We start from the raw sequence: 144179 nt of genomic DNA, 5'->3' as shown, positions 1-144179 counted from the left end.
TATATTTAATAGATATAAACTGGTGTATAGGGTTATGGAAAAACTCCTCTTACTATTTTATACCGCTCAACTTACCGTAAAAATGACCAATCACATCCAAGTTGAGTATGGCTGGGTGGTGGTATGGGCATGGGGTAAAATCTGAAGCTTTTCTGGTTTGTATCCAAAGGTTGCTTGTCTCCCTTATTTCTTTTTTATTTTTTTATTTTTTGTCTCCCTTAAAGAGTAGAACTCATTCAGCCTTGCCTTGAAGAGGAGAGAGTGTTTTCTTTCCATCCAAAGTCCCAGTAGGGTGACACAAAGCATCTGTTTTTTTGTTTTCTTTTTCTCTTCTTCTCTTTGTACCTCAGATGCATATCCCAAGCCCCCTCCTAGACGTGGGCAGGGGGAGTGGATGGATAGAAATCATGGGTGTGCTAGCCACTCAGCTAGGAACACAAGTTGAGAATAAAGACGCAAGGAAGGGAGAGGTTAGTGGATTTGAAATTATTTTAATCTGGAAGAAGTGAGATGTAATTACAAAATAAAACTTCAATATCACAGTTATGGCTATCCACCCAAATATAATCTTCACAGCTTGTGAATTTAGCTTTCTATTCATTAATGGCTTTCCCCCAGTTAGTGAATCTGTTCTAATCATAAATGAATTCTTAATAACTTCAGACTGAAGGAATTACAGCACAAAGGTCACTGTTTATTTTTTAAAACAGCTTTTTGTAATGTAATACCAAATATCCATGATATGAAAGCTTACTCTTTCTGGAACTGGTTGGGGGATAAAGAGACCACTTTCCTCAAAGCTCCAGGGTGATAATGTCACATTACAGACACTGCTGTAAATGGAGGCCCCCAGAGTAGCCCTGCACTTACATGCATGTAATCACAAGCTTTTGTTTCAGGAAAAGTGATCTGTGTGGCTCTGTCTCAGAGGGCTTGCATTAGCTAGGACATAGGATTTGGTACTGTGAGAAAGACCACATTAACAATGAGTTAAGCAAAATAAAAATTATTCTTAAAATTTGGGCTGGTAGGGAAGCTCTGCCGAAGTACACACAAGTCCAAGCATCTTTATAATGGTCCTCATCCTTGGCCAGCACAAATCTGGATTTCAGCATTATACAAAAGAAAGGGCAAAGAGAGGACACACATCTTGCTTTTAAGGACATGTGTTCACTTGTCCTCATTTGTGTTCACTTGTCATTGGTTTAAACATGGTCACGTGGCACATATGTTGTAAAGGAAGCTGGGATTTGTAGTCCTTGTTCTGGCAACCATGTTCTCAGCTAAAAGTCTAAGAGCCACAGAGGGGATGGAAAAGATCAGTAAAGAGCTCAAGTGTATGTTATTTATGTTCACAGGGCCTGGAGACTTTGGCTTGGATATACCACAGGGCCTAGGAGAGGCTCACAAGCCAAACTGGCCCTCAACATCTTAATTCATACAGTTTTTTTTTTAATTAAGATTTTATTTATTTATTCATGAGAGACACACACACAGAGATGGAGATAGAGAGAGAGAGAGAGAGAGGCAGAGGGAGAAGCAGGATCCGTGCAGGGAGCCCAACCTGGGACTCGATCCCAGGTCTCCAGAATCAGGCCCTGGGCTGAAGGCAGTGCTAAACAGCTGAGCCACCAGGGCTGCCCTCTTAATTCATACAGTGAAACTATCAACCCCATCTGTACCCAGAAGTTTACGCCTCAGCTGTAGGTTTGATAGTGACCATATTTTGGACCGTTTTGTTCTCTCTAGTCTAGTAGAAGAGATAAGAGATAGGTTAATAATCAGTAAAAAGTTCTCCATCCCAGATTCTAACCAAGTGTTAGGAAATGGCAGGAAGTGAAGGGAATATGTTCTTACAAAAGCCACCTTTCCCCTGATTCACCCATATGCCACATCTGAGCCATCATACAGCCCAGGGACATTAGTACGGGACTGCAAATGACCATCAAAGATGTCAGTGAAGGAGAGACTGTTCTCAAAGGAGCAAACAAATGTGTGGGGGTTTCACTTCTGTTGGACACAGGCTGAGGCTGCATAATGGCAGAAAAGACTGGAAAGGAAGACAAGGAAAGATGGACCAGATCTTACAAAGATGCTGGTATTATGTCTTTGCAAACAACTTTGCTAAGGTGGAATTTCCTTACAAGGATTTTCCTTACAAGGATATTCACTGACTAGGGACAACATAAAATAAAATGTCTACATGTGTGTATACATACACATATGTATATATGTACACAATATGTACATATTGTACATTTGCCCCAAATAGTCAAAGCTAAATAACATTGTTTGGAGAGTCAGGTAGATGGTAAAAATGTAATACTAGCAGTTAGTCAAAGTTCAGGTTAATGGTACCTGGGGCATACTGTGGAAAATGTGATCAAGGAAGGACACGCAGGGGGCTGTTTGTTAATATAGGTAGTAATACATGGATGCTCATTTTATTATTATTCTTTAAAATATACAAAAACGCTTCATACACTATTTTGTAAGCATGAATACTTCACAATTAAAATATATAGCCTAAAATAAGAAGTCAGGAGCCCTAGGCTCTTGGTCAGGCAATTCAACTCTGTGCATATACAGTTTTTGGCAAGTTGCTTTACCTCTCTGAATTTTAGGTTCCTTTTTTAAAATTTTAAAATTTTATTTTAACTTATTTTATTTTTATTTACTTATTTATTTTTGAGTTTTAGCTTCCTGATGGGCAATAATGGATTATTTCAGGTTCAAACTCTATATTTTTAAATTAGATTTTTATATGTTTTTGGATCTCGTTTTTGCAGAGGTCATACGATTTCCTGAACATTTGACTAATGTTTGGGGTGGTGAAGTATCAGGATTTTCTTTGTAGTTTAAGAGAAGAGCTTTTGTACATCATGGAACAGAAAGTAGAGAGTGGGGCAACATGAAAAACAATTCTGATAAAGGAGTTCAAAAACCGAATGAAGTCAATGCAATATTAGAAACATTGTGATTACAGATATAAGTGATTTCTTTCTCATGTATTGGATCTAAAAGATACTAAGGAAGTCCCTGAGATGTGTCCTGTTTGTTCATTTAGTCTTTTGGTTTGTTTGCTATTTTGTTTTTCTCGGGAGAGCTGATTTTTAAAAGTGTATATATGGCACTTCAGTTTCCTCATCTGTAACTGGAGAATACTACTACTTACAATAGAGGATTATTGTCAGGATGAAATGGGCTGATGCACTGCAGCACCAAGCAGGGAGCCTAGCACCTGATGAGGACTTGAAGCCTGTGAGAGGTGACCATGGTGCGCATGAGGATGATGATGAGAGAGGAGGACGATGGTAGAAGGGGATGCTATTGAAATGCAGCCTTTCTACATTTTATTTATTTATTTTGTTTTATTTTTTTCCAGAGAGCAAGTGTGCATATGTAGAGTGGGGGAAGGACGGGGGGGAGACAGAGAGAGAGAGAATCTCAAGCAGACTCCACTCTGAGCACAGAGACTGACTTGGGGCTTGATGTCATGGCCCTGAGATCATGACCTGAGCTGAAACCAAGAGTTGGTCGCTTAACCAACTGAGTCACCCAGGAGCCCTTCTACATTTTAAGCAACGGAATATTTTCCAATGAAAAGCTGGTGTTTTAATTTTTTTTTTAATAGAGTTATATCTGTACGAATGGAAATAAATCAGAATAAAACTTTCAGTCCTCTGAGGTATAGTGCTTACGCCATGATGGCATCCAGAGCTAAAAATAACCCCATCAGGCCAATGCATGTTACACCTTGGTAAGTCACAATGGATTTTTTCAATACCTAGTTTTATTCTTCTAGGGACCTGGTTTGAGATATGCTTCTGAATGTCTATTAGACAGATTGGTGATATATCAACAATTCCTCTCCCTCCTTATTATGTCCTCTTCCTCCCCTTCTTCCTCTTTTTCTTTCTTTTCTTCGCTTTTCTTTTTCCTCTTCATTCTAATCTTCCTCCTCCCCCTCTTTATAATCACATTATCAAAAAGAAACAACTGTTTTTGCTCCAGCATACCTTTTTCCTTTTTTTCTGGATCCTTCCGTCCTCCGTTTTGTGTAGTTCAGGGGACCATGATTCTTCCTCTCCGCTCTCTCCCCAGCTCCTGGTGAAGACACGTGTAGGGACATGGCGAAGCAGAATAACCCAGCTTCCTGGACATGGTGATCGTTGTAGAGCTGGCATCTTCCCCAAGCTGATTTGTCAGATATTTGGCATATAAAAGCTGTGAAAGAGGCACATTCCCTTCCTTTATAATTAAAAAAAAAAATGTATGCAGAGGTTGCTTGTGTTTCTTTTTCCTTCTAGTCACTTGGAAGAACTTGTTTACAGAGGAGAAACGAATCCAGGACAAAAATGGAAAAATTGAAAGCAAGAGGGAGAGAGACAGAGACAGAGAGAGACAGAGATAGGGAGAAAACCTGGGGGGGGGGTGTGAACAATTAGGGAGTGATTTAATATCAATTTTTGATAACTGGATTCAAAATTTCTCAAGCCATATCCCTACATAAAGTTTTTAGTTATACGAAAAAACACATAATTAAAATTGAACCAGTGTAAGTTGGGTTTCTCTCATTTACACCCCAATGTTTACTGAATAAAAAGTTGAGAGAATGACTCGGCTTATTAAGATTCAAGGTATAAGTACTAGCACTTAAATCTTTAGCTAAAAATAAATAAATAAATAAATAAATCTTTAGCTAAAAAAAAGACAAGCAACATAAAAAATACATATCTTTTTTGAAGCACTCTTCTTAGACACAGATAGATCAACTAAGTTTTTTGGGTTGGGTTAGGCATGGTCAGTAGACGATTCAATTTCAGATAAAATTTCTGGTATAAAAGTTTGAGAACATCAAGGCTTCTTGCTTCTTCTATGGTTTGTTTTGTGAACAGTAGCATGTTTATATCCGTTTACAAAATGTGTATGGTTTACAAACAGTAGCATGAGAAAAAAACTGCTACCATTTATGATGAGTGGCATGAGCAGCTTGGAATAGACAGTGCAGTTCAAGAAAATTTTAAAATCAACAAAGTCTGTTATTTTTCACTTGCTTTTGGCTTCATATTTAAATAGAACAAAGCGAATATGCTAAATATTTCACATATGTAAATACTGGTATCCCATTTCTATTAATCATGTAGTACAACATTTGATATTCTCAATTAAAACCCTTAATTTGCCTGCTATCGTGCCCGCAGTCCCCGGAGTAATTGCTCTCTTATTTTCCTGGATAACTTATTTAGGGAAAAATAAAATAATGAAATGATCTTAAAATGAAAAGGCCTGAAAATAGCGCTCTTATTTAAATTACAATACTTCACACTCATCTGAGATTTCTTCATCTCTGCAATAACGCAGCTGTTTTCCTCAGGGTGTTCTCACAAGTTCATAAAGAAAAAAATTGTTCTGAGCCTCCCCAAACCCCAAGGAAGGCAGCTGTGTTTTTGATAAACTGGGCTTGGGTTTCAACACTTCGAGCTAGAGGAAATTTACACGGGAATTTTGTGCGTTCTGTATCCACGAGCAATATATTTGCAGCCGTAACGACGTAGCCAGGATTTAGTCCGGGTCTACACAGAGAAGGGGTTGGGCTGAGCACCGCAAAATTACAAACCTGACCTTCTGCAGAAGCCTCTGCCCTCAACATACGAGTGTCACTCACTGTGACCCATAGGAGAACCCAAGGGAAATCAAGGAAGGCTGAAGAGATGCCTTGGCTGGGTTCCCCCATCAGATGTCCAAGTGTCACCGGCCTCTCCACGTTCAGTAGAGGGGACAGGTCATAAATCAGTGGCATTATCCGCACAGTTTAGTAAAGGAAAAGGCTACCAGGGCTTGTGATTGAAGAGTTGGGACTCTGCCAATCCAAGAGTCTCTTGGCTCCTGAGGCTGTGCTGAAGCTTCCCTGATCTCTCACCCTTGCTGTCAAAGCACTTATCCTCTTGATTCTGGACAAGGAAGGAACATTCCCAGACTGAATAGATTTGAAAGTTTTCCCTGGACCTTTGTGAGCGGTGACCCAGCTTGTGTCCACCCAGTCGCTAGAAAATGTGCAGGGGAAATACTAATCAGGGTGTTAGGTTCTGGAGAGTGCTTGCCCCCCCCCCCACTGCCCCCCCCCCCCGGCCCCCATGCCTTTTGGAGCCTTGGCCTCACGTGGAGCAGCTCCTGGATCATTCCTTCAGGCAGAACCATTGCTCTCTGTCAGCTCTGCTCTCCGTCAAGCCAACTTTCATTTATTCAGTGCCGGTTTCTTCCTTTGTGCATCATTTATCCTGCTGACTTTTCTTTTACTTCCTGTTGCCCTCCTGGGCTTCTACACCATGGCCGTGACAACAGACTGAAAAGAAAAAAAAGAAAAAAAGTTCGACTTCGACTTCTGTGAGTTGTGTCTCTTTTGAGATCTCTGTTGTTGCCATTTGTTTGCTTGCTTTAAGGGGGAGTGACATTGGTATTGCAAATATCCTCCCCGGCTCATTTGTTTAGTGCCTATAATTTCTGAGCTCCTGTTATGGATTAGGTATTGGGTTATATGTTTGTGTTTTCTAGCAAAAGGGATAGGGACAAAGACTAGGACAATCAGAGAAGTTTGTAATACCTACTGTGTGGAATGCAGGGGCCTTTTGTGGGGTGAAATGAACAATTGAACCACCCATGGGTACTGATCAAGCAGCCGGCCTGCTAAGAGCTTTACGTGAATTGTCCTGCATTAATCTCCTTCGTGGATGGGCTCCAAGAGGTAGATTCCTTTTCCCAACAGTCACAGAACTGGCAAAGAGCAAAGACAAGACTTGTGGGGATGCATGTGCTTCCAAAGCCCATCTTATCACCCAACACCAAAAGACAACTTTTCTTTCTTCTTCATAAACCTGGTTTTATATCTCTCTGGTAAAATCCAGGAACCAAGGATATAATCTTATATTTTTCTGTATCAAGAATAACAGTCACCTCCAATTATAGATGAACATAAAGCATATTGATTCAATTAAGTTACCATGTGAATACCCTCACTAATCCCTTTCCTTAGAGCTGGGATAATCAGTGGTGTCACCAACCTCGAATCAATTCTGTCTTGGCAGTGGACATCACTCACCAAGCACCATCTTCTGGTCTGAGTATCCCAGGCATCATCAGGAAGCCTACCTCCACACAGCACTCTGGGCAGCAGCTCCTACAAATCAGTCAACCTTGACAAGTGTTATGAGTTGAGTCATGTCCTCCCCCCAATCATATGTAGAAACCCTAACCCCCAGTACTTTAGAAGGTAACCTTAGTTGAAGACAGAAGTAATCATGAAAAATGGGGTCACTAGGGTGGGCTTTGATCCAATGTGACTTGTTTCTTTATAAAAAAGAGGAAATTTGGAGATAGTCATAAACACTGAGAAAATGCCATGTAGAGATGAAGGCAGGGAAGTTGAGGGATATAAAAGATGGAATATAAAAGGAATATAAAAGATTTAAACCACCATAATCTAGAAGAGCAGGATGGAAGATTCTTCCTCACAATCCTCTGGAGGAACCAATTCCACCAACACCTTGATCTTGGACTTAGGCCTCCATAACTCCGAGACAATAAATTGCTATTGTTTAAGCCACTCAGTTCCTGGTAATTTGTCATAGCAGCCATAGCAAACCAATAGAACGAGTAAGATGAAACCCATTTTCCATTACTGTACTTGTAAAGGCAAGGGGGAAAAGTAATAAGAAAAAGACTTCCCCTCTGCCTTTGCCACTATGGTGGCTCCATAAAATATTATACTTATCCAAATTCATTTTTCTGACTAGAGTCAATATAATATATAATCCCATGTGGGACAATAAATTAGCAACTGACAATGCTGGGTGCCACCTACCTCAACTGCCCTTTAGGTTGGGCAAGGTTAGCAGCTCACAGAGCGATGGCCCTTCTCTTCTTTGGGAGTGTGCAGCCAGAAGCATGGAAGCCCTCTTTTGGCCAATATTCCTCAGCTCCTATGCTAAAGGAGTCACTAAGAAAGAGTACCTCATGTCAGAGGGAAGTACAGCCATGCTAGTAACTCCAATGTCAGTTATCATTGTGATACTATATGAGGATAAAGTCAAAGGATGTGTGGGTAAATGTGTGCATGTGTGTATGCTGGGGTTTCTAAAAGATTTTATTTATTTATTTATTTATTTATTTATTTATTTATTTGGGACGGGGAGAAGCAGAGGGAGAGGGACAAGCAGACTCCACCCTGAGCTCAAACCCTGAGCTCTATCTCAGGACCCTGAGATCATAATCAGAGCTGAAATCAAGTTAGACACTCAATCATCTGAGCCTCCCAGGCTACCCTGTGCTTGTGTGTTTAGTGTTGTGTGAAAATAGACTATCTTGTACACCTTAAATGAAACATAAAAGAAGGAATGATGCATGGCAGGGCACTAAAGAGAGTTTGGGCTTTGGAATGAGGAAGCATTGAGATACAAGGGTTAAAGAAGATTAACATTGGGAAAGCACAGACAGAAATGGCACTTCTTTCCCATGTCCTGTTTCACTACCACCCTTAGGCCAGGGCTGCAGGCTCCTTTTTGTTGAATATCTTCACTTACCTTTCATGGTCCTGCTATATAGCTTTGGTAAGGCTTTCTCTAAGGAGAATTATGTGAACTCGGTTGAACAAGTTCCACTTGAGGTACAAGGAAAATTTCTTCCTCTTTTTAAAAAAAGATGACTCTATTCAAAAACCAATATTTTATAAATTAAGGTTTCGATAATCAATTATCATCTTGGGATCAATGAGTGTGTCAGCAGATACCCAGACTCATCTACTGCTTTGGTGATCAGAGTATGTGGGAATGACAAGTGCATGTTTATGGCTCTCAGGGTGCAAGTTACTGCCATAGTTCCACATTTTCAACTCATCTGTGTTGATTGTTACCTACTTTTTTCTCACTCCTCTGCATTGCCCCATTAGCCATCTGGCCTAAGGCCCATTCAGCACTCAGGAACTTTGGATAAGGTAGCTAAGTGTTGTTCACACCTTGCGGATTTCCTCTCTGTGACAAGGATTCTCATGGTGTCATAACCTGGGTCTTCCTGGCTTCTGAAGGATATAAATGGGCTAAATAATTAAATAAATGTGTCTTGTCTTCCCCTATATCATAGCTTATGTTCTCTTAGGTCACTAAGTTGCTCAAAACCAACCTGAAAACCATGAGGTAACTCAGTGTTTTACCAGACAGAGACACAGATCCGGTATTACCTTAACACCAAAGATGTGACCCTCTCCAAACTGTATTGGTTGACTTAGCTGTCATTTCGTTACCAGCACTATAGATAGCAATGTTCTATAAAAATTTCCCTATGGTCAAAAAATTCTCTCCAATTCTTGCTCCTAGATCCTGCTTCCAAATCCCCTGCTCCTAAAACTAGAGCTCTATTTTAATTCCAGTGAGAATTAGTATAAGTATGTCCAGGAAATATTTGGGACATATACTAAAAAAAAGTTGTTCCTGTTTATCTGAAATTCAAATTTAACTGGTGATTCTGTATTTTTATTTGCCAAATCTTTAAAGGCTTACTTACATGTAACTTTCAAAGTAATATACCTCTGTCTCCAAAAGAAATTAGCATGAATTTCTTGTGATTACATTTATATGTATGTGTGTGTATATATATATAACTGAATAAAAAAAGAAAGGTTTAAAAATACTATACCATGGCATTAGCTTATTATTATTTTTTTAATTCCTAGGTTTGTCTCTTAAGTAGTTGAGGAGCTTTTGATTGAAGCTTGTTCTTCCAAATCACAGTCCCTTCTCTGCATTGGGAGTAATGATACAAGAGGATGCCCTTATTTGTACCTTGAGAAAACAATTATAAAGATGAAAATATAAATAACTAAGCCAATATCATGAAATTTTTTGATGCTTTGATCATCAGATACTGTAAGAAGATAACACTGCTTTTCTGAACTGAAGATGCTACTGTGATACACCGATCCACCAATCTTCACTCTCTTGGCACAGTCTGAAATGGCAAGCAAAGTCCTTGGTTCACACTGAAGTGAGTGGTGGACTGAACTCCCTTGGAAGTAGAGCTGATATATGGAAGAAATATCTTAGCTGAACATAGCAGTTGTCCTTGTTCTGTAACAAATGTGCCAACTGGAAGCCCCCCTGGAAGTCTGCTGCGGAGCACAGTGCTGAAATCATAGGTGAACCATTGTAGTTGGCAAACAACTTTTTGTCTATACAATTCCCTTCTCTCAATGAGATCACCATGTAGTGAGAGAGTGATGAGGGCAAAGATTATTAAAATTGTCATATTAGAGGGCAACTCAGGACACAGCAAGTGAAAGCAGATAGGATGGTCAAGAACAAAGACTTGAATCCGAGGATAACGGAGTTTAGAATTTCTTCTACCTTCCATCATTTCTAATGCAGTTCTACAAGACAGCAGACTTAGTATTTGCTGCAAAACACAGTATAACATATGGTGAGGGAAATTGAAATGAGCTAAATGGCAAACCAAATACAAGATTTTTTTTCCCCTTTTCTTTCCAATATAAGTGATAAATTGCTAACAGAAATAGGATGCAGAGTATTTCCAACCTAAATATAAGGAAGATATCCTCTCTGAAACATAGTGACTGACATTGGATATAAGGAGAAATTTTAATGGTGTATGCATTTAGTTAAGGGTAAAAACATCATTTCCTAGTGGTTTGGAACATATGCAGAATACAAATTGTCAAGCCAAGAAATTTATAAATACAGCAAACTCTTCTGTTCTCAGATAAACTGTAAAAATAAATGAAGTCATCAATAATATCAAGTATAATTTAATAATAATTTTTCATTCAACATTTAATAGTTTCCAGATGGCTTTTTATTTCTCCAAAAATGAAGATGGCATATACATACATCAAATAACAGCAAATAGTTAATTATTTTCTTGGAAAAAAAACAAGTTTGATAAAATATGCAATTTAAATTTATCAATTGCATTTAACTAGAATCATAAATATTATATAGATGAATATTTTATCTGGATATTTATTCATTTGCTTCTGAAATTTGTCCTTATTCAAGGAGTGTTCATTTTCCCCTTCTGCTTAATTTCCTCCTTTCCATCCATGTTTTTATATGTGTGCAATATTTTTGTTTTCCATTATTAATTCTTATATGGTAAAAAAATGATTTTTATTTTTCTTCTTTAACACAAATTTGAAAATGACTCTAAGTAACTCTATATACATAGGAACTTAGCAAATACTTGTCATTCTACTAAATCCTGTGATTCCCAAACGCCCAAGCATAAAAGATAATAAGAGTATTTTGGTGTGTTTTCTCCCACTGCTTCATTGTTCATGGATAAGTGTAATAGGGACCTCAACATTGCTTTTGCAGCCTCAATTTTTTTCTTGTATACTAGACCTATGATTTTTGTAAGCCTCAAGATGTTTATAGTGTAGTTTAAGGCACTGTACTATTCAACTCAATAAAGTACATGAGAATAAAAACAAAGAAAGAAAAAATTCCATTAGGTAGCAAGCACTGTGAATTAAGGATGGAAGAACCTCATATCTACTAGTGGTTCTCAGTGTTGTATGTAAGAATAGTCTGAAGAACTTTTAAAAGTAATATTATCAAAGCTTCACTTCAGAACAATTCTATCAGAAAATGAGAGAAGTGGGTGGTGGGACATATTCAACAGCATAGACCAAACCTTAACAAATTAAAAAAAAGAGTATATGTTCTCAGACCATATTACAATTAAAATTGAAATCAATAACACAAAGATTTTTGGAAAGTCCCCCAAATACTGAAATATTAAGCCAGAAACTTCAAAACAATGTAAGGTCAAAGAGGAAAATGTATTAAAATTTGTGGGATACAACTAAACTAATGCTTACAGGGACATAATATGTTAAATGCTTGTATTAGAAAGGAAAGAAATTCTCAAATCAGTAACCTAAGCTTCCACATTAAGAATATAGGAAAAAATGAAAAAAGAAAGCAGATTATACCCAAAGGAAAGAAAGAAAAGGTATAACAAAGGTAAGATAGAAATCAATAAAGTTGAAAACAAAAACAGTACGGAAAGTCATTGAAACCAAAAGCTGGTTCTTTGAAAAGATCCATAAAATTGATAAATCTCTAGCCAGATTGACAAAGAAAAAAATAAAAGAGAGGACAAAAATTACCAACATCAGGAATGAAATGACAGCACTACTGATTCCACAGACACTCAAAAGATAAGAGCATACTATGGACCATACTATGCCCCTATAAAAACATACTATTCTTTGAAATGCACACTATCAAAACTTACAAAGATATGTGTGCATGTGTGTGAGTGTGTGTGTGTGTGTGTGTAACTTCAGTAGTTCTCAATCTATTAAAGAAATTGAATATATAGATAAAAAATATTTCCAAAAATGAAAAATCCAGGCTTATATGGTTTCATTGCTGGACTCCATTCAACATTTAAGAAAAATAATATTTCTATAAAATCTCTTCCAAAAATTAGGAGAAAGAATACACTGAACTAATATAAAAACCAGACAACTAAACGAAACACCAATATTCCATCATGAACATAGACAAAAACTTCCAATCCAATTCAAATGTGGCAATACATAAAAAGACAATATAGGGGTGCCTGGGTGGCTCAGTCAGTTAAGTGTTTTCCTTTGGCTCAGGTCATGATCTCAGGGTCCTGGGATTAAGCCCCAGGTCAGGCTCCTTGCTTAGTGGGGCTTCTGCTTCTTCCTCTTCCCCTGCCTCTCTCCCTGCTTGTGCTCTCTCTGCCTCTCTCTCTCCATCTCAAATAAATTTTAAAAATCTTTTTTAAAAAAAGATATAAAAAATAAATAAAAAGATAATGTAACAGCGGGGTTCATCTTAAAATGTAAAGTGTTCGACATTTAGTATAACTCACCATATTAGTAGGCTAATGAAGAAAAATCACATGATTGTCCCAATTGATGCAGAGCGCAGTATTAGACACAACACAATGTCCATTCATAATAAAAACCCTCCACAAACTAAAGATAAAAGGAAACTCACTAAACCTAATAGTAAGATATCTGAAAAATCTATGCTAACATCATACTTCATAGTGAAAGACTGAATGTTTTTCCTTAAACTTAGGAATAAATACAATTAAATTAGGGCAAAATGAAGGATATCTTTTCTCACTACCCATATTCAACATTATCCTGGAAGTACCACCTGTACAGTAAGACAAGGCAAAAATAACAAAATGAGCACATACATTAGAAGGGAAGAAATACAACAGCCTCAATCTACAGACTAAATAATCGCTTAAATTAGAAAATTCTCCCAAATCTTCTAGATTTAATAAGTGAGTCTAGCATGTTTGCAAGACACAAGGTCAATAGGCAGAAGTTGAGTATATTCCTGTATAACAGCAACGAGTAATAGAATTTGAAGAAAAAAAACCACAACTTTATAAAGTATTTTAAAAAGAAGTGCTTAAGTATGAATTTAACAAAATGCATCCAAGATCTGTAGGTTGAAAACTACAGAACATTGATGAAATAATTCAAAGAATATTTAAACAATCACAGAAAAATACCATATTCATGGATTAGAAACTTAATATTGTTGAGAAATTAATCTTCCACAATTTGATCTGTAGGTTCAGACATTTCCATTGAACATCCAACTAGCTTATTTTATAAATACTGATATTATGATTTTAAAATTTATATAGAAAAGAATTCCTGAAAAAAAAAAGGAGAGAAAAAAGAAAAGAATGCCTGGGTGGCTCAGCAGTTGAGCGTCTGCCTTTGACTCAGGTCATGATCCTGGGGCCTGGGGATCGAGTCTCACATCGGGCTCCCTGCATGGAGCCTGCTTCTCCCTCTGCCTATGTCTCTGCCTCTCTCTCTGTGTCTCTCATGAATAAATAAAGTCTTTAAAAAACAAAAATAAAAATAAAATTTATATAGAAAGAAAAAAGAACTAGGATAGCCAAAACAAGTCTGAAAAAAGGAATAAGGGTTGGAGGGCTCACACTACTTCATTTCAAGATATACCATAAACTGCAGTAATCAAGACAACGTGGTGTTGGCAAGTGGATAGATATATAGATCAATGTAACAAAATAGCTAACCCAGAAATTGACCTGTGAAAATATATCAGCTGATTTTTGACAAGGGTGCAAAGGCAATTCAACAAAGAAAGGATGTTTTCAATAAGTGGTGTTGGAACAATTAAATACCACATGTAAGAATGAATCTCCACACTTACTTCATGGTTGATATAAAAATTAACTCAAAATGGATCATGGATCTACATGTAATCATTAAAAAATAAACCTTCTGGAAGAAAACATAGGAGAAAATCTGCATGACCTTTGATTTGTCAAAAAGTTTTTTTTTTTTTTTTAGATATGGCATCAGAAGCACGATTCATAAAAGAAAAACTATAAATTATACTTTACCAAAATTAAAAACTTAGGGTCAGCTAATTACACTAGTAGGAGAATGAGAAGATAAAGCATAGGCAGAGAGAAAATATTTGCAAGTCACATAACTGATAAAGAATTGGTATCCAGATTATATGAAGAACTCTTAAAACTCAACGTGGGAACAAATAAGCAAAAGACCTGAATAGACTTTACCAAAGAAGATATATATATATATGACAAAGAAATGCAAGATGCTTAGCATTATTTGTCATTAGGGAAATGTAAATTAACACCATAATGATATATCACTGAACACTTATTAGAATAACTAAAATAAAGCATACTGACACTATCAGGCTCTGGCAAGCCTGTGTGGTACAACTGGAATTCACAGAAACTAAACTTGAATATTATATTATGATACTCTAATAGCATTGTTGTAAAATTCCAAAGAACAAGATCGAGGTGCAAATTGATATGAAAGCTTTTGGATAAGGTTTCTATGAACAATGTTTATTCGCAGGTAGATACTGTGGGCAATTTCCACAAGATTGATAGCAATTAACATTTTAAAATATGGTAATGTGAATTCATCATAAATATATTTTTCATGTGCTTTTAAGTCGAGTAATCATTGTAATTCTCCTTTATTGATCGAAAGGAGACTTTGGGTTATTTTTTTCTATATGCTAATATTCTATTTTTTATTGTGGCATTTGCTACATTTTTCAAAAGTTATAGTTTTCTGTTTGACATCACATCATTTTTCAATTACTGAATCCAATTTCACATGTACTTATGAACTATTCTATTTAAGAGAGTTCAGATATTTTGATATTTGATATACAGTTCCAATGGCCATTTGATGAAGTCACTTTGTTCACTAACCACATAATTACTATGGAAATGGATAGAAATATATAAAAATAAATGATGATTTTAAATGACAATGAAGACAAGAAGTTAAACCATGTGACTGAAAAAAAGTTTCTTAGAAATTATTTTGCATGGGTCACAGATGAATGATATTATCATTGAATGTGTGCTGCTCCTTTCTCCTGCATATGGTTCTTCAATTATAACAGGCAAATGGGTTTCCTGGGTTTCCCCATCTGTCTTTTCCCCCCAAGTAGCATTATAAGAATAAGTGTGGTCAGTGGAATTAATTTATCTACACCTTTCTGTGAAATTTCTTCTTTTAATGAATTTCTTCTTTTAATTTAGTTAGAACTGGTTTTGTTACCTAACAGCTTTGTAACCTTGAGCATCTACTATCTATCTAAAACACAGTTTTCTTTTACATCCAAATTAGACTACTTACAGGCTTATGTGAAAATCAAATAAAATGATGAGAAAAAACATAATGTCTAGCACATTTCTTAACTAACATTTGTCAATAGTTTCTTCTCTCCCTCCTTTCCTTTCCCTGGTTCTGCTGAAACTATTGTTTTTATTTTTTATTTATTTTATTATTTTTTTTTATTTTTTATTTTTTGACACCCAGGAATGGTGGAAGCCTAGTAGAATGCATTTGGGAAAGAGTAGAAGTTTATGATCTATTTGATCAGCCGACATGAGTTGATACCATATAAACTGATGGCTAAAGCCTCTGTTATGCAGCAAAGTTACTGATGTTATATAAAATGATTCTGGAAAAAAATCAAGTCAATTTATCATACACTGAATGACACTTGAATCTTGTATAAACCCATATGTTACGTGTGTGCTTGGAGACACAAATATGAACAGGGCATAGTCCTTGCCCTGAAGGTGCCACTGATTTCATGGAGATATAAAACAAAGTATAAAGCATCTATAAAACAGTGGAAAATAAAAAAAAAAAAAGATCCCTGGTTGAGGTATAAACAGTGTTTTCTGAGGCAAGAACAAGGAAAACTTCTTTTTGATAGGAATTTTAGTGAGAACTACTCCAAACAATTTGATAAACAAAATGACAAAAACAAGTTCCTGAATTTTTCCCATTGTTCCACATTCTCATTTCACACAATTTTGATGTTCTACTATACTATACATATTAAATAAGGTGCCAGGTTCAGGCTAAAAGATGGCATTGTGAAAAACAAAAGAAAAAAGTACCTCTATCCAAAAACATGTTAATACTTTGCTAAGAAAGTCATGTAGATCACTTGGCATATTGGTCAATGAACTCGTTCACTTATTTGAGAAAATCTGTGCTGGGGTGACTTAGAGGTGATATATACCATGTCCAGTATAGTAGAGTAATAGTGGTAGTACTAAGAATAGTAGCAGCAGCTGTGTGTGTGGGGGTGGGTGGGGGGGGGTGTATAGAGTGCCACTTCATAAATAAATCACTGCATTTGTTTATTCAGCGGGCGATACTATTTTTCTCTTTAAGTTATGTTTTGTTAAGAGTTCCAATTTTTTTGCATTATATTTTTGTTTAGATACAATTTACATACAACAAAGTACACAGATATTAAATGTATTGTTACATGCATTTTTCTGAAAAAAACTTTTATTATTTTAGAGCAGTTTTCATTTCACAGCATAATCAAGAGGGAGGTAATCACTGAATTTTGACAAATGCATATATCTGTGTAACTTACATCAACATCAAGGACAGGGGATCCCTGGGTGGCTCAGTGGTTTAGCGCCTGCCTTTGCCCTAGGGCGCGATCCTGGAGTCCCAGGGTCGAGTCCCATGTCAGGCTCCTGGCATGGAGCCTGCTTCTCCCTCTGCCTGTGTCTCTGCCTCTCTCTCTCTCTCTTTCTCTCTCTGTGTATGTCTATCATAAATAAATAAATAAATAAATAAATAAATAAATAAATAAATAAATCAATCAATCTTTAAAAAAAAAAAACAAAACATCAAGGACAGCATGTATCCATCATCCCGGAAAGTTCCTGAACCACTTCTGCAGACAATGAATGTTCTGCAGTTTATGACCAGAGATTCTTTTTTTCTTATTCTAGAGTTTCTTATATGAATAGAATATTGTATTCTTTTGTGTCTGGCTTCATCTACTCGGCATGATACTTTTGATATTCAACTATGTTGTTTGGATACTAGTTGTTTTGTTTTGTTTTAGAGAGATAAAGAGAGCATGTGCGCTCCCACGTGTGATTGGGAGAGGGGGCAGAGAGAGAAAGAGAGAGAGAACCTTCAACAGGCACCATGCCCAGGTTGGAGTCAGATGCGGGGCTGGATCTCAGGATCCTGAGATCATGACCTGAGCCAAAATCAAGAGTCAGACACTATCAACTGAGCTACCCAGGCGCCCCAGCATACTAGTAGTTTGTTCTTTTTATTTTTGAGTTGTATTCAGTGATATGATGATAAATGTTTAACAACTGACTCTTAAAAAAACAAAAAAACTGAATGCTAGGATTTGTCAATTTTCAGTTCTTAAACACTCTGAAAGTAGCAAATTTCATGCTATTCACATATCCTCATTTTGAAAAATTCCCGAAAATGAACTGTCAGTTCTTATGACCCAGCATGATCTGCAGCCAGCACAGCAGTGGTCATCTTCCTTGTATGAATATAGCATAACCTGCTTATCAGCTGAACTCTTGATGTAAATACGTGAGTTGTTTCTACTTTTGCATTGTTATGACTCTAGCTCCTATGAACATTCCTATGTAAGTCTTTGGACGAACATGTGTTTCCATCACTCCTGGGTAAATACCGTCCAGTTGAATCACTTATTTGTAGACTAAGTTTAACTTTAACTTTGTGAAATAGAATTGACGGTTGTCCAAAGGTATTATAACATTTTATACTTCCAACAACAAAATATATGGGGTCCAGTTGCTCCAAATCCTTGCCAGTATTTGTATTGGCGATCTTTCATTTTAACTGTTTTGATGGAAGTCATGTTTCACTGTTTTCTCTTACGACTAACGGTTATGAGCAGTACTTCATGTACTTACTGGCTCTCTCCATATCTTCCTTTGTAAAATGTCTGTTTAAGTCTTAAGGAACATTTTCTTTTCTTTTCTCTCTTCTTTTTTTTTGTCTGTTTATTATTGAGCTGCAGGAGTTCTTTACATACTGTTGACATCAGTCCTTTGCCATATACCCATCTATCAAGACACAACGTAGGAGAGAGTTTTAGTATGTATGGGTTGTATCTTGGTTATTTTTCTTTATTTTAAATTAATAAACTTAATTTTTAGAGCACTTTTAGGTTCACAGCAAAGTTGAATGAAAAGTGTAGTTACTGTATTATTTGTGTTTCTTCACACACTCAACTCTTCTTTTTTTTGGATATCTCTCATATGATTTTTTTAAGATTTATTTATTTTGGAGAGAAAGAAAGAGGGGGGAGGGGCAGAGGGAGAGAGAAAAGGACAAGCAGACTCCACGCTGGGTGTAGCCCAACCTGTGGCTCGAATAGGACCCTGGGATCATGACCTGAGCCAAAACCAAGAGTTGGACATTAACCAACTGCACCACCCAGGCACCCTGGTACTTTTTGATAACCAAAAGTTTTTGAAAAAGTCCTATTTATAATGTTTTTAAGAAGTACTTTCTGTGTCCCAAGAAATCTTTATTTCAAATTAACATAAATCTTTTATTATGTTTTCTCTTGAAATTTTATTCTTTTAGATTTTATATTTAGGTCTATTAATTATTTCAATTTAATGTTTGTGTAGGGTGAAGATTAGGGATTGAGATACACATGACTACTGACTACTTTTGATATCCAATTGTTCCAGAATTATTTGTAAAACAAGTTTCTTTACCTCCATTGAACTGCTTTGGAACTTCTGTTGAAAAACAATTGACCACATAAGTGTGGGTCTAATTCTGGACTCTTTATTCCATTCAATTAATTAGTTTGCTTTGTATCAATATCTAATTCCCTTAGTTACTATGGATTTATATGCAGAGTTGAAGTCAGATATTATGGATCCTCCAACTTTGTTTTTATTTTTTTTTTAATTTTAGGTTATTCGATGTTTTTCTTATACTTTAAGTCTTTATATTCTATATATTTTAAAATCAACTAGTTGATTTCTACAAAGTGATCTACTTGACTTTGATTGGGAAATGTGATCATCTTCAGATCAATTTAGGGAGAATGACCCATTAACAATACTGAGTATCCCAATCCATAAATCTGACATATTTCCTAAATTTTCATTTGGGTCTTTAATTTCTCTTAGCTATGTTTTGTACTTTTCAGTATATTTATCTATATTTGTTAAATTTATCCCCAAATATTTTTCATTTTATGATGTTATTGCAAATCAGATTGTTTTAAATTCTGTTTTCCAGTTGTTGATTATTGTTATGTAGATTTGCAATTGGGGATTAATTGATATTAATCGACCTTATATTCTTTGATCTATCTAAATTCACTTATTAGTTTAGTAATTTTTTTGAAGGCAGTTATTTTACTGTTGGATCAGCATGATCATATCAAGGCTTGGATTTTAGGCTTTGATGGGTTGGGTTTCATGGAGTCCTTACTGTTGGGCATGGACTTTGCTAATAAGAAATGGTCTTTCTAGTGTTTTAGCTACAGGATGATTATCTTAGTAAGTCTAGTTCACTCTGACTGGTGGAACTCTAATATTTCCCTATATCGTGCAAGCTCTAAAATCTTCCTTCTCCTCATAGCCCTCAGCAGTCTTGAAGATTCTTGTGCACTGTATGTACAACTTAGTATTTGGCCAAGGGTAGAGAGCACAGCTTTATACTTGGGTAGTTGGAGCATCTTCTCTGTACAACTTTTTCCTCTTTATTGTCCTGCTCCATAAATTTCAACTGCCACAGTTGAAACTCTAGTCTCAGTTTTCTCTGAGCGGTGAGTCTATCACTATCTGTTTGGCTCCACTTCCTTGTACCAAGGTTTGAAATGTGGTCCCAGGCAGAAAACTCAGATAAATGTGACATTCACCTTTTATATATACTTTCTCTTAAGGGTTAAAGACCTGCATCTCTGTTTTTCAATCCATAAAAACGATTGCTTCATATATTTTCATCCAATTTTATAAGTATTTCCTGTGAGAGGTCTCTTGTGATAACCTCTTGTCTGTCAAATCCAGAACGAGAAATATGCTAATAGATGCTTTAAAAAAAACCCATAAATTTTATGGTTGTTTTCTGCAAGAAAATTGTAAATTTTTAAAAACCTTTCTCTGTTACTCCTTCTGCTATGGTTTTAGAATTGTCTTTCAAATTGTGCCAACTTCAAGTAACATCTGTGAATTTTTTTCTTTTTCTTGCTTCAAATCTTCCATATACACTGTAATTCTTCCACAAATTACTCCCTCACACAATGAGTTTCTATATGAACTTGCCTTGTTTCATGCATTCAGGTTTTTGAGACCTCAATTGTTCGCTATATTATGATGAGCACATTAGGAACTATGTGGAGAACTCGTTAGGATTTTAGTGCTTTCCCAGAAGAACTGTGATGGTAGAAACTTGCAGGGAAAAGCTTAATAAAGTATATTTTACAATTTATAATTTTATGAAGCTGTAATAGGATTTATTGTAAAGTTCCATAGAATATGATTAATGCTAGTCTGCACAGACTCAGTAATTATTTTGAGATAGATTTAGTTGATTTCTTAACAATTAATTGGTTCAGCATAGGATCTGTTTGATTTAATTGCTAATAGAGTCTAAAACAATTTGACCATATTTCAGAATAAGGAGATAAGGTTGATTATATGTAGATATGATCACAATTCGTAGATCACTAAATTGAGAAATAGCTGCTCTAGTGTTTCGGGCCGTCCTAATAGTTAATTGGGTCACTTTGTAGTCAATTCCATTGAATGATGGTTGCTCAATAATCATTGATTGAACCCAATACCCTACAAAAAAGACTGAACTCAGAAAACAGGAGAAAACAAGAAAATCAAGGTTACACTTAGTATATTTGAATGAACTTTCTAGGGCTACTATATAAAATACCATAGACCGAATGGCTTACACAACAAAATTTTGCTTCTCACAGTTCTGGAGGCTGGGAGACCAGTCAAGGTATCAGTAGGTTTGGTTTTGCTGAAGGCCTCTTTCATTGGCTTGCAGACTTATCACTGAGTCCTCACCTGACCTCTTCTCTGGGAACACACACATCCTTGGTGTCTCTCTCTTTCTTATAAGGACGTTAGACATGTTGGATTAGAGCTCCCCACTCTAGGACTCATTTAGCCTTCATTACCTCCTTATAGGCACCATCTCCAAATATAGTCACATGGGAGTTAGAGCTTCCACATATGCATATAGAGGGGGACATAATTCAGTCCACAATAATACCCATGTTACAGTATAAACATATACAGGAATACACATGTTGGGGGGAATCATGGAGATGACATAACTTCTGGTTGACCCAGGAAATGGCCCCAGCAATTAGAGGCTCTTCACCTCCTCCCTTACTTGGAATGTGAGTTCTGCTTACCTTCCCCACCCCCAGAGGCTCCTTTAAGGACATGGTCTTGTGATAGTGATGTGGTGTTGAGAACATCTGTGTGGTATATATGACTGAACACAGTTAGGACCTCTATGTAGGAACACCTGGGTTGCACAGTGGTTTGGCGCCTGCCTTCAGCCCAGGGCGTGATCCTGGAGACCTGGGATCGAGTCCCGCGTCAGGCTCCCTGAATGGAGTCTGCTTCTCCCTCTCTCTGCCTCTCTCGCTGCCTGTGTCTCTGCCTCTCTATATATATCTCTCATTAATAAAATCTTAAAAAAAAGACCTATATATAAACTTTTAAGATGTGGTGGGCAGTGCTGAGATCTATTTACTTGCCTTGTGGTCACCTGAGATATGCCTAGTATGTGAGTTAGCTTGCTTGTTAAATCTCCCACCTTACAGCCTGGAGTGGCCTGCCTCTTTTTCCAGTCTCTGCTCTCTTGATTATGTAGACATAATTTAGATCACACCTGGGGAACTCTCTAGGATCTTAGAACCAACAACACATTAAATAAACACACACAAAAAAAATACTAAGCTATTCTGCTCTTAAGTTTTGTAAACAAAATTGAAAATATGTTTATAAAAAGGACATTGAAATCTCACAACCAGGTGACAATGATTTTAGGATCAAATGAGATAAAGTAGAAAATATGTGAACAACTTTGAAATTTATAACACATGATAGAAACATAAGGTGTTAATTCATAAGGCATTCACACTCAGGCCTCCTATGTTCACTTCTAACTTCCTCTCCAGAGATACACTCTAAAGGAAAGACCTTTCCACCTTAGTGTGGATCTAAGTTCATTTTTTTCCCTTTAAGATTATTTCTTAATCCATATTACTAGCTATAAGCTTTTGCCATCTGGTGACAAGTTTTGGGAGCAGGAGTACTTCCAAATTCACATAAATATATTTTGTGTATGGTTAAGTTTAGTCCATGTAGCAGAAGTCTCAAAGGCAGCACATGACCTAGAATCCCAAGAAGGATGGCTAGCAAAGAGAATCTAAGGGTTTTTTGTTTGTTTGTTTGTTTTTTAAGATTTTATTTATTTTTGAGCTAGAGAGGGGCATGGAGAAAGGCAGAGGGAGAGAGAAACTCAAGTAAATTCCATGCTGAGCATGGAGCCTGACAGAAGGCTCAACCTCATGATCCCTGAGATCATGACCTGAGCCTAAATCAAGAGTTGGATGCTGAAATGACTGAGCCACTCAGGCACCCTGAGAACCCAGGTTTCCAGAGTCTCTGGCTATTAGAAAAGTGTAGTTAGGAAATGTAATGGAAAATAGGCAAACAAAGAGCAATACGGGATTTTCATTCTAGATTATTTTGAATCCCACTCTTGAACACTACGGTCTATTTATTTCAGCACTAATTCATGCTTGAATATTTGCTCATGTAGATTTTGATCTTCTGCAAAGGTTACAAACCAGTTGCAATCTGGTCCATGGTCATGTATGTCTGTCTAGGGTTTAAAATTCCTTTTATTTTCTCCTTACATTTTTTGAATTTGGGGAATTACCATATAAACTTAGATATCTGGATTCTCTTAAAAACTTGAAAATATCTGACCACCACACCACAGGCTCAAGCATGTGGAATTGAATGGCAGTTATATTTTAAAAGGACATACACTCCCCTGTTCATCACCATCCTGATATTTCTCTTTCACTCATGTCTGTTATCTGCTCAGACCCAATAGCTGTTTGAATCCCTTTATGTCTTAATGATAGAGAATTCCCATGTCTGAACTCAGATCTGAACCATTCTCCTCATAAGCACATCCTTTCATGATTTTAGACCTTCTATTCCTTCATACCAAAGAGAAGAGATTATTGGCTGTTTTCCCCAGGTTGGCCTATCTATTGAAATATATTCCTTATTTGGGGAAATTTCTATAGTTGAAACATGTTGATTAGGGAGAAAAGATTGCCAGTGTCTTCTCAGAGTCAACCACATTGTTATTTGCTATTCACCCATAACAAGCTCTTAGAAACTTTTACCATGGTCTAGAGCACCTGAACTGGACCTTGCCAGTATCACAATTGGATCTGACACAAAGGATCCACACTAGCCTTTCTCTAGCTTTCACCATTGGGTAAGAGGTTTTCAGGGTCAAGGATACATGGCTACTAGGCCCAATCATCCTACCCATTTCTGCTATTCTAGATCATGCTCCTAAAATCCCTTACCCCAGTGACCCAGAGCCTATTTGTTGGGCCTATATAAGTTTTATTCTCTGGTTTGTCATCTCAAGGGGAGACTGACACATCACTGTGAATATTCCTAGGATCAAGGAGTGCCAAGAGTAAAATATTTGGGAGGCAACTCTGCCACCTATATGTGCTCTGGGGTGTTCACATACATATGCATAAGGTCGCTTCCAGAAAAAAATGGAGGGCTGGTTCCAGCCAAAGATCTCCAGTTATAGTCTTCCCCACCAGGTTCACAAATGTTAAGGATAACCTCTATCCCCAAGCCTTCCTACCTTTCTAACCTCCACTCCTGTGTCCCTGGCCCACTAAACTCCGTGTTCTTTCTGTCCCTCAAGCAGATCCAACTTAACTGAATTTGTACATGCTGTTTCCTTTCCTTGGACTGTACTTGCCCTGATTATTTCTGTGGCAGGCTCCTTCTAGCTATTCAAACCTGAGCCTAGAAATCATCTCCTTTCCTAGACCCTAACCCCAGTCCTAATCATTTTCCTTCATTTTAGCCTGTTTTCCTTATAGGGCATTTTATAATCTGCAATGATCTTTTAAAGGCATTTACCTATGTAATGTTTACCTCTTCCTACTAGAATACAAACTCCCTGAGAACAGAGAGTTCGTCTTGCCTACTGTGGTCTCCTCAGGATTTAGCGGAGTACTGCTCAATAATATTTGGTTAGTGAATGATTGACTGAGTGACTGAGTGCATGAATATTTGCTGTCTCTGTGCCATATTAAGTGAACTACATGTAAAGTTAAAAATAAAGTTTCCTTGCTAGTGTTAATCAGGTTAAGTACAATAACTCTCTGGTTTAAGACTAGGTTTAGGGATCCCTGGGTGGTGCAGCGGTTTAGCGCCTGCCTTTGGACCAGGGCGCGATCCTGGAGACCCGGGATCGAATCCCACGTCAGGCTCCCGGCATGGAGCCTGCTTCTCCCTCTGCCTATGTCTCTGCCTCTCTCTCTCTGTGTGTGTGACTATCATAAATAAAAAAAAAAAAAAAAAAAAAAAAGACAAGGTTTACTTATCAATGATGCTATATCACCACTGTGGGTTGTTGGGAGCTTGATCCTACATTGTCCTCATTCTGGGATCCAGATTGACAAATTCTTCCCTATCTGAGCAATAATGATCACCATGGCATAGGGAAAGAGAAAAAATATCAAAGCATTAGCTGGCTCTTAAAACATCTACTGGAAGTACCATCTGTCAGTTTTGCTCAGATTTTATTGGTCAGAGCAAGTCACAAGATGGTGCCTGACTTTAAAGGGGCTGCTTTGACGAGGACAAGAAACATGTGGTGAACAGCCCCAACCATGACCACATGTCTACTTGACAGATCCTTTCCTCCCACTTTGTATAGGATATTTAGGATGTTATATTTATAGTATATTTTTCTTAGCATAGACACAGCTTATGTTTGTGATACATGCCAACATCTCATTCATGAGTGGTCATTAGTATTATAAAAATATATATATTTTAAAAAGTTGAATCTTATTAAAAGTAAAGGCTACTTTCATACATATTTATTTTTCCATATTGTAGTTTAAAAAGATGTTTATAACTCTTTAAAATTGGTCTTAACTTTGCATCTGATTCTTTTACCCTTTTAAATGTGATTGCCTCTGACATATCCACCAATACATTTAAAATAAAATGACAGAAAATCAAGTGGGTTATTTCCCTGCATACATATGCTTCCATAATAAAATTATTCCTGCCGAGAAAAACAAGTTTGCATTTTTCAGTTGGTCACAATTGGTGAGAACAGAGGGTCTATACATTTTTAATGGAATGTTATTTCTCAAATTTTCTGACAAGTGCACTCTCTCCCACAATTAAGTCAGCAATCTTTGATTCCAAGCTTTCATTAAGAAGCCATGTGATACATGGCACACAGAAACAGCATCCTGCAGGTTGCTTTAATCTCTTATCTCTGGCTTCTCCTTTTTCTCTCTCTGCTTGCCTCTTCCTAACTTCCAATTATCTGCTCATCAGATTCTGTGTAAACAATTTGAGTGTATGCAAGAGATTTAGATAAATTTCATTCAAATTCCCGCATGGTTTGCAAACAAAAAGAATTAAATCAACATTTGAAAGTTTGCTCATTTGAGATCTTTATTTTCCTATCTTTATTATTCTTTTTTAAATTTAGGAGATAGTTTACCTATTTTTAAAGTTAATATAAGCCTTTGGGTCCAAGTAAATAAGAATTTTTTGTTTTTTCTTTGAAAGAAGAGTCCTTTAATAAGAGTCTGTGTCATAGAAGATTGGCTCCACACGACAAACTGCCAAATGGTTCCAAGAAACATCCTAATTTTTGTCTTTAATCAAATAATTGGATGTGGTCTATTTTTACAAGAATAGTCAGTAGAGCCTAAAACTATTTTTAATCTAAATAAGAAGTTGGAAAGATAGACCATAATTTCATAGTTGTCATAAAATGTTCAAAGGGAGGTAATTCCTCATAATATTCTAAGGAATACTTGCTGTCCATGGCAAATTGAATATTTGTAAGTATGCCTCAGGGATTTCTATGGAACATTTTCTCATCTCTATAAAAAAGCAAGGAGGAAAGGATGATTAATATGTATTTGAGCCTCCATATATGCTAATCACCATACTATATACTTTACTTAATTCATCTCATTTAGTCCCTCGCCCAGTAAGCCATGAGATCTAGATTATTCTCATTTATCTTTTTTTTTTTTTATTAAAGGGGTAAGTGTGTCACAGGTTTGCAGGTTTAGGAAGCTAATGGAAGCCCATCTCATAGTCTTAGACTTAAGAAGGTTGGTGCCCCTCGTGGTGTCAAAGCTGTTAGGACATGCTCTCTTGTGCCTTCGTCTTCAAATATTAGACTGACCAAGGATTTCAGATATAATTTAAATTACTTTATCATGTACAAGTTCCACGGTGGTTGTATAAAATTGTAGCCTGGTAGAGACAAATATTTATTGTTCTGTTACCATATTCATTTATTTTTATTGATGACACTTTAAAATATTTAATTTAGAATAGTTAAAAATATTGAAAATACAATAAACAAACAATATCAGTAATGATGGGCAGCCCAGATGGCTCAGGGTTTAGCGCCGCCTTCGGCCCAGGGCGTGATCCTGGAGACCCGGGATCCCCATGTCGGGCTTCCTGCAGGGAGCCTGCTTCTCCCTCTACCTGTGTCTCTGCCTCTCCCTCTCTGTGTGTGTCTCTCATGAATAAATAAATAAAATCTTAGAAACAAATATCAGTAATGATGCTACCACAAGAAAGAACTGAGTTTTACATATTGATGTATTTGCTTCCAGTCTAATTTTATGTCTGATATATAACGTTGATACTATGCTTATTTTAGTTTTTACAAAAGCTAGATTTTGCCATACATAGTTTTATGCTTTCCTTTGTTTATTTAAGATTTCATAGTTAAGATTTTTTTGCCATTATTCATCATACTCAAAAATGCAATTTTAATAGCTATATCTTTTTTGTTGTTTATGGGTATGCAATGTGATACTAAATACAGCTTATTCCCCATTGTTTCAAAGATGCTATAGTGTATGGGTATGTGCGTTTGTGTGTGCTAGAGGGACAAAGAGAGAGGAGAGAGAGAATGTACCTGTTCTCTACTTAGTCCTCCAGATTTTCTCAACTTCATTCCTATAACAAGTCAGATTATCAAACCACATATTTTAATTCCCCATGAAGGTGTCATTCCTGAATCATGGTTTAGTATTATCTCTGCAACAATGATTAGAATTCTACATTAAAAAACAGCAACATGAATAACATTGCTGCGTCCTCAATAAAACTCGCATCAAGGCATTATTCACCGCATGGATGAAGCCCATGAAATATATTCATGTTGGATACTGGGACTGCATGAGAGACTGCTTCTCCTGAATCACAAGGATGCTTTTTTTGACCAGTTAGTTGTGCTCAGTGCATCTTCCTTTTCCTCTTGGCTATTAGGAAATGAACCTAAATTTAATGCTCAACTATAGAAAATATTTATAGTCTAGATCTGCACTGTCTAATATGGTACCCACATGTGGCTATTTAAATTTAACTTAATAGAGATTAAATAAAATTTAAAATTCCATCCCTTAATCAAACTAACCACACGTCGCTATTGTTTACCATATGGAAAAGCACAGATACAGAATATTTCCATCATTATAGAAAGTTCTATTGGACTGTACCGGTCTAGGTTAAGGATCAAAGCATACATTTCTAGCATGCCACACAGCTTTATATTTAATTTTAACTTATACAATGTAGATGATTAGCTGCTTTTTATTGCATGCTACCTTCTATTACTTTTAGAATTATGTAAGGACAAATAATGGGATTAAATCTGTCCTTTCAGAATATATTACCATCTTAACCTATATTCTTACAATGTTGACACCCAACCATTAGGATGACTGGATAGATTATCAGGCTTACAAAGGAACTTAAATCCTTTAATTATATATAGGTGTTTTAGATTTATCTGACCACATTTGCACAGGCCTTGTTCACATATATTATTATGACCCTCCTATCCTTACCCCTCACCACCCAGGCTCATTTTCTACATTGTAATAAATATACTAGTACGGGCCTACCAAGGACCATTAGGATAATGCTGGTAATGATGAAGGTGAGTAATTCTGCGCTTCTCCTTCTGCCGTGCTACCTGTGTCATGGTCACCAATAGTGGACATACCTGTAGGAAGAAAGAATTCAGGGAAAAGCAGTGTCAGTTCTGGCTGGATGACATAGAATGTTTTGTATACAATTTGGGGCACTAATGAAAATCAGAAAACCACATTCATATTTAGGAATTTAAAATTACTCATAATTTCTACTGATTTGAGATGGCTCTAAAATAAATCAATAGCACATCTTCTTTAGGGCTGATGGTGGCACTTTGAAAATGCTTGGATATAAATAAAGCAAACGTACATTTCCTTGGTCTGACTATGTAGTCACAGAATGCTTAGCCATAAATCAGCATAGGCCACTTTAATTTCATTCCTTGCCTACATAATCAAAACATGAAGCTCTCTTTTCTTTAACACATAATTCTCCTCAATCATTACATAAATTGCCATATATCTTTATAACAAAGTAAATGCCTAGGCTCAGCTATGATTTACAGATTGTGTAAATTATTAGCCATATGCTTGTTATATGCCATTCTGCTTATAAAATATGCATTTTAAGTAAATACACCTATGACTACAAGAGAGAGGGTTATTCATTACCATTTAGATGTTTTAAGTATCTTCTCCATCATAAGAGCAAGCAACTTCCAGCTGGGTTGTATTATTTGTCTCCAATACATTTTTTTTCTTATGGTTTCATTATTATAATCTACAAAAGTGGATAAGGGTGGGCCTTTGTAAGGATAGCTTCCTACCATAGCTATCATTCACTATGAAAAAATCTACTGTTTTTTGGTTGCCACTTTTCACTTTCAGCAAAGTGTCATTTGACTGAATTATTCATTTGTTATACTTTCTGGGTGCCAAGATGCTTTTTATTATTTGATGCACCACTAATAATAATAATATTATTATTATTACTATTATTATTATTAATCATATTCATGAGGCTTGAGAAGGGATCAGTTTCAAAAGAGTAATGTTGATTGGTAATGAAGTGGCATTATTCAGTTATGAGCTGGTACCAGAATTTTTCTGAAGGGCAGTGATGTTTTGGGTGGTAAACTACTTTGTTGAAGACTTCAAACCGTTGCTCAACAATTCAGTTTATATGGATTTCTCAGAAGGCACCAAACCTTCTGAAGTAGACTCTGGGGCAGGTAGAAGTTAGGGTTGGGCATGGATGGCTAAGGAAGCTCTGCATAGAGACAAAAAAAAAAAAAAAAGGGAAAGAAAGAATTTGGACCTTGGGGTGGGACAATCTGGGGGACAGCAAAAAAAGCAGGAAAAAGATACTGAGAAGGGAATATTGAATGGGAATAGCCAAGGGCTTCTAGTAGGACTCCTTCATATTGCCCTAGAATCTTCAGCAACTTCTTCATGCTCTCAAAAATCCTAGCGGGAGGAAATTTTTTTGCATGTGGAAATTGGTGGAGAGGCCAAAGAGTTTTTTATGGACATCAGTAGACATAGGGGTACAACTGAATAAGGCGTAGAGATGCAAAAACCAGAGTCAGGAGAGCTACGGAGAATCAGCCCAAGAATCAGTCCATGTTGATACCCATAGATCTAATCCTCTCATTGCATGGATGCACCAGTTTACTTAGCCAGGCCTCTACGGGGAGAACTCAGTTCTTGCCAGTATTTCTCCAGTATAATCAGTGTTGCAAAGGACACCTACACATGTCTCCTTGACCATGCAGAGCTTCCCTAAAGAATGTAACTAGAAGTGCCAAAAACGGCAAAAATGGTTCTTGAGAAATTCATGAGATACACTCAAATTGCCTTCCAAAGTAGCAGGGCATGGTGTGTTCCAACACACAGTATAAATGAACATTTTGATTTTCAGTGTATGGAAGTTCTCCTTTACCCTCACTTTTGTGAACAAATGATATTATTACTCTGGGTAGGGAATGCTACCTTATTGTTTTATTTATTTGTTTACTTATTTTTTATTTTTATTTATTTTGCTGATTACTAGTGAGATTGGGCAACTTTTAAAAAATGTATTGGTCATTAAGTTTTCTCTTCTGTGTTTTGCCTCAGTTGTTCTTTGGAAGGCACTTTAATTATCTCCTTCCTATCCATTTTCACATCTTTACCAAAAGACTCCGATTGAGATCTCAATATATCCAGTTAAGCTTATTTTTTATTTTCCCGTGAGACTGGAGGTAGTCATGTTACCTAACTTTGGCTAATGGGGAGTGAAAGTCACTGAACCTTCCAGACAAATTTTTCAAAAGATGTATCGTTTACTTTTTGTCCCTGGAAATTCCCTTCTGTGTTTGTCTGGAATACAGGCTATGCCTGGAGAAGGAAAAATAGCCTGTGATATGTGAGAAGTAAGGCTACTGAACAATAAAGGAGCGGAGTCCTTAATGATTTCTTCAGGTGGCTATGCCCACCCAGACGACCTCCTTCTAGACTTCTGATTTTGTGAGGAAAACCAACCTATTTGGCTTAAACCTCTCTAACTAAATTTCTGTAATAAGTAGCAGAATTTCATCTCATTAAAATCACTTTTTCCCATTTATAATTTGTTTTTTTTTCTCATTGATTTCCAAGAGTTTTGTTTGTTGTTTGCTTGTTTCTTTCATGTGTTCTCGATACAAGTCCATCATCAGTTATATCTGCCAAAATACCTTTTCTCAAATACTGTTATTTCATTCTCGCTCTTTCTCTATCTTTTTTATGGGTTCTAGAAAAATCACTTTCCCTTTCTAGGCTATGGGGCCATCTTCTATAAAATGAAGGGTAGAGAGTATCTAAAGATTTGTCTAGTCCTGGTGTTCTGAGTCCACGAACACATGCCTAATAGACCTGTTGCCGTCCAGCAGGACAGAGCAGTGTGGTCTGCCACAGTCTTTCATCTTGATAAAGCCCTTTGTATCCTGCCAGATAGATCACACAATCCAGACTGATTACTTCAGAGAGCTTTCTAGTTAGCTTTAGAATGATCCATTTTTTGAGCATGTGCAGAAAATACTCTTATAGGCTTAGAATTGAAAATTTCCTTATGCTATCCAAGGGGGGAAAATGGGAAAACTTAAAAAAAAACAATATTATAATATTGTAGAATATCTCCTTTTTAAACTAAATAAACATATGTTGTCAATAGAACTTGAAAACAGCATATTCCATTGATAAGTAATAGAAGAAAATGGTGAGTGATTTTTTTTATGTATTTCAGCAATACTCATTAAGTTATTATAAAGGGAGATTTATTGAAGTAAAATAGTTTGCTAGCTGTCAAGTTTGGATTTTATTTAAGAACATATTGTCTGGAGAAATCTTGAGAGACAAAACAACAACAAAATAGCAAAACACAGCAAGCAGGTAGATCATATTGAATGTTCTTTCAAGGTGATCTGTTTTCCATGATTACTATGAAGAGAAAATGTTGATTTTTAAGCCTCCTCCTAAATTTCATTTTTTTCCCCTTCATGCTTGCATAAAAGCTAAGGCAGAAAGGATCATGACAAATAGTTGAGATGAAACTAAGAGAACACCTTTGGATGGAGTCAAGGCCGTCTTGGACATTAGCCTGAGGATGTCCGCACTGACATATTTGGTCTGTCAAAGGGCTTTATACTACTCATTTCTCAGGATGTGCTGTGGAAGGGGGAGGAGCCTGCCAAGCTGTCTGGAGCTACAACTCTGAGGTTGGTAATATTTATGTGAGAACCTCCTGCATAAATCTACTAACCCGATTCAAGCAAATGATATGTGTGACTAATGAAGTCTTGAATTTACTAAATGAGGAAAAATTACAACAAACAAGAAAACTCAAAACTCAGCTTGTTAATTATTCCTGTTCTTCCCTTACAACTCTGCCTATAAAAATTCTTCTAAGAAGTGCCTGCTTTATATCATCCTTTATCCCTGGAGTCATTATTTTTCTTTTTTTTTGTAACACAGAGTTCCCCTGGACCCTAAAGTTTTCTGGAACCTAATTAAGGAATCACTAACATTGTTCCTAACTGAGCTGGGTAAGCAGTTCCTGATTTTCAAATGATAAGACTTGGGCCTTCCTCTTTCCCTTGCCTCCCAATGAAACATAAAGGCTTCTTCCTTGGCAGACTGCAGCCCCTGCCCCTGCCTTCTCCCTGGTTGTGGCAATGCTGTACCTCAAACCGTGTCTTGGCCCTGCCCCTTCAGCACTAACCATGAACAGCAGCCACATGACTGAGACACCTCTTGGGATATCTTATCTCTCCACTGTGGCCACTTGAGTCTGGATTTCATACACTTACAATTCTCTTCTGCTGCTGGTAAAATGGCTTTTCTTATCTAGGCACACCTCACTTCTTTGTTTTGTTGAGAGGCAGCAGTAGGTGGAAGAGACCTGATGTTTATTTGTGTCTCTGATAATGCAGTTAAATCCAGCCCTTTCTTCCACAGGCCTATCTGGGGAGTAGTTAGACAGAGCGGAGCAACCTTCCCTACCAGGTCTCAGGCCCTAGTGCTACTCTGGCCCTCATCCCAGGCTCCTTCCTCACTGATGAAAAGGACTGTCTCTGTACACTTCTACCCACTACATCTTTCCAAGAATCTTTCATCCTCTCCCCTTTCTTCCTATTGTCTATCAAACATGAATATATTTATCTGAACTACAGTTTGGGGCAGGACTCAATGATTTCTTCTTCTGTGTATGTTTTTGTTTGTCTAGTAGAGTAGTAATGATTTCCATACTGGCTCATAGAGGTCTTTGAATGAGTTTTTGAAGATAATGATTCCTTTTACTCTAGGAACAGTACAACAGACACCACTGGTGCCCCGCCCTATATCCTTGAACCACCTCAATTTACGAAGAGTGCTGGTGAAGTGTTCTCAGTCCACTGGAAATTTAATTGATGTAAGTTCTGAGATGACATCTCACATGATAGAAACCAAACAAAGCAACATACACAAAAAAACTGCTTAGTCTACTTTGTTGGAATAATTTGCTGAGTAATTAATCCTTTCATTCCTTCTCCACGAATTAACAAGTTATAGATGCTAGCTTTGGTTTCTATGCTATCTGTTCTGTTCACTTATGGAAAAACAAACAAACAAACAAACACCTGTCCATCATTCAAATTTTCCATCATTCAAATGTCCATCATTTGAATGTCCATCATTGTATGCCCATCATTCAAATTGTGCACCCAAAGAACATGTTTCCATCATAGTATTTTTATTGTCTTTTTTTATGTCTGGTAAGATGCTCAAATTCTTTTTTTTTTTTAATTAATTTATTTATTTGAGAGAGAGAATGAGCAAGAGCAAGAGAGAGCACAAGCAGGGGGATCTGGCAGGCAGAGGGAGAGGGAGAAGCAGACTCCCCACTGATCAGGGAGCCCAATGTAGGGCTCAGTCCCAGGACCCTGAGATCATGAACTGAGCTTAAGGCAGAGAGTTAACTGACTGAGCCACCCAGGTGCGCCCCAAGATGTTCAAATTCTTAATCTTTATTCAAATGATCCTAAATAGCCTTACTTGTTGAATTTTAAATATGCATTTAGAATAGTTTTGCTTTCAGAGCCATCACAACAAGATATTACTGAGAACTAAGTTGAAACCATTGTATTAGAGTGATCACTTGTAAAGTTTTATCTTTTCATTCTGGTACATGTACATATTTGTCTTCATTTATTCAAGTTTCTTAGTAAAATAGATTAGTCAGAGTTATCCAGATAAACAGAATCAATAAGATATGTATATATGTAGAAAGAGATTTATTTTAAGGTATTGGCTCACAGGATTTTGGAGGCTAGCAAGTCCAAATCTGCAGTGTCAGCCAGCAGGCTAGAGATCGGGCGGGGGGCGGCGGGGGAGGCTGTGGTGCAGATAAAGTCTGAAGGCAGCTCTGCAGAAGAATTCTCTCTTACTCAGAAAGACCAGTCTTTTTGTTCGAGTCAAGATTTCTTCTGATAGGATGAGAGGCCCCAGACATAATGAAGGGCAATCTTCTCACTCAAACAATGTTAGTCTCACCCAAATACATTCTCTAAATTGACACATAGAATTAACCACCACAGTAAACTTTTTCTAGTTTTCTTCAAATCTTGTGCATGATTTTAAAATTCATTTCTTAATTGTTTTATATTTTTGTTTGCTATTATAAATTGGGATTTCTTTCTCACATTTTGTTTTTAAATAAGACATTCTGGCTTAAGTAATGTATATAAAACTTGTAGCAGAATGCTTGACACATGGGAAGTACTTAATGAAACCTCCTAGTACATACATTTATTTTGCATTTGGCACCTAGGTACTCATGTACTAGTTTTAAAATGTTTTTTTTTTTTGTTAAATCTTTTTTTTTTACATTCATAAACATTATAATCTTCAAATAATTTTACTTTTCACTCATCCTTTCAATAAATGCATTTATTTCCAACTTTTCACATGTTGCTTTGGTTGAATCCTCACAAACACATTTCAATAATATTAATTAGGGAAGGCAATTTAGTCATATCCCCAAGAATAAAGGGGATCTCACATAGTCAAATGTTCTTTTTCCCCCAAATTATCTTTGTTTTTTAAAGAACAGTTTTTCTTTTTTGGTTTTCTTTGCCCTTTTTATATTCATATTTTTCCTATTATCAGGTGATCCTTAGTTGTCTATTTTTAGGAATGTGATAATAAAAAGCTCCGTGGCAACTTTTTGTAAATAGATGAGGTTTTTTGATTGATGAACTTCATTGTAGAGTGAGGAGGATATGAAATTTTCATGATGTTATGGGATCGATCTTTGAATGTCAGAAATGAGGGCCTTTTAATTTAACCAATTTTCTGTTCTTTTTGATCACTTAGCTTAGAAACATTAGCCAGCCTTCTAGGGGTTTTGTATAAAGAGAAAATGTGGAATTAACTGTGCAAATTTTCAATTCCTCCCTTTTGCTGTCATTTCCATGTCTTTTTCTTTTCTTCCAATATACCTATAGAGTTTCTGAGTCTCAACTTTCTGAGATTCTGGAGGGTAGAATAACAGTTTCTCACTATAAATTTCTAATTGAAGTATTTTCAGCATTACATTCCTTTGCCTTACTTCTTAGATCCATTTCTCCATCTCCATGATTTGATTCATCTAGAAATATTAATTTCTAGAAAAACATCTTTTGCCTTTAAACTTCCTTCAAAAATTGGTTTCATTTCAGTATGATCTCAGGAGGTAAGGTAATAAATCATATGGAATTAGTATTATCATATTAATTGTTTTTTTTAATTGAGTATTGTTAGTTGTCTATTTAAGAGAGAATATTTTAAGATGTGACAATGTCCTTTTGTTTCTAATTTTTTAAAAGTTTTTATTAGAAATGTCAACATCTTTTGGAAAATCTTTTGGAATACTTTGTTTTATTATTTTTCATACTACTTTGATATACCAAATCATTAGATTTCCTTCCTCATTTTCTTAAACTCTTTAGAGCTAATTGAATATTGCTATGTTCTAGATCCTTCTTAGATGATACAAAAATAAATAGAAGACATCTAAGGCTATCATAAAGCTCCTAATATCATTGAGAACCTTTTTAAACAACAAAGTTATAATGGAACAAGTGGAAAATAGATGTACAGGGAAATTGGGATCACAAGAATTAATTAAAACTGAGAATAATAGGACTTTTACAGAACTGTTGCCATTGGAGTTGGAATTTGAGGGCTGAAAATGAATTTTCCATAATGGAGAGCAATGATGGGCTTGCAGTGATATTCTTGGTTAAAGGAACAGCAAACAAAAAACAGAAGTGTGAAAAAAAAAAAGCAGGATCCACGGAAAATAGCAAATAATCTCTAATTGTTTTCTAAGGTGTATGGAAGAAGAGATGTATTACAAAGTTGAATTGGGGTCAGACAAGGAAAGCCTTAAAAATTTTTGTCTTTATACCATGGGCACAGACATTTAGACTTGTCAAATAGTTTAAAAAATAGTAACATGATCAAAACTCTGGTTTACAAAGATAAACCTGGGGAAAGTGCAAAGGATGGCTTGACAAAGTGACAGATCAGAGGCAGGGGCCTGTTAAAAGTCATTGCAAGAGTTCAGAAAGAGATCAAAAGAGTCCAACCTAAGGTATCAGATGTAGTAATTGGAGGGAAGGAATAGAGCAGAGAGTCACTCTGAATGTACAAACGATAGGAATCATAAACTAATTGGATATAAGGATTGAGAAAAATGTAGAAATGAGAAATACATCAAATTTTTCAGCAGAGTAACTTGGAGAGGGCTATAGAGTTATTTCCTGGGAGAGCAAACACATGAAGTGAACAGAATAGTCAAAAATTTCCCAAGTGAAGTAGAGTTCTAGCTTCATTTTATTCCACTATGCCTAGGAGGTTCTAGAATTTGATGTAGAACAGCTGAGATTGACCTAGGCTAGAGCGAGAAACCATATTGTAGAAACACAAATAGTGAATGTGATCAGAAACAGTGGCTCTTCAACAGAGGTGGTGAAGCCTGAAGATAAGATCTGTACATGCACACACACACACACACACCATGCACACACCATGCACACATGAGTAGTATGCACGAATAGTATGCAGTTTTATTAAAAACTGAATTAATAAGAATCTGGATATTTTCCAACCCAGGACTGAAGATGTGCAATTGCCTTTGCCTTGGAATCACCACTGCTTTAAAATGATGCTGAGGGCACTGGGGTGACTCAGTCAGTTGAGCAGCTGCCTTCAGCTCAGGTCATGATCCAGGGGTCCTGCGATCAAGTCCCACATCAGGCTCCCTGTGGAGCCTGCTTCTGCCTCTCCCTCTCCCTCTGCCTGCCACTCCTCCAGCTTGTGCTTTCTGTCAAATACATAAATAAAATCTTATAAAATAAAATAAAATAAAATAAAATGTGATGCAACTGTGTCTGATTATGCAAGTTAGGTTTGGACTAAACAAAGGCAACTCAAGCTTCTTTCTTCCATATACTCACAACAGAGACTTCTTTGGAAGTCTTGGGTTTTGTTGTGTGTGTGTGTGTGTGTGTGTGTGTGTGTGTGTGTGTGTTTTGGTTAAAAAAACATGATATTTATTTATTTATTTGATAGAGAGAGAAAGAAAGAGAGAGTGGGGTATGGGGTGAGGAGCAGAGGGAGTGGGACAAGCAGACTTCATGCTGAGCATGAAGCCTGATGCAAGGCTCATGATCATTATGACCTAAACTGAAATCAAGAGTCAGATGCTTAACCGACTGAGTGACCCAGACATCCCTCTTTGGATGCTTTAATAACTATTATAGATCAGTCCACTGTTCTGGGCTACTGTAGAGTGAGTGATCCTCTCTGGCTGACTCTGGTCAGTAGAACAAACTCCTCAAGCAACAGAAGGCTGCCTTGTGCCATCAACGGCTAGTTCTTCCTAGAGGCATTGGTGCCTGGTAAAATAAGGGCAAGTGAGGCTCTTCTTGTGACTGGAATTTCTGTAGAAATTAAGCTTTGTCACTCTGATTCCTAAAAACCCTATTTCCTCAGGGCAGTAATGTGGCTCCTAGAGAAAATAAACAAGGGCAGGAATGCATTCTTTCCAAAAGAAAAATTTCTAACTCTCCATTCCACTTTAAGTATCTGTTTTCACCAAATGATCCACTCACCCTATCTAGATTGAGCTAACATAACTGTAGCCATAATTTGTTAATTTCCCTTTATTTAATTCCTGACCAGAGTGACCATCCCCCTTTCCCTAAAAATCCTCAAGCCACATGTTGTTCTTTAGATATATCAACTTTCCTTTCTTTTACTTTCCATCTACTACTCTTCTTGAAATTTTCAATCTCTAATTAGATTAATTAGTGAAGAATTTCCTTGATGTTAATTTTATAACCACACTATAACTTTGTTAAAACATTCTTGTTCGATATAATTCCCCTTGGGTCCTACAGTGGCCTGGAGAAGACCCTGGAATAAAGAGATTCTGAGTAAGGATAACAACAAAATTTTGCTAGTCAGTCCAAAGACTTATGGGTGAGAAGCTTCAGGAAATATTTGTGGTTACCCTGTGGTGTTAAGCAAAACCTGTGTTCTCCAGAGCTCTGTGATCTTTATAGGGTGACTATTGGGGCCAGACAGATATTATACAGTCACTTGGTGTTGAAGCCAGAGTTTTGCATGAGGCTCTTCCCTCCCTTAGGTCCTTGACATATTTTAGATGAAGGCTTCCAGAACAAGTGTCCCAGTTGGTGTGGCATCATGAGAAAATAATATGCTTGTTGTGTAACAGATCACAGAGTTTCCTTAATGATATCCAATTTAATTTTCACCAGAAAGTACTTTATATACTGGAAGAATTAGTCACTGTAATCTTTTATAATCCTTTACTTTTGTATATTACTTTTCAATTCATAAATCTTGGCACACACCTGATCTCATTTAATCCTTCTATGACCCTAGGCTTTATTAACCTCACTTTGCAGATGTGGAAGTTCAGAACCACCGAGATTAAAGCAACCTCCCCAGGTCTTCTTCTCAAGTACTTTGTCCATTCAGCCACAATTACCATGTGATCGAGGACCTACAGAGTTGGTACAAGCCACAGGTTTGGCTTCAAAAAAAACATTATTAGATTGAGGAGCTCTTAGTATTTCTTTAGAACTCTGCTGTATGTTCCTCAGTCATGATGTTCTTATATCATGCATACACATCCTTTCCCTCCTTGCCTTAGTTAGAAACTGCTTACCCTTCCAGTCTCAAGTGGGTTGTTGGTACCTCTCAGAATATTTCTCTGACTTCACTGACCCCATCTCAATCTACACTCTCCTAGTATGATGGATTTCTTTTTTGTGTGATTATATGTTTAATGTGTATATCCCCTTGGAAGCCACTGTATATCCATTGAGCAAGGGAAATGTGTTTTTACTTATTATTATGTCCTAGTCCCTAGCACTTTTGAGCCCATAGTAAATGCTTAATATATATTTGTTGAATGGATGAATTAATAATTAATAATTAAGTCTTACTTGAATAAGTTGACCTGTTTGTGATAAAAGCACTAATTTTATAATCCAGAGCTGGAAATGTCTTTAAAGCCTTTTTCCCCTACGAAGCACATTTTCTTATTGTGAAACAGACCATGATCCAATTCCCCTGGTACTTACACTATTCCATGGAAGTAAATGGAGCTACATAAAATTAGTTAAGTCAAGCAGAGGAGTATTTAAGATATTTCTGTTTGAGCACATAAAACTAGTTTCATCCAGAATGAATTAATGAATCTATCAAACATGTCAAGTTTTTTTTTTTCCCCCAAGAAGGTTAGCCAGAGAAAGAATCTCATACGAGGATCAAATTCATTTCCAAGTATACATTTCAGCTCAAGTTAAGGGTAAATATATCTCAGCTGGCCCAAAACATAAATGTCAGCTTGTGAGGCATTTATATGACATGCATAAACTTCTCTCATGAGGATGCTAAATTATGAACTGACAATCTGATTTTTCAATTTTGTCTTTGATGCTAATGCTGTAACAGAAAAGTACACATATATTGTTATTTACAGGCAATCTGTCACGAAGCAGTTTGAGTGGTGAGACTGAATTTATCGTGGTCCATTCTTTTGATAATGCTAATAGACCAACCGATGAAAGCCAGTTCTAGTCCCACTCGGCAGACAGAATGAATGAGGCAGAGAACACTGATGAATTAGATGAGCTAGCAAAGTGTCTCTTGTGAAATGACTTTCTTGCATTGACCTGTGATATAGGCTCTTCTGCGAAATTTTGTCCTCATGACAAAGTAGATTTGCAGCGATAGAGTCCTTGTGGAATCAGGGAAGAGCTGTAGGAGGCGGCACGTAGATTGCTGCATAGAAGCCCCATTGCTCTAGCATAGGCAGCCTCCAGGCAGGGAAGAGCTAGAATTTGGGAGAGCTGGGTTCCAGTTCTGGTTTGCAGCAGGTTTCTGCATGAGCATCTGAAAATTACTTTACTACTCTCAGTCTCAGCTTTTACGTCTGTAAAATGAGGAGGATAGATTCTGAGTGATTCCAAATGTGAATTTGTTGCTGGGTTGCATCAGGATGATCTGGGACACTAAAAGGCAGGTTCCTGGATCTTATCCAAGACTTAACAAATCAGAACCTTTGGGAGACGAGTCAGAACCTGGGAATCCATATTTTTAATAGCTCCATAGATGATTCTTAGAAATTAATGAAATACAGATGGAATAATTTCAGCCACAATGATAAGCTTTGGCTCCCATGTTCAGCAACCTAATCACAATCCATGTCCCCAGGGCAGCAACAAGGATGGCTGGAGGTATCCCTGGGTTTGATACAATACAACTGTTCTCGGGATGTACTGCCTGGATTTTCTAGGCAATGTATGATTTGAAGGATACTGAAATATACTGTTATTAGTCTCTTCAAGGTCCATAAATTCCGCAAAATGGAGATGGGACATAATTCTGCCAACAAAGGTAACCCCTGGAAAGCTTCTGAGAAGAGGGCCCCCCAAAGTAACTTGAGTCTTAGGAGGTTATCTCTCATAGCAGACTGGTGGCCCAGCTGGAGGGAAGAAAGACCAGAGGCTGTTGCTACTGTCCAGGTTACCAGGTGATAAGCACCAGAACCACAGCAGGGACCTACTATGTAAACTGACCCAGAGTCTGTTAAACAAATATTGCCATTTAGAATGAATATTGGTGCCGCAGAGGCACCATTTGTTTTTCTACACATCTTTATATTCTTCTATACCACTGGGTTTCTTATTTATACATTTAAAAAATATATGTGCTCTCTTAATATACCCAGGTGTGGTGTGTGCCTGTACATGTGTTTAAGTAAGTTTTACCGGTGTTTTAGGAAGAAGAATCCAGAACTGGCAGGAATTTTAATGGGAATTTAGGATTGGAAAAGTGACACTTTGAAGACTTGCATTTCTTCCATTTAAACAACAGATTCATGGTTAAGACATACTTTTCAGCATACTGTGTATAATTAGCTTTGTTTCCTCTGACAAGCTTTAAATATAGAGCCAAGATAATGCTTTTTAGTTAATACCTTTAGGCACAGCATTTAAAAAATCAAAATAATTTTCCATTTAAAATCTTTAAAATTACAAAGCTTCAAGAGGCTAGAACTTTAAAAAGTCAATTAGGTTTGGATATTTAGCTCAATTTGGCTTTTTTCTCTTTGTATCTCTAATTGATAGCTTCTGATTAAAAAAAGAACAGTTATACAGGCTGATGCTAATCTGCATATTTATACCTCAATTTATTCTCCCAAAATCTCATTTTAAAAAATTTGTAAGTAGTGGAAATCTCTGTGAGATAGCTTTAGCCTAACCTACTTGGCCACCAAGATGCTAGTTCAACTGGTAACAGTTGGTATTTATGATTATACCTTTTGCAGTCAATAGGATCCTAGCCATGGTTCCTTCAAGATGTTCCAAAGGGTAGCCTTTTAGGGAGTATTGCTCACTCTGTTAGAATGTCAATCAAAGAAGCTCCTGCTTTTACTTTTTGGTTCTGTGGCCATTTATTGAGATACCATTGTGAACTCACTTCTATACCCAGTGGTTTCAGACAAAGATCTATGAGCTGCTTGGAAACACAAAGCCAGGAGCAGGGTTCATTTGAAATTTTCTAGTTGAAACATGTGGTATATTAAAGTTCACTGTGCAGGTCGTGAGCATTCGGATCGCCAGCACTGTGACCTCGCTGTGTGGAAGAGAGATGCTACAGGAAGGAAGCTGACAAATGAGCAGCATGGATCCCACATTCTGTTAAAATCAAATAGGACCTTTCCCCTTTGTTGGATGCCTTAATACATGAGAAATAAGCCAGCAGGATGCCCACGTCTGAGTTACTCATCCATTTCACCTGGCTCAAAGAGAATCAGTTCTCATCACTTTTATTCAACAAGAAAAAATTCACCACGAGGCAGCTCATTTTTCCAAGAGAAAGCAAAATCTTACATAACTTAAGAGACTAAAAAGTAAAGTTTTTTATGAATTTTAATGAAGGATTTCTCTTAAAAACCCTTGCTTTTTGCCAGCAGGTGTCCCAGTATAAGAGAAATAATGTGGGCCATGCCATCAAACAGACTTCAGTTTTAATCTCTAATCTACCACTTACTAGCTTTTGACTGCACATTACTTATATTCTGACCTTCAATTTCCTCATTTATTAAATGGAGATAATGATAGCACCTCACAGGCTGTTCGGAGGATTAAATGAATAAAGTACCCATGCTTAGGTTGTGTGAGCCTGTGAGTAGCCCCTAACAAATCCCCGAATTGTCTCAGAAACACACGTGTGTGTGTGTGTGTGCACATGCACACATGCATGCACACATGAACTTTCTGTCATAGGGAAGTATGAGCTGGCAGTTGAGGACCTTGTTTTGTGTTGTCTCAACCTCTTTTTCTTTTTATGACTTTCAGCAGAATTTTTACATTCATTCTCTTTTTCTCTAAGCCAGTTTCCTTATTAAAATGGACATAAGACCTTCTACTCCAGGTGGATGCTATGATAACTAATTGAAATAATCTATGTAGAGTGCCTAGGCAGCTACTCCGAGAATGCTTGTTTCCTTCCCCTTTTCCCTTTAGGCCTTTTTTCTTTTTTTAAGATTTTATTTATTTATTTATTTACACAGAGAGAGAGAGAGAGAGAGAGACAGAGATGCAGGCAGAGGGAGAAGTAGGCTCCATGCAGGGAGCCCAACGTGGGACTTGATCCCAGGTCTCCAGGATCATGCACTGGCTGCAGGCGGTGCTAAACCACTGCACCACCGGGGCTGCCCCCCTTTAGGCCTTTGAACATAGAGAGAAAGGGACAATGGAAGATTAAATGTAGTATGTTTCATGCTTGCAAAATTATTCCCTGGTCATACCAATGATGATTATATTGAATACCTATTGATTATTTGGTCTGAATAGTTCAAAGCACTTAGATGTATTACCTCATGTAATCTTCACTGCATCCCTTTCTGAGAGATACTATTATTATCCCCATTTGAGGGATAGAAAGATCCAGAGATTAGGTTGCCCTCCTAAAATCAAACATAGCTCTCCTGGATTCCAAAATCAATGTATTCAATCACTTGCCCTTCTACTTCCCTAACCAAGTATATTTGTCCCTTCATCATGAGTACTATTTTTTTTTCATTTTTATCAATCTCTGGATTTAGATCAGAAGAAATACTAACTTATAAAATGTACAAAACTTTAAGTAAAATGTCTTTAGACTTACTCTAGTCAAGGAGGTATCATTTTTCAGCCTGAGTATTTGGTTGTTACTTATGTAGTACATACTTGAGATGCACTTAGGAAAAAAAAAGAGAATTGCACCCTCATTTGCATTGCAGTAAAGGTATATGGTTTGAAGAAGCCTTACCCTTAAATGATTAGACAGCTTGTGTGACTAATAAGAACATTGTCCCTTTAGAAGAGTGGGACATCTTACAAATACAAGAACGCTCAATTAGAGTTTTAAATTAGAATGTAATTATGTGCTTGGATTTCTTTATTCTTTCTTTCCTTCCTTTTTTCTTTTTTTCTTCCTCTTTAGGAAGAAAATGAGAGAGATTTTAATCTTTCAGGTGGCCTCATTTTGGTGAAAAAACAATTTTAGGAAGTCCTTAATTTTAATAAGCTGCTCTGCATCTTACTTAATTTTGGACCTAGTCCAATCCCTGAAGGACTAAGAGCGGATAAGTTTGCTTATACCTGGATTTATAAATAACTGCATTTTATAATTCAAAACAGGGATGAGCTGTTGATATGGATTATTGCACTCAGTAAAATGAAATTGTCAATATGCTTAAATATGCAAGGCATGTAATCAGGCATGTCGGGAAATAGCCCATGCAACCTCTGAAACAAAGGATTTGCCTTTGAGACCATGACTGTACAAAAGCAACCATGCTCTTTATTTAGGAAATAAACTGGAATATGGATAGTTGTCTTAACATGGAACCAAGGGTACCCTTTGTCCCTAAACACTCTCTTTTATAGAGAAGAACAACATGGACGGTACAGAACAATGGGGCTGTCTGTCAATGTATTTGTTTTGAAGTTCTCCATTCTACCACTTGGAATGGCATGAAAACAACTACTTGGGGTCAGATCATGTGAACAGTGATGCAAGTTTTAGCACATTTCAACAACAATTTAGTCTGAAGAGGACATGAATAGCCATTTGTTCAACTTGGACCAGTTCTCTCCTCTTGGTAAGTCTTTAATCCCATGACATGGGTTATTTGTTGGCTCTAGTCTATCCTTTGACTTTAGACACTTTCTGATAAGAACACTAGTAAAAGCTAGAAGTTAGATTCTGCAATGTTCTGGATATGGTTGCAAATACTAGAAGTTTGTTTCAATCTAATGCTGTCAATATTATTAGGGTAGGTCTTTTCTCTATACTATGGATGATTGAGGAGATAAAGTGACTTTTAGACCCCACAGCTATTATGTGGTAGAAGAGGGGGTTGTCTATCTGAACTCTTGGTCACACAGGTATATTGACTCACTAATAAAGGTGGAGCCTCACATACTCCGTCAGCCTTCCTTTGCAGTCAGACTCATTGTAAAGCTCTAGCGGAGTTTTTCTAAAGCCAGTTACACCAAGGTATGTTTAGTTAGGATAAGTTTCCTAGAATCCTAAAAATTCAGAGTTTGGAAAAATGCTAGAGGACCCACCCAATACCTAATTCTCTAAATGTACACGTAAAAAACAGAGGACCAGGAAGGCAACAAACAAATATACCACCGCCACCAACAACAACATTTTTGCCGAGATTGACTCAGAGAGTTAGCAGCAGAACTGAAATTAATGCTCACTCCTTCCCACTGTCTTTGAAACACTCTATCTCCATATTCCTAGTGATGTATTTGCATCTTACTGGTTTCTAAGGACACATCACAGAATTTTCCAGAAAGGGAAAGAGAAATCACATTTTTCAAAAGCTGTTTTTTTTTTTCTTTAAAAACTACTTAGGGATTTTAAAAATCCTTGTTGAGAAAATAATTATAGATGAAAACACAAATAACTGGGATGCTATTTAGAGACATCTGAAACCATAGGAGGAGGCTGAAAGTAACAGAATAAACAAGTCACTAAATGCAGGAGCTAAAAATGGTATTTAAAATCATACTGTTTAATGTTTTCCAAGAAATGACAAACATAATGCTCAGGTAGTGTGATGGTTTTGGTGACATAAACAAAATTTTATAATTTATTTTATTGGTATCAGTATATATATGCATATGTGTGTAGCCAACTATGTATATTCCTCTGTGCATATTTTCTGAGCTCTTACTGTATATCAGGTATTGTACTGAGAAATATGCATGAACAGAAAGGACAAAGATTCCTGCCTTCAGGGAGCTGACATTGGACTGTAAGGATTGTCCATATAGCTTAGAGGCTGTTTTAAGCTTGAAATCTTCTGGTCCCCGAACACACTGGCTCATCTCACTGTTGCCTTTAACTATAAAAGCCAGGCTCTCTCCACAGGCGTGAGTGGCTACAGCCCTTAGCTAGGAAGAGAGAAAAAGCCTTTCAGCATAACCCAGGTTCTATTACAATAGATGGGCCTCATTAGCCATTCTCAGCTTCATAGATAATGCAGTCGTGGATGGCATCGTTTGGTCTAGTGAAGAATTGCCCAGGAGATTGTGTTGACATCTGAGATTTATTTTAATCCTTTTTTTGCAGATTTTATAATGAGCATTGTAACAAAGTACACCAAAGAATCATTACATGTCTTATAAAATCTTAATAATACAAAAATTAGAAATGTTTTTCATGCATATGTTCAATTTGTTCAGAATCTACAGATTTCACTTGGCTGATTAGCACATAGTACCCTGTTAGGGGACATTGCCTTTAAGAGGTCACAATTTCTGAATTGCTACGCATATTTGTGTTATGAATATTTGCTTATGTTTACAGGCTGTTACTGTAGAATTTTACAGTTTGGACAAAGGAGATATAGAATGTACATATACCTGTGTATGAGGGTTCTTTTATTCTCATGTATTCACTGTTTACTGATTGATTTCTTCAAGCATAGTATTAAATATAAAGAAAGTAAAAAACAAAACAAACAAACAAAAAGGCCTTAAAAATGAAGAGGTTTTCCTGATTACATGAACCAAAAAAATAATGTTAAAAATATCCTAGAATCTTCCAAAATTCTTATTATGATTGTATCAAGACTCTATTATATTTATGGGTATTATTATTATTGTATTTTACCCCCACCTCTCTCCATATAGTCCAGAGGATGTGTACAAACTTTATACTCCTTCGGATATTCAGGATTTTGTTTCCTAACATTAAAGTCACTAAAAATTTATATTAAGGGAAAGTGAGAGAGGCAAGTGCTTTAGGAACATGCCAGGTATAACGGGAGCACAGTGAATGAGAAGAAAAAGTTATAGAAGTGCCCTGTCCATTATGGCAGCCCCTGGCCACATGTGGCTGTTAAACACTTGGAATGCGGCTAGTCTGAATTGAGATGAATTGTATGCATAACACACTTTGGGTTTCAGAGCTTGCATGAAAAAAGAAATGTAAAATATCTCATAGATAACTTTTTATTGATTACCTGTTGAAAAGATAATATTTTGGATATATTGTATCAAATAAAATAGATTATTAAAATTAATTATATCTGCTTCTTTTAACTTTTTCCAGAAATTTTTAAATTGCACTTCTGGCTTTCATGCGGCTCAATTATATTCTGCTGGAAGCACTGCTATAGAAGATAAGATATGAAAGGTGATAGAAGGCCCCATCTTTTAAGGCTTTGTAGGCCATTGGAAGGACATTTGCATTTGCTCTAAGTGAGAGGGAAGCCATTAAAGGATTTGAGCACAAAATGGGCATTTTCTGCCATTTTTCTAACAGGATTGCTCTGACTACTTTTATATGGGCTGTCGCAGAACAAGGGCAAAATCAAGGAGATCCCTTGAGGGGCATCACAGTAACGCAGGATAGAGATTTTCCTGGCCTGGGTAGCAACATAGAAGGTGAGAAATGGTCAGATACAGAGAGTTTTCTGATATGTTCAAAGTGGAATGTGAGAGAAAGCGAGAAACTGAGTATTAGTCCTCAGGGTGTTTGTCCTGAGAACCTGTTAGGATTCAGTTGTCATTCACTGAGATGGAGAAGATGGGACAGAGTGGATTTGGACAGAAGCTCAAGCATTTAGTCTGGACATACCAAGTTTGAGATGTGCTTTGGGCATCCAATTGGAAGACTAATGAGGTGGTTTGATAAAAGAGTAAGGGAGAGGCCTTGATAAAAGATAAACTTTGGAGAATCTTCAATATAAAATTGGTATTAGTGCCATGATTTTTGGATGGTATCACCAAGGGGTTGAGTAGAGACAAAGAAGAGCAGAATTTAGAGGAATGAACGTGAGGTCACTCAGAATTTATGAGCAGAATCATTGATATAGCTACTCTGCAGCATACTCTTTCATGGGCCCATTCGTGGTGCTCACTGGAATAGTCTTATCCAGAAGGAGATACACCATTATAACTTTTAAATCTCCTGTTTATTTTGAGCGGAATAGCTATAGCAAGAAGTATGTTATTCGATGTGAGGAAGTCATATTTAAGGTGTCTCCTCCATATACGGATATGAGTTATCATTTAAATAGACAACTTACATTGCAATTAATTCTGAAAGATGTTCTGATTTTGAGAAATAATTTGAAATTCCAGTGATCCCAAAACCATAGCGTGTCATCAATTATCTCAAAAGTTACCATCCTCTGATTTCTTAGTAAAATTCTTAGTTTTATGTCACTTTACTTTTTTAAAAAGGTTGTACAGTGCTCTGAGATTCAAATAAAATGACAGGGTCTTACAATTCTAAAATAGTGACATAGACTTTCTGAATATGCATTTTAAAGTGATTTTCAGGAACTCTTGACCTTGTCTTCTAGAAGATAGACTTCTTTATGTCCACTTGCTGCTGAAGTTTGAATCATCACTTCTGAGGTTTTTTTTTTTTTTAAGATGTTATTTATTTATTCCTGAGAGACACAGAGAGAGACAGAGACACAGGCAGAGGGAGAAGCAGGCTCCATGCAGGGAGCCCGACGTGGGACTCGATCCTGAAACTCCGGGATCACGCCCTGAGCCAAAGGTAGACGCCAAACCGCTGAGCCACCCGGGCGTCCCCACTTCTGAGGTTTCTCAGCTTTTTTCTCACTCTGAACCTGATCAACATGTCTGTTTCTTAAAAGTGAAGATTCCATAAAGGGATAAGGAGAAGCTAAGACCAAAAGCAGAACAATGCTATCATACTACAGAATAGCCAGGATGTGATGTGGAAAGTTAGCTGCTTCTCCCAGACATAGAAGTTGTGTGTTTTTATTTTTTCTCTGTTCATCTAGCTAGAGAGTGGATAGAGTGTGGGGAGGCTAAGAATCGAGACTCTGGAACTCTGCTGGAGTTCGGATGGGGTTCTTCTATACACAAGTCATGTGAATGGGGACAGAATTTTAATCTTCTCTGCATTTTAGGTTTCTCATATATACAATGGAAATAATATTAGTTCCTATATCACAGGGTTGTTGAAAACATTAAAAGAGGTAATATATGTTAAACAGTAATAATTCTCAGCTAAGAACTCTATAAATATTAACTATTTTATCTATCTATCATCTATCTATCAGCAGCAGCAGCATCTATCACGCTTAATACTATAAAAATGCTATCATCAAGAAACATTTGTTCTTATTTTGCACAAAAAAACGGTTTTATTTATTTATTTATTTATTTATTTATTTATTTATTTATTATGTATTTTTAAAGATTTATTTACTCATTTTAGAGACAGGAAGAATGAGCAGGAGAAGGGCAGAAGGAGAGAGAGAATCCTGAAGCAGTCTCCAACACAACACAACACAAAGCTTGATCCCAGAACCCAGAGATCATGACCTCAGTTAAAATCAAGAGTCACCTGCTTAACCAACTGAGCCACCCAGGTGCCCGAGGAAACCTATTTTAGGCTGTAAGCCCCATCCCTCTGGGATTCCAGAAAATTGAGATGTCCTTAAATTTCAGGCTTTGTGGTTTTCCCCACTTCTTAGACTCCTCAAGCCATTAGTCATACAACTATATGACTTTAATTCAAAGCCACCCTTTTCACAGTCCTTTTGATTTCTTTATATCCCCATCTTCTGCTGTTCTTGTGCTGTGAACCACACTGTCATTCCCTCCGGGAACTTCCATGATTTCCAGATACCATGAAACACATAATTTAATAGCTCAAGATAGAGTAACCACAATCACATTTAATTTCCTGCCTGAAAGAACAACAAAACGATGGATAAAATATATAAAACAATGTTTTGTGGGATGCTGGACATCAGGCAGTGAAGTTAAGTGGTTCTTGAGAGGAAGCAATATGAGTCCTATGCTTGCTCCAGCTTATTGTCAGGAGAGAGGTTCCAGTTCCAGATGGAAGGAGGATCAAGGCAGAGCCTGATGTACTCCCTAGGTTGAGGAGATAGATCTGAGAGTCTGAGAAAACCAAAGCAGCTAGAGTTTGCAGGACAGAACTCTCGAAAGGAGAGAATGCCACAGGGGGGAAAAAAACTGCAGGTGGTTCTCTAGAATTTAACTGAATACTGATATGCATATACATGTAAGGAACTCTCCAAAGCTGAGAAAAGAGCCACTTGAAAGGATTAGACATAACAGTGTTCAGCAGTCAAACATGACTGGACTAGTGCTTGTTCTCATCAGCCATAATAGAAAACCTGAAGATTCATAGGTGATAGGTAGAGTACTTAGTGAGATCTTGCCTTAGCAGTGGGAAAAATTAGTCTTAGACTGAACGTTGCTCTGATCTCATATAAGAAATCCTAAATGCAAGACACAAATGACCAAACTACTGCAAAATAACTTAATTACATTCTAAAACAAAGCTTCCAAATATTTATAAAAATATAGAATTATCTCGCACCAACAACATAACATTCACAATATTTGTCATTCAATAAAAAATTACTAATTATGAAAGAAGCAAGAATATTAATCAGTCTAAACCCACTCAATGTTGACATGGGTGGAAAAATTAGCAGGGAAGAACATAAACATAATTATTATATCTGTATTCCATATATGAAAAAAGTTAACACATGAGAAGTATGAAAAAGAGCAAAATAAGATGCTTGCTGTTGAAAACTATAATGTCTGAGATGAAAAATATACTCGATGGCATTAATGGCAGATAGACATTGTAAAGAAAGATCAATGAACTTGAAAGCATAACAATTAAAAACAATTCAAATGAAACAAAAAAGAAGAAAAAGAAAAGAACATTTGTAAGCTACGGGGCAACTTCTAGTGGTTCGATAATTGTAATTAGAGTCTCTGAAGGAGTGAAGGGCAGAAAATACATTTGAAGTAATGACTGAAAAATTCCCAAGTTTGGTAAAAACTAAAAGTCCACAGATTTAAGAAGCTTGGCAAATCCCAACCACAAGATACACGAAGAAAGCTACATTAGTGTGCATAATAGTGAAATGGCTCAAAACCAATGATAAAGAGAAAAATCTTATAAGTAGCTGGGGGGGGGGTAAATTACACAATGTACAGAGGAACAAAGGTAAGGATTATAGAAGATTTATCATCTGAAAGAGTGAAAGCAAGAAGATTATAGAACATTTTTTAAAGTACTGAAAGAAAAAAAACACTGTCAATTTAGAATTCAAGACTGAGTGAAATATCTTTAAAAACAACATTGAAATAAGGATTATATATATATAGTTAAAAATCTCTATTACCAGCAGATCTGCAGTATGAGTGTTAAAAGGAATCCTTAGAAAAAAAGAAAGTTTTACTAGATGTAAATATGGATATATGCAAAGTAAAGGAAAGAACCAAAACCAGTAATTCCATAGGAAAAAAATAATAAAAGTTTCTCATTTAAATCTCTTTAAAGAAAATTAGTGCAGGACACCTGGATGGCTCAGTGGTTAAGCATCTGCCTTTGGCTCAGGGAGTGATCCTGGAGTCCCCAGATCGAGTCCCACAGCAGGCTCCCTGTGTGGAGACTGTTTCTCCCTCTGCCTATGTCTCTGCCTCTCTCTCTCTTTCTGTGTTTCTCATGAATAAATAAATAAAATCTTTTTAAAAATAAATATAATTAAGCTTTAAAAAGTAATTATAAAAGTGTAATGTCAGTTGTATAGCATATGTGAAAGTAAAAATATGACAATAATAGCATAAAGGTAAGAAGGGAGATATGGATGTTACTGTAAGGTTCTTATATAAGATGTGAAGTGGTAATAATAACACATGAAGATAGATTGTGACAAGTTAAACTGTATACTATAGACTAAAGCAACCAGTGATTGATTGAATACACCGTTTTTAAAGTATATACATACATATGTATGTATGTATGTATGCTCTATACCCAACATGGGGCTTGAACTCACTACCCTGAGATGAAGAGTCAAAAGACATGAACAGAAATTTCACCAAAGAAGACAGACATGGCCAACAAGCACATGAGAAAATGCACGCGTATCACTTGCCTTCAGGGAAATACAAATCAAAACCACAATGAAATACCACCTCACACCAATGAGGATGGTGAAAAGAGTCACGTGTTCTTCTGACTGACCAAGCCAGGTGCCCTGCAACCACTAATTTAAAGAAAGAGTTATAGCTAACAATCCAACAAGAGATAAAAACAGAATCATAAAGAAAAATGTAGTGTTTAATGCATATTTTGCTTTGAATAAAAATCATAGGATTGCACATTAGACTTCTGGAGATCTATTCCTGTATGAACAGAAGAGTTAATTTTGAAGGGAGAACATAAAAGCACTTCAAAAAGCTTGAACTTACACTGGTCTCCATCATCTTTGTACTGCAAGTAACCTGAAAACACAAAACACAATACTTATCTCAAGACTGTTGTAGGAATTAGTTGGAATTTCAACAGGAAGTAGAAGACTTGAATCAGGAAGCAGCCCACTTCCTTCGCTGCATATGGCGGATTGCAGACTTAAGTGTTGGGGCTCATTTTCCAACATTCCTCACCTACATGAAGGCCCCTTTATCCTACAGGAAGTTGACATACGGAAGGAGGTTATACCTGAAGCAGAACCAGTCTTAATGCCTAGCCTATGTCCATTAAAATAAATGTAAGTTTTATAAAATCCTAAGAACAAGAAGTGGGTACTACCTACCTACTTAGAGTATCAACAGTGAGATTGCTGTGGTCAGGACAGGAGATGGACCGACCTGCCTATCAGAGAACCAAGACCAGCAGAGAGTTGAGAAGTAGGTCAAGAATCAGAGATATAAACAACATGTCTGCATACGGGGTGGCTAACAGACCCTTTCTCATACCTGTTTGAAAAATACCTGACTCACTTGATGGGATGAGCACTGGGTGTTATACTGTATGTTGGCAAATTTAATTTAAATTTTAAAAATGTAAAAAAAACAAACAAACAAACAAACAAAAACAACCACCACAGCAAACAAACAAAAAACATGACTGTTAAATATTTACTCCCCTGTCAAAATAACAGCAAATGAAATACAGGTTTTGGTCTTTATTTTCCTGTAGAACTGGAAGGTATTATTTGAAGAAAATAATGTAAATAGTGACCAGTGCCAGTGACCTAGAGAAAAACCCTTCACATTCCACCATCTAAGGGAGCGTGCCTCCAGTATCATGGTGAACTCAGACCCTTTTGTGCTAAATTAAAGCATCCAGCAAATAAACTCCACCCAAGCCTACCTAGTCCTCAATAAGCCTTTCTCTTGCCACATTTTAAATGTGAAAAGATAACAAAGGATCATCGGGGCTTTGAGGAAATAATCTGTACAAATAGAAAAACTTATCAAAAGGGAAATGAAAAAAAAAAAGAAAAAATAAAATAAAAAAAATTAAAAAAAAAGGGAAATGAGGTGATTCAGGAACAGAGGGACAAAAAACAGTCTAGGCAATATTTATAAAACTTGAAGGAAATTTTACACATATGAAGTAAAATACACTTTTTATTTACTGTGTTTTAATATGTTATTAAAAAGGAGTCATCAGAAAACAAGAAAGAGCTCTTGGACTTTTAAAATATATTTGTCAAAATAGAAAGAAGCCAATAGAAAGGTTAGAAGGAAATGTTTAAAAACAAACAAAAACCCCAAAATGTAGAACATTTAGAGTCAGAAAATATGAAAGAAAAGTTGAGCCCTAAAATGAAGATTAGATTGTTCCAGAAGAAGACAATGAAGAAAAAGGAAAAGGAGAAACTGTCCATGTGCCTGAAGTGTCTGTCAACATTTGAAGAATGGGAAAATGGGTGAATCTTGACTCTTTAGGAGCAATGTGAGCTTGGGCAAGTTGCTTATTCTGTATATTTTACAAATTTTTTACATTTGTCATAAGTGCCCTTTTAAATTAAAGGATTGTTATAAAATAAGACATAGTATACTATAAAACATGATCATCGCTATAGTGATTAGTATGAATTTTTAAAATGGTGGGCGACTCATACGCAGTCTCTTATACCCATCATAAATGCAAGCAGATGGTCCTAAGTCCTATTGAAGGGAATGTGCTTTCTAATTAAAAAGAAAATTACTTCATGAAAAGGGCTCTCTGCAAGGACATAGGCTAGGCTACTCAGGCCACGTAAAATTATGACAGAGTTGATACACGGTTGAAATTCTCTTTTCTTGTCAATCATTCTCTTCTCTGGCTGCTTCACTTCTGGCATCATTTAGGAACAAACGAGATGTACTATGTTCCAAACTACAGAACCTTGGGGAGCTTTGATGAACATACAATATAATTCATCTAAAAAGATAAAGCCGTAAGTGCAGATAGATAATATAATGTTGATCTCTACATTTTCTTTTTTCAAATTTAAATAGAAGCTGATTGAAGGCAGGATCAAATTATAGTATCCAAGGAACTTTTCCCAGAAACATGTATTTTTAACAGCTAGGAGAGACCTAGAGATCATATAATGTAATTCAATTCAGCATCTTCATTTTTGAGATCAGGGTATTAATTAAGGCATTCGTTGATGAAATTCATTCTTAATGGCAGGGCCAACTCTTCTAAACACCTGCAAGAGTGTTTTTTCTGATAATTGTTTTTTCTTAATTTTGAGTGTCCTATATATTCTGAAAGGAAAAAAAACTCATAAGTTTATAGCAAAAAATAGGTATTTCAAGAGAAATACAGTCTTAGGGGGTGAATAATGTGTACAGAAGGTGTTGAGTACAGCAAACGAGCAATTAATGGAATTGAAATGTATTCCTTAGTTATTTAAATAAAGTGATTGAGGGGGCACCTGGGTGGCTCAGTGAGTTAAGCCCGGGCAAGAGTCCCGGGTTGGCTCACATCGGGCTCCCTCCTCAGTGGAGTCTGCTTCTCCCTCTCCCACGGACCCTCCTTCCTGCTCCTGCACTCCTCTCTCTCTCTCTCTCTCTCTCTCTCAGATGAATAAATAAAATATTTTAAAAAGTAAAATAAAAAGATAAATCAAGTGAGTGAGGACATATGTTCTTATATGATATCATGAAGGCATTCTATTTGCTCATCTTGTTATAGCATCACCAAAGGATATTTTATTTTCTATCTTTCTTTCCACTTTTCTTGGTTTAATAATCCTTTTAAAGGAAAAAAAATCTTGCTAAAATTGAAGTGAATACATTTAATGTAGCATAATCAGCTTCTAAATCTACTTAACTGGAGCCCCATCATGCATTTAGTACATTGAATGAATGGCACAAATGGGAAACATATTATAATGAGGACCGGGTGAATTTCGTGAGACTAAACTTCACTCTCCTGAAATGTTCTTAAGCATCTGATTTTGTAGTCAAGTATAGCTCAATTTGCATACTTCTTTATTTGCATTTGACCTAGACACCTGCATTACTTTTTGGAGATTTCTACTTTTATGGTGCTTTTGAACACTTCACTGCCACCCCACTATGACAAAATGCATTCTGCTTGCTGTGGCTTGTTGAGGGGAGCACAGCGGGATCATGTCTAACCTTTTACTTTTTTCATTTAAATTAGAACAAGTTGTTTACTATATTACAAAGGTATTTTGCCTTTCATAGGTTTGCTTTCTCATCCAGTTTTTAAAAACTTCATGCAGTTTTAGAGACATGGGCATTTTCTGAAAGTAGAAAGCAAATAATACCTGTTGATATCACGATTGTTCATGTGAATATCAATGGGTCCCCACTTCTGCTGTACTAATATTAGATCACATTTTTCTGTCTTCACTGGCCTGGAAGAAATAGACATCCAACACTCGCATGCCCCAAGTAGAACCTACCAACTTCCCACTTTGCAGCCAAACAACGCATCGCTTCAAATCCCTCTGTTGCTCCCCGTTCTGTCCAAATTGAAAACCTGCCAGTTACCCTTGATTCTTTGCTTTCTCACTCTCCTGTATCACATCAATCACAAAGTGTGTTTGAGTCTACCGCCTTTAGATGTGCTCCTGGCTCTAATGCCATCCCCATAGCCATTGCCTTAATTCAGGCTCCCACCACCTCTTCGCTGGACCATTTCAACACCTGTACTACTCTACTTCCTGCATCCAATGTCCCTCCTTCCCAATGCAGCAACTTTTCCAAATTTACATTTAAATATCACACTGCCTTGCTCAGAATGCAAAATCCAAAATATCCCAACTGCCTGTAGGGTAAAAACCAAACATTTTTCATGCCATACATCACATTTGCAAAATCTGGCTCCTGATCGCCCCTTCAGTCCCCTAACTCCCACTGACTCCTCCTCAGATATTACTTGTTGGCCATATGGAATTTCTTCTTGTTGCACCAGGCTTTCATGTTCTTCTGAACTCATGCATGCACTGTGCCTAGAGTTTCCATTTCCTGACGGCATGGCTGGCGGAGTATGTCAAGAAGATTAATGGGTTTCAGAGTCCAGGCAGCAACATAGGGTCTGCATTGCAGTGTTCCAGCCTGTTAGCTCTGGGACCTTGGCCATATTACTTAGCTTCCTCAAGTCTCAGTTTTCTCATCTGCACAAAAGTAAGAGTAATACTGTCTGCCTCACTGGATTCTTGTGAGGCTTATGCGTGCAAATGGTGAAGTAAGGTGTCTGGCACATGGTGATCAGTGAATGCTAGCTATTATCATTGCTAATAATTAGGAATAATTGTGTCATTATCATCAAAGAAAACAAAGCTATTAAGGACATCATGTTGTGTCTCCTATGAACTGCCTACAGCTATACTTGATAGCTATAGTAAAAAGAAAAAGAAGCTATGCCTTTTCTCCACTATGCTTTAAATAATCATCTAATTTGTAAGTCAGATCTGTGGGATAATAAACACCATAGTTATCTTCTACGGATGTCCATGGATAGGGCTGAGAATTTGCAGTCACCCAGAAAATATCGACTGCTAGATATTAAGGATTTGATTAATAAATTGTCAACTTCTGAGACTCACTGTCTTCTTTTACAGGACAACCTCTACAAAGGTGGATTTCAGAGAGTATCTCCTGAGAGGTAGAAGGTGCAATCATAGCTTTAGTCTAGAAAACTCTGGTCCACACTCTGCCTTTTGTATCCTGGCTTGTCATTTCTGTTATTCTTACTTTGCCTCTGGGTTCAGACCTCAGAGCCTGCCTGGAGGGTAGTGGGGGTGGCCAAGAGGTGCCTCTGATTTTACAAGTTCTTTAAACCCTTCCTCCAGGGCTTGCCCAAAGGACTGCATGGCTTCATTCCACTCCTTCTCTCTCTTTCTGACAACCTGACAGCTCATGTTTTCACTTTCTTTGTGGTCACAGTTACCTCTGCTATTGAAGTGACCCTTTTACCCCCCATTCCCAAAACAGCCATCAGCACCTTCTCACCAGGCCAGAGGGCAGGCGAAGGTCTCCGTTCACTATTGTTTGAAATAAATAATTATTGTAGTTCTTGGAAGTAGATGGTCAAAATATAAGTCAAGCAGGAGGCTACACTGAGCCAGAATCCTAGCTGGAGTTCCTCTGATCTAAGAACTTATGATTCTAGGTTTAGAGGTCTTTTACTTTAAAATCTCCCATTGACAAATAATAATAATAATAATAATAATAATAAATTGAAATAAATGGCACATATACTCTATCTCTTGTTTATAGTAGTAAGTAGGCTATCTGCCATAATGAAAAGCAAGAGTTAGACTCTAGTCCTTCAACATGACCCCTAGGAATCTTCCTGGTGTAGCCCAGTCCCCAGGCTCTGCATCTTATTTTCCTCAGAGCTGGCAGCTATGTTGAAGACCTGCCTCAAAGAACAATCATGATTTTAAGAGGGAAGTGAAATTAAGAAGCTCTTGTCATATGCCCTTGGACAGTTTCTAAGAGTCCTGGGATCCCACTAAGATGCCTTAGTGGCCACAGAAGGGTAGTGTGGAAGAAGGGAAGAGGGCTGAGTCTTTGGCATGGAAGTTTCCATTAGAGCTCCACATTACCATTCATTCATCTAACAAATGTTTGCTGAGCCCCTTCATGTGCTGGAACTGTGCTACATGCTGGTGGTGCCGGAAGTGACAGGCATGATCTCTACCCTTTTGGAACAGGGGTTGGGGAGTGCAGGTGGAGGGTGCGGGTGGGTGCAAATATTAGCAAAATATTTTAGTAAGTGATAATTCTATGAGAATATTAATAAAGCACTTATAAACAGCGATTTGAAAAGGTGCCTCAGTTATGGTGCTATACTGGGGAGGGGCAAGGCTCTGCTAGAAAGATCAGGAAGAGAGCTTTCCAGGTAGAGAGTAGACCACTACCATCTGACCACTATAGGGGGCTAAGCCAGAAGGGAAACAGCATATTCAGAAATCAAGGGAAGGGAAGTATGTGTTGGAAGGAAAGGAGGCATCTAGGTCACAATGGCTTTGTAGATGACCATTTAGAGTTTGAGAGTTATTCTAGTCTACTGAGTTTTAGGTCAAATTTCATAAAGACAAAGGGACTACAGCAGAATGGGTCCAGTGAGGAGAGAGAAACCCTACAGTGGTTTGAACCGAAGAAGTTTAATATAAAGAGTTATTAACTATGATCTAAGAGTAACCGTAAGATCCCAGGATCTGTAGCCGGGCCAGGTTCTACTGGATCTTCTTCCATCTACATGCCTCACTGTCCAGCCAGCACCCCATAAACTGTAGGGAGCCTCTTCCTCTTGTGTGTCTCTCCAGCACAACTTACTGAGTAAGATTAACATCATGCTCACTTTAAAGACCCATTTAAAGGAATTTCACTGTTTATCTCACAGCATATGTCAAAGGGTTGAGAGGCAATAAATTAATAGCTAACACCCAGGTTCAGCGGCTGAAAGTAAGATAAAATAAAAACCCTACTCAGTGGTATCCAGTTAGCTTGCTAATGTTCCTTGCTAATATTCGGGGCTCTCAGTTCTGACATCTGTGTTTCGCAGAAGATGCGTTGCCCCCTGCCCTTGTACCTTGCTGTTTTCCCCAGATTTCTGTATGGTTTCCCGAGTCTGAGTGCCTGTTTTAACTTTCTTCCTAGTCCTCTTGGGATGAGGGTCATGTTCTTCTGTTTTTGCATTCCTCTCCTGGAGCCTCCCCTGAGCTCCAGCTTAATGTCTGACATCTCACTCTCACTGATGGATTTTTAATTTTTTTTTTTTTTATGATAGGCACACAGTGAGAGAGAGAGAGGCAGAGACACAGGCAGAGGGAGAAGCAGGCTCCATGCACCGGGAGCCCGACGCGGGACCCGATCCCGGATCTCCAGGATCGCGCCCTGGGCCAAAGGCAGGCGCCAAACCGCTGCACCACCCAGGGATCCCTCACTGATGGATTTTTGAGAGCGAGGCCTCCTCCTGCTGCCAGCCTAGGTTCCTGGGAATCACTGCCCTGGTGTTTTTGGCACATTAAGCCACTGCAGGAAAGACCATCCTCTTAGCAGTGCCTGACCCAGTGTAGTGGAAGCTGCCCTGTTCCGGAGGAAAGAGCCTGGGCTCAGTCATTAGCTCTGGTTGCTCCCTTGCAAAGTTATTGCGAGGAATATGTGGAAAAAGAATTTAAAATTTAAAATATAACAGTACTTAGCACAGTGCCACCCATAGCAAGAACTCAAGTTCATTTCCTTCTATCATAAAGTGCAGCTCTCAATTCTGCTCTGAGCCTTTCCCAGCTCGTTCCGTCTTTTGGTAGTTACCCAGATCCTGGCCAATGTTTCCAAAAATAAGCCTAACAACTACGACAATGGTAGCTGTTTATTGAGCCTGTTTTATTTTCCAAGGGTTTATAAGAATTAATTCATTCCAACATTAAAACAGCATTTTAAGGAAATGCATCAACACCTTTGAATCAGTGAGGAAATTGGAGCTCGGACAAGTTAAGTAACTCATGCAAGGTCATCCAGCTAGGAAAGAATGAACCTGGGACTCCAGCTCATGTGTTCCTGATTCTGCTGTTTACACTCTCAACTAGAGTGGCTTCCTAAGATATAATATCAAGAGCTGATCAGCAATCCTGTCTCTAAGGATGTACTCGGGTCTCACATTGAGCATCTTTTGTGAAAGGCCCTAAATCCTGGTATTTCAAAATCTTATTTGTGGATAATGATACTTAGCAGTGTTAACACAATAACATAAAGAGTAATTGGTAGATGTTGTTAGAGGAATGTTGACGAGGAGTCACTTAGGCGTAATCACAAACCATGATCTTTAGCATCCTTTTTATTTGGCATTGACCTTACATTATTGACCAGCTTCATGGCCATTAATTCGGCTGGCTCAGGTTTTACCATTTCCAACTACATTTTTACAAGTTGGTGGTATAAGTTATGTTCGTCATAATGCATCTATGCTTCCAACTGTCATTTTAACTGAGAATTTGAAAGGTTAAATTAATTCAACCTTCGATGACACCTTTTTCATACTTTTATTATAGCCATTAATACATGGTATCATGATTTATTGCGTATGTGGCATCCTAGGTATCTCCATTTGAACTCTTTGGAGTAAGGATTATAATTTTTTAGTTATCTCCAAATGAAATGGCTCTGGTCAGTGCCAAACATGATATCTAACATCATCAGTGGAATGTAAGAGATTATGCCAAAGTGTTTCATGTACTCTGGATAGACTGTTGAGATTAGGTTTTGAGGGAGATGCTTAAAAACCATGAGAAGCTATTTTGAGCTTTTAGGAGTTAAGCTACCTAATTTCACTTCTCATTCTACCCTTTCTCCACTCTACTAGTTCCATAGCTATCACGGCTGCCTTTTCAATCACTTCAGTTCTCACATCTTGGCTTCATGCTAGCCCCTGTATAGCCACAGCACAAGAGAAGAATTCTGAAAGAGTTGTTCTTTCCTTTTCAGGAGGGAAGAGGTGATGTGAGGAGTCAATACACATAGTTTGCATACTCATGCTAGGCACAGAACTCTGCAGAACAGTTATGGGGAAGCTATTAGTACCTCGGCATTACAGCGAGGCAACTAAAGCTCACAGATTGAGTACCTTTCCTAGGTCACGTGGCTGGTAAATAGAAGGTTCTGGATTTGAAACCAGGTTTTGACTGGCTCCAACTCCTTTTGGTTTCAGCCACAACAAAACTCCTTCCATGGTTGGTAATCAATCATCCTTTCCCTTTCTCATTAGAAAAAAATGTTCCAGTAAACATTTAATTGATACTAACAGTATTGGCATCTCTTTAAGTAACAGTACAATTTTAATTGCATTTCATTTTATAACTTTGTCATCAACAAAAATTGAGCAAGTGGAGGACTGCTGCATTGGTGCTGGGAGCAGCTCCTGATGGGCATCAGAGGCTGAACAAAACTGGGTGATGGGAAGCAGATCCTGAATGGGACAAACATGGTAGCCCCATCTACATGTTTAGGAAGATGATAAGAAAGAATTAGGCCAATCCCAGAAAAAAATTCATAGAGGAGCTGGGACTTGGCTCATGTTTTGAAGAAAGAGACATAGCTTCTCCTCCTTATATAGTGGGGCTGTTGAAGGGAAGTCATTATGTTGCTGTTGAAACCAACTTTGCAGTAAATATAGTGTAACACGAGGGGCTACGTCACTGCAGTGAGAGCAGAGAATGGGAGAGTTTTTCCGTGAATGGAATCATCCTGTCTTGTACTTGGGAGCTTGTGGTCATCTGGGAAAAACTTGCTCATCTTTCTCCTTCCCTTTCTTTCTTTCACCACCTTTCACCCCTGAACACTCCACCATCCTTTCTTGCCTACAAATACCTATAAAGGAAGCAGAATCACAGAATACGGAAAATTTAGGATGCTCAGAGATGCAAGGAGCCCAACCCATGATTCATCAGGTGAGGAAACTGAGGAACATTGAGTTGCCTAAGATCACACATTCAGTGTTGGGGCAATTAATTCACCATTCAATTTGTTCATTCTTCATGTATTTTTAAGTACCTGTGATATACCAACAACTGCATTATGTGGAATGAATGAATGAATAAATGAATAAAGTGTTGAGCAATCCAGATTCAGGTCTTATCCTCCAGGAGTTTACACTTCAGTGGAAAGGAAAAGTGAAGATTTGAGCTCCTGGCCAACTCCTGTCCCCCAGCCCCCACCTTGCTTACATTAATCAGGACTTGAAACCATTCTCACATCTTCTCTTTGGTAGACACTCTGGACTTAGATCTCCCCAGAAAGCTCAAAAACTCAGAGACTTTTCACTTTCTTGGTTAAGATTTCAAATTTGAGGGAGAGAATATACCTGGTTACTTCACAGTGGGAAAAACTCGAGGGAAAGTATTTCTGCAGTAGGATGAATCCTCTGGTCCCCATTTGCCCTGCAGCGCTTCACTGGAGATGTGTTCAGCAGGAGAGTAGCCCATCACTTCCTGGCAGGGTCCTGAACCTCCTGGGCTTGTCCTGCTTTTATCTTGTCTCATTGCTGGTGCCCCCCCCCCCCTTTCTTTGGTCTGCAAATGTGGCTGATTAAGCTATAGTTAGTCATTATTCCAATGAACCTGGAGAATTTCTGTTGCTTCCTATTATGAACTCCTATCACTAGTCCAACTTTATTAAAACCTATAAGATATTTAAAATGAATACATCAGTAATACTATATAAAAAGAGTTATCAACTCATGAGAAATTCCTCCTGTGTTCATACAGATGTGGCAGATACATGTGAAAAATTTCCTCTTCTTAAGCTTAAGAAAAAAAGCATACATTTTATGATCCACCCTCAGAATTACAAATTCTTCAGAGATTCTAAGACGAGGACCTCCTCCCTTCTTAAAAAGGAAGTCGCAATTGGGTAGGGGAAGAAAGAGCGAATGGAACTGGAGAAATCTTGGCTTTCAAGTTCCAAAATGGCCCTCAAGAAGTTAACAATATTTTGGCATCTCTTTATGTTGCTAATGTACGAACATGCAAATGTGAATGGGGCCGATACACTCTGTTCCTACTTCGATTAACAGAAACTTAGATTGCCCTAAGTTATGCCATTGTGTCTTGGGCTCTAAAAAGACAATCCAAACTGATGATAGTAGCAAAATTATTTGGAATAAAGATTTACTTTAAACCACTGCCAACCAGATTAAATAACGTAGATATTACTTTTCTCTATTTTATTTTTCATGACTTGAACTGTTACAAGTGTACCCCATCCAGCTCCATAATTGCCTAGCAGATTGTTAAAGGGTGATTTTAGATTGGCGCAGATGGTGCCACCTACAGCCAGTTCCTCAGTCCTTGTTTACTCTGCCAGTGGCCTTGGTCATGATCTTCTAATAGCTCATTTAGAAGAGAAGAGGGAACCGCGGAGGCTTTCTGTTCACAGTTCACTCACATCCAGCAGCCAATATTATATTGCCATGGATACAATGGTGCAAGGGGGTGGGCAACTCCTGATTATGCCAATCCCATTTCCAAATTATGACTCAGGCTACATTGTGAAAAGTGGAGATATCCTGTACACGTGGCAAAAAATAAAGTACTAAAATGATCACAGCAAATACCTGTGTATCATATATTCAAGGCTGCAATCATTATTGCTGTATAGCCTAGCTTAATACTGTAGAAAAACCTGTTAAGATAATGTCACCGCTGAATTCACTGAAATGTGTAAAAGTGACTGTTATGTTTCTGGGCTATTGTTATACCTATATGTGCTATGAATGGGTTATCAGCTCTCTGGCACTTTTCCTTTACCTCTTCACATAACATGTAAGTCTCAAAAATTTCTTGAAGGGTCTGTGGGGTACTCTGTTTGAAAGCCCTTTAAATATAATCAAGAGATATTCAAATACTCTTTACCTTAATGATCATAATTGTTCTCTTCTCCTCCTCCTCTACTTCTTCATCCTCTTCCTCTTTCTCCTTCTCCTCCCCTTCTTCCTCCTCCTCCTTCTCCTCCTCCTCCTCCTCCACTAGAGACAATAGAAGCATATTTTGGAAGAACCACATGGAGACAGTAGCAAAAAACCACTATCCTTTGCAACCTACTTTCCACACACACACACACACACACACACAAAATGTTTGACATTTTAGAGAAAAAAAATGTTTGAATGTTTATATATTAAAGATAATCAGTGTCAATCTCCATCAAATCGTCGGTTGTACCCTTTGCATGTCTACACTAGCAACATAGTGGGCATTTTATACAACTGCTAAGATGATCCAAGCCTCTGTCTGATTTTTCCAGATAATTAGAGAAAAAACATACATAGAATATGACATAATTACTGGATAATTATGGATGCTTTCACACATGATTTCATCCTGAGAGAACAATCCTGGCTTATATTTTCAACTATGGACTCTGTTAGATGGTTCTAAAATTATTGAGAGAAAGTGAGAGAGTGAGTTTGAGACAGGGAGAGAAAGGAGAGACTCACAGAGAAAGAGGGAGCCAAGAAAGAGAGAAATGGGAGCAAGAGAGAGAAAGAAATACCCAGGAACATGTCATAAAGAACAATAAAAAAAATAAAAATAAAAAAAAAGCATTGTTACTTCTGGTTACCCTTTGAGAAACCACCAGAGGACCAGAGAAACCACCAGATATTTAGTACAGTGTTTTGGTCATGTTCTTATCAGAAATATCCTCCTTATGAAAACTTTGCTCATGACAAATGAGCACCTAAGAAACTCATTCACAACCTAGTATTTAGTCCCACTTTGGAAGCTAACAGAGGGGAAAAAACACAAAAAAGATTTCATAAAGAGGACAGAGTTAAATAAGGTTTAAATATTTTCAATGAAGATGTTAAATACTCTATGTAAGATGTAATAAATTTGATGTTAAGTATTTAAGAATTGCTTAGTACAGAATATCAAATAAATACCTAAAAATGATGATTAATAAATAAGTGTAGGGATACCTGGATGCCTCAGTGGGTTAAGCATCTGCACTCAGCTCAGGTCATGATCCTAGGGTCCTGCCATCGAGACCTATGTCCTGCCTATGACCTATGTCGAGGTCCTGCCTATGACCTATGTACCTATGTCTCCTTGCTCAACAGGGAGTCTGCTTCTGTTTTTACTTTTTCCTCTGGCTCTTCTCTCTCTCTCTCTCTCTAAAACAAATAAAATAAAATATTTTTAAAAAATTAATAAATAAGTATAACACCTGAAATAAAAATCTAAGAGAAGATATCTTTTTTAAAGAGAAAGTATCTGTATTAAAATCACCTTCAAGGGTGTATTAAAATTATCATATAAAACAGAGAAAATCTATGATACAGAGAAATTTATATTCTTTATTTTTAAACAACACAATCAAAATCCTAAAGTGGCTCTGGCACTTGTAGCTGATAAATCATTAAAGTTTATCAGAGAAATAAAATTAGGCCAAAATTTTGTCCATCAAACACAATGTCTCTGACATTGTAACGAATGACCATGAAGCTGGCCAAGTTTGAATTTCCCTTTTCGTATTTTTCTTCTTGTTCTGCAGGATGTTTCTAGAACCTTTGTCCAAGTTTGTGGTTGTTATTGTTGTTTTAAATAGTATTTATTTGGAGAAAAATAAAATAAAAATAAAACATAAAAATGAATCAACTTCAGATAATTTTTAAGATTAAAAGAGAAAAGAAGGAATAATGGTCTGCATTCTCCTGAAAAAATAATTTTTTTTTAATGTGACATGCTTTTTATATATACCATTTCTGCCTAAGGTAAAGTGAGAGAAATGACAATGACAGCTCTAGGTCATGATAAGAAGGTCAATTGCTTGTCTAGACACTGTCTTTGATAACAGTAAGCATTTTCAGATAGCCAGGGAAAGCATATCCCTTTCAGAAAGGTAACTGGATAGGTAATGTGATCTTATATTACCAATAATTGGCCCTGGAATTAAAAGTAGACATTTTTTTTCCCTTCCCTAGCTGGCTTAAACAATGAACCAGATATCAGCTGCTCTTTCATAAATGGAATTCAGGAAAAGGAAAATAATTCTGGCTTTAATCAAGGTGACGCATTGTTATGGACCATCTGAATATGTTGCAGAGTCATTATCATGTTAGATACTATGTGAATTTTTATAATGACCTCTTTTAATCCATTATACGAATCTATATGGACTAAACAGGATTCACACTCAGTTTTATTTCTCGTTCCTTAATATCCTCCCTTCTTTCATGGTTATGATTTCTTCTGGGATCTGCTGTCATTTATTTGTTTCTACCCACATTTTCATTATCAAGGATATATATATATATACACATATATATGTATATATTTTTATATGTGTCTATAACGTTAAGACACACATATATGTATATATATGTATAGATGTATATAAAAAGATGCTAAACAGGCAGCTTGGGTGGCTCAAGCGGTTTAGCGCCGCCTTCAGCCCAGGGTGTGATCCTGGAGTCCCGGGATCAAGTCCCACGTCAGGCTCCCTGCATGGAGCCTGCTTCTCCCTCTGCCTGTTTCTCTGCCTCTCTTTCTGTGTCTTTCATGAATAAATAAATAAAATCTTTTTTAAAAAATGTTAAGCATATATTATATATAATTATATTTATATATATTTATATATAATTATGCTATTTTATATATATAATTTATATATATAATATATATATATAAAGGTACTAAGCATTTCTCTCCTACTCAGTTTCTTCTTCTTGCAAAGGTGAGCTTTGCTGATACTGAGAGAAGAATTCAGCCTGCAGAAGCATGCTGGAGCTAGCTGAATTTAAACTTCATCAGGTTACAATGCAAAAATATCATGACAAAAGAGTGTGTTTCATCTTGTCTTTTGATGAGCACAGCACAAAGTAGAAAATGTTCCCTTTTAACACAGACTGCCAAATTTCTAAACTGGCGCCCTAATTACACCCTTGCAACGTGAAGGCTTGTCCATTTGCACATCAGTGGAGAGGAAACACTGCAGCACTCCGGAGGGCTGGTGCTGTCAAATGAACTAGGAGAGTGGGGAAATGACTCTTTTCCTTTGAATGTCTTTTTTTCCCATTTTATTCTGAAAATTTCCAAACGTATAGCCAAGTTTGAATTTTTTCAAGTGAACATCTGAATACCGTCCACCTAGATTCTACTGTTAACATTTTTACTACATTTTCTTTTTCACATATCTGTCTCTCTGTCCATTCTTCTATCTGTACATCAATCCATCTTATTTTTGTGATGCATTTCAAAGTGAATTGCAGTACTGTTCCCTAAATACTTCAGCCTGCTATAATGGCTTTGATGAAGAAAATGGATGCATTTCTCTCGGCCAACTTTGAAAGAGCAATTTTAGAGAGGCGAATAAAGGTAGAGGAAATTATTTTCCAGGAACAAAGATATGAAGAGAAATAAGTTTTGAGACACCACACAGGGTCATTTTATAGACCACTGTTCTAGTCCTGCTGGAATTTAAATCAATATGCTCTTTTTTCCCCCCTTCTCAGTAGCAAGAGAGAATTGTTCACCATCAGATTTATGTGACACTCTTTAGAATCAGCAACACATTGGCATTAACTTGGTACCAAGTCGTGCTTAAAATATGAGAATTGCTAGCGGATTTTGTTTTTATACCACCAAGCAAATGTAGGACAATTTTGTCCATCTATGCTGTTGAACACAAAGAATATAGATAAGACGACCTGAGTTTAGAGTGAGATATAAGTTATCCTTTCATTAGATCATAGGTCTGCTAAAACGAAGAGCATTAAATAAGGAACAAAATAATTGAGACACTCAGTCCTCTCTGCAAATTATTATGTTGCTCTTCAGTGTGTAATGACTTAAGCTTAATTGGTAGGAGATAGTTGACTAAGGTACAAGCAATGTAGGGGTGTGGAAAAGGAGTGAAACAAGGAGTTTCACATGGGAGATGCTAGAATCATCCACTGAACAAGAATTCTTGAATTGGAAACAAAGGTAACTTATACAGGTCTCAGTCTGCCATATACATGGAATGAGAGACGATTTAACTAGAGGATACTTCTTGTCTCAGTAATTCAGGAATTGATACCATGGGACAAGACAGTGCATAATGTAAGATGATTATAAGGTGCAGCTCGTGTAGCAAAAAGAACAGACTCCTAGTGCCTGGGGGTAAAGGATGATTGGAGGTGGAAAACAACCATAGAAGCATCAGAGAGGCGGATGGGGCCAGTTCCAAGGCTGAGCTGAAGAAGAAAGACTTGAAAATCCACCAGGTTTAAATAAGATGGGAGAGGATTTTGGAGGATGGTAAAGGAGAGAAAACTGACGTGATAATTGAAAGGAGGGGAGAAAATGCTGAGGAGTTAGAGTAACAAAATACAAGATAATGCACCCCTTTCTAAGAAGCACCATGGGACGTGGTCTCCACTAGCCCCCAGAACTGGGAGCTCTCATTCTTGTTTGCCCAGAAACTGCTACACATATTGATTGCTGAATAGATCAGCTCTCCTACCCCCCAGACAGTGTTCCTTAGTTCCTCTGTTCAGATAGATCTGCCTCTAGAGCTACACCACATCCACCAGGGGACGCTCACACGGAGGGGCATCTGGAAAGAAGAGAAATGTCATAGACAGAGAAATATCACCTGGACAAATGCCAGTCTTCTAATTTATAGAAAGAGTCAGTGATTCACCCAAGTTTACACAGCAAGTTAATTGAAAGCAATGGACTCAATCTTGAAAGCTTCTAGTCCAAATTGTTCAGGGAAAATAAGAGAAAGAGAGAAGGTGTTGAAGGAGAATGTTGGGAGGTGGGGGTGGAGGGGGGCATGAAGAAAGGAGGGATGGGAAAGAGGGAAGAAAAAAAAGAAAGGTAAAACATTTCATAGCCATAGCACCCCCCTTAAATATTGGTTTTCTTTCCTCTGTACAAATTAAAGGGGCATCTGAGTGGTTCAGTCGCTTAAGGGTCTGCCCTTGGGCTCAGGTCATGATCCTGGGATTCTGGGATCCAGCCCCTTGTTGGGGGGGGGGTCCTGCTGAGCGGGGAGTCTGCTTCTCCATCTCCCACTGCTCCTCCCCACCTGCTTGCACTCTCTCTCGAATAAGTGACTGAATAAAATCTTTTAAAAGCTACATATAAATAAAAACAAATATAAATAAATCAAAAGCAATTTGTTTTAAAATGTATCTGTACGAGCTAAGTATTCCCCCTTATGAGCAAACTATATTGCATGTAAGACTCTCTAATTCTCTCAGGCTAACCAAATGACTTGATTTGTAATTTCTGTAGATGTCCTTGATTTCACCAACATTCTCATTAAAAAGAAAAAGATAAAAAAAAAAAAAAAACAACCGAGATTTCAAAATGTCCACAAATTCTAGCATTGTGACTTTATTTTCCCCCATCCAGTTTCAGCTGCAGACATTCCACCGTCCTCCAGACTGAAAGCTATGGCCGGGGATGAGTGAGCTCACCTTGCGGAGGCTAGAAGCTGCCCATGGCAAGTTGCACAGAGTGGAACCACACAGACACTTCTACCGCCTTCTTCCTCTCTCTCCTACTCTCTCTTCTTCCCTATATACAATCATTATAACATGTATACATATTTTAATAAAGAAAACATCAATCCCTGAGGAATTAGCTCATTTAGGTAACTTTCCTTGCAATTTTTGTCGGAGGGAAAAGGGACTGTCACTTGAAATTTCCTGGAAGGTTCTTCAGGGATCTGTAACATAATAGCTCTACTTTGCCACTCGAGGACCATCCCCTCAACCAGCCCCTTAGTCTCCCTCCTTTTTGACCATCCCGTGATGCCCACTGCAACTCCTTGCTCCCAGAGTGTTCTTTATTTTTTAGAAATGGTTTTAAATTCATTATATGAGAATGCATTTCTTCTGCTCTTCTTTTTTTTTTTTTCTCCCAAACTAGAAGTCAATGATAATCTGTTTTATACTCACCTTTTGCTGGAACCCATCTATTGTCTACTTGATAATGGAAGAAATTTGAATTTTAGCAAAGGCCATAGTTTAGAATAGATATAACCAATGAACAGCAAATATAGCCCCTAGAGATTTTGAGAACAAAAAAATATTTCCTACATTATTTATGTTTTTAAAAAAAGTCTCTTTTTAATACCCAGAGAGAGATTAGTGAGGTAACTCAGATTTAGAAGTTTTTTATTGAGTCTTTGCCAAATAGGGTCATATGAATGTGCTCTTTATTTTCACACTATATATGAGATTTTCCTATCTATGTCAACAGAGGTTGCCACATTGTGTAAAAGATAGAGGGACCATAAGGTTAATTATAGAATATATTTTTAGAAATAATAAATGATAGACAAATGCAGCTTTTTTTCTTTGCTCTGCATATTTCCTAGTCTTTATACAATTTATTCATCCATCCCTCCATCTACCAGTCCATCTATCCATACTTGGCTGACATATATCTGAGGCATGTGCTTGCGTTACAAAGAAGAATGAAACATTTCCTGCCCCAAGCGTGTGGATAGTGTAATAAAATGCCCTGTCTCTCAATTTAGGGTTCGCTCCCATAGGCTCTGGCAGGGCAGTCCCCCAAACCAGAGGATAAACATGGCACCTTTCTAGGCCTTGAATTTCACTCTAAGCCTAAACCCTTGAGAAAATAAATGTATAGTTTATTTGAATATTTTGGTGGATTCAAAAAATATATGGAATAAAGACAACATTTGTGTAGATTTCAAAATGTTTAAGAGTCAAGAAAGAACCTGAAGGACGTTCTGGGAAATGGTGTAGCTCTGGGCAGGTGGAGCCAGCTTGGGAAGGGCCTTGAAGGCTATGCAGATGAGCCTGGACTTGATCCCAGAGGCTCCAGGAAGTCACCGATAGTGAATCAATGCAGTGAAACTCCCAGAGTGGTTTCACTCTCCTCTGTAAGCTGATAGCAGGCATTGTTTAAAGCTCGCTGAGGCAGCAAAATAAATTGGATATTGTGCTCTGGTCTGTGAGTCAGAAGACCTTTCTGGTTCCACTAACCACCGATTACGTGAGTGAACTTGTGCAAGTGCCCTGGCCTGTCTGAGACTCTCTACCCTACTGGAGACAGAGACAACCATCTGCCCTTTTACCCCCACAGAGACATTTTGTGTCCCAAGAGGGACCACATCCATGAAAGCCCTATATAAATAAAGGGTGATTCGCTGAAGAATACTTGGAATGCTTATTAATGCATCACCTCCACTCTAGGGAATAAAAGCAGTCAAAAACTATTTTCATAATTTTTTATAAGTGAGTTTACAAATCCCGCCTTTTTTTTTTTTTTTTCCTAATTCACTTAGCAGCCCTTAGTCGGGGGGTTAAGGGTTCATGTCCCTTCAAGGCTATTTTTATAGGATCTAAGCACAGGCTCCAGTGTGGTAGTGGTAAGAGCTCAATAAACGTTTCTCCTCCTTCTGTTCCTGTGGCCACATGCCTGCCATCTATCCCTGTTTATCTCCCACCCTCCTTCTCTCCCTTTTTCTTGCCATTTCTCAACTCCACATCCAAAAATGATACTTTGATCCTGCGCAGTATCCACTCTTTGGATTGAAGACTATCTAGACGTTTCTGCAGAGCCATTTGTCTTGAGGGTTCCTGACCACTACCCTCTTAGTATTTTTTCACCCCATACCCAGATCTCTCAACAGCCAAGTTAATCCAAATTTCTTTCGTCTTTTCATAATTCATTTATTTGTTTATACACCAAGCATTAAATGTGTCCTTCCACACCAGCACTAGACTCTGGAAGAACAACAGAGAAATCAAAACTTTTTGTCCTTGACTTAAATGCTGCTGAAGAGATGGGATAAACAAACCTGAAAGAGCTTACTTGTAGAGTAACTAGACTAAGGGTATGAACTAAGAGTTCTGGGAGTTCCGAGCAGGACCGAGTAACTGCCTAGAAGCATCTGAGCAGGCTTCATAGAAGGGGTGGCATTAAAGAATCCTTGTTTATTTATTCATCTAGTCATTTGTACTCCAAGCTGTCCCCAAAATGACTTCAGATGGGTCGCAAAATTGCAAGCAATCTGTATAAAAGTGAGAAAATCAGGGTATTGAGAAAATAGAAGAAGAAAATAAAATGAAGGCAGGGCGAGATTGGTCCACAGCAGGAATGGAGTGAGGTCCTGACACTAGAGTTGTGTCACAGATCTGAGCTAAAGCAAAGCCAAGGAACATCTGAAATGAACCAGAGGGTGCTTCAGATAAACACGAATCGGCTCAGAAGACCTCAACTAGTCCTGATTCTAGGAGACATTTCCTCGGTGCCCCCGTAAAGAGAACCTTCTTGAAACATGACAAACCATACTTCTGAACGACATCACTACAGTCCACAGAACAGCAAGGTTCTCGGGTCTATTGTCTCAACAGCCCTCGATGGGGGCTGAAGGCATCCCGCCCGTGCCAAGTTCAATAAGAGTAATTAATTCTGTGTTGTCATGCACACAATGGAGAACAATGAATGCAATCTTGCCAGGTCGGGCTCGCATTTGGAACTGAAGAAACAAGAGGAACAATAGCATAAAGTTGTGAAAGTGCGCACAGCGGCTGTAGAGCCACGCAGAGCTGGGCAGGGTGGCGGCCTAGGGTGTGTCGGGAGCTCTGCTGTCCATAGGATGATCATCCAAATTCCTCAGCATGACAAACACGGTCCTTGATGAGCTGGTTGCCTGCCTACATTTCTTGCCACACCTCATCTCCACCCTTGAACCATAAAATTCCATCTTTCTGAACTTTTCTTTTCTTTTTTTTTTTCCTGGATATTCCATGCTCTTTCATGCCCACATACCTTTGTTCGGGCAGTTCCCTCAGCCTGGAATGTTCTAATCTTCCACACAGCTAATTTCTCTTTCCAGGTCTATTTCTCTTTCTCTGTCAAAGCTGACTTCTCCTGTCAGCTCTGCCAGGAACCTCTCAGGCTGAGTCTAACGCTCCTCCTTTGGATTACGTGATGCTTTTGCTCTATTCTCTTTTTTCCCCTATGCTCCTCTTGACCTTTGTAATTCTATGTGGATATCTTTGCTTCTTCTCTGGTCTGCAGCATAATGGTAAGATTCTTTCTGGTTCATTTTTATTTTTTTAAGGTTTCGTTTATTTATTTGAGAGAGAGATGGAGAGAAAGGGAGTGCAGAAGGGAAAGGAAGAGGGAGAGAGAGTCCCAAGCAGACTCTGCACCTAGTGTGGAGCTCAAGCCCATGACCCTGAGATCATGACCTGAGTCTGATGCTGAACTGTGCTACCCAGAAGCCGCATCATTTTTATTTCCCCACCCTCTGGCAGAATGACTTACCTACGTAGGCACTTAACAACTATTTCTGGAAGAAAGGAAAGAAGGTGAATGGGTGATAGGCAGGAAATGATCCTGGCAATATCACCGAAGACCCCATATCCATGCTAATGATCAAGGACTCGATTTTATAGGAGATGGAGAACCACTGAAGCTGTTTACATAAAGAAGCAAGGGGGGCAAGTCAGTATTCAGGAAGGATAACTGGCAGCACTGCGTGGCTGGACTGGGGGATCGGCAGACCAGTTGGCTGATGCTCATTGCAGTTACCCTGGTATGAGTTAGCTCAGCCCTGAGCTGACACAGGACAATGAGCACAAGGAACCACTGGGGGTTAAATTATCAAAACCTTATGATCGGGGTTCTTTTTTATTTTCCCCTGAATCTGCTTTAAAGACCTTGCCTGACATGGACTTCACTATTTCGGCAAATTCTTTCCCACCCATCATTTATTATTTTTAAATTGTGATACAACACACATAAAGGGCATTGATCTTAAATACACAATTCAATGCATTTTATATATTTACACAGCAGTAACCATCGCCCTGATCATGAGAGAGTACATTCTAGCACATCAGAGGACTCCTCATGTCTCCTCCTGTCAATATCACTCCCCAAAATGAGCTATTCTGACTTTTCTCACTATCAATGAGTTCTGCTTGTTCTTTACTTTTATGTGCAGTAGTTACTCCTTTGTTGTCTGCCTTCCATGTTGTTGCACGTGACTATAGTTCATTAATTTTCACTGATGCATAATATTCCATTTTGTGAATACATCAAAAGCTTTTAATCTATTCTGTTGATGGATGTTTGGGTTATTTCCAGTTTGAGACTTATTATGAATGAAATTTCATTATTTTAATATCTTAAATTGTTCCATGAGACCTACTCTGGCTATAAAAGGCAGTTTATATATTGGAAAAAAAAAAAAAGTCTTAGATTTGGAGTCCAGCCCTGGCTCTGACAGTTATTAGCTTTATAACATTGGCAATTTGCTTCACAACTCTGTCTCAATTTTATTTTCTGCAAAATTGGAGTAACTCTCTGAATTCAGTTGATTTGAAAAACCAGGCTGGGCCAGACCTCATAAAGGGGATGGATGTGTGCATGAGATATCAGGAGATGAATCTGATTCACTCACTATTGTGGCTGCTGAGGCTGGCACGCATTAGACGCCCCCAATTATTGAATTAGTAAATGAAAGTTAATAATAGTTGGCAATTTCACCTTTAGTCTTCCCTGTCTAAACAAAAAGCCTTTCCTGTAGACTTTTGAGTCATATAGCAAACCATTATAGGACTCATGGGTAAGTGATTAAGATATTCATAATACACAGACCTGTTTTAGAGGCTTCTACATTTATTTTAGCTGGAATTTGCAATGTGGCCGTTGCTCTATTTTTACTGTTTTCTTGGTCATTGTTTCCTTAACGTGACATTCTGCAAATAGAGGAACTGTTGACAGGCTTTGTGCCCTGTGGAGCAGGCTCACCGCTGACTCATGATTGAGAGCAGATGTTCCTTCTCCGTTTCTTTGCCTTTAAGGACCTGTTCAATCTCCATTCGACCAAATGCACTTAGCTCTTCTTACTCCCTGTAAATACTAATAATATTTACCTAACATAGGAGTTGATTTAATATTAGCTGCTTTGCGATCATGTCTTTCAGAGATACACTGTTACTGCTATTTTTGCTTAGAAGCTTCTGGGTAAGGCCTCTGTTATTGGTCATGTACATAGCGAGAAAACAACTATTATGAGTCAACAACTCAATCAACCCATTGTTTTGGCTATGTGGCGCCGAAGCGATTGGTTTGGGTCCTGTCGAAAAATTGACAGTTTTTTGTTTGTTTGAGGAGGAAGCTCACTCTGAATGCAACTAATTTTTATACATTGTATTAGCTAAAAGAGGGATATTTATGGAGGCAAACAATGAAAATTTGTTAATTTTGGATACTCTTTCCTCCATCTCTTAATTTGGGCCTCTAATACGACTTCTAAGAAATACGGTCTAAGGAACTGTGAAGCTAATGAATGGTTAGAGGGGCATTCAGCTCTCTACTAAGCACCAGACTCTTCTCTCCAGATGCCAGCTGGGCAGCCCCCCTTTGGATGTGCCCTAGGACGTAAAAATTCAGCCCATCAAAAACAAGCTCTTGTCTTTTTTCCATACTTGTTCCATCCATTTTCCTCTTCTTGGGGACTGACAACAGTTAGTTATACAATCTCGAGAGTCCTCTCTTCTATCCCCCACCCAACTATACCCCTGGGAGCCACACTGACCCGTCACTCAGTTCTGCGGCCCCAACCTCTATACCCGCCTTATCTGTTCCCTTGTCTCTAGCTCCCCTTCCACTGTAATAACTCAGTCCTTAGCAATATTCTCCTGGGTTATTGTCGTTTGGTTTCTCTACTTCCAACATCAACCCCCTCCTGCTTTTCCCATGTTTTTTTCAAAGTGGTTTTACTAAAAACAATATTAAGTAATGCCATCCCTCTTTAAAATCTTCCACTGTCTTTTGGATGCCTTCTGAAACAATTTAATGACTCCTTTGTTGGCATGGAAGGTCTCTTTGCATGAGGCGGCCCTGGCTTGGTGTTCTAGACTCGGCCCCACGCCTCTCTGATACAGGTATGTCACTTCAGTAATAACAAACTTCCTCAATTGTGCCATGCAGTTGCTGTTTTGTGTGATTGTGTTTTGTTTTTCCTTTTAATACTTACACAACTTATATATGATTGCATTCTCATCATACAAGATCCAAGCATCCTAAACTATACAAGGCACAATATATAAAATCTTTTTTTTTAAGATTTTATTTATTTATTCATGAGAAACACACAGAGAAAGAGAGAGAGGCAGAGACATAGGCAGAGGGAGAAACAGGCTCCATCCAGGGAGCCCGATGTGGGATTCGATCCTGGGACTCCAGGATCGTGCCCTGGGCCAAAGGCAGGCACTAAACCACTAAGCCACCCAGGGATCCCCACGATATGTATCTTATTCCTCTCTACTGCACTGCCTTTCCCCAGCACCTCTGTATCTACACATGCTCCCCTCTTTCTCTCTGAGGCTGTCCTTCCATATCTTCTTGAAGACACCCTCCCAACCTCCCATAGTCAAGTGGAACACTGGCTGCTCTGAGACGCCCCTTTCTAAAATAAGTGTGCCTTTCTAGACTTTCATTTTAGCCTTTAGAATCCTGATTAGTAGCATTTACACTTGTCCTATAATTATTGATCTCCTTGTCTTTCTCCCCAGCTAGAAGGTAGCTCCTCAACGGAAGGGAAAGTTGTTTTATTTGACTTCGTGCCCCAAAATCATGCTCAGTAAATGTTTGTTGAAAGAATGAATGAGCAAATTGTTTAACTTGTCATAGGGTGCTTTTGAAGTATGAGGCAGGAAATAGCCACAGAGAAAAGGACTTTTGAGTAATGGAAAACAATCTTCTCTGCACTGATAAGCTCAGAACATTTTCTTTCTAACTTGAAGTCATTGAAATATAAAAACCTTTTCCATAGCAGAAGTGCAGAACAGGAGGCATTTACAGGGATTTACAGGATGTCAGGCCGTAGTGGGTATTCGGTGTGGATTAATGAACTAGTAACTTGGAAAAAAAGATTTGAAACAACAAATTCTTTAATTATATGTATGATGGCTTCTATGTAGGTAGCTTATATATCAAGGCTTAAACTCTGAGGCTTGCATATGGAGAGTCTGATTGTCCTTTAATGAGAATATCGCATTAAATGCCAGATGCAATCAGTTTGGCTTAGACTGGTGTGGGACGCTAGGGATCAGACACATCAAGAAAGCAAGGCCTAGGGGCAGCCCTGGAAAGCAGTATAAGCCCTCCCGCCTGTGAGTTTTCACAACAACCTCAAATCACTCTGGTAAACAGTACAGTCAGGAGATGCTCACTTGTGATTATTCTTTGTAAGCTGCTGAACCCATTTATGTTTAAGTTGACTTGGTTATATGTGCACAACTCATTCCGGAGTGTGAAGCTATATTTCTTTGGTTGTTCTGATCAGGTTTCAAGTCAATGAAATCCAAAACTATTATCAGAATGGAATCTGAAGCAAATAGGTGTAAATCATATTGCTCTGCTGGTAATCTGATTGGGTAAGGGCAACTGACTAGTTCCAGCACAGGCCCGTTTCATGCCTTTATAGTACACAGTTAAAAATGAAAAGTTACAATAATAAAATGCTATCTGTTTCTACATGCCAGTGGTCTTTTATTTTCAAGGTATATTATTTTTTCTAACTGACCTAAATCAGCTGATTATATATAATGTATTAATATATTATAATGTCCTTAGGGGGAAAAAAAAAGAGTGCAGAAACAAGAAGTCCTGGGAAGAAGTGATCCACAGGCTGGGATGGATTGTTACATGGATTTCATTAAAATTAGGGCCAGGGAGGGTACCTGAGTGGCTCGGTCAGTGAAGCATCCTGCTTGATTTCAGCTCAGGTCATGATCTCAGGGTCAAGATAGAGACTGCCCCTGACTCCACGCTGGGTGATAGATTCTCTATCTCTCCCTCTGCCCTTCAGCCTGCTATCCTGCTCATGTTCTCTCCATCTCTCTCCATTCTCTCTCAAAACAAAACAAAACAAAACAAAAAAAAACAAAAGCAAAAAACCATAGAGCCAGGGCTGGCTCCTGGGGCAGAGGCATCAAACAAGATTGGACAATGGTAACAATGATGTTTCACAAACAAGTTAGAACCAGAAAACTTTTTAGAGTCCTAAATGCAGTGTAGTGGCTACTAAGGCCAGGTAAATATCCAGAGATCAATGACCGTGAGAGAACTTAATGGATAAATATAAATATTGCCTAAATTACCTGCGCGTTTAGTCTTGGAGCGTGCTATTTTCAAAGCACATGCACTGAAAATTGAATACAAGTTAATCAACTGCAATGAAAATGTATTAACAAGATGAAATTATTGAAATGCAGCATAAATGATGTAGTCCACTGACTGGTGACAGACACATGAGAAATGTAAATGTGAAGCCTGTGCAAATGGAAGCATCTGAGATTGCTTTCCAAGTGGAAGAAGTAGCCTCCATATGTTTGCCTTCCCATCTCCTTTCCTTCCCTCCAGGCCTTAAGTTGGTGTCAGTTTTTCTTTATGTTCCCAGACCCAGGGAAATAATTTTCCTCACAGGCATCAGGAGGCCGACTCCAATGTACCCCTCCCACTCTCTGTATCAGCTGGCCTCTCAGGACTCTGACTCAACTGACCATTTCAACTTGAATATTTCTCTTCTCTTGTCTTATCTGAGGTCATTCCTTGTTGTTTTCTTCATTCTTTGGTTTTCTTTGGTCGTTTTCTCAACTACTCATTTCTAGTCCCTTGTCGGCTTCTTTCCCTCAGACCAGCCCTTGTGTTTTCATGTGTCCTGGCCTTGTTATCAGCCCTCTTCCACTGTCACCCTACAGGCTGGCTGAGAACTTAGCCATTTCCAAGGTGTGAGCCATCAGTCACAGAGAAGTGACACACAGAACCCTGTCTTTTGCCCCTACCTCCTCCTCTGTTCTTTTCTGACTCTTCTGTCCCCTCTCAGATTCTCTACAGGGGCACTTCATTGTCTCCTTTCAGTGGAAGCATTTTCTCCAGCCAAATTCTTCTCTTTCTTATTCATTTCCCAGCAGAAATAGCTCTTTACTCTGTGTAGTTGCATAAGTAAGCCAACTTGTGTTCATCTTTGATTCTTCATTCTCTTCATTCCACCCACCATACTAAAGTGTTCACCAAGTTCTATTTCACATTCTAAGGCCTTCTCCTCTTCCTCGTCCTCTTCCCCCTCCTCCTCCTCCTCCTTCTTCTTCTTCTTCTTCTTCTTCTTCTTCTCCTTCTCCTTCTCCTTCTCCTTCTCCTTCTCCTTCTCCTTCTCCTTCTCCTTCTTCTTCTTCTTCTTCTTCTTCTTCTTCTTCTTCTTCTTCAAGATTTTATTTATTATTTCACAGAGAGAGAGAGTGAGAGAGCACAAGCAGGGGGAGAGGCAGAGGGGGAAACAGGCTTCTTGCTGAGTAGGGACATGGGCTCTATCCCAGGACCCTCAGGGATCAGGACCTGAGCCGAAGGCAGCCGCTTAATCGACTGAGCCACCTAGGTGCCCTAAGGCTTTCTTCTTAAATCCATCCGCTCTTGAAGTGCCTGAGTGGCTCAGTTGGTTAAGGCTGGGACCCTTGATTTCAATTCAGGTCATGATCTCAGGGTCAGCAGATCGAGCCCGGTGTCTGGCTCTGTGCTAAGTGTGGAGCCTGCTTAAGATTCTCTCTCCTTCTCCCTCTGCCCCTGCCCCACCCTCCTGCATGTGTGCTCATTCTCTCTCTCTTAAAAGAAAAAAAAAAATGAATCTCCTCTTTATCTCCTTGTCAGTATTTTGGCTTACACCTGCATCTTCTCTCACCTTCCCTAATTTCTGCAGGTCACTCAGAATTACCACCTCCTTTGTGATTTTCTTTCTTCTCTCTCTTCCTCTCTCTCATTCATCCTTCATCCTTTGTCCGTAGTAATTCTGCAGAAATGCAATTAGGATCACATCCTTCTCCAGATTTAAATGTTTATGTGGTTCCCATTCACTCTGTAGGTTAAAATCCAAACCACTCGGCTGGACAACACCAGACAATAACCATGCACCTCTAATTGTCCCCAATCCCACCTTACTACACACGTTACTACTCCCTGCCCCTGTCCCTCCTCAACCACTGCCACAGCACATTTCTCCTCTTGTACGTCTCCCTCTGTCACGTTGCTTTTCCATCCATTCTCTACCTGGTGACCTCTTCTTCTCCCTCTAAAATACAATTCAAGTACATCCTCCTTTAAGAAAACTTTCCTGTGGGTAACTCTTATCTTGGCTGTCTCATGATCTTATGCACATGCTCCCATCATAACACTTACCAGACAGACGGCATTGTGACCATCTGTTTACCCACCCGTTTTTCCCATTAGGCAGAGATCTTACCATTTTTTTCAGATATGACACATTTCACAGATGACATTCAATAGTGCAACACATTTCAACCGGTATTCCCCACAAGGTGGCTATAACTTCACCATTTTTTTTTCTCTCTCCCAGTCAGGAAAGCATATTATAATAGGAGTGATAGTAACAGATGATAATGACCTTGGATCTGTCTGTCTACGCATACGTATGGACTTATTTATATTTCAAATGTCATTTAGAGCTCTCATGCTGGAGTCAGACTGCCTAGGTTTAAAATCCTGGTTTCTCCAATTACTACCCAAAACCCAAAATGAATTATTTAACCTTGATAAGCCCCAGTTTCTTTCTCTGTTAAGCAAGAATTATCATAGTATAAAGGACTCGAGTAGATTAAAAAAAAAAAAGTTAAATGAACTAATTCACATATGGCAGTGTGTATGTGAAGTGTTCCCAGTAAATCTTCTCTATTAGTATTAGTATTATTATTACTACCACTCAATATGAGTTGATCGATTACTCCTGCAGTGGATCATAGTAACTCTTATTTTCCTGGCCCAGAATCTGACTTCACATGAGTGCTTTTGTGAAGAGACAGAAATAGTTATCCCTGAGACTTCTCTGAACTTCAGTTACTCATGAAATTGGAAAAATTATGCCCACGACATTAGGCAATATAGAAAAATAGCACCACTTGGAGCATCAAAGACATATCGTTCATACAGTAGGCACTCACATGCTCCGTTCCTTCCCCTGGCCAAATCTGCCAGCCAGGGGTCAAGGAAAGGGCAGAGCTCTTCAGATTTCCTGAGGCAGAACTGTGTGTGGAGGCTATGATGAAATCAGCTTTGTTCGGCTTCACAAAGAGAAAAGTAGGTCACCAGAAGAAGGTCCATCAACTTGAACACTGAAGAGAAAGAAACATGCCTGATGATTGGAAAGGAAATTCTTTAAGTGTGAATTGCTCCGAGTACAATATAAACCTTGTCAGTTATGGGATTCCAGCTGTTGTTTTATTGCCTTTAATTTCCCATTAGTGGCTCAATGTCTGGGAAAGGTATCCGGCCTCCAGGAGAGGAACTGAGGTCGGAACTGTTGTTCCTGTCTCTGCCAACATTTTGAATAGTGTTTAAATGAAGCCATTCAAAAGATCATCTTCTTCTAGAAGGAGAGTTTGTGACTAAAATAAGCTCTTTAAGTGCCCTCTTTCCCTCTCTAATCTCTCTTCCTCTGTTTCACCTCCTACCCTCACCAGGAGAAGAGAAGCTGAGATAATACAACAGAGTCATTACAATGTAGTACCAAGCAGGTGGGTGTTCCTACCCGGGAGGCAGGTCTTGCAGTGTTTGGGTAGTGGAGGGTAGGCTTTATCATCTGATTTTATCTGTTCTGCTCCATGGATTAAATGCCTTGTAAGTGCAGTGCATATTGCCAACCCATTGGGGTTGGGTGCACACTTAGTCTAGCACTTACCCAACAGATTACTGGGTGGGATTCAGTTATGTTTACTGGCCCCTGAGGGTAAGAGATTCCTTTAGTAAGCATTATGAAGCCAACCAGGGTCTAGACTTCATCTTAGCTGTAGAGGGAAGAATAATGAAATAATAATAATAAGAAGAATGAAAACTAGCATAGATAGATAGATAGATAGATAGATAGATAGATAGATAGATATTTTTGGACCCATAGTTAAATATTTTTAATTTATGTCATCACATAAATTCTCACAGTATCAAAGTGGGGCATATCACTACATCCTCTTGAGATCAGGATTCGAAGATTCTGAGAAGTGGAGAGCATATAAGCTATAAGTGGAAGAGAGAACTTGAACCCACATTTAATTAAATCACTTTTTTTTTTACATCGTGCTTTTGCATTCATCCAACTTTTCCTTTAGAAAGAGGGAAGTAGATTTCTTTCCTTCTAACACTAAGAACTTGTGCTGCAGCGGAAACTGAGGTAGTAACAGGAAGAGCTATACCCTGTTCCTGACTTTTACTTTGCTGGGTCTTCAAATCTGAATTTTCCACTACCAAGTGTGTGTGTCCAGAGGCAGTCATTTCTGGAGCCTTGTAGGAGCAAGGATTCCTTTTTATTTGTACCCTCCAAAGACATTACGATTTCCATAGAAAAGATCCAAAGACTCTCTGTCTTCCTCAAATGCCTGATTTTCAAATCTGACTGTGGGGTTTCTGAGGGTCAGGTAATGAAATACAGGTGCATTCCTCTGACAACCAGAATGTGAAGGTTACAAACATTTGGTTAGAATATTCAGCACTTATAAATGCTAACCTTGTAATAGCGGCGTTCTTATTATTCCAAACCCAAGAGTCAGGATTTCCTGGTCCAGAGCACTAATACGAGCCATATTTTTTCTGTTTAACCACAGACACGATGGTCACCTTAAAAGGCCTGAGGGTTAAATCAATTGCCGTAGGTTGATAAAACATGTACATAAAAACACACAACAGCAGTTAATACCTAAAAGGCTAAATGAATTCCACGAACATTTTTGTTAGAATCTGTGGTTAAAAAGCAATCACTTTGTCAGCTTCTGGTCATGGCTTATGATTGAGAGAAGCAATCAGCAACTATTAGTTGGGGGATATTGTTTTCTATTAAACAATGCATGAATATTGTTTATCTTGTAGATACCACTTGTCCCTGCTTAACTCTACGCATTTCAACTATTTCCAGTTAATGGATGGGTTATTGTGGTGTTTCGTTTTTAATCTTGCAATTTATACTAATGACATTCCCATTATAAACTCATTCCCCAGCTGGCTTTAAAAAATAATATACAAACAGTTACATTTCTGGCAATATTTTCCCCATACCATTACAGAGCAGATATCAAAAGTCAAAATACTGCAATATTTTAGAGATTACTGTCACGTATGGCTCCCATAGCAGAGTTGAGGCAGATGGTGGTACAGAAGGGGTGGGAGACCTCGCCTCCCATGTTCTCAAAAAGCAGAACGAAGCAGACATGACTCTGCCAAAGCCTTGCAATATTTGGCCCCAAATAAAGTTGGACCTTGTCCTTCTGTTTCTCCATCCTTTTCCCACCTTCTGTGTGGAAACCGTGTCTGTCTCAGTCACCATGCTGTTGTGTACACTCTGCCAACACAGGCATGTGTGCATGGCCCAAATCATAGAATCCAGGCATGGGATGAACCACTATGGCTTTCTTTCTCTACACGTCAGAGCAGAAGTGATTGACAGCACCTCGAGATTAGGGCTTAGGGATTTTTTTCCAGGATGGAACTCTGAAATTCTACTCACCAGTAATTTTTGCCAATTGAGCTGAGAATTTTCTTTTATGTCTACGAGATAGGTGATTACTGAGTTATATAAAAATTAACTGATAAAAATTAATTGATTCATCCAAATGGTTGGCTCCTGTGGTGCCAATCATCCTGAGAGAAGAGTTTTAGGGGCATGATAAAACTTCTATTATCAGCTCTAAACCTTGATTTGCTTAAAATAAAGTCTCTATCCTAATGATAGTCATTGATACCTTCATACCTATAATCAAGACACAGCATTTAATGATAGCAAGCTTCATGGTGTGTGAGCCTTAGAACTGAAATATGTAGAGAAACTTTAATTTGTCATGTTTTAGTGACATTGTCCTGGCAGCAAGAATTAGCCTGTGTTTTGCCTTTTGTTAATTTTATGCTTTTGCTTCTTTTCAAAAACTCAAAGCATGGATAGTTTGACATTTTTCACTTAATTCTGTCATTTTGGACAGCCAGTTTGGGTAAGATGTACAGGTTCCTTAGTCCTTTGACTATAATTAAGGAGTGATGGAGAAGTGAACAACAGCCATGCTTAACTCTCCTTTGGCAAAATTTTGAAATCATTGAAAAGTACATGACCTCAGTCCTTTTCCTCATTGTGTCCCTTTTCTTCTACATTTTTCTCCTTTACTCCTCAGTAATGCCATGTTCATTATGTATTTCATCCCTATGGAAATTTATTCTTAAGATGCTGTCCACATCGAACTTGAGTTATACATTTTTCACTTGGTTTATTTTAAATCAAAGTCAATGTATCACCTCTCTTGGGAGAATTGCATTTTGTTCCTTATCTATAAATATTAAGAGAGAAGCTTTGAACATTGATTTAGAATCAGCAAATGAAGAACCATAACAAATCTTTAAAATGTCTGGTACATTCTTACAATTCATTTATTCATTTGTTTTCATTCTTTTAAAAATATTTTTGAATGTCTATATGCTCTCAGTGCTATAGCAGGTGTTAGAAATCAATAAGATATAGTTCTTTCTGAAAGTGATTTACCCTAACAATCTAGTAAATAAGGAAGTAACTTAAATAATGTAACGGAAGTAAAGAATTATAATGCAAAGGTACTGTCTTTATAGGGTGTGATGCTGATGAAAAAGAGAGGACTCTAGTGTATCTGATGAAATAAGTCAGACAAGGCTTTATGAAGGGAGTTATATTTAAGCAAAGTGCTAAAGGAAGTGTATGTGTGTGCCAGGGAAGCAGAGCGGAAAAAGCATTCAAGGCAAAAGTGTTGGACGGATGAGGGAGAAAGGGTGTTCTAGGGATAGAAAAGCCACAGCAGCATGAGGTAGTATTACACACTCACAGATCTGCAAGAAATTCACACCCTTGGCATATGAAGGGCACAGAAAAGGTTTTGGCAAATGATGCAGCTGGAAAGAAGTTAGGGGCCATTTATGATACATGGTGTTGTTTACTCTGGATTTATTTATGACCTTTGTGCAACCCTAGAAATATCCATTTGATGATGGCTGTTATGGTGGGTATTTTTGTTTTATTGTAGTTCAGACATAATGACATTTTCATTTTCCTGGTCTACCATGGCAAGAAGCTGGAGCTCCTTGTGGCCAATGCATGGGAAACCACTGAAGGACCTTAGACAGAGATGGGGTGTGACCAGAATTGCTTTCTCAGCAGCAAGATGGATAACAGATTGGATAGAACAAGGCTGGTGGCACAGAGCATCAATTGTACATACTTGAAATATCCTGCCCAACAGAGGCTGGATACAGTCAGTAATAATAAGGTTGTTTGAGATCTTGAGTAAATAGAATTAACTGGATTTGGTCACCAATTGAATGCGGGACACGAAGAAACAGTTCAGAGGAAATTCCAGGTTTCCGGTGACGATGATTGGCATTTCAATGACACAGAGAACACAGCAGGAGGAAAAATTCTGTGGGAAAAGATGAGCTAAGCTGAGGGCATGTTGAATTAGGGGGATGAGTAAGATATCCCAGGCAATCACTTTGTAGACATTCCATTACAGGGATCTGGCGCTCCGGAGACGAGCTCAGGCCAGAGACACAAAATGCGGAAGTTAACCAGCATCCAAGTGTCAAGTTATTGCACAGGACTGGTTACCCAACAAGCATTTAAAGGGCCAATGAGAAGAGAAGAGGGCCAATGTTGAAACACTGTCTAATGCAGACACTTAAGGAGAGAGAAGAATTATCACCAGAAGAGATTGAGAAGGATTAGTCAATGGTGTGGAAGGAGAACTAAGGCGGGGAAAGGAAGAACTCTAGAAGATTCAGAAGAGAGACTAGAAACTATGAAATTGTTAAATCAGAGTTGTAATGCACAGGGGAAAACTTATGTAGAAATAGAGTAAGAAAAGGCGGTGGCGGGAGGGAGGGTGGGGTCAGCAAAAACAGACTTTCTTCTTTATTGGCTTTATTCACTGAAAGTGCAGGAAGGATGCATATGTTGAAGGGACCATGACAGGAAGGGGTTGCCTGAGCAAGGATGGAGAGGCTAGAAGGGACACAATCATATTTGGATTTGGGACTTGGTGTGTTGAAAGAAAGTGTCAAGAGATGTAGTCAGCATCCAGGGAATGCTAAGGAGCTTGAACTTAATCTTAGAGGCAACATCAAAGCACTTTAGGCAGGGCAGAGATAATTCCAGGGTTGTGTTTTAGAAAGAACATTCTGACAGCTGTATAGAAAAAGGTTGGATTTGAGCCAGCCCAGGAAAGGAGATCAGTCAAGAGGTTGGTGAAATCCTGGCCAGAGACAATGAGGACCTTCAGGAGGGTATGCAAAGTGGGCACCAACCCTCTGACCACAGTCAGAGATTTTGCTATCTGTCTTTGATAGAATGTTTCTCTTCATTGGATCCTCGTGTTCCTAAAATAGCCACCCGCGTGAGCAACCAACCACTTGTCTAAGAGAGCTCAGAAGGTGACTCTCCACTGTGGCAGCTTTGTATGATGATCCTTAGCCTTCCAGGGGACATTTCTATTTTCCACTTCCCTAAGGCTATGACTCAAGTCTTGAAGGAGGGCTGTGGTTCCAGAGGCAGAACTTTAACTCAGCTCCAGGAGTTCATCTATGTCTGAGCCCCCTGGAGGCCTGTGGTACACAGCATCTAGACCCAAAAGACAGGTTCTGTCTTTCCCCCATCCTTCACATAAGAGAATTACTGACAGGTGTCCTGCATCCTCCTTCCTTCTCCAGTCATGGGTTCAAACAGGTGACCTGTATTTAAGGCAGTGGTTTCCAACTAAGGACAGTTTCCTGTACCCTAGGGACATTTGGCAATGTCTGGAAACATTATAATTATCACCTCTAGGAGGAGGGGGGTGACTCACTACTGGCATTTCTGAGTAGAGGCCAGGGGTGCTGCTAAATATCCTATGATGCACAGGATAAACCCCTACCCCTTCAAAAACAAAGAATTATCTACCCTCCAAAGTCATTAGTGCTTTAGATTTTGCTTTAAAGGACTAGGGTATTCTTTTCTTAAGGATAAGTTTGTTTTGTTTTTTGTTGTTTTGTTTTGTTTCACCACCTATTATAAAAATATGCTTTTCAGGCTGTCTATTTCCACCCATGCATGCATCTCCTACAAAGTGAAATGGAAGATTTAATAAATTGTTTGCTTATGTCAAAGCAAAATTCTAAAAGAATTTTTACTCAATTGCTTATCTAATCTTTTTTAATGGTTTAAACTATGCCTATACATGCTAAAATCCCCACTATAGTTGCATCTTGGGCCATGCATAGATTAAAAATGAAATCATGAAGGTAGGTTATCTTATCAGATTTTGACCAAAAATATTTTCAAGTACCCTGTAAACTTTTTGACTATGTACTCAAACTCTGCTGAATCATAGAAGGTAAATATTCCCTCTTGGAATAGAATCTAAAAAGCAAATGTCCCAACCTTTGTCTTTGTCCATTGAAATTTAGGCAATAGGTATGGGACACTATCTTTAAAAATAGCCATTATCCAACAGTTTCTCCCAAAAATATTATCTTCACTTCTTTTTATTTACTGAGGAAAAGACTGTATGTTACAATCTTCTCTTCTAAGATATTTTGAGAAAAGAACAAATTCTGATAAAATGCAATAGATCTGGTAAAAGGTAGGAGACAATTCACACATCTCACAATTGACTAAAAATGTGCTAGGTTTATATAGGAAATATGATCTGCCTTCTTAGAAAAACTTCACTTAATTTTTACCTCATTCTTACTTCTATTTTTTCCACTTATTATTTACAATGTTAAAAACAAAGTTCTAAGAAAATACTGCACTTATCATCAACAAAAGATATATCAACAGATATTTAAGCATCTAACAATTCAAGCAAATGGTTAAAAAGAAAAAAGGGATTCTCTGAGTTAGGCGTCTACACTGAAATAAGCTAACTCCTTTGGAATTGCTCATGGAGAGCAATCAGTCACATGGGGAGCCTAGAAATGGATTCTGGGTTGCAGTCAGCTGTGTCCAACCACTTGGCAGGATGTTGATCAGAACTCCTTTTTTAAAATGTATCTAAACCTGATTTTAAATTTCATCTCACAATTTCTAGAAGGGCACACTACTGGCACCATATTTTTTCCTTTTGACCTTGAGGAGGATTACCAACGAAAGGCAAATCCTACAAAGTACAAAAATTCAGTTCTTCTAGGGTTATCATTTTTTTTAAAATAAAGTAAAAATCCGGTATTATTGTAGAGAAACCTGTTACTGTTTTTTGTTTTAGAACACATTTTTAATCTTTGCTGGTTATAGAAATTCAAAATAAGGGGCCATTAATCATTTGCTTTATTAAGTACCCTATTCTCTGAGTTTCTATCATCATATACCTATCTGTCATTGCATTTATCATGTTGAATTTGAATTATCCTTTATGTGACTATCTCTCCCAGGAGAGTATAGAACCTTGAACTAAGGAGTCCTTTTATTGTCTTATTTTTTATTCCCAACATCTAGTCCAACTATAAAAAAATGAATGAATGAATGAATGAATGAATGAATGGAATCGGATAAGTGAGTGGATGGCAATGGACCACTGAGAGGGTACATGGAGAAGAGGTTGAAAGCAGTATTAACTTGGATCCAGAGGCACCTGAAACATAGATTATTAATAGTTTTCAATCTATAAAAAATAAACAGCCTCAGGGCAAATGATGCTTAGGAAATTCTGAGTTTATTTTTTATGAACTGAAGGACTCAGAGCTTGTACTATGCCCGTGTGCATTGTGAAATTTTGGTAAAGAATAGAGTGTATATCATTTGACTATGTTTGTTAGTTGACTATGGAGCACCTAGTATCTTTTCTGAAAGTAATATTCAGGGAAACACATTTTGGAAAATCGCTAGCTTACAGCCAAAGGTCTTTGGTGCATCATATTTAAAAGGAAGTTAGAGAGCCATTTATGAGAAAGAAAAGAAGGAAATGGAAATTTGGTAGGGAGATTTTTGGAATATTATCTTCAGAGTAAGTAGTATGGATTTCTGAAAAAGAAAGGTTTTTTTAGAGAACTGGGAAATGGGTTGAGTTCATTGTCATAGCAAAGGGAAAAAAAAAACTAAAACAAAACAAAACAAAACAAAAACAAAAAACCACCCCCCCCCAAAAAAAAACAAAAAACAAACCCCCCAAAACAATGTAAAAAGATTTAGAGTGGAGTTCCCAAGCTAACCTACAGGCAAATTATCCAATTGTACCCATTTTCACCATTTTAACTTCTTCACAGTTATATGTGAAGATGGATTTAACTACTTTTGTGTTGCTTAATCAATGCCCTAAATAATATCTGTACTCTCGCAAATGTTCCCGCTGTGCAATCAGCACCCAAGGCTCTTCGCCTCATTCCATTCCTGCCACAGGAGTCCTTGCTGGCCTTCCAACATGCAGAACACACTCACGTCTGCCATCTTTCCCTTGTGTCTGGAGAACTCTTCCTTAAATACTCTCCTGACGTTGCTCTTCCAAATGGGTACCTCCTCAAGGATTCCTCTTCTATCTAAAATATCCTGCAGCTGCTCCTTTTGATCTTTATTTTTCTTCATAATGCTTACCACTGCCTGGCATGTTGCTTACTTGTACGTGGTTCATTTTCCTTCACTGGAACGTAACCTTAGTAAGGCCCCAGGAGTTAAAGATATAATGGTGAAGAGAGATGATCCTTGCCCTCAGGGAACTGCCGGACTCAGGTGAATTTAGGTCTCTCTCTCCTCTGCTCCCAATGGAGAGTTCTTAGCACCTTTGGAACTAAGAAAACCAAGAATGATGGAGTCATACTAAATCTTCTCCAAATTTGCCAAAGGTGTGAGAAAAATCCTGGTCACAAAGCTTTTCACAATGTTATTGTGAGCTTAATGCGATGATGTGTCTGGACCAGCTCTTTGTAAAAGCTGAAATGCTGTAGAATCACATATCATTACTAGTGTTTAACCAGCACTTACTTTTCATTTAAGCTTCTATTTCTGATCCAAATTAACAACAAAAAAAGCACCCATCTTTCAAATGAATAAATTGTCCCTAGGCATAAATTTAGTACATTTAGAAACACATTAGCAATTTCAGGTCCACCAACTTCTAGAATTCTAATGCAGGAGGGGACCTTAGAGATCACCTAGTGCAACCCCCTCATTTTCGTATTTATGCTTATGGCACTAATTATGACAATCCATTGCAACGAACTGTGATTGAGAGGCACTAACAGACCCAGAGGAGTGCTCCATGTATTTGGCCTTTAATTGGTGGTTACAACTCAATTTTGGCATAAGAGATATTTTTTCTTTTCTTCCTTTTACCCCCTTTCTATAAACACATAACCTTGGTCTTTATTATAAAGAGTGAGATAAGTAGTTCTATCTTATAAATTGGTTGAATTTGTCTTTCTTTGCTGAAGTACATTTTGCTATTTGAAGGAAAATAATCTGGATTGAAAATTGCTCCTTCCAATGTTCTGAACCATTCCGATGTCAATATTTGGTGTCAAAATTCAATGGGCTTCATAATCTAGTTGAATATCAAATGGAAAATAGTGCAATGATCCCACCAGAGAAAGACGAATGTATTCTTGTATTAAAATGCATTTCAAGAACTGGTACAGTGGTCTTCTTATCGAGCCACTTCAAAAGTGAACTTGTAGAATTATGTGCAGGCTTTTGTTTGTGATGCCAAAGGCTTTAAGAAATCTTTATGCTATTCTTATAAATCCACTGACAATTTTAAAAAAATCCATTACCATAATTAATAGTCCATTATCATGGAAATGGTCATGTAAAAGAGTAAAGAGTCATCTTGTTTTTTGAAGTTTTTTTAGGGGGTGGGGGTAAGGAGAGAACTTGTCCCCTTTTCAAACCTTTCTATTCTTGATCAAGAATAGTTTCTTTAATGAAATTCAAGATGGCTGCAATAGTGTTTTAGCCAAAATTGTCACACAAAATTTGCAGGCTTGACCTACGTTTTTGTTATAATTGTTTTAACAAAGTTTCATGATACATTGACAAGAGCAAAATTAATAGATTGAACGTATTAGGAACAGCAAAATAATACTCTTTACTTGGATATAAACTATATTGTATGTTGTAGTTAATATATATTTGTATATACTATACTCTTTTTTTTAAAAGATGTTATTTACTTCTTTGAGAGAGAAAGAGAGTGAGAGAGAGAGAGACAGAGAGCAGGCATGCACACAAGCAGCAGGGAGGGGCAGAGGGAGAGGGAGAAGCAGGCTCCTCCCTAAGCAGGAGCCTGACTCAGGGCTCGATCCCAGGATCCTGAGGATCATGACCTGAGCCAAAGGCAGATGCTTAACCTACTGAGACACGAGGCATCACATATTTATATCCCATCTTAAACCTCTTAATACTATGCCCTCATACTATATACTCTCAAAAATTGTACTATATTTAAATGGCTTTTTAATTCCTCAATTCCCAACATCTGGTTTAACTAACTCTTCTACATGTGTTCACTCATCACTTTGGGACTGTAGACATAGACTAGGCTGTTTACCAAATGGATTTTCAGGCAAAGCTCCATTGGTAGAATCGAGTGAGGATAACAATACTCACGCATCATACCAGCGTATGACTAATAACTCCAAGCAATAAACTGCTTTAGATAGAGATCTGTGTTTAGTAATAAAAATATAATCATAAAAGTGTAACTCGCACCGGAGTTTCTGTCCTGCCAAGCCAAGTTACCATCAGCAAACATGTTAATGCTTGACAGCATATTTCAGCACCTTGATGTCAGAAAATAAGGAAATGCCAATTTTATTCAGAACTCAACAGATTCCACCTACTTAGGCATCTCCCAACTTGTGGGCTGAATGCAATTTTAAAATTCTGATTGCTCAATAACTGATAATCATCTTTTAGAGATTGTGTCTCTTTTTTAAGAGGCAAGCAGTAATTTGTAGTAAAAGTGGTTCTTAAAATGAAATGTTTCTAATGTCTTGTAGTTTTTTAATACCCTGTAACTTTTTTTAACAAGGATATTTTAAGGCAGATTCATTCGTTTCTTTCTCATTCCCTATGTTGTACCTTATCCCACATGTCAAGACAAATGTTTCCTATCATCAAGACTACTTTATTTTTTTTTTATGATTTTTCTTTAGTCATTCATTTCACAGACATGTGTTGTGTTTCTTTATTCAGACAGGCAACCCTGTATTAGGAGCTAAGGATACAAAACTGAATGAAACAGAGTCCCTCCCCACCAGGAGCATACAGAGTGGCAGGGTGGGCTTCACATAAGTAGATACTCAATAATATAATTGAGTTATGAACAAAAACAGTGAAAATTCAGATAATAGGGCAACTCACAGCAGAGGAAGAAACACCTATAAAGAAAAACATTAAAAAAAAAAGAAAAACATTAGCTTTAAATCTAGAGAAGAAATAGAAATTTTCCCAAAAATAAGACAGAAAAATCTACGTTTGATATGGAGAATAGCGCAACTAATGCACAGAATGGCTTGTGAAGGGACATTCATGTCTAAGAAATGATGCAAAGTTGAGAGCACCTGGTCTGGAGAGGCCAGTTAGGAATGATGCAGGGGGAAATAGGTGGACAATATTTGAATGGGCTTCTTATAGGCAATGACAAGGCATTTGGGTTTTATCCCAATAACATAAAATATTACATGGAATTAAAATACTAATTTAGACTTAAAAGAGGGTCTCCTGGCTTTTCACCTGTCCTGGCTTTTCATCAGCATTCTGGTTGGCTTCACTGACATCACCTGCATATCCAAGAAGTGCTTTAACACCAGAATTGCACAGTAGTGGAGAACAGTCTGAGCACAAGACTATAATGCAGATTCATGAGTTTACCCTGAATGGCAGCATCCAAGAGATGCTCACACCAAGCCCCAGAGAGTAGGTCCACAAAGGGATCAATATCCAGAGCAAGGCTGGAGGATTGATTTTGGAACTTTAGGACCAAATCATGAAGCATATCTCTGTGGCTGTGGCCATGGTCCTACACATGGGTAGAGGAGGTAGGTGGCTGCGTGTTGAAATTTAAGACACGTTAAAATAAATAAGTGGCCCAAGGTATCTAACAGCTACCATTGGAGCCATCCCGCTGGGGAAGGCATTGTCCCCTGAAATTGCCATTAAAACCCAAGCACGGGCCCAGAAGCTATTCTATGGACATTTTAAGTGTCAATAGTTCTGGCTTCCTGAAGGACACCATGTGTTCAATGACTTCTCAATTTGAAGGAGATAGTAAGTAAACTGGGACCTGAAATAGTGTATCTTCCACCCCAGCTAAAATAAGAGAAAAGTGGAAAGTTAGAAGGAGGCAGAATGAGAGACTAGATAGGATTAGGGACAGCTGTAGAAGGGCTTTGGTTTCTCCTGACCTACCTATTATACCACTATTCTGAAGGCTTAAAAGCCTGCTCCACTAAAAGTCATGGAAACTGAAAGGGAAAACAAAAACTAAAAATAAATAAATAAATAAATAAATAAACAAACAAAAAAACACTGTGGCTGCCTAGTTACAGGTGTCTGTGTACTACCAGGCGTTATATTTGAGTTGAGTCCTCTTCTGAGACAGAGAATCCTCAGCCCTCTCTAGATTCTTGCTATTTGGTTCAGGTGCCATCAGTCTTCTGACATCACCTTGGTTCTACTTGTCTCCCTGGAGTGGAAACATCTTTCTTATATGAACCTAATAACGTATATCCCTGAATTTAGACTGACTTTGCAGTTGCCTCCTTCTCCAATGTCCTAGAGAATTCCAGGGTCCCAAACAGAGTGGACTAGTCCTTGGCATCTTTTATTATGTGCTGGTTGTGTGTCTGACAACTGTCATTAGCCAGAAAGCAGCCTGACCTTTACCTTAGTGGTGACCTCTTCGCATCTTAAACTCATCTGTGCTGTTCATGCCTCTAATTGCTTAAGACAGAGTCCTCCTCCTCTCCTATACCAAAGACCCTTGTACCCTTCTTTCTACCTGATAAGCTGCTGCTTTGTATTCGAAAACTCCTCCTTTGTTTTACTTGCATGTACAGAGCATTAAGTACTGACCTCATTAACTAATCAAGTATTTGATCCCAATTATTCCATCCATTAATTCCCCTGAAGTGTATGCGAGTGAGCAGGATTGGGGGGTGTGTGTAGTAGGAGTGTTCCAAAGCCCCATCATCACCTTACTTATTAACACACATGAACTAAAGTAGTAATTATTATAAATAGATAATATTTACTGGATACTTACTGGTGTCAAGCATGTATATGTGTTTTACATTTTACAGTTTTAGCTTTGAACATAACATCACAGCCAGGACCATAGAGCAAGTTGGGGCTAGTACTCCACATTTTCTAGGTAAACTGGGAGTTTAAAAAGTGCATTCTCAATAAAACAAAAAGGTACACGAGCTCTGATGAGCCAGAGGGTGAAGCTTTTGAGCAATGTTATAAAATAAGCATTTTTCTTCAGCATTTCTTTCTTAAAACAGCAAAGTTGGAATATAAAGACAAATTTCTTAAGCCTCCTAGAAAGCTTAGTATCTAAGGAATGTGAAAAGAAGCATATCTCCAACCTGTGCTTTCTTTTTTTTTTTTTTTTTAAAGATTTTATTTATTTATTTATTTGATGAGAGAGAGAGAGAGAGAGCACAGCAGGGGCAGAGGGAGAAGATGCAAGGCTCCGTCCCAGGACCCCGGGGATCACAACCTGAGCCAAAGGCAGATGCTTAGCCACCTGAACCACCCACGTGCCCTCAACCTGTGCTTTGACCCACTTTTCAGGATAATAACCTAGAGATTGTTCCTTAGCTCCTGCCCCACAAAAATGCGGTGAGGGATTCTTCATTATCATTTCCACAATTCGTCAATATCCTATTTTCAATTCTCCCATAGAGAAGGAATTTCTGGCCAGTAGAAAAGAATATGAAAGAGCTCTCTGTATATTATATTCCACTAAATACCCATGATTTCATAAGAAAGCACTCAATTTAAACAGCCGTCCTCCAGGCTCTGATCAGGATATTTCCTCTCAAAACTCAACAGTCTCTTTTCTTTTTCACAGAGAAGTGCCAACTCTTAGACACAACAGCCTGTTTTCAGAAATTCAGAGGATTTCCTGAGTGACACGACATCAAATCTGTAATACGTGATCTTGCCAAAGTAGTGTTTTGGTTTGTCCTCAGAACCCACGTTATGTTTTAGATCATTATCAGCAAGCACATTACTAAAGATCTCTGAAGAGTTAAAAAAAGAATCATATAATATTGTAGACAATGTTGACATATTTTCCTTTGTATATCTTTAACCGTATTTAGAATAACCATAGAGCTAAGGCTTTTGCTAATTGTCTTTATTGGGGAGCAATTCAAATATTCTTGTTACCTTAATGATATTCTTTTATTAGAGAGAAATTTTAAAGAGACTCATATCATAGAATGTCCAAGTGTATAAATATTTGAGACTTCAGAAAGCTATTACTCTGTAAATATGTCATTATTCCGATGATTTCTACTTTCTTTATCTGAACGGTTGAAATGTAGACTCCACCTTAACAACGCTTATTGGATAGCTATATCTACCAATTTGGTATTCTCTTTTTGCTATTTACCCCTTTCCATTAATGCAACTTTTAATGCCTGGTGCCTCCACCTCATGAAGAGCCCCTTAGTGCATGTCTTAGGGTGGATTGTTATTAAAATGTAATGACTAACAACCCCCAAATCACAGGGGCTTAAAATGACAAAGGTTTATTTCTCACTCATACTACACCTCCATCCTTTTTTTTTATTACATTTTTATTTTTATTTATTTTTATTTATTTTTATTGGAGCTCAATTTGCCAACATATAGCATAACACCCAGTGCTCATCCTGCCAAGTGCCCCCCTCAGTGCCCATCACCCAGTCACCCCCATCCCCCACCCACCTCCCTTTCTATCACCCCTAGTTCGTTTCCCAGAGTTAGGAGTCTCTCATGTTCTGTCTCCCTATTTCCCACTCATTTTTTTCTCCTTTCCCCTTTATTCCCTTTCACTATTGTTTATATTCCCCAAGTGAATGAGACCATATAATGTTTGTCCTTCTCCAATTGACTCATTTCACTCAGCATAATACCTTCCAGGTCCATCCACGTGGAAGCAAATGGTGGGTATTTGTCATTTCTAATGGCTGAGGAATATTCCAGTGTATACAGAGACCACATCTTCTCTATCCATCATCTTCTGATGGACACCGAGGCTCCTTCCACAGTTTGGCTATTGTGGACATTGCTGCTAGAAACATCGGGGTGCAGGTGTCCCGGCGTTTCACTGCATCTGTATCTTTGGTGTAAATCCCCAGCAGTGCAATTGCTGGGTCATAGGGCAGGTCTATTTTTAACTCTTTGAGGAACCTCCACACAGTTCTCCAGAGTGGCTGCACCAGTTCACATTTCCACCAACAGTGTAAGAGGGTTCCCCTTTCTCCGCATCCTCTCCAACATTTGTGGTTTCCTGCCTTGTTAATGTTCCCCATTCTCACTGGGGTGAGGTGGGATCTCATTGTGGTTTTGATTTGTATTTCCCTGATGGTCAGTGATGCGGGGCATTTTCTCATGTGCGTGTTGGCCATGTCTATGTCTTCCTCTGTGAGATTTCTCTTCATGTCTTTTGCCCATTTCGTGACTGGATTGTTTGTTTCTTTGCTGTTGAGTTTAATAAGTTCTTTATAGATCTTTGATACTAGTCCTTTGCCTGTTAGGTCATTTGCAAATATCTTCTCCCATTCTGTAGGGTGTCTTGTAGTTTTGTTGCCTGTTTCTTTTGCTTTGCAAAAGCTTCTTATCTTGGTGAAGTCCCAATAGTAATTTTTGCTTTTGTTTCTCTTGCCTTCATGGATGTATCTTGCAAGAAGCTACTGTGGTCAAGTTCAAAAAGGGTGTTGCCTGTGTTCTCCTCTAGGATTTTGATGGAATCTTGTCTCACATTTAGAGCTTTCATCCATTTTGAGTTTATCATTGTGTATGGTGTAAGAGAATTACACCTCCATCCTGAGGAGGCTCTGCAGTGCACTGTCCTCACTTAGGGACCCAGGCCACCCAGGACCAGACAATCTGATATATTACACATGGTGGTGATCAAGGAGGGGACATGGTAAATGACACAACGATTCTTAAAGGTTTCCATATTTAATCACTTTTGTTCACCTCCTAAAAGCCAAGAACAAGTCTTATCTCAAAGAAATGGGGAAGTATGTGCTTGGAAGAAGGAGACCTAGATGTAACAGAGAAGAGCACTAGAAGCCCAGATGGTCTTATTAACTCTCCATTCCACATGCCCAGTCACCTTCCTTGTGAGACAACAAACTCATTCAGTCATGGCATCAAGCTCAAAGTGCTGGCTCTCTGGGCGACAGAATGGACCAGAGGTCTCTACCACAGGAGGTATGTCTGGGCCCGTTATGCTCCACACAACCATGACCCAACAGTGGAACAAAGACAAGATTAATGATGATGAACAGCTGCCTTCAGACAGAAGAATAGGAGACACACAGCAGACATGCACTGGCTGTAGTAATTCTAAAATCCTATTACTCAACTATTTTTTTTTAAGATTTTTATTTATTTGTTCATGAAAGAGAGAGAGAGTGAGAGAGAGAGGCAGAGGGAGAAGCAGGCTCCATGCAGGGAGCCGAAAGTGGGACTCCATCCCAGGTCTCCAGGATCAGGCCCTGGGCCGAAGGCAGGTGCTAAACTGCTGAGCCACCCAGGGATCCCCTACTACTCAACTATTTTGAGGACTCACTTGATTAGGCACCAGTTTCACTTCCTGGGAGCAGCTCCTTATCTTTCATTCTCTGTGGCCTCTGGTTCAGCCCTCCAGCAGATTCTTCCTCTGCTATGATCCTTCTTCACATCTGAGGTGAGCCTCCAAAGAATATGCTCTTCTTGATGACTGAGCAGCCCTCCCTCAACTCATGTCCTTTCCCCAGACAGCAGGAAGTCCACAGGCCATTTTTTAAAATTCTTTACTGAAATTCAGTTTAATTAACCTATAATGTATTCTTAGTTTCAGGGGTAGAATTTAGTGATTCATCAGTGCATATAACACCCAATGTCTGCTACATCAAGTGCCCTCCTTAATGCCCATTACCCAGAGACCCCATCACCTCCCCAGCGACCCTCAGTTTGTTTCCTAGAGTTAAGAGTCTTTCACGGTTTGCCTCCCTCTCTTTTTTTATCTTATTTTATTTTTCCTTCCCTTATGTTCAACTGTTTCGTTTATTAAACTCCACACGAGTGAAATCATGTGGTATTTGTCTTTTTGTAAATGATTTATTTCACTTAGCCTAATACCATCTAGTTCCATCCACATCATTACAAATGGCAAGATTTCATTCTTTTGGATGACTGAGTAATATTCCATTATGTATACACAGGCATATGTATATATTTAAAGTTTAAAGCCATTTAAAGTTTTAAGCAGTCTTTCAATCCAGCTTGATGGTCTTTTTGAAAGTACAACTTCCTTGAAAACTTAATTGATTTTTTGTCTACTTCTGTGTGAGCCCTATTTTCAAATAGCCAAACCTACTGATCTTTTGAGATATAATTTTCTTATGTTCTAATAATATGCCTTGGCTTTCTCATCCCCCTGCCTTTGAGCCAATGTAGCTGCTTTGAGCCAATCAAACTTTGGTAGAGGAACCATAAACTTAAGTGTCCTTTTTCTGAGTGATTTCCTTCAACTTGGTGGATTTAATGAACACCATATTCTCATTGAGATCTTTACTCTGAAACTTTGTAATTCTTTCAGTGAGTTTAATCATTGGCATGGTGGCCACACCCTCAAGTTTATCTTTGTGGAAACTATACACTTGATTGGCCTTGGAGTACTCTCAGTTTTTTTAAGGTTATTTTTTACATGCTGAGTTGAGGACTTTGGTCAATATAATGGTTCCATTAGTACAGATTTAAAATTGATTTTCTAATGATTTAGGCCCTAAAAGCATCAAAACCAAAACTTGGAAAATTCATTGGATGTAGAATAAAAAACAAAATTATGCTTATTCATAGGGTATGAAACTGTCATTAAATCCCCAAGTTCAAAAAATTTCTGGTAACCCTGAATCTTTGATGAAGAATGTCCAGGGGCTTAGGTCAATATTTTTGGATATAAAAATTACATACTTTTATAATATACTCATTTTTATTTCAGTTAAAAAACTAATATAACATTGCCTGAAATATTTCTATGACTTTTCCCAATCCTGTATCTAATTGTTTTTAGCAGAGTGGGGAGGATTAAAGGCTTGTCCCATAGAACGAGGAGATCTATGTCCCCTCCCCTGCATATGGGCTATCAGATAGACTATCCAATAAAATGTAGCAGGAGTGATGTTCTGTAACTTTAGAACTGGACCTTGAGAAATCTGCAACTTCTGCTTTTGCTCTTCCAGAACACTGCTTCCTGAATGTACCCTTCCCCACCATGTAAGAAGTCTATATGCAATCACCAAAGATGTCCCTTTACACCACGAGCCTTGCCTTTCAGCATGCATGCCCTAGTGAAGTTCCATTTGCTGGAATCTGGGCTGGCCCAGTGATTTTGCTCTTGACCAATGGAAAGTCGCTAAAAACTGCTCAATCACTTGGAGGTACTGTCATAAGAAGTCTAGAGACATTTTGTCTGGGCCTCTTGAAACTCTCATTCTTGGAATGTTCTATATAAAAACTCAGATGCCAGGATGTGAAAAGTTAAGGTCACACAGAGAGGACACATAGAAGCACTTATACCAGTGGACAGTCACAGTGGAGCCTCTAGCAACAGCTGGCATCAACTTCCAGTCAGGGGTCTAAGCTTTTAGAGCATGTAGCCCAGTCAAACTTTAGGATAACTATCCTCATCTGGTATATGATGGTTATGCCATGAGAGACCCCAATGCCATGATAAATAATAATAAAATATTATGTTGTTACACAGCAATTGGAAACCTGGAATCGAGTTTAACTATTCTGAGACCTTCATGCTGTGAGGAAACCCAAGCTAGCCACGTAGGGAGAGGAGGCCATGTGCGGAAACATAAAGAAGTAGTTATGTAAGTGACATCTTTTTGGGCTCTCCAGACTGGCTAAGCCTCCAGCTGAAAGAAGGTGACCCCAGCTATTAACCACGTGGAGCAGAGGAACTGTGTCACTGAAGCCTACCTTAATTCCTGAGACCCCAAATCATGAGAGAGTAAGTTGCTTTCATTTTTTTTTTTTTTTTTTTTTTTTTTTTTTTTTTTTTTTTTTTTTTTTTTTTAGTAAGTTGCTTTCAACCATAACATTTGAGGGTAATTTCATTGCCCCATGAGATAACCAAAAGACAGACTCTTTAGAATTAGGTCAATATATTTGCTAACTAAATCTTTTAAAGTCGTGTTTTTAAGATATATCTATAAATTAACAGGAATGACAGACAGAAGTCTAAGGATACTTTGGAATATATGCCTGCATGCACAGGGAAGAAATTAGATAATTTACATACTTATGGCCAAAGTGTTGGGTGGGAACGTTGATGGAAATGGGTAGGGGAAGAGACTTGGTTTATCTGTATTGGTAGAGGACAGGGGCAAGAGGTGATGTAGAGGACGCAGGTCACCTGAGACTCCCAGCTATCTGCCACAGCACCAGAGTAGTGCATTTGTGGGCTGCTGCTTCTCCCACCTCTTTCCCTTTGACACATTTCTTTCTTCACTCCTCCATCTCCCTATACACAGTATATCCTCTCTCTTCACCGAGATGCCCACCAGCATGCCGAAAGTCCACCCTCACTTGATTAGGAGAAAACCAAAGAGCACAACCCAGGCATGAGTCCACGTCTGATTGATCACACTTTCCCCAGTTACCCTTTTTTCTTCCAGTTACTCTCCAGATCCACACTCCTCCTCCAGATAACAGGTGCTGCCAGGACCAAGACATCCGCTCACTCACCCACAGCCCCCTGTGCTAGATCCACTGCAGCTCATACGTACAGCAGGAAAGAAATGAGTTCATGATATTAGTTGCTCCCCTAAAATCATGTCCGTGTTACATCTTTTTACATTATCATCCTGGTTTGAAACCCACTCCTTTCTAGAAAGTTCCATCTTCAGAAGTTGCTTGGTTACTTATGAACAGTGTATTCTTGGACCCAAAAATCCCAGAGGTAATTTTATCTGAACAACTGCTAACTGAACAGTGTAACTGAACAGATAATACAGTAGCCGGCTCTGCAACCATGGATGGATGACAGCACGGGTGCCCAGGGGCGCTGCTGTATTTGCTGAGAGTCCCACACTCCCAGAGCACTGACACCGTCCCCTTCAGTCGCACCTCCAGAGACAGAATGCTTTTCTAGCACACTTACTTGTCTTCAACCATGCTCAGGTCGGCTCTGCAGAACATGGCCTGAGATTTCTCATTTCTTCCATTAAAAAAAAAAAAATAAAAAAATCTAAAGTATGCAAATGTTTAGCCCAGAGGAAGAGCTGGCACTTTCATCTTCCAGAATGTAAAGGAAGCAGTGGTGAGAACTGCTAGTCCGGATTTAATTCTAACCTACGAGGAAGGACACTTCAGGGGGCTGACAGGCACTCCGAATAACAGGAAACTTAGAAAAAAAGAAGTGACCTCATCTCAGAGTTTCTAATTATCAAATAAGAATATAATGAGTATATCAGATACAAAGCCGGGCTCTACAAAAGCAGACTTCAAGTTTCCAAGGGGGGAAATATATATATATATATATATATACACAAAATAAATATATATATATATTTATACACACACATATATAAATACATGTCTCAATTGGCTAGAGAGTCTAAAGTAACGGGGGGGGGGGGATGAAAATTCTCAAAATAAGCAAACCAGGAACAAAGGGACAGAAAGGGGCACAGGACGGCAACTGCAAATGTTTCCAAAGAGGAAGACATCTGCGGGAGCCTGGAGCGGAAGGTGTTAGCGAAAGAAATTAATGTGGCTGCACGAGTCATCTGCAGCCACTCACATTTGAAAACACGGGTAGAAAAGCCGGGAGGAAGACTGTGTGGACCACAGCAAACAAACAAAACAACACTCAGCAAGCAGAGTGGCAAGGAAGGTAAGGTGTTAGTGTAAATTAGGGCTTTCAGAAATGCTCCGAAGGATTAAAGGCCTTTGAATGAACTTGGATAGTGAGAGATAGGGAAGACCATTGAGAAGGGTCCTAAAGGGGGCAGCCCGGGGGGCTCAGCGGCTTAGAGCCACCTTCGGCCTAGGGCGTGACCACAGGGTCTCGAGATCGAGTCCCACATCGGGCTCCCAGTGCATGGAGCCTGCTTCTCCCTCCGCCTGTGTCTCTGCCTCTCTCTCTGTCTCTCTCATGAATAAATAAATAAAATCTTAAAACAAAAAGAAGAAGAGGAAGAAGGAGGATCATTAAGAAGGGCATCATTAAATGCCCACGTGTGGAGGCCAGCACATGAGCAGAGATGGGGGACGACAGCTGTAATGATAAGGAAGGGGCATAGACACTGGTCAGGGAAAAGGGACAGAAATCCAATGAGGCTATAACCACAGTCTTGAAAAGACCCTAATAAAGTGGGTCTTTTCAGAAGAAGAAGAAATGACAGACAACAAAATAACAGAATTAATAAACAGATGTGTTGCCTCCAGAATTCCTAGAAGTAAAAAAGGAATCCAAATGATAAAGAGCTAACAAACTGTATTTAACTAAAACCAGTGTCTGAGCTAGATAAACAGTTTAGGACAAAACAGCCGGAAACTGCTGTCCTCTCTGAGTGCAGGCAGAGAGCTGCCCGAGGGGAGAGACGTGGCCAACGTGGGAAAAGCCGGAGGAGAAGAGCTTCCAGCCCTCACCATCCCAGGTGTGCTCTCCAGCCGGCGGGGTGGACCTGACTCGGGAATCCTGGTGGGACTACAGGTTGCCTGGCTCTGCCTCCCACCTGCAGAATCGGCATTTTAACCAGATTCCCCGGGATGGGCCTACATGTTGATGGCTGAGGAGCTCTGTTCTGGAAAAATACAGACGGGCAAATCGTTTGGTTTTCAACACATGCCAGTTCTGTAGGCTGAAGCCTTCTGAGTTTCGATGCTAGTGTCCGCCGGGCTGCAGAAGGAATTCTTCAAGAGCTGGTTGATGCACACACTGAAGGGCTGTGGGAACCTCCAGGAGCCGCAGGAGACCTCTGAAAACCAAGCATGCAAACCAAACCTACTTCAGAGCTTAGGAGCTTGGGGTGGGATAGCAGAGAGAGCCAGCCAGGTACTTTGTTTTTTTGTTTTATTTTGTTTTGTAAGGGGCACCACAACAGAAATGTTAAGGACAAAGCCTCTGGGGGGGCCTGGGTGGCTCAGTCGGTTAAGGGGCTGCCTTTGCCTCGGGCCATGATCCCAGGGTCCTGGGATCAAGGCCCGCATTGGGTCTATGCTTAGTGTGGAGCCTGCTTCTCCCTCTCCCTCTGTCCCTACCCCCGCCCCATTTGAGCTCTCTCTTTCTCTCTCAAATAAACAAAATCTTAAAAAAAAAAAAAAAAAAGAACACAAGTTCTGGTGCCAGATTACTGGGTTCAGATCTTAGTTTTTCCACTTACTATGTGATTTTAACTAATTGGTTAACTTCTCTGTGTCTCAGTTTACTCATCTGTAAAATGGGGGAAATGACAGTGCCTGTTTCATAGATGCCAGTGACAATGGCATGAGCTGCTAAAAGTCAAGCACTTCTAAATGTAGTGTGGAGCCTGGTTTGGATCCTGGAACAGGAAAAGGACTTTGGTGGAAAAACTGGTGAATTCAGATAAAGTCTATAGTGTAGTTAATAGCAATGCCCCAATGTTTTTCTCTTAGTTTTGACAAATGACCAGGGTTATATAAGATTTAACGATAGGAGGAACTGAGTGATGGGTGTATGACACTCTTTGTACTATGTTTGCACCTTTTTCATAAATCTGAAAGTATCCCCAAATAAAGCATGTTAAAAAAAAAAAAAACTTTTGTAAGACAGTACTCAACCATGGAATAAACAGTAATGTGAGCTATTATAATTGCTATAAAATTTTATTTATTTATAGTCCATATGTAGAAATCTAAGGATTTCTAATCTAAGCATTAGAATCTAAGGATTCTAATATAGGCAGACTAATCCTGATCCAGCGATAATTGCTTGATTGAAGATTTAGAAGATGTAAGTTCCAGATTTTGAGATCGCACAAAACTGTGAGAGAGCCAATGTATCAAAGGCTTGTATCCACTAGGTTTCTTCTCAGTGAAAGACTCCAACTGTAGCTTCGGTGCAAATTACAAAATCAAAAGAGACACAGAATAATGGGCCTTGGGAAGGATGGGGTCAAGGAAACCCTGGGGATGTCAGTGGCAGGAAAGAATGGACAGTTGGAATGGCACTCAGCTCAAGGATGGGTGGCCCATACTAGTTTTCACCTCTGGGCTCCTCCAAGACTCATGGTCTAGGGAGCAAAAACAATTCTTTGGCCCAGCCTGGGTGGTATATTCCTTCTGGAGGCCAGCACATGAGCAGAGATGGGGGACGACAGCTGTAATGATAAGAAAGGGGCATAGACACTGGGCAGGGAAAAGGGACAGAAATCCAATGAGGCTATAATCACAGTCTTGAAAAGATCTTAATAAACTGGGAAGGACCCTAATGACAGAAACTCTGGCTTCAAGGTTAAGTTTGTTTTATAAAGGAAAAAAAAAATAAGCTAAGAGGTTCTAACTATCTGCAAGCAGAGTGTGAACCAACCTGTCATGTAGTTGGTCAAATACCACAACATAAGGAGGTTGGAGTGTACATCCAGGGGTTAAGTTTCTCCTGATGTCAGCACTAATTAGAAGGGTCTAGTTTCAGTTCTTGATTTTAGTGGGATATTTTCCGGTCTAGAATAAATAAGGTAGTGTTCCTGGAAGTCCTATAACTGTGTTTGGTGGTCTCCAAGGTGGGATATATGCATTCCAGGGAGGAGCAAAATAACATTTTTGGGTGAAGGTACAATATTTGAGCGACTGTTAATATTTACATTTCTTTTAAAAAAAAGATTTTATTTATTTATTCATGAGAGACACAGAGAGAGAGAGAGAGAGAAAAGCAGAAACACAGGCAGAGAGAGAAGCAGGCTCCATGCAGGGAGCCCGATGCGGAACTTGATCCCGGGTCTCCAGGATCATGCCCTGGGCTGAAGGCAGGCGCTAAACCACTGAATCACCCAGGGATCCCTATTTACATTTCATATAGAGAAGTAAATTCATTAAACTTAAGTGATACTTATTCTACAGATTGCATTGCCACTGGGGTGCTCCCTAGGACCAGAGGTTAGGTGGTTGTGTGTTACATATAATGCATCACGTGTTCTAACCAAGCACGAGTTCTACCCTGGTCTCATGGTCTTTTTGTGGGCTGTGACATAATTCAATTTAAATGGGCCTAGTGAGGTGGGTTCAGGAAGTAACATGAGAAGGTTCTCTCAAAGAGGCACCAGATCAGGGGGCGCCTGGATGGCTGAGTTGGTTAAGCATCTATTGATTTTGGCTCCGGCCTTGACCTCAAGGTCCTGGGATTGAGCCCCACGTTGGGCTCTTTGCTCAGCAAGGAGTCTGCTGGAGATTCTCTGTCTCCCTCTATCTTTCCACTCTCCCTTTCTCTCTCTCTCTCTCAAATAAATAAATCTTAAAAAAAAAAAAGAGGTACCAGATCAGAATTAGCATTAATAATGGTAGAACAAAGAAACCGAGATGGAAGAGCATATACTTGTGTTCCCAGCACAAATTCCTCATTAGCTACATTGAAAGATAAGAGCAATAGTGATCTAAATATATCTGCAAGAAGCTGGTCAACAAATCCAGAATTGTCAAGAAGAATATCTGGACATTGAATTTATATCTACAATGCTAAATGATAAACCTTGCTCTAAATCGGCAGTTCTTACACACGGTACAACTTTGCCCTCGAAAGAACAGTTGGAATGTCTGGAGACATTTTTGTTTGTCAAAATGGGAGATGCTGGGCTCCTGGGTGGCTCAGTCAGTTAAGCATCTGCTGTTGGCTTGGGTCGTGATTCCAGAGTCCTGGGACTCTGAGTCCCACATCGGATTCCCTGCTCTCTGGGGAGCCTGTTTCTCTCTCTGTCTCTGACTCTTTCTCTCTCTGTGTCTCTCATGAGTAAATACATAAAATCTTTTTTTAAAAAATTTAAAATGGGAAATGCTACTGGCTTCTAATGGTTAGAGGCTAGGGAGGGATGCTGCTTTAAAACTTCCTATGTACAGGGCAGCCCCCTACAACATAGAATTTTCTGGTCCAAAATGTCCATAGTGCCAAGAGTGAGAAGCCCTGATTCAATGTGTATTGTTTACGATATTAGCGAATGATAGAACTGCATCTATAATATATATAAAGAAACATATATGATACATACTGCATACATATAAAGTAAAATGTATGTTATATATATGCATAAAATAACATAAAATGGGCAGTATGTGCTCAAAATACTTTTACGACAGGGGATTGTGAATAAAAAAAAAAGAACACCATTGGAATAGCACATAATGGCTGCTTGATACAGGTTATTGTTTGCCTTTATTTAAAGAGTGGTTAAAGTTTTTGAAACCATGTCACAGAAATTATTGAAGGATCTGTGATTGCAGGAATTGAAACAGAAGATAAAGGAATTATGTTAGCTGTCTTCAAAAATCCAAGAGTATTTTGCAGAAGAAAGATTTGTCTTAGCAGTATTTTTCCAGAGGGAAGACCTAAGATCACTGGAATCAAACACCAAAATATCAAAAAGCTATTTCGATAAAATAGAAGGAAGATTTTTTAAAGACAACTTAGTGGTTATGCAATGAAATGAGCTGCTATACTAGAGGAAATTCTCGCTTGGGATGGGACATTGGCCAAGATGAGCTACGTGGGCGTCAGCTCAGCAATTCTGCAATTTTGTTCTTAAAATAAATGAACAGCTTTTCAAGCAATTTCTGTTGTACTCCAATGGGCCACCTAGGTGTTTAAAGCAGAGGTCTCAAATTTGTGGTCCTCAAAAGTGTGTTTTCCAAAATGGTGTTTAAAAACATTTTAAAATTAATACCCAACATTTTAAAAGCAAGAGACTTCCCATAAACAACCCCTATTTCCGTTTTCTCTTCAGTACAGGAAGATAGGGCAGCACCAGGCCCACGTTCCTACATGGCAACAATAAGCTGGGAATGTCCCCTTTGTTCGCTTCTGTAACTTGCCTTAGCCCTAGAGAGTTTGAGTCTCAGCGCTGGAGAGTGGTTGATAAAATCAACTCTAGTGCCATATACTCTGGTGGCAAATCCTTCTGCCATCATTTACCAGTGGTATAACCTTGGGTAAATTACTTAAATTTTTTTTGGCTTTAATTTTGTCATCTCTGATATGATAACAATGATACCCATCTCATAAAAGTGTATAGAGATGAACTGGATTCACTAGAAGCAAAGTCCTTGAAAGAGTCCTTGCCACACAGCAAGCGCTCAGTGAGTGTCTGTGATTGTTATTTGTGTTTGTGGCTCCTGGTAGAAAGGCTGTCTGCTTGCCTTTCTTGTACAATTCTCAATGGAGTGTTTGAGTCAACGTTGTTTCCTTGATCTGACATTACCATCTAAGTGCATGTCATGCAAGGAACACAAGACGTTTCCATCCAGGCTTGGAAAAAATAGTCCTGACCATTTTAAATAAATGTCAGATCTTACAATTGGTTAAAATAAAGGAAAGGTGTGGTTGGGGGAGATGGGAAAGGACTGTCTGCTTTTTTTGCTAGGACTTCGATTATTTCATGTCAGAAGCTCATAGTGGAAATATGAGTCTACAAAACAACGTCGGGGAAGCCACAGGCACCATCACTATTGTGTGGTACAATGATCCCAGAGACGAGGAGGGGGAAACTCAAAAATGCAATTTAGAGTGGATGAAAGAATAATATTTTTTAAAAAACATGTCTTAGATCACTGAAGAATAACTTCAGTTCCCAGGGACCACTATAGCACCATTTCATCATCTAGAATATTCCAATTAGTTGATCTACAATGAAACATGAGTGAGTTAGGATTCTATTGTCATCTTGCCTAACTGAAATTAAAGGTTTATTTTGTATTACTTTTTTTTCTGTAGTTTTACAGAAAAAATTGAAAAAAATGAGTAGCATCCATTAGAAAATATATTGGATTTAGTAAATTTTTACCATTGAACAACAACTGCTTTTGGTATTGGTTATATAACCTTCTTATTTTGGGATGGGGCTGAACAGAGATGGCATACATACCTTCCAACCCTGGTTGCTATTCAGAGCAAAACCACAAAGCCCTGAAATTGCAGGTTCGTTCGCTCTCCCGTGCTTAACAATCTCCCAAGGAAGACAGATGCATTTTCCAAGATAGTGGTTTCATCAAAGAACAGCCGATAATGACAGATAAAGAGCTGCCTGGTGGCTTTTTCAAGGATTTACTGAATACTAATAGGACACAGATTTGTCTGAGAAGAAGCCTTTGTGGTCAATGATTGCCTTGAGTCATTAAGCCTGGCCACCAATTGTTTTGCCCCACGGGATCTACTTTACCCAACCATGGAAAAAATAATAATCAGATATATTTTTTAATCACAAAAAAGAAGCTGGAATTTGAAGTATGTACATGTTTATGCAATAATGGGGAAGATTTGTGTGCATGTCAAGTGATTTCTGTTTCATGGCTGTAGTCGTTTGTTGTACGTGTAGGAGGCAGAATGAAATGACCCTGAATCATATCCTACTAAAGGGAGTCTGAATCCCCACCTGGATTTAGATAAGTGTATTTTAATGGAACCACTTGTTCACATCCCTCCTGAATTACACAATTAAGCTTTCCGTGTTGTATGGAAAGAAATGTTAATACATGTTAACATATACCTTATTATGTTCTGCTTTATAGCTTTCTCTCATTATTTATAATACATGGGTCTTGCCTTCCCAACTATTGTATCTATTCCATGAGATCACAGATCTTTGTAATACTTCTTTTCTTCCTCTATGTTGATGCTACCAGACAACCAGGCACATAGCATAGGTTCAAAAGCCTATGCTGAATGAGTGGCAAAGATTGTGGATGCAGGGGGTGATAGGAGGAAAGATCACAAGGTTCCAACAGAAGCTGAGTTTTCAAAGGATTAAATGATGACTTACTTAGAAAGGCACTTGTCTGAAGGGAAAAATAGAACTTCAAGAAGGTGATGTGTCCTAACACTATTGAGTCAGGAGCTTCAAAACAACAATGGATAGTTTTGAATGATGGAGAAAAATCTTTAAGTATACCTAAATGGTATACTTCTATTATTTTATTATAATAAAATATGGAGAGTCTTCGAACCATATTCAATTTCCTTAAGACACTATGGATTAAGATAATGGATTAAGAATCAGATACCGTTCTTTGAAACATTTATAGACACATTTGCCCCCTCACTTTACGCTGTTTTTAATCACCATTGTTGTTGGCTTATTTAGAAAGATTTATTAAAAGATAATGATGACAGTGGTGTATTGTTGCCATTTTTACTATCACTAATCATAGAAAACATGTTAACTATTCTTCTGGAAACTTCTCACCCCCATTACTTGTATTGTCAATGAAATACATTGTCTAAAAGTTGGCATCCCATAAAGATTTCAATCTGATATCTTAATATGTTGTCAGTCAAATGTCTGCACTGAGGTCATGAACAGCCAAGAAGTAGAAGTGATGCCCTCAGCCCTTTTTATGAAGTTGTCAAAGGGAGAGCAAACGTACCACTCATTGTTTCATAACTTTTACAAAAAGCCATGGTGAATTTTATGTAAACACCAGCATCTTTGATAATGTAAGTCATCTACGGTTGAGTGGAAATGTCATCTTTCCTGCAGTAGGTAAGTGATGAACTTACACTGTATCAGGACATACTCAGGCCCATCTGTGTTTGAGTTGCTATTATAAAATCTATGTACCATTGAGGTCCTACTTAGAGAATTTGAATTCATGGAAGCAACCACCTTGTGAGTCAGCACTTCAATACATTTCTTTAGTGCATATTATCAGCTATGCATCCTCTACTTTTGTACTAATTTCATAAGAGAAGGGATAGTGACTTAACATTTGAACAATTCTTATGGGTCAAGCTTTGTATAGGGCTGTAGTACTTTATCAATGACTCTTCAACAATACTGACCTGTGATTATCCTCATTTATACAAGAGGAAAATGAAGCATGGAGAGATTAAGAAACTTGCTCAAGCGACACACAGCTAGTGAATGTGAGAGTTAGAATTTGAATCCAAATCTATTTTAAAACAAAACTCATGATGTTTGTCCTTCTTCATCTCCTATTAAAAATATAGATTTTCAGGGCACATGGGTGGCTCAGTCAGTTAAGCATCTGCCTTGGGCTCAGGTCATGATCTCAGGGTCCTGGGATCGAGCCCTTCACAACTCCTTGCTCAGCGGGGAATCTGCTTCTCTCTCTCCTCCTGCTCTTGCTCTCCCCCTCTCTCAAATACATAAATAAAATCTTTAAAAAATAAAATTGAAAAAAATTTTAGATTTTCGAGTTTTGCAATTCTATCACCCTAATTGATTTGCTTTTTATATCGATAAAACTAACATTTACTGGGTGTAGACTACATTCCATAGGTTCATGTGCTAAGTGCTTGAAATGTATTTTTTTTTCATTCTCATAACAACCCTGCAACGTAGGTATGATTATTATAATTTCTATTTTATAAAAGTAGAAACTGAGGCATAGGAATGCTATCTAAATTGCCCCAGGACTAGTGACTAAGAAACAGGAAACGAGGATTTGACCCCGGGCAGCATGTCTTCAGAGTCTGTCCTTGTAATGACTATCTTCAACTGATATACTCCATATGCCTTACCATCTTGAACACAAGCACAGACTTAGCTCCGACCTTGAAGTGTGCCAGTTAGGATATTGATATGTAATTACTAGTAGGGACTCAAAATAGAGCTTCTCTGGGTGCCTTACTTCAAAATAGTTGATGTACCAGCTGAATTGGACTGAATAACATTTTGCTATGAGTTTTATATTTTTAGGCACCAATTTTTCCTATATTTTAACATTGTGTCTCTGAAAGAACAATTTTTATCTATACTATTGAAAACACAAGTGATCTTCAATATAATATATGTGATGTTTGCCTATCAAGTTCTGTTTTTTAGTTCAATGTAAATTAATTACAGAAAATGTATAGGTCAAAGTGGGTTACAATATAGTTAAGATTTCCCGTTGTTTTAGACGGAGGACTCAAAGTAACATCTTAGTATTGCTTTGAGTTTTAAAATAAAATAAGTGGGCATCTTGCTTGCCTTTGAAGATCCTTTTGCTAATCTCAGATTGCTGTCTGAAATTTTAATAAGTGATTTAAAATGTGCTTACACAAAGAACCTTGTCCAAGTTGTCTGTTTCTGCCAAATTAAACTATTAAACTAAGTAACTTAATTAAAATCCTTTTAGCTTTTAATCAATATTTTATTTACATTCATATTTCCTGGGAAGCTTGATTAGTTTTCTGGATGTGATAGTTATTTCTCTCCCATTTATCAAAGGTTGTTTTTTAAAGAAGAAAGTCTCTCCTCCAAGGCCATGGAGCCAGGAGGAAGCTGAGGAGGATACCTTTGACGCATGCCCCTGCTCCCTCTACTAGCTCTAGGTGCACAGGCAGGTGGGCAGAGCACCCACAACTTATTGGAGAGACTCTAGCAGCTGTTTGAGAGACAGGCATGATGGCATTGTTCTTTCACTCTTCCCTTGCAGAGACCCTGGAAACATATATGACCGTGATCACAGGAAGTAAAGACCACACTGTGCTGCCCAAGCCAAAAAGTAGGTTTTCCTATTCTTTATTCTCAAGAATTAAATAGTTTTTTAAGATCTGTGAGAATAATGTCTTTTCTGTTCCCCTGCCACCTTTCTTCATGCCTAGTTCCATTGGAAAAGTGTTGCCCATTTCTCAGAAGCAACCACTTCTAGCTCTTTTTAGAAATTTATGTATCAGTACCTTTAAAAGGCGTGCTTACAACCTCTCAAGTGTTTAGTTTAGTCATACCTACTCATTTCTTAGTGTAGAGAATAATGACTTATTTTAATCCACACCCTCACCTGGTGCCTACCCAGATGTATCTACATGTTCTAACCACACACCTCATTCTCCCAATGGAATTACAGCACAATTTTGGTTAAATAAGTATTTAACATTGACATTTCCATGACCTTGTAAGCACTATTCTCAACTAAATCACTAGTATGCTGTAACAACTCTCCTTTCTTGGAAAACTCTTTGTTTTCCTTTAGATCAACTGTCTTTCTTGTTGTTATTTACGTAGGTTTCTGTGTGCTCATCTAATTTAGTTTCAAATTCTCTCCTAATTGATAAAATCTCCCTCAAAATATATCAAACATATAGCATTATAAAATATTGTCTTCTTGGAGGCAGCACTTGCAGAGCCTTCTGACCTGCCCTAATCCAGGCTGGTTGGTCTTTGTGGGTGGCAATACACAGGTGCCATTCTGAAATCGGTCTTCACCATCCTGGAGAGTCATTCATCTCTCTAAGGTGCTGGGTTCCTGCTTTCCTGCATTTCAATCTGCGACTTTGTTGGATTTCTCTCATGTCTTGATAAAGCACATTCTCCTATAGTAAGTTGTCTGACATCCAACACATCTGAAAAAGTCTCCATTCAATTCTTGTAGTTAATTAATAGTTTCTTTGGGTGTGGAATTTTAGGTTGGCGTGGTAAATAGTTATTATACAAAAAACAAAAACAAATTAAAAAGAAAAAAAAACATGTAAAACAGCATCTCCCACTCCACTAGGAGGTCTTGGAATGTGACTTTGATGTTCCTCAGAGAGGTGAGGTCACTATCCCCTGCCCTAGACTCTGGACAGACTTAAAACTATGGTGGTAGTGATACTAGGTGACCTTCAACAATGAGACACATAGGTTATATGGGTCTCACTTGGCTTTTTGTTTTGCTTTGTTTTGTCTTCCTTTGGTACACTTGACTCTTGGAACTCAGAAAGCACACTAAGAGGATGCACAAACCACTCTGTGGAGATGCCCATAAGGAGAGGAATCCATAGTAAGTTATCAGTTTCCTACCCAGACTATGATTCTCATGACCACATGAAGTAAATTATTTTCTGCCCCAATAGCCTGAATGGATGCAATACACTCCCCCTTGGAACTTTTAGCACATTCCCCAGTGATTGAGAAATAAGATCTGAAGATGAGGGTCAGCGTCAGAAGTCCAACAGGTGATTCTAAGATTCTAAGCAACAGTCATACTTTAGTGGTTCTCTCACTTTGAGGAGTGGCACCTCATATCTCCTTAGAGCAGCACAACCTCGTATCTACTCAGGGATTCCTGACTTACATCCCAAGTCTCACCTACTATATTGGTGTGCCTCTTCTAGAGAATTGACTATATGCAGGAAGAACTTAAAAAGATCCTATGGGTCTACTTATCTGGCTCCTCATGCCCTTCCTGATCTAATTCTCTCCTCTCCACAGTGCTAACCAGAAGCATGGCTGAGAAGCATCAGGCTAGGCCAACAGAAAGACCAAGTGATTTCTGTGTTGTCTTGAAATTGCCAATCCATGAAGGCGAAGAGCATCAAGCTTGTGTCTTCCTTAGTCTTGTCCTTGACTTTCCCTGTCCTACCAGCTGCTGTCCCTAAACAATTGTGTTGGTGTCGAGGCGGGTGTTCACCTGCTTTACATCACATCACAATGTGTTTTAGGATCAAAATGTATTTTGGAGATTATTTAATCCAAAAGCAAAATTTTAAGAGATGAAGTCCTTATATAAGTCCATCTTATATAAGATATAATAAGTCCTTATTATAATATGCCTATATTATATGACTTGCTCCAAATCACATAGTCTGACAAATCTAGAAATCTGATGTGGAATTCCTGACTTATATTCTAAGTCTAAAGTACTTTATTGATTTTTATGCCATGAAAATATAGGGTTTGAGACAAATAGTTGCTTTAAAGTTTATCTATAAATGAAGTTTACAATTATGGGATATACTCAAATTTCTTTCACTTTTTCAGAGTATAGGAAAATTTTTCTGGTAGCAATTGCCTACACTACATTCTATGATCATTTTGTTTGAGTTCTTTCTTTGTTAATTTATGTGTCCTTGATTGTCAAGAATTCATTATCTTTTTACTGTTTCTATGTTCAGGGCAATTTTACAACATACACTTTGTAAATTCTTTTTGTTTTCTCTACAATAATTTTCAGTGTCCTCATTACCTACAGACTAGGGGAAAAAAATAGCCACTTCACAGCCATCCTCAAAGACCATCCCTTGGGACTTCCCCCACTCTAAATTACAATGTTCTTTTTATTTGGTATATAACTTTAAATGCAGACATTCCAAGAATAAATTGCAAGGGGTCCTTCTCTTTAGCTTCTCTTAGAAACATTCTTAGAACTATTCCTGAGCAATATCTTTCTTCGGTAGTCCCCAAAGATTGTGGGAAATCATTAGATAACAGCTATTTCCATTATAGTCTTCTCATCTCAGCACAGCTGGCCATATACATTTTATTTTGCTTGTTCTGACTTTCGAAATTACCATTAAAACTTCCTTAAAAAAAAACCATACACTGTATTGACAGGAAAAAGGGAATGCACAAAGCTAATCAAAGAGTTTTATACTTTTCATATAGTATTAGGATCAAAATTAAACTACAGTGTTCATGACCAAAGATTTTTGTTTGCTCTTATTTTGCATTATGTAAGGCTCCACAAAGAATGGCATGTGTGCTGTTTCTCTCCTTTCCAGAACCAGGGAAGACATTAAAAATCAGTCACAGAACTCCACTGTGAAGACTCAGAATCTTTCTTAACACAGACCCTAGATAGTCACTAACAATCATATATGCGAATTTAAAACCCATTCAGCTAATCTATATTTTAGCTATTCTATGTATCTTGAAAATAGCAGACACATGAAATTCTAAATATAAACTAGGAGTGGATTAATATATTATTACTGGGTTTTTTTGTTTGTTTGTTTGTTTGTTTGTTTGTTTTGCCTATTGAAAGCATGGTTTTAGCTTACAAAGACTTCCCAGAAATTCCTCTTCCCTTAACATAAAAAAGACTTTCAGAACCTTATGATTCCTTGTGGTAAAATGAAATAATGAACTGAATTAGGTTTCTTAGTTTTAAAAATATGTAAATCTCTTCTTTGAGTCCAAGAACATTAGCTAAGAAGAAACATCTAAATAGTGACAGAAAATTAACATTTAAATCAGAAAAGACACTGCCAATTAAAATTTTTGCCAAAAAGAAATGTCTCTAAGACAATTATGTCTTAAAATAATACAGAAAATGATATTTTCAAGTTGCATAATTCTATTTACAAAAGCATTTATGTAGAATTAATGCATACTCCATATTTCTATCATTAGTAAAATATGAGACTTTTTGGTGGAATCAGATCCATCATGTAACTCGATTCTGCATGTGACTTAATTACTCAAACAGCATCTAGCTTAGACAAACCAACCAACCAAGCAACAAACAAAAACCATACAAAACAGCAAACAAACACAACTGAAAAAACAGTTGTGACTGAATAGGGCCAATGAAAGGAAAACCTTTGAGGGTTGGGAGTCAGTAAATATGGACATTTTCCTGAGAATTATGGTTCTAATTTCCCCTCACCCCAGTTAGGTCCTTCTCTCCTCTTACTTGATCAGCACTAAAGGGAATGCATTTCAGTTGGAAGGAAATGGAGAACATGATCCATTGAAGTCTACAAATCTCAATTTCTAGAGAATCTGTCATGTTGAGGAAAGGTGGCGATTAGGTTGACCTTCCCCAGCAGTTTCTTAGACAGGGGAAAAAAAAATTAAAATAACTCAAGGTAGGCCACCTCAGAGTCACTACTGTACAATACCCCAGGAATCCGACATTAATAGAAACTCAAAAGAAGAGAAAGTGAGCTGATTAAACCTCAAAGCCCTTGGGCAGAAATTAGCTTTAGAAAGCTCCTAACCAGCTCTGTTTGTGACGGGCTGGGTATCACCCCAGGTTCAGCAACAACCTTGTGAGCCTGAAATATAAATTAAGCCATGTAAAATGAATGAGGATAAGCTTTCTCCTAGAGGTACAGATTAGGTGTACCTCATTTATGAAATGATCATATTCCTGAGGTTTTAATAATTTTCACCAATTTTACAGTAAATATTGGTGTTAGCTCACTCAGAGAGAAGCACATAAGACACATGACAATTAGTCATGAATAGTTTTTATGATGCAAATTTTAGCTAAAATTTTTTCTCTTAGGGGCAAAGATTAGGATCTTTAATTAGTAATGATAGAAATGCAAGTGTGGGCTATTACCAGTGTTTCAATTCTCCTGATGGGATGGTACATCCCTTCTGCAAAGCGACTTGCTTCGGCCACTGTTGTATAAGGCAGAAAGTGAGTAGGACTAAGGTGTTCACTTCCAGGCAGAAGTCTTGGTGAGATAGGGTACATTCAGCTATGTTCCTTTCTCCATGACGCAGGGGCATGATAAATGTGGAGGTTCTATCATCTTGAGTCCCTGAGTGACAGTGGCATGGAGCAGAGCCACCGCCAGTCTAAGAGACTGATTTAGCAAGACTGAGAAATACACTTTTATTATTGTGAGTCACTCAGATTTAGGAACTGTTTGTTATTGCAGCATCACGTAGCCTGTTCTGACAGATATGAAGGCTTTCTCTAGTATTTGGGCAGCAGCTGACTTGTATGACGAAAAACCAACAATGGCAATTTAGCCAGAGAGAGTATTGGATTGAAAATTACTTAATTTTAACATAACCTCTCCTCAATACCCTACGATCAGGCCAGTGCAAATGTCTCTAGTGGCTGAAACTCTTCCCTCGCGATTTGTGGGCCCTCCTAAGCCTTAACATTGAACAGACTGATCTGGGGTCTGGTGGGGGAAGACAATCAAATCCAGTCATTCAATGTGAAGGACGAAATGGAAGGAGGAGTTGGGTTTACTGGAATACATGTTAGAAGGAACCAAGCGGTCCTATAAAGTGAACTATAAGGATTTCTAAATCCATTCTGAGGTTTGAAAATTCAATAAGTTTTATTCCTATGTATTGAGAATCTATTATAAAGAAAAGCTATTAGACTGACAAAGAATCAAATAAATGAACAAAGGAACCACCTCTGGACAGACTATATAATTATAAGGTCATGTTATGTGAATTTTTCAAAAGTCACTTCTGCTAAATTCATGGAAACTTGTCCACCTAACCTTAGTAGCCTCAAATATGGATGAACCCCAGTAAAATGACACCTTGATGTTAAAGCTCTGCTTTAACTACTTGCAAAATTGTTATAATTACTCTATGGTCATTAAAATTCCTGTATTCTTTGGTTCCATATCTTATTTTAATAGTAGTTAGGACAATCTAGCATGTGCTTAAGAAGCACTGGATCCATTTTATTCAGATCCTACTTATCATATTAGAAATTTTCATCTTTCTTAAATAGTTATGCTTTCCTTTTATTTATTTTTTTGATATCCCCTTTTTCTTAATTACTTTTTAATATTCTTGTTCTTAAATTTGGCTTTGGTCTTTGAAGGAACTGCTTTCAAACTATATATTTATACTTTCTTGATTCTAAAAACATTTGTAGAGACCTTATTTTAAAAGATTTTATTTATTTATTTATTAGAGACACACAGAGAGAGAGAGAGAGAGAGAGAGAGGCAGAGACACAGGCAGAGGGAGAAGCAGGCTCCGTGCAGGAAGCCTGACGCGAGACTCAATCCCAGGGCTCCAGGATCACACCCTGGACTGAAGACGGCACTAAACCGCTGAGCCACCCAGGCTGCCCTGTAGAGACCTTTTCTACTTTCTAGAAAACAGTCATAAAATCAGGGAGAAGTTGATTAAGTGGATATAATTCAGAGGCTGTAGAGTTACATCTCCTAAATCAGGTAAATGATCCTTGATTATTCTGTGTGTTATTAATGCTTCTGTTGCAGGTATGTGTGTGTTAAATACAAATATGAAAACCTAAGTGAAAACACATTGAAATCTATTACTTAATTATTCATATTTTTTTATTTCCAACAGCTTAGAAATTCTACAGACTCTCACCATGAAGAACTCACGGTTCTCTTCTCTGAGCCCCTAGAGACATTTCATCATAACTCTGTTGATTATCCCATTGCATTATGCATCTATATGGTTTGTGTTCCCACGAGATTGTGAGCTTCTTAAAGCTAGTGATGATATTTGGTTTTCTTTGTTTTCTAACTGCCTGGTCTGAGTATGGTTCAGGGGAGGTATTTAATCACTGATTCCTGAATGAAAGAATAAATGCATGAATGAATATTACATCTCCCCAACTATAGTTTAAGTTTCTTAAGATCAAGAATGGTATGCTACACTTCATTGAATGTTTTCCTTAAATATTTTTTAATATTACCAAAAACGGCTCTTACAGAACATGAGAGAATGAGGAAAAGAGTCAGGTCCAGAGATTTTGTTAGGTTGTACTTAGATTTAGGAATTAATTCTCCTTTTTTTGTTTTTTGTTTTTTTTAATCAATGCCTAGGTGAATACAATGGAATACTACTTTGTAGAAACCAAGGATTTCTTTAATAGAATATCTGGAAGAAAATCAATTTGGCTTCTGAGTCAAGCTAAGAATCAATGGTCATAAAGTTCTTTGAGACTTCTCTACTTAAGAGGTGATATCAGTGTTCCTTACCCTAGAACCTGGGTGGGCTTATGATGGTTTCAACCACTAGGGAGTACAGCAGAAGTGGCATTGTGTAACTTCCACATCTAGGCCAGAAAAAGTCATATAACTTTTGCCTCGTTTACTAGAACACTTGTCATGGAGTACTCAACTGCCATCTAGGAAGCCTAATCAACCAGAAAGAGCTACACTGAAGATGGACTGGTGATGGGCTTTTCTGAGCCAGTACAGGATGGCCTCAGCACATCAAGCTCCATCTGCACTGTTATGGTCCTTAAAAATAGATGCTTACTGAGACCTTCATGAATTATTCTGATTCACAACATCTTGACCCTTCTCTGAATTTTTAAAATTTGTTATCTGTGCCATTCATTTGACATTTAACCACATCTTTGTCTTATACATGTTTCATATTTATATCTTTCTTCTTTTTTATTTTATTTTATTTTATTTTATTATTTTATTTTATTTTTTCTCCTTTTTTATTTTAAAAACTATTTTGTAACTGTTTGATATATATATATATATGTATATATATATATATATATATCTTATTTTTAAATCCAGAGCATAAGTTACTTGAGAGGTTTTTGTATTGTGCCTCTCAGCACTTCCTCCACATCTTGCCCCTTTTCAATAGATGCCTGCTAAATAGTTTTTCAACATGTAAGTCATGTTTAAACATTTTCCCCACTTTCCTATACAAGATAAATGCAGCTTCATATTTTTTATTTACATTCATAGCTGGCAAATAATCTAAGCCTAGGTGGCTATTTTGCTTGTAAGGTTGCTACTATTCCAAATGACATCTGTCAGTTTTATTTACAGTTATTTTAAATTACACATTTCCAATATAATAATAATTAACAAGGGAAGAGTTTGAGAAAAAAAATATTTGGTAGAGTTCTGTATTTAGGTAAATTCTCCAGGAAATCAGTTTATAATGTAGCTTACTTTCTTCTAATATAAGTGATCAGATTACAAAATACTGACAGAGCTACAGACTTAAAGAATAATTCACCACTTCATTGTTTACAAGCACAAATGCCCAAACTGATTACAAAATATGCTTCAAACAACTGCTAAATGGCTCTTTGGTTCATTTTTGTGTCTAAAAAAGGGAATATGAATATTGTTGAATGTTCAAATTATGCAAGTGACATTCATTGTAGAGCATAGTATTAATTACTAACTGAATCAATGAGAAGAACAAAAGCAATTGTATGACTCAAAATACAAGGTTGGGAAATTTATCTGTGTGTATATATGTTTATTTTCTGTTACTCTAATATCCTGAATCAAGAGATAAATGAGTATTCATCAAAATGAGCCAGTTTATGGGAAATCAGTGTAATGCAGCATCCTTGCCCCAATTGGAGCAATTTAGATAGAAATAAATTATAATGGTGCTCAGGCTTCTGGGCACATGCCAGAAAGTGTTCATTAGCTGTCCCCAGAGGGAATCAGGACATTGAGAACAACTCTATCTGGTTGGGGCTAAATAGCCACAGCATTATCACAAATAATGTTGATCGGTAAGAGTAGTCATGGTTTCAAGACCAAGAAAATGAAAAAGAAAATTATTTAACTAATATATGAATGCTCTAAAAACTGAGTAAATAACTTTTCCTTCTAATGGCTGCATTTACACTGAATTTGTGCTGTGTGTTATTGTTTCTCAAAAAGAGAAAAAGTGAAACACCAGCAAAGTATCTAGGAAGTAGGTTGAAAATTAGCAGCAGAATAAATCCTAATGCTATAGAATTATTTCCTCAGTGCAATAGCTGATCTCAAAAATGATTAATGAAATGTAAGAAAGGTAATGAAATGTGCATACATTTTTAAAAAGACTCCTATGAAAGAGGAAAGGCTTGGGGTGCCTGTAAGTATTTGGAACCCATACTCTGATCCCAAACAGTGACCTTGGGAGGAGGAATATTATCAGAAAGAGGTGATTAGCCTTATCAAATACACCCATGCCCCAAAGTATGGCACAGAAGTTGGATTGACAGCCTTATCAACTGGAACAACAGCTATCTTGGTGGCAACTAGAAAAGATGGATGATTAACTGACGGAGGATGTTCTCAAGTGCCTGGGATTTTATGAAGGATCATTGCACCATTAAACAGCAAAATGGTTTGTGTGTGGGTGGTGGTGGTGGTTGTGGGTTCTTAGTACTTGAGAATGAATTTGAATTTTATAAAAGGCTAGAAGCAAACTGAAATGTAATTGGTTCCAGGGAAATAAACAAATGCAACATTTCCTAGATAAGTCAGTCGTGGATTGAGATTTACACTCACTATGTTGATTATATATGTGTGCATTATATAATTTGATGGAAAGCTTCTAAAAGGTACGCCTGAAACTCCTGATAATAATTATCTCTGAGAGGTGGCATGGTAGATCTAGGGTGGGATAGGACTCACTGTTTTTTGGCAAAATTTCTGTAGTATCCAATTTTGTCAAACCAAGTACATGTGTTAGTTCTAAATAAAAAAATTAAGAATGAAGACCTCCAAATACTATATGTTTATATATTTTATAATACTCTTGTTTATATATCACATTACATAAATATATACATATATCAGTATTTTGATATCTAAAATAGCTTCTTTTTATAGATTTGTATTAAACTACCACACTAAAAATCTGAATTCTATACTAATTGTTGATTTTTTTTATTGTCTTTCATAAGAAGAAAACTTTATTAAATGAAGGACATGTTTAATAATGGTCAAATAGTCTGCTATTTAATAGGACCAGAGACAGATTACAAAGAAATATATTCATTTTAACTCATTTTAAATTTCTCTGTCTCTGCCTACCTATAATACTCTGGGGAAAAAAAGAAAAAGTTCCTTTTTGTTTCCAAATTTTACCTTTACTCTCTTTTTAGAATTCAGCAGGCACAGAAAAAGTTGTATTTCCATGGACACTACTGAATGTGAAATCCTTTTTCAGTCAAAATGGACTAATCATTATTCTTCTCTTGAACAGAGGTAGATGAACTGTCTGTGCTCTCTGAAATTGGAGCTAGAATATATAGAAATTTAAATACAACTTCATTTACACATGGGCCACTTCTCAACTAGCTCCTTTTCTGCTGGAGCATGTCTACTATGTAATGTCTAAAGATCTACTCAAGATGGCTTAACGAAAGAATTTTTCAAAGCTGATTTTCAAAAGATTTCATATACCACACAAAACATAAATCACAGTAAACAAAAAAAGAATAACAAATATTTTAAATGGATTTTTAAAGATTTTCTCTAATATTAAATACATTCACAATATTCAAATTCTTGGCTGGGTTGATATTACCTTTTCTTAGCACCTAAATTTGACCAAAAAGAATAAATTATTCTTTAAAAATAACTTTGCCCATTAAAACTAATCTTTTCTTTTGAGAGAGAGAGAGACAGAGAGAAGGAAAACCATTGGTGAGGATAAGATGCTATGCCCTTACCAGCTGACCCCATGTGGACATAAGTTCAGTCAAAATGAAAAATGGGATCCAACCTGATATGTCATTGTTAAGTGGTCTAGCAAAGGTCCCATAGCAAAATTTGTCCCATTGATAAATTTGATCAACTCATAAGCTAAGAGTCTGGTTGATTAGATCTACTTTCTTTACCCCAGCTTTATAGACATCAGTTTTGATTTTCACCTTTTTGCTCAGTGAGAGAAACGTGATCAGACACATATTAAAAAGCAGTCAGTGAAATACTGAAGATGTCTGTTTCTTGATCTGAGTGGATGGTAACTTGAGTGCATTCACCTTCTGAAAATTCATTGTGCTTATACTTATGATATGTTCAGGTTTTATAAGTGTATGTTATACCGAGATTTTTTTTAAGTTGTTTTTTTTTTAAAGTCAGTATCTTCTAAGATGTGTTGATGTGATTTTTATCCAGAGGCAATAAAATTGATCACAAAGATATTTTGATGCCTCTTCTATCATATTTTTTTTCTGACTCATGCCCAAAGCACAGACTTTTTCTAACCAAAAGATTTGTTATGAATAAAATTGTGCTCTCTCATCTGTGTAGTTTTACAATTCCTCTACATAGCCTCTTGAAATGAATTTCTTCAGCTTTGTCACATTAACACACAAGGTGGTCATGCTGAATCCTTGGGTTGTGACTTGGTTCATGAGATTTGGCTTTATTTTTAGAAAGGATTGTTTTCTGCTTAAGCACAGAGGAGAGGTAAATACAAGGAAATCTCAACCACAAGTACACTAACATTTTCCACAGATTTAAAATAGTGCCTTAGGTAGAAAGTTTGGTTTATGAGTTCTGAAATGTTTGAAACAAATTTGTGGTGAATAAGAACCTTCTTCAGGATCCAACTATTGTTGCTTTTTCCAAAAATTGGGATACAAGAAATTATTTCCCCAAATTCTATAGTTCTTGAGACTCCTTCCCCAGGAATTCTTTTTAAAAGATTTTATTTATTTATTCATGAAAGACACATAGAAAGAGGCAGAGACATAGGCAGAGGCAGAAACCGGTTCCCTGTGGGAAGCCTGATGGGAGACTCCATCCCAGGACCCCAGGATCATGACCTGAACCAAAGACAAATGCTCAACTACTGAGCCAGCCAGGGGCCCTTTTCCCCAGGAATATATGAATACTTATTGTGAGTCTTTCATCTAGTATATGATTTTTTTTTTACTTAAAAAAAAATGACCAGTACTATGTTTTCACATTGCTTCAAAGGACAGAAATAAATAGTCCAATGTTTTGGTAAATAAAAGGATGAATGAAAGCTATGGTATGCCTGACAATGTTAATTTTACCCATTATTGCCATCATCATCATCATCATCATTACCACAATGGTTATACTTATTGATTTCCCTGCCAAACAGGATTCTAGGTGTTTTGTCTCTACATACTAATTCATTAGTATTAACAACCCTGTAAGTGATCACTGCTATTAGGTTCATTTCACAGATTGAAAAAACAGAAGCAACAAATTTGAGACACTAAGGTAATGATAACCAGAAAATTAAGGATAAAGTAATTTCCTGTGGAAGAAGACAGAATTGGGCTAAGGACATAAGGGACTCCACAGATCATATTCTTTCATTTCTTGTACTAGATAAGAAGGTTCATGTACAAATGTTGTATCACTCTCATACTTTTTGATTTACTTATAAATATTATTTTGTATCTAACCAAATCTTTAAAAACAAAACCTAAGGCAGAAAGGCTCAGAATACTGGTGTCAGTGTCGTCTATACAATAATCTCTCAAATGGGTGGCATTTTGGTACGTCTATAATTTAAAAGTGTACAGATTTAGTTACTTTAACGTAAAAAGGGCAAGGTGTTATGAATATGGTATTTTTACAATATGATCCCAACACCAAAACACGAAAGTAATTTTAGTGTAGTAGAAACTGGGAATCAGAAAGAACACGTCTAGTCCTTCTGAAATTGAAGTTAAGGAAAGCACCAAACAAAAAGAATTCAGTTGGATTGATAAAGGCAAAACAAAAATTTTCAGGGAGCCAAGAATAAGGATTCTAGATGCAGAAAAGGTTAGACTAGGTATAGGGAAGATGAAGGGAAATATCCAAGATGAAATATTTTAACTGATTTCGAGTCCATCTCTGCTTTATTGAAACATTTCACAGACTAGCAACAGACTAAAACAGATGATCTTCAAGTAACTTTTTGATTGACCTCTGCCTGCCTCACCTAGAAGACAACAAATTTAGTTTTTAAATAAATTAGACATGAAAACCTCTCCTACCTAATTGAAATATCTAATATTAATCTGCACACATATGAATAACACTGCAAATAATTCAAAAGTACATTAATTAATGAGAGGAAAATTAAATTACAATCTGGTGACCTATTTGGTACGTGATTCAAAAGGATTATAGGTATGTATCAAAATTGTACATAAATTTGCATGATATTAACTGTGTTGGAAAATGGGGACATATTCATTATTGAACCTCAGCAAGTGTCCCATTTAGGAACAACTGAATTAAATGTGAATTCTTGGCATCTAGGCTGGGGATAAGTAGAAAGAACTCAGAAGTAAATACACTGTTCTGATCAGATTTGCAGGATACTAGAAAAATAAAAACAAAAATAAAATTAAAAAAATAAAAGAGCTTCTGAGGCTATGTCAAGTAAGTTATCCTCTAATTGCAGCTTGACTACAGCATGAGTTTGGGTCCAATTAAACTCATTCTAAACCCCTTGGTTACCTCTTTCTTACCTCCCAATCTCTATTCAGAATATTTCATAAATTTTTATTTAATTGAAAATTTTTATAGTTTTGATGGAGGAGAAAGTCTTTTTTTTGGCGTTTGATCAGATGCTATGAGAAGTGTTTAAAGTACTGGAAAAAATGATAGTAGATGTTCCAGAACTTAACAGACATTTTTCAACTGATCTTATTGGATCCACTGTTTTTATTGACTGAAATAGTTCCTGGTAAGTCAGAAGAGCAAAGAAAAGTCTTTTGAAATACGGCAACATAAATTCAACTGATTTTCACCCAACCTAAGAGTGAACAACAGCAACAGAAACCATGATGTACTACTGACTATATAGACTCCACCTGTGAAATTTGATGTTGAATGTCGGCTTTAATTTTAATGAATGTTCAATAGTTCAATCCAATTATAATATTGGATATATTATATATATATAATTACTTATATAATAATATTATAATATTATAATATATAAACTATAGTCTAAGGTTCTGGAACCAAAATTGTGTAATTAAACTGCATCAATACACATCCAAAATATGCATTCTGATCACCCACATAAAAAATGAATTCATACATTTAAAGAATTTTGTGATCGGAATAAATATTTAAGTGTAGTAAGTATATGAGTGGCAATATTAAACTGGAAATTAGAAGGTATTAATTTCAGGATTGTTTTGGCCACTTTAACAGAGACAAAATACAGGTGACATGAATAGATTTATTTCTCTTAGGTAAAGGCTGAGCTGGTAGGTGGTTCATGGAGGTTTAGCATCTCTGCTTTATAAAACCAGCAGGGCCTCAGCTTCCATCTGAAGTGCTGCTTGTCCATCTCCTAGTGCTTAGTCCTCACAAGAATGGTTCAAAATGGGCTCACTCTGGCCACATATTCTATACCCATCACACATCTACATTAGACAGAGGAAAGAGGGAAAGAGTAAGCATCTTTCTTTCAAGAACAGGACCTAGAAGTTTCACACACATCCATTCTACTCATCCATTGGCCAAAACTCAGTCACATGGTAATATAAGCTACAAGGAAGTCTGGGACATCTAGTCTTTGGGAGAGTAGCCACATAGGATGGAGCTAGGAGTACGTGGCTCTTTTCCTAGAAGGAAGAAGAGAAAACTGGATATTGAGGGGAAATTATTAGTCTCTTAGTTTCTTCATCTGGGAAATCAATTCTCTCATCCAATGACACTGTTATTTTTCTATGACCCAACATTAGCTTTAGCTTATTCTTTGGGAGTCTCTCTCCCTACCCTATGCACCCTCTACAGTACCGTTGTTTATTGACATATTTGGAGGAACCCCATTCACTCCCAAACATCCTCCAAAATTTGGCTTTCATAGCTCTTGAAATTCCCACTTATTCTTTAGAGAAAAAAAAAATGTATATTTTGAGTCAGATTGACCCAAATTTGAAGCCTATTAGTTGAGTGCCCTTAAGCAAATGCTTTAGTATCTTTGGATCTACATTTTCTTCTTTATGAAATGGGGTAGTATTATCATCTGAGATTTAGGGATAATATATGTAAAGTCCCTTGATTACAGGTATTATAGTATCTTCAGATAGCCCCTATTTAAATACTGAAACATGTGTAATTAAATTAAGGTAACATACATAAAATAGACTTAGGTAGTACCAAGTTCATCAAAAGTACATGTTAGAGTTTTTACGAGAACAGCAATTTTACTTAGTTTTCATCTCCTAAGGTTTTAGATTTATTTCATTCGATTCTTTTGGGAACATAAGCTGCTTTCAAATTTTCAAACTCCCTTTTAACATCTTACACTTTCACATCTCTGTTTTTGAGGGATGTTAGTTTATACTGTTCTTCTAATGTCTTTCCTGGCTTCATATCAGGTTACTGCTGGGAATACAATATGTGTGTGTGTGTGTGTGTGTGTGTGTGTGCGCATGTGTGTGTACACATATACGTGTATGTGTAATGGAATTCACTAGTAAAGTACTCCATCATATTAATTCAAAAATGTGCTGGAAATTTGCTTTTCTGCCAATAGATACTGAGAACCACTCACTTTATTCTTTTTTAAAACATTTTTTAAAGCAGTTTCCACTTGATGAGCGCCTGGAATTCTGAGCAAAGCCCTGTTAGAGATTGCAAATCCAGTAAACAAAGGCAGCAGTGACACCTTGTTAAAAGCAGCAAATACAAAATACCCTCAGGGGAGAATGTGTCTGGTGTGTTCTAGGAGCAGAAATAAGGAACAGTATGACTGGATGATAATGAAAGGGGGGGAGAGAATCATCCCAGAGGAAGTGGAAGAGGTCATGCAGGGTCCCGTAAACCATGGCAAAGTGCTCCCATTTTATTTCAAATAAGATGGTAAGTCTTTATGGACTTCTAAGAATGGCAGTGCTATGATTTGTGACAGCTGAATGCATCCTTACATCTTGGCCACATTTTTTAAATAAAATAATTCAGTGATAGTTCAATAGTTTGACTTTTGCCCTTCAAATTATACAAAGTAATAAACTTTGCTATACCACATTCAGTAGTACCTAATTTACTTATTTATTGAGTTGAACCTATTAAATATCTCCACAAGCAATTTTAGAACAAGTTGTTTCTTGCTACCTGTTGAAGTTATTGAAAGTAAACATGCATGCACATGTACACGGCGTTTTTGATTTCTTTAGATGTTCTTAAACTTTTAGCATGCCAGCTGTGTACTAGTGTTAGAGGAACTGACGTTAATAGTTCCATCATCAGAAGTCTATATTGATAACTTTCTTTTATATTGATAACTTTATACCATTCTTATGGAAATATTCCTCCCAGATTTGGACTAAAATAAATTTGGATCACAACCTGAGCCAAAGGCAGATGTTCAACCACTGAGCCACCCAGGTACCCTCAAATTAGATTCTAAGATGATATGAAAAATGTTAGCTGCTTCTTTTTTTTTTTTAAAGGTTTTATTTATTTGAGAGACAGAGAGAGAGAGGAAGGGAGAGAGCATGTGAGCAAATGGAGGAGCTGAGGGAGAGGGACAAGCAGATTTCTGCACTGAGCTTGGAGCCAGACCCAGGGTTTGATCCCACCACCTCGTGATCAGGACCTGAGCTGAAATCAAGAGCAGGTGCTTGACCAACTGAGCCACCCAGGCGCCTGTAGTAGCTTTTCTTAAAGCGAACTTATTAAAAGTGATTAATTTTTAAAACTGAAATATGATGGGATTAACCTCTGTTTGTTTTCTTTTCTCCCCATTCAATAGTACATTTAAGGACAAGACTGCAAGTGGAACTAACACATATTTATTTGATTTTTAGACTCCATATAGTTAAACCCATGATTAATAAGACAAAATAACATGAAAGACTGGCTTTGCTTCTAATTTCAAATACTGTAAGTGTACTCATTTAATAGGAAAATGTGGACTTATTCCTATGTCACATGGTACAAAAGAGAATTTATTTATTCATCAATAAATATTATCTGTATTCTTAGTACTTCAAAGAATACCAACCACCAGCAATGAATGAATATGCTTAACTATATGAACATGAGTTTCCTTCTCATTTTTTTCTTTTTTTTAAATATTATTTATTCATGAGAGACAGAAAGAGAGGCAAAGACACAGACAGAGGGAGAAGCAGCCTCCTTGCAGGGGACTGATGTGAGACTCGATTCCAGGACCCTGGGATCACAGCCTGAGCCAAAGGCAGACACTCAAATGCTGAGCCACCCGGGTATGCTTTGCTTCTCTTTTCTAGACACAGAGCATCACAAGGTCAAGTGCAGATAGTTTGAGAGCTGCATCACAGATACATCGCATGGCAACTGTGAATGAAAATTGTATTAGTTTTCTATGGCTGCGTCAAAAATTACCTCCAAAACTCAGCTTAAAACAAGATTCACTTATTACATCACATAGTTTCTCAGGGTCAGGAAACTGGGTACAACTTAGTGGGCTGGTTCTGGCTGGAGAATCTCTCCTAGGGTCACAGTGAAGTTAACCAGGGCTATAGGCACCTGAAGGGTTGGCTAGGTCTGGAACACCCACTTCAAGAAGATTAACTCACACAGCAGTTGTCTGGAAGCTTCTGTCCCTTGTCACATGGGCTTCTCCATAAGGTAGCTGGAGTGTCCTCGAGACATTGTGGCTGGCTTCCCCCACAGAGAGGGGGGCAGAAGCCACAACTCAGAAGTACCACCTCATCACTTTGCCATGTTGCACTGCTTACCAAGACCAACCCTGACACGACATGGGAGGGAATAAGAACATGAATATTAGGAGGCAGGGGTCACTGGCTATCATCTTAAAGGTTGGGCACCACAAACTGAAGGATGAATGTGTGGATTAGTTTGGAACATACTTCCTCTTCTTCCTTCACCTCCTTCTTTTTCATTAAGAAACACAGACAATGTGGAGCATCTGCGTGGCTCAGTCAGTTAAGTGTTTGACTCTTGATTTCATCTCAAGTCATGATCCCAGGATCTAGGGGTCGAGATTCACATGGGGTTCCATGCCCAGAGTGGAGTTTGCTTGAAAATTCTCTCCCTCTCCCTCTGTCCTTCCTGTTGCTTGTGTTCTCTCTCTCTCCTCCAAAACAAATAAATAAATAAATAAATCTAAAAAAAAAAAAAGAAGAAGAAGAGAAACACAAACATTGTAATCACTGTCAGTCATCTGTTAGCCACAAACCTAAGGAAACATATGCACTGATGCCCAATATACAGAAATAGGCTAATAGTCAAATCAACCTATTCACCTGAAACTTAGCATATGACATGTTCTCATGGGCAAAAGTCTTTAAAAACTTGATTTAGAGCCTAAAAAGAATATACATTTAAGCAAATATCACTTACTATTTTATTTAAAAAGTATCAGGCTGACAAACTTTATTAAATTAACAGTGACATTTAACTGTATTAGAGAGTTTCTGTTTGCTTCATTAGCTCAATAGTTTCTGGACACTATAAAATATAAAATATTTTAAAATTTATTTTAAGGAAATAATAATTCCTCATCATTTGAGCAAGTCTTTTCTTCTGATTTGCATATGAGTAGGCTCCTAGTAGGTGACGAATAAATAAATGATCAAATGAAATCTTCATATAGAAACTTCCATATATGAGTGTTTTTTTGAACAGTGCATAACAAAATGGTCTTTTCAAGTATTTTTCAAAGTGTGATTCATGAATCACCAGCATTAGAATCACTAACAAAGCTTGTAACAAATGTGTATCCTTGGGACATATCCAAATTCTACTGAATCAGAATCTCATGGGCTGGGTTTAGAATCCACATTTTAACAAGCACTTAGGTGGTCCTTATGCATATTAAAGTAGTCAAGCTGTTGATTTTTGCAATATACTTTCCAGATTTAGCAAAACCTTATTCCCCATATTTGTTCTAGCTAGGGCCCTTTGAGGACAAGATTTCCTTCCTTGGGCTTGGGCTCCATTTCTCTATGTAACTAGAACATGGAACCATAGCGTAGAGAAGGGTTTGTTCCCCTCTTGGGCAGGATCCCAGGGCTGGGTCCCACTTGAAGTCCTTGTAGGCTGCCTCATTTTTGGTGGAAGGAGAAGAATCTAAGAGTTTGGACTTGATGTTGGCCTAAGAAGTCAATGAAAGGCTCAGTACCATGTGGTGTTTTTGTTTGTTTGTTTGTTTTTTGTTTTTTTTTTTTATGCTTCTAAATTTTAAATGTTCTCTATTTTTCTTTAGTGGACATAAGAAAGTGGAAATAATATTTCTACTAGTGGAAGTAAGAAAGTGACTTTGAATAAACAGTTTCCCCTGCTTCAGAAAGTTGTGTTTATCTCAGTGTGACCAATCAGTGAATTCCAAAAGGTTTATAATTTTTTGACTTCTATGGGGCAATCAAAGGCTAAATTCTAAAGGATTTGGAAATGTTAACTTGTAATACAAACTGGGTTGGCCCCAAGGCATGGGTTCAGAACCATAACTCACCATGTTTACAGATTATATCACTTGGTCTAGGGTGCTAGCTATAAACTCACCACTAATTTTTGTACAGAGTGAATTACAGTCAGTCTCTTTCCTTCCCCCTGGTCCCTCCCAGAGTCTGAACTGTCATAACATATGGATTCTTCATCAGCCCTCAAATCTCACAGAAGGCTCCCCTAGAAGCTAGTCTTGAAATCAATAGGCAACCAGGCTTTCAGATGAAATATGGAATTACTATAGACGTTTTAAGAGGGAGAACAAGTGATTTCACTAAATGAATCCCCTATGTTATTCCAAACAGATATATACACATCTGCGATCTTTAATAGAAAGGGATAAAAATATAACATTCTGTTAGGTAACTTACACATTTGAAAAGGCACTCTTTTCTTCAAGGTATTTGTTTTCCCTTTGTTGTTACTTCTCCGTTCTCTCCCTTTTGTGCTATAAAAGACACGCTTTGTGCATCTTCTGAGGACAGAATGCTGATAGTTTGGTTTTTCACAGTCTCCTCTTTCCCATCTTTCTCCACCCCCATTGCTTCTGTTCCATCTGTCCCTCTTCTCTCCCTAATAATTTGGCTGCCAAAGCTGTGGTATCTTTTTAATTTGGTCTAAAGAAGATAGGCTTGCTTTAAGACCATGCAAACAAGAGGAAGATGAATAGCTTGTGGGTCTTCCAAGCTGGCTTCTCCCCATGACCAGGCTGCACAGTTTAGGGAATGCCTGAGTCTTGAGCTGCCAAACATTGCCATCGAATCTCTGGTCAAAGGCATAGCAATTTTGGACCCTTCAGTGTAGTGAAGAAATACCCCTTATCTACTACTTGCCCGAAGCCTAGGAGTAGGTTTATTTTTTAGACCATTGTACTAACTAGATTATAGGAGGATAGCTACAGATACAGTTGTAAGTATCTTCATTTTGGAAGTGTTAAAAAATAGCATCAGGGATTAAAGAATGAAGAGGACTAAGGATAAAGCATATGATAAATATGCTTATTCTAATAAATATGTTAGGTGCATGTGAGAAAGTATTAGAGCCTGTATACAGGTCTCCACCTCTGGAACATGTGCTTATCTGCCAACACATCGTTAAGAACTATAACCCACCATTTTCCTGGGTTGCTGTAACTGATCTGTATGTGACATCATGGGCAAGGTCCTGCGAGAGATCCAGTAGTCTAAGGGGACATTAGGATAGGAGATAAGAAAAGATGAAAGTTTAGAGAAAAATGTCACACATTTTAAAATAGAAATAACCATACTCTTGACAAGTTCTTCTGGAAAAAAAAAAAAACGTTTTGGAAATCTTTTACATAATAATCAGTCTTGAGAAAGTGGGGAGACAAGGTATTACCTGGAAACAAATTTTACCATTTTCCTATTCCAAAATGCCACGTAATAGCTTACCAATAGACAAAGCCAGGCAGAACCATCCAGGAGAAGTCAATAATGAGGGCAGCTGTCCCCAGAATCTAGCAGGTCAGATTTCCCAGAATCCCTGCTCTCTCTATCCAGCTGCTACAGGAGCTAAAAGCTTTGAAAAAGACCCAGGCATGCAGCCAGATGGGCACAGAATGGCTCCTTCCAGATGTTTCTTTGAGTCTTAAATTTATAGTCAATCCCTAAGCACCCAACATTTTGCCAAAGCCAAGAACTGAGCTCTGTTCTCTCCCTTCCGTGCATATGCATTGTATAATCTACTTTCTTCTTCAGGCCCAACTTGGTGCTTACTATAACTTGTTATAATGTATACTAAATTGTGATTTTTTTTCCTTGTCCCAAAAGATTTTCCAAAAGTATGGTAACTGTCCTATCCTATGCCATCAGTGTAATAACAGGAGCTTCATCACATTTTATTGTGTCATTTATTTATGTGATGGATAATGCTGACAAGCACTTAAAAATAATTTATCTCAAGATTACCCACTGGTGAATTTTATTTCTCAGGTTGAAACTATTTCTTAATTGATTATAAGGTTGTTTTTTTTTTAAACACCCACAAATCTCTCTGAATTCAATATTGCTCTATTACTTTGACTTCCCTTTTTTATCTATAGAAATAAAAAATGAGATAACAATGTTCTATCAGAACATTATATGAATATTGATATTTCTCAAAAGTGTGCTCTTAGTCTTCAGGCCTTCTGTAATGAAAATATGGAAAGAGCTTCTGGTTTCTTCGAAAAAAAATCAATAAAAATATCAAGACAAGGCATAATGTCAAGTAAGTCCAATAATCAGACCACAGCTAATGGCTAAAAAAATCATGAGGTGGCAAAAATGAAGTTTTATGTCTGTTCAGGTTAATAAACAAAGGACTGACTGATCTTCAGCCAAAGTGAAAATAATCTAGAATTTATTGTACACTCCATCAAGCTTTCTGAAAGGTCATCTAATTAACATTTTGTGTTAACTCTACTCTTCACCTTGACCCCGAAATACCGAAAATATGCTGCAGCCTATTTTAGTTGAAATTCACTGTGATTATAGATATGAATAAATGAAAGATGAGAAAATAAGAAGGGAGAACTTTTCTCTTCACTGGGGAAAGGGGGGAGGCATCAGAAGAGATGAGGACATTGAGAAGACAGCTGGATACTGAGATGAGATCAAGATGGAAGCTGCCAAGTGATCCATACACCTGATACAAAGTCAGATTAGTTCCAAAATTCCTAAATGGGAATGATCTGAGACCCAAAGCTGGAACTGTTCTCAGGACAAACAGAGTCTTAAGTCTTGATTTTATTAAACCACCTTATATTATATGCAATCACCTATTTGCAGAGTTGGCTGTTTAAATGAATTAGAGAAAATGCTTATATCAGAGAATATAGATGCCTAATGAAATATATTTCCTATTCTGTTTATCATAATGGTCCCAATTCCATCACTATTGATTACTCTCTGAAATGCTGACTTGTTGCAAATAGTTAAGGGGCTAGGGAATACAGAATGGGCAAGAGACATAAAAGGTTGATGAAAAAGTCAACGAAATGTTTATTTAATAAGCACCTACTACTTCAACATAATTTGTGTTGGAGGAGGGAGAAGAGATACAAAGTTGAACTTACTCTTTTCATTAAATAAGCACTTACTGAGTACCCGGTATGGAACATGCATTGTGTTAACAGATAGAGAGATCAAATGACAAAATACAATTCCAGCCCTAGAGAAGCTTCAACATTTCCATATCAAAGAGACAAGTGGACAGAATATAAAATTTCTCCATATTCATTTATTATTGTCTTAAATCTTGACCATAAATTCCTCACCCCCTGCCCCAACTCAGAGAAGTCCTTCCATGTGCACTCCTTCATGTCTGAAGCTGAAGCAGGAATTGCCTCCTCATACTCACGATGACTACCTGCCGACCCCTTTATGCCTTTTACCAAGGTTTTCTTCCAAGATCTGTATTGATTTTTATTATCAAAGTGGAGATGGGGTAAAATGGAGATGGGAATCAGGAACACTGAAAGTTCTTCCCTTCAGAATCTCCTCCCTAGAGATTGCGGTCTCCTAGCCCTCCTGCCCTGTTTTTCTTTTTCTTTTCTTTTCTTTTCTTTTCTTTTCTTTTCTTTTCTTTTCTTTTCTTTTCTTTTCTTTTCTTTCTTTTCTTTTCTTTTCTTTTTTTCTTTTTTTTTTCCTTTTTTTGTATATTTGAATTCTTAGTACATTAATAACAGTATTTTTAAATGATTTTTTATTGGAGTTCAATTTGTCAACATATAGCATAACACCCAGTGCTCATCCTGCCAAGTGCCCCCCTCAGTGCCCATCACCCAGTCACCCCATCCCCCCCACCTCCCTTTCCACTACCTCTTGTTCATTTCCCAGAGTTAGGAGTCTCTCATGTTTTGTCACCCTCACTGATATTTCCCACTCATTTTTCTCCTTTCCCCTTAATTCCCTTTCACTATTATCTATATTCCCCAAATGAATGAGACCATATAATGTTTGTCCTTCTCCGATTGACTTATTTCACTCAACATTATACCCTCCAGTTCCATCCACGTTGAAGCAAATGGTGGGTATTTGTCATGTCTAATGGCTGAGGAATATTCCATTGTATACATAGACCACAGCTTCTCTATCCATTTACCTTTCGATGGACACCGAGGCTCCTTCCACAGTGTGGCTGTTGTGGCCATTGCTGCTAGAAACATTTGGGTGCAGGTGTCCTGGCGTTTCACTGCATCTGTATCTTTGGTGTAAATCCCCAGCAGTGCAATTGCTGGGTCATAGGGCAGGTCTATTTTTAACTCTTTGAGGAACCTCCACACAGTTCTCCAGAGTGGCTGCACCAGTTCACATTCCCACCAACAGTGCAAGAGGGTTCCCCTTTCTCCGCATCCTCTCCAACATTTGCTGTTTCCTGTCTTGTTAATGTTCCCAATTCTCACCGGTGTGAGGTGGGATCTCACTGTGGTTTTGATGTGTATTTCCCTGATGGCAAGTGATGCGGAGCATTTTCTCATGTGCGTGTTGGCCATGTTTATGTCTTCCTCTGTGAGATTTCTGTTCATGTCTTTTGCCCATTTCATGATTGGATTGTTTGTTTTTTTACTGTTGAGTTGAATAAATTCTTTATAGATCTTGGAAACTAGCCCTTTATCTGATAGGTCATTTGCAAATATCTTCTCCCATTCTGTAGGTTGTCGCTGAGTTTTGTTGACGGTATCATTTGCTGTGCAAAAGCTTCTTATCTTGATGAAGTCCCAATAGTTCATTTTTGCTTTTGTTTCTCTTGCCTTCGTGGATGTATCTTGCAAGAAGTTACTGTGGCCGAGTTCAAAAAGGGTTTTGCCTGTGTTCTCCTCTAGGATTTTGATGGAATCTTGTCTCACATTTAGAACTTTCATCCATTTTGAGTTTATCTTTGTGTCTGGTGTAAGAGAATGGTCTAGTTTCATTCTTCTGCATGTGGATGTCCAATTTTCCCAGCACCATTTATTGAAGAGACTGTCTTTTTTTCCAATGGATAGTTTTTCCTGCTTTGTCGAATATGAGTTGACCATAAAGTTGAGGGCCCACTTCTGGATTCTCTATTCTGTTTCATTGATCTATGTGTCTGTTTTTGTGCCAGGACCACACTGTCTTGATGGGCACAGCTTTGTAGTACAACCTGAAATCTGGCATTGTGATGGTCCCAGCCATGGTTTTCTTGAAGAAAGACCATGGTATTTTGATAGGGATTGCATTAAATGTGTAAATTGTCCTGGGTAACATTGAAATTTTCACAATATTAATTCTTCCGATCCATGAGCATGGAATATTTTTCTATCTTTTTGTGTCTTCCTCAATTTCTTTCAGAAGTGTTCTGTAGTTTTGAGGGTATAGGTCCTTTACCTCTTTGGTTAGGTTTATTCCTAGGTATCTTATGCTTTTGGGTGCAATTGTAAATGGGATTGACTCCTTAATTTCTCTTTCTACAGTCTCATTGTTAGTGTATAGAAATGCCACTGATTTCTGGGCATTGATTTTGTATGCTGCCACACTGCCGAATTGCTGTATGAGTTCTAGCAATCTTGGGGTGGAGTCTTTTGGGTTTTCTATGTACAGTATCATATCATCTGTGAGGAGGGAGAGTTTGACTTCTTCTTTGCCACTTTGGATGCCTTTTATTTCTTTTAGTTGTCTGATTGCTGAGGCTAGGACTTCTAGTACTATGTTGAATAGCAGTGGTGAGAGTGGACATTCCTGTCTTGTTCCTGATCTTAGGGGAAAGGCTCCCAGTGTTTCCCCACTGCCCTGTTTTTCATTTGTTTGCTTGTTTGTTTGTTTGGTTTAATTAACCAGGGATGAACCTACATCTACATATTATAACCACCCACGATCTGGAGTTTACCTTAGGGTTCACTCTTGGTGTTGTGCATTCTATGGGTTTGGACACACAGGGAGTGACCCATATCTGACATATATCCATCATTCTATCTGAGAGATACTTCTACTGCCCTAAAAATCCTATGTGCTCTACCTTTTCATCTCTCCCTGCCCCCGACCCCTGGCAACCACTGATCTGCTTATTTTCTTCTTCGATTTGCCTTTTCCAGAACGTCATATAATTGGAATTGTACAGGATATAGGCTTTTCATGTTGGCTTCTTTCCCTTAGTAATATGTATTTAAATTTCCTCCATACCCTTTCATATCCTGATAGCTCATTTCTCTTTAGCACTGAGTAATATTTTATTGTCTGGATGTAACATAGTTTATTTATCCATTCACCTTCTGAAGAACATCTTGGTCTCTTCCAAGTTCTGGCCAATTATGAATAAAGCTGCTTATAAACATCCTTGGGCAGGTTTTTGTGTGGACATAAGTTTTCAGCTCCTTTGGGTAAATACCAAGGAGTGTGATTGCTAGATCATATGGTAAGAGTATGTTTAGTTTTGTAAGAAACTGCCGCACTGTTTTCCAAAATGGCTATACCATTTTGTATTCCCACCAGCAATGAATGAGAATTCCAATTGCTTCACATCCTTGCCAGCATTTAGTGTTGTCAGTATTCTGGATACACGCCATTCTCACTGGTATGCAGTTACATCTCATTGTTTTAATTGCCCCTATTTTTACGAGGACATACTCATCCACTCCTTTCAATGTGGAAGAAGCTTCGTAGAAGAGAAGGTGTTCTGAGCCAGAGTCTGTCTTCTAAACATTTATAAAATAGAATCGTTATCATTCTTCATATTCTAACACACACACATACCACCTAGGCAACGGTTTTGCTGAAAGCTGCTTGAAATTCCATAGGAGGGAGGGGCTAATGCCAGCAGTCAAAAGCAGGTTGCCAATGCCCCAGATAGAAAGCAGAAAATTATGTGGCTTATTGGTCAAAACAGCAGAAGTGTTGATCTCAGGATCTAAACATAGCTTATTCATCAGCACTTATTTAATAAATAATCATTCTATTTTCTCTTATACATCTCCTCCCCCACACCTCATAAACTTGTACCATGGAGGTGATGGCTTATGATATACACATAAGGTATAACGGGCACCTAGGACACTAAAAGTGACTGGTAAATTGTAAAGCAGTACCAAAATGTTAACATGATTATTAAATTCACAAATAGGGCAGGGGATAAAGGAAGAATTTTTTCACTGTAGAAGGGAGATATAACCACTTCAAAACCAAATAAGACAAACCCAGATATATAATTATTAATTTCTAAATAACAAAATATGGGGTTGGAGACACAACATAATTCAAGTTTAAAAATAAGAATAGGGGATCCCTGGGTGGCGCAGCGGTTTAGCGCCTGCCTTTGGCCCAGGGCGCAATCCTGGAGACCCTGGATCGAATCCCACGTCGGGCTCCCGGTGCATGGAGCCTGCTTCTCCCTCTGCCTGTGTCTCTGCCTCTCTCTCTCTTTCTCTCTGTGTGTGACTATCATAAATAATAAATAAAAATTTAAAAAAAAAGAATAAATAAGGGATGCCTGGGTGGCTCATTCAGCTAAGTGTCTGACTCTTGATATCAGCTGATATCAGCTCAGGTCTTGATCTTAGGGTTGTGAGTTCAAGCTCTGTGTTGGGCTCCACACTGGGTGCGGAGCCTACTTAGAAAAAAATACAGTAAAATAAAAATAAAATAAATTAAAAATAAAATAAATAAAAAACAAGTTCTCTGTGCCATCATTATCAAGGTCAAGGTGGCCAGAGCCCTGGCCTCCAGGTGGTAATTCTGAGTCATTCTTTAAACTCCAACACACACACAAAAAAGCACCTTATGATTCTGTCTGGGGTAGTGTCCACCTCTTATGTTGAAGGACTTTAAACCAAATTACAATGAAGGTTCTCCTGAGAAAATATTAACTCCTCTACCTATTAACAGTAAGTTACTCTAAACGTGACTAGAGAGTCACTGAAAATCTTAATAGAGAGGTGAGAGCATGGAAGGAACACACTGGGGTACATGCATCATCCTTCCATGAAGGAGGACCAACGTGAATATGAGAAAGGTGTGGCCCTTACTCTTGGCCAGTTTTCCTCAGATTAGTACAAGGCCAACATTTATAGGGACAGTATGTGCAGGCCTACGTAGGGTTGTGTACAGAGATGTCTGTGGCCTTATAAAGTCAGGGGAAAATGCCAAGACTTAAAAGGCACAGGGGGACATAGAGGATAGGGCAATTGTGTACAAAAAGAATGCTCCCTTAAGAGCAAATATAGAAAAATTAGGCACATGATATTTTATATTTTTACACTATTTTCTTGTGAGTGTGCGTGGGCCATGAATGTTGGAAGAAATTGGAAATTTTGGTCAATGAATATCAGCATTTATATTATTTCTTGTGTGTCTTAAACTTTTCCTTTTGCTCCCAAACTTATAGAATTCCATAAGTCACATATTTGGTCAAACTTCTTAATTTTCTTTTTTTCCAGTTTGAATTTTTGCAGCTGACAAGTGTTTCTGCAAACTCTGTGGTAAGAGTAGTCAGCGCCCCCTTCCTAGTAAAGAATTGTTATAAGACATGGTTGTCCTCCCAGAGGCTACATTCCTTGTCTTACCCCTTGCATTTTTAGTAAGGCCAAGTGACTGGATCCTGGCCAATGATATAAGGGCAGAATTGGTGATCACCTTTTATGAGCCTGGCTGTGTCAAAGAAAACCACGTATTCCATTCTCTGCACTTTCTTCATGCCAATTGAACATTGTCTCCCAGAAAAACCTCTGGAACCACGTGTTGAAGGTTTTGTCAGCCTGGATTCCTCTGTCCCTGATTTCAGCTGTGGTCTGGATTTTCTGCAATAAATAAATAAATAAATAAATAAATAAATAAATAAATAAAATAGATCTCTATTTAAAATCATTTGGGGACTGCATAGAGTATGATTTTGTGTCTTTTCTTACAGAACCTGGTATCCTTTGGGTTCTCAATGAAAGGCACTTCTATTTCTTTTCTGTTCTGAGATGACAGGAGGGAAACCTTCACTGTGTGGTTCTTCTCTCCCCAAACATTCAAATCAAATCTTATGGATCCAAAGAGCTAACACATTACTTCTTCGTTTGCTAAGAGGCCTGTAAATACCATCTAGTCAATTCTATGTGACTGGCCTCAGATTGCTCTACAGAGACACATCCCTGATGGCATTTGCAAGAACAAGCCTAACAAACCCTGCAAAGACATGCTGAGACCCTCAATTCATCAACAGAGAGTCAGGACTCCACTTCAAGAAGATCCTGACTACAGTGGTTGTTCTTTAAAGGTCATTCACAGTTAGTGGTAACCATTATGCTATTTTAATGGGATTCTTAAACTCACAAATGAAACAAGGCATTTTTGGGTTTTTTGTTTTGTTTTGTTTGTTTTTGATTATGCCTTTTTTTTTTTTTTTCCTTCTAAGCTTTCAAGAGATGACAGGGCAAGGGCAAAGGTGGCTTATCCTTGTTATCCGAATACCCTGAAAGCTACAAGACACAGGTAACAGTAGGGACCAGTGTGGCTGAAAAGAAGGGGTTTTACTCAAATAAGTATCTATAGCAAAAAGAAACACTGGTAACAAATACTTCTACCAGCTACAGCCTATTTTCTGATCATGAATCCTGAGATGTATTTAACAGAAGATATCTAAATGATTAACTTCATAGAGAGCCATTGACAATGTTCAGTCACATAGAACAAACTTAAACTAAGGGACAGAGGAAAGGTCCAAATCAAGAAGAAATTGCAAAAGCCATTGCTGTGGTTCTATTTTTGCAGGATAATTAAACCGATTTAAGGAAATGATGGGATTAAGAGACAGAAATTGAGAGGTCATCTAATCCACCAGTTTTTCAAAAGCCAATCCTCTGATCTGTGCTGGTCCGAGATAATGTTCTCACAGTTAATGGCCAAATGAAATAAATTAGGGAAATGAATGAGTTCTTTAACAAAGCATTCAACATAAATTATTGCTCTATATCTTACAATTAACGTGCTTCCTAATTTTTATGTAGAAATATTTTTCCTTAAAGGAATTTTAGTCATAATATTTGAATTGATTATTGATTTTGTTTGTAGTATCTTTGACCAAATGTAAAGTAATCCTTTGTTCCTTCTTTTTTTTTTTTTTTTTGAAATTATACTGGTTTTTGGAATGCTATAAAGCATTCATTGCATTCTTTCTCTGCATTCAAGAAGGACTTGTTTAAACTTGAATACCTCTTTTTTTTTTTTCAGAAATGGACGAAATTTTATAACATCCCTGGATAATACTTGTCTATGCTAAAGACATTACACCATTAGAAATGCTTTTTTACCTCTAATATCAATCCCTCAAAGGAGGGTTACATTACAGAACTTGTTTTTCTCCTCTCCAATAGCACAGAAATTGAAAGCTGAACACAAGACACTTAAAAACATCTAGTTGAACTGTTCGCTTTGATGTGAAGGTGGAGATGGAGGCATCCGACAGTGGAGGCTGGATCTGTATCATATGACAGGGTAACTGCACCAATATCGTTTTACATCTTGTCCAAACTCTTTCCTATCTACACATGGGCTCCTTCCTTAATCTGCAGATCCCATTTGCCTGGCAAAACCTTTTTAAACTTTGGCATGATTTGGTTCACTGTGAGTTTTGCCTAGACCATGACTCTACTCTAAAAATAACAATGCTTAATATAAGTTACACACCATCTGAATATTAATTGTATACTCCTACGCGTATCCCATATGGAGAAAGCCTTCATATGGGGCAATACTTGCCAACATGAGGATCATGATGCCAATGGAGGGAGCTATGATTGTATTGGTTGGGCTTACTTCAAGTAGTAGAGCAAGGAGAGCCAAACTAAAAATACTTTTTTTTTTTTTCTTAAAATAGCTTACACTTTGGGAAACAGCAATTTCTGATACTGTATCAACTGATACACAAATTAAAGCAAGATATGGAGAAAAATAACAGTGTATAATTTTTCAGCAAACTGAGCTCTTCCACATGCCATATTATGGTAAAATTCTAATATTCTATAGGAAATTAGGTTTTCTAAACATGATCCAACTCAAATCTGTCTCATTGAAGATAGGCTTTCCCCCCCCCCCAATGTTTCTACAATCCAGCTTCCTTACACCTGCACTTGTAAACATAGAACCATTATAGGGATGTTAACCTAACACAGTTGATGTTACAAGTTAGAGAGAGTGAGCATATGAAGTGGAAGAAATAAAAGTGGCACAGAAAATAAAATGTGAAATTGCTTCTGCAGTGTTGGCCTCATGACTTCATCTCTCAGAATCCAGAAAGGAAGCAACACTTCTCTCCTGGGTTGCTCAGCTATGAGGGTAGCTAGAGGCCCTGGGGAGAAGAATAGGCATATCCAGTGTGGGTGTCAGTATTGTGCTTTGCTTACCCTGAACATTGGTGGATATGCTTTTAGTAGATCACCATTTGACACTTCCCGACATTTAAAAAACTTGCCTCGGAGGAATATCCTGTTAGCGTGGGGAATGTATTATATAAATGAAAGCCTTTATGATGCCGTGATTTGCATGTATCATGTATACAGATGCACAAAAATATGTGTGGAAGTTTGTCCCCATAACTCATCTGTATAACTATGTAATATGTGTGGAAGTTTGTCCCCATAACTCATCTGTATAACTATGTATTTAAGTGAAGAAACCTATGTTCTTTTCCACTATCTTATTATGTACAACTGTAGGTGTGTTCAGGATCATTTACAACCCTGACCTATTCACTCCTGCTCCAGTAATTTCAGCTTCCTTACAACAAAGGCAAATGTGCTCATCCCATCTCATCTCCAGAGTAGTGTGCACAGTCTTATGAACACACATTGCCACAAACAATGCTTCCTAGTGTATGAAATGTAACTCATTCCTTCCTGCCTGGCCTACCTAGTTCAAAACTTCTAGGAGAAGAATGAGAGTAATCATTGAGAAGAGAAAAATCTCAATTCCTCTTGATATAGGATTGAGTTGGAAAGGTGTCTTCTCCTCACACCTACTGTTATGTTCTTAGGGAGATAAGACTTCTCTTTTTCTTATTTTTTTTATCCTTTTAAGCCTTTATATTAAACAAAAATATGCAATTATGACAGATAAGTATGTGTGTATAATTATTCTCAACAGAATTTTTTTCACAGTTGGATATTTAATCAATATGCATTTCTTGATAAAATCTTAACTAAGATTTAAGTGGGAGCTGTATACAAGTAAAATCGCATGGAAAGTAAAAAAAAAAAAAGAAGAAGAAGAAGAAAGAAGAAGAAGAAGAAGAAGAAGAAGAAGAAGAAGAAGAAGAAGAAGAAGAAGAAGAAGAAGAAGAAGAAGAAGAAGAAGAAGAAGAAGGAGAAGAAGAGGTCCTTAGCTTTGCCACTGCGATGTTTGTTTTGGAACTCAAAATGTCTGCTCTCGGCCGACTTATTTGCTAAGCAAGGTAAAAATATTGGATGGGTTTTGTTCTGTTTTGTTTTGTTTAGCAGATAGTCTTTTTGTGAACAAATATACTTCGACATAATGGGGGGAGGGTCAGCATTGTTTCCATCCCCAGTTCAATCTCTCCTTTCCCTCTGGATGGCAAGCAGCAAGGCTTAATAAATAACTAATTTTAGGAAGTTTAAAAGAAATGTTTTCCATAAAGTAATTCATTATATTTAAGGGCAAAAATACACCACTTGCCAAAATTAACTCTTAAAGAAGTAAGTATTACTCAGACACACATACCATCTCTTAACACACAGACATCAATATCTCTTGTAATATTTTCATGTTTCTGTTTAAAATTGACTGCTTGGAAGCTATTATTTCATGAAGGTGACATTGCCAAGCTATCCAAGGAATGATGGTCACGGTGCGCACACTTTCTGGCATTTTGTGCCCACATCTTTAAGAATGAACATCAAGCTTGTTCTCGGTCAACAGAGGGAGTTCTGTGCTATGCATTCATGGTTTATCCTACTCTCCCCGGCTTTTACTCATGGATGAAGATGATTGGCTATACCAGGTGTAATGTGGCAGGGTCCACAAAAATTCTTCCAATTTCTCTTCTCTTTGCTTCTTATTTACCTACTCTACTGGAAAAGACACCAGCAAGGCACCAGTGTGGGTGGTAAGACAGCACGGTTTGAAATCCATGAACTCCGGAGCTAGATTTCTCAGCCTGGGAACCCTTTGTTGCTCCGATGAAACT

At 37.9% G+C, this 144179-nt stretch overlaps 1 long non-coding RNA gene across 2 annotated transcripts; it reads left to right on the top strand.

Annotated features, from left to right (window-relative positions):
• Positions 1-44586: 44586 nt before the first annotated feature.
• On the top strand, positions 44587-121314 carry LOC140625430 (uncharacterized). 2 transcript variants are annotated; one of them, XR_012024773.1, is made up of 3 exons: positions 44587-44856; positions 111866-111934; positions 118219-121314. It is a non-coding gene; the product is annotated as an uncharacterized lncRNA (long non-coding RNA). The 2 variants fall into 2 exon arrangements; XR_012024772.1 differs by lacking the exons at positions 111866-111934; positions 118219-121314 and adding exons at positions 48659-48788; positions 69424-69640.
• The last annotated feature ends 22865 nt before the right edge of the window (positions 121315-144179 follow it).

The sequence above is a fragment of the Canis lupus genome, chromosome 36 (assembly GCF_048164855.1).
Source record: "Canis lupus baileyi chromosome 36, mCanLup2.hap1, whole genome shotgun sequence".
NCBI lineage: Eukaryota > Metazoa > Chordata > Mammalia > Carnivora > Canidae > Canis > Canis lupus.
Note: the sequence above shows the minus strand (reverse complement) of the source record. Positions and strands in the feature narration are given on the sequence as shown.